At 42.2% G+C, this 107,319-nt stretch overlaps 3 protein-coding genes across 4 annotated transcripts; 2 read left to right on the top strand and 1 right to left on the bottom strand.

The window, feature by feature from the left end:
* Positions 1-853: 853 nt before the first annotated feature.
* cpsf1 (cleavage and polyadenylation specific factor 1) lies at positions 854-14,694 on the top strand. The gene is made up of 38 exons (XM_041955240.1): positions 854-993; positions 1,735-1,900; positions 1,996-2,023; positions 2,128-2,261; positions 2,354-2,434; positions 2,569-2,720; positions 2,945-3,091; positions 3,239-3,378; positions 3,560-3,670; positions 3,785-3,878; positions 3,962-4,049; positions 4,545-4,700; positions 4,909-4,960; positions 5,049-5,122; positions 5,214-5,288; positions 5,389-5,469; positions 5,801-5,896; positions 6,014-6,187; positions 6,287-6,428; positions 6,568-6,746; positions 7,013-7,152; positions 7,243-7,423; positions 7,518-7,724; positions 7,857-7,946; positions 8,035-8,181; positions 8,303-8,455; positions 8,809-8,925; positions 9,218-9,308; positions 9,924-10,008; positions 11,617-11,758; positions 11,844-11,996; positions 12,119-12,295; positions 12,601-12,667; positions 12,752-12,799; positions 12,893-13,048; positions 13,979-14,108; positions 14,250-14,388; positions 14,473-14,694. The coding sequence occupies exons 2-38, from the start codon at positions 1,757-1,759 to the stop codon at positions 14,518-14,520; spliced, it is 4,419 nt and encodes a 1,472-aa protein (XP_041811174.1). The 5' UTR covers positions 854-993; positions 1,735-1,756; the 3' UTR covers positions 14,521-14,694.
* A 184-nt stretch (positions 14,695-14,878) lies between these two features.
* adck5 (aarF domain containing kinase 5) lies at positions 14,879-22,750 on the bottom strand. Of its 2 annotated transcripts, XM_041955628.1 has the most exons (15): positions 22,627-22,750; positions 21,234-21,325; positions 21,000-21,149; positions 19,514-19,589; positions 18,723-18,923; positions 18,495-18,635; positions 18,210-18,323; positions 17,969-18,100; positions 17,797-17,880; positions 17,624-17,705; positions 17,049-17,127; positions 16,874-16,965; positions 16,480-16,732; positions 15,846-15,962; positions 14,879-15,761 (listed from the first exon to the last, which is right to left on the bottom strand). In XM_041955628.1, the coding sequence occupies exons 1-15, from the start codon at positions 22,648-22,650 to the stop codon at positions 15,659-15,661; spliced, it is 1,740 nt and encodes a 579-aa protein (XP_041811562.1). In that variant the 5' UTR covers positions 22,651-22,750; the 3' UTR covers positions 14,879-15,658. The 2 variants fall into 2 exon arrangements, with proteins under 2 accessions (XP_041811562.1, XP_041811563.1); XM_041955629.1 differs by lacking the exons at positions 21,234-21,325; positions 22,627-22,750 and having other exon boundaries at positions 18,723-18,918; positions 21,000-21,042.
* Positions 22,751-24,666: 1,916 nt separating this feature from the next.
* ctdp1 (CTD (carboxy-terminal domain, RNA polymerase II, polypeptide A) phosphatase, subunit 1) lies at positions 24,667-87,609 on the top strand. Its single transcript, XM_041955242.1, has 13 exons — positions 24,667-25,142; positions 26,444-26,527; positions 27,263-27,356; positions 27,841-27,969; positions 28,980-29,130; positions 30,152-30,242; positions 30,674-30,840; positions 35,663-36,718; positions 39,722-39,863; positions 39,987-40,217; positions 43,207-43,360; positions 56,037-56,269; positions 87,357-87,609. The coding sequence occupies exons 1-13, from the start codon at positions 24,847-24,849 to the stop codon at positions 87,532-87,534; spliced, it is 3,006 nt and encodes a 1,001-aa protein (XP_041811176.1). The 5' UTR covers positions 24,667-24,846; the 3' UTR covers positions 87,535-87,609.
* The last annotated feature ends 19,710 nt before the right edge of the window (positions 87,610-107,319 follow it).

Genomic DNA, 107,319 nt, shown 5'->3' with positions numbered 1-107,319 from the left:
ATAGGTAGCTCCTAAATGTAATTGCAGTATCTACCTGGTATGCTAGTAAAGCAGCTGTTCCACATGCAACAATGAAGAAAATATTGAAAAAATGATCACTATGTTGTCAAAGAGAATGAAAATTAGGACTTTGCTGGAAATAACCAGAGCTGCTGTAGCTAATTTTTTGCTATCTATAATGTATTGAAAGTTTTAAGGCTTGTGCATCCACATCTAGCCTGCACTTTAAAGGAATGTGTATTGTTTGTATTATTTTAATGAAAGTAGCCTCTGAGCTCAGCGTTGTGTGTTGTGCACAAAGCGTGACGGTGTTTACTCACTGTGGTGAACAGGGTCTGCAGAATGTGTGGACGCACAAATGACAAGTGCCTGTTTAGAAGTCCTTTTTCATCAATGAAGTCCTTCAATCACAAATCTTTGGGTTTTATTATATCTTTAACTTCTGCCCAGGAATGTGTTTACTTTTTTTGTTATTACAGATGCTGTAAATGTGCTTTTTTGTTTTGTTTTAGAAAACATTAAAAAGAAAAACAAAATGTGATTAGCTGATTTTTAGTTATGTTGTCCTCTTGGCAAGGAAAAATGATACAGAGGTACATGATGAAAACATCTATTTGAAATTTAGGATATCTATCAGTTGAAATTATAGGAATGCATCTATGACAAAGGGCACTGAAAATATGAACCTATTTTAAACATGTTTTGCAAGTGAAGGTACACATCCATTCAGACTCTATAAAGGTTTGGAACTGTGGGGGGCAGCAGCACACATCGGAGCAGCTAGTCCGCCCAGTCAAGAAAAGACAAAGAAGAGTGGCGCGACCTGCCGTAAAACCTGAAGAAGAAGATTTCACAACACACAACTGCTAGCCTACCTGGCTATTGGGATAGCTAGCCTAAGTTAGTAACGTTAAACCACAAAATATGACACCTTAAATGTAAACAGAAGAAGGAGCAATAAAGCTACAGACTCTAATAACGTGATTGATATAGGTACGTTGACAAGTTTAATTCAGTAATTGCCAAAAAATGCTAACCAAACGGGTGCAGGCGCTGTGCCATGCACGCTAATATGCTAGCTACAAACAGGGACGTTAGCGCATTGCTAGCATAGCTAACGTTACCGGCTTTTCATGCCATTCACTAGTCACAATAACACGACTGGACGGTTAGCGCAACTTGCATGTCTAATTAGATCGACAGCTAGCTAACGGAGGATTGGCAAGACTTAACGCTAATGTTACATCAAAGCTAGAGAGCGTTTGTTTATTGTGGAAGCATCTATTCACAACAATGGCTTGAATTCTTAAATCATTGCTTAAGCTGTCTGTATGAAATAGTCACTGCTAAAGATAAAGAGGCTAATGTATATAAGTATATTATATATAAAATATATAGACAGTCTACGAGGGCAGAAGACACCAAGATGCGTAACGTCAAGTAAAGCCTAACCAGAAATCATAAAGTGCACCCTATATTTCAGTACCAGTATTGTGAATATGAAATAAAGCTCAGTTTTTTCTGAAGGGCGGTGTTCTCAATTAGCCACTTAATACACTAACTACCTAAACTTTTGTTCAGCATTGTTTCACACTGTTGACCAGTTTCCACGATCCACTCCAGTTTACTTTGGATGAAGAAGAATAAATGCTTGGTTTGTTCTCTGCACCTCAAATCAAACAGTGGCTGTCAGTGGTGGCAAGAGATCTTGACGTGAATGTTGTCTTCCGTCAGATGCTGAGGACACTCTCCCAGGATGTATGCTGTGTACAGACAAGCACACACCCCCACTGCAGTGGAGTTTTCTGTCTACTGCAACTTTATATCCAGCAAGGAGAAGAATTTGGTCGTTGCTGGAACATCTCAGCTGTTTGTCTACAGGATTATCCACGATGTGGAAGTAACTAAAATTCTTCCCTTGGCTCGTTTCATTTGTGTGACGTTTTGAAATACAAGCTTTTTGTGATATATGTAACATTTCTGTCATTATTTCAGAGTACATCAAAGGCTGACAAGTCTTCAGGTATGGCTAGATGTCCTACTTTAAGTGCAGATTTTACCATCAAGAATTATTTAGATTTAATGAGTGCGTGTGTGGTCCGACCTCGCTCTCTTCTCCTCCTACAGATTCCAAATCTCGTAAAGAGAAGCTGGAGCAGGTGGCATCTTTCTCTCTCTTCGGCAATGTCATGTCCATGGCCAGTGTGCAGCTTGTGGGAGCCAGCAGAGATGCGTTGCTTCTCAGTTTTAAAGATGCCAAGGTATCATTGTTTAATCTGTGCACTGCCTAACTGACTTTTTAACAGCCTGATATTGTTTTTGACTGACCTGTGTGTGTTTGTTCTCTCATCAGTTGTCAGTAGTGGAGTACGACCCCGGGACACATGACCTCAAAACGCTGTCGCTTCATTACTTTGAGGAACCGGAGCTCAGAGTATGTACAGTTGAAACAAGAATGAATTAAATATGAGAAACCCTGTGTTCAATAATATTATCTGTCTCTCTAAATGTTGACATGCACTAGTGAACGATTTGGTTAACCAGTTTGCCCTCACTTTACATTTTCAGGATGGTTTTGTACAGAATGTACATATTCCCATTGTCCGTGTGGATCCGGAGAATCGCTGTGCTGTGATGCTCGTTTATGGCACCAAGCTTGTGGTGCTGCCATTCAGGAAGGACACCCTGACTGACGAACAGGAGGGTGGAGTTGGAGAAGGGTATGCCTGCAGTCCACTGTACATTCTGCTTGTTCACGTCTTTTAGTGTCCTCACAGAACCATAAATGCTTACATGCTGATCCTCAGTGGAACTGAAACCTAATCTAGTTTAGTTGGTACCAAATGTGGGAACCCTCTACCCAGTTTTATAGTTCATATTGTTGTTGAAATATATAATTGTCTACTTACAAGCACGTCTATCTATCTCTTTCTCTCATCTGCAGGCCGAAATCCAGCTTCCTGCCCAGCTACATCATTGATGTCCGTGAGCTGGACGAGAAGCTGCTAAACATCATCGACATGAAGTTCCTCCATGGCTACTATGAGCCGACATTGCTCATCCTGTTTGAGCCCAACCAGACATGGCCTGGGTCAGTCCGCAATATGAGCTATAACTACCTTTTATTTATTTTTTTTAATTCAACCAGTAGGTATGTTGACCAAATGGTTATTGCAAGCAGTGCCTTCATTTGCTAAGAAATCTGATTTTTTTCTTCTTCCTCTGATCATTCTGCCAGGCGTGTGGCTGTGCGTCAGGACACTTGTAGCATCGTTGCCATCTCCCTCAACATAATGCAGAAGGTTCATCCCGTCATCTGGTCTCTCAGTAATCTACCTTTTGACTGTACGCAGGTCATGGCTGTTCCGAAACCAATCGGTGAGCTCAGTAAACTCTCTCTTCTGTCGCTACTTATGAACACTGTGATCGCTAAGTTCCCAGTTCCCCATAAAGATGATTACTGCTGAAGTGTTAGATATGAAGTTTCACTCTGTGAGGAAGTATGCTGTGTTGGTGTTTGGTGTTGCTGCCTCTTTGATCACATGTCAAATCTTTTTAGGAGGTGTTGTGGTGTTTGCTGTGAATTCATTGCTGTATCTGAACCAGAGTGTTCCACCGTATGGAGTTTCTCTCAATTCTCAGACAGCTGGGACCACAGCCTTCCCTCTGCGTAAGCGTTATCATCTGAAAACACTTCTGTACTTGTGTCTTTGATATGTGGACTTCACATCCCATTTGACATTTAGTGATTCTCATCACTGGATAACTTGTTTTGGTTACACAGGTGTACAGGATGAAGTGAAGATCACTCTAGATTGTTCCCAGTCCGACTTCATTGCCTATGACAAGATGGTTATTTCTTTGAAAGGAGGAGAAATGTGAGTCATTCTCATTACAGCCAGAATGTGCATGAGCTCTGGTGGCAGATCATGATTCTTCACTGACTGTTGTTGTCTTGCAGCTACGTTTTGACCCTCATCACTGACGGCATGAGAAGTGTCCGGGCTTTCCACTTTGACAAAGCTGCTGCCAGCGTCTTGACAACCTGCGTAAGTTCTGCCTCTAACTGTGAATGAACAGTGGTCTGATGAGAATGGAAGCCTGTATGTTAAACATAAACAGGCAACATGTTTCTGTGGACAAACACAAAAGCCTGGAGGGATGAGAGTTTGACTGACACAGGTTTTGGAGGTTATTACCAGTACTTTATGATCAAAGCTGCTGAATGCTGGAGAAATATTTTTACACCAAAAATATATTAGCAGGGAGATAATCAGGCTTGACCCACAATGCACAGGTAGTTTCTGTTGCCTTGTTGTCACTGCATGGCATGGCATGGCATGGCTTGGCTTGGCTCGGCTTGACTCGACTCAATGTGCTTTTGGCACCTGGTAGCACCCCGAGCTGTACAATGCAGTGGAAATGCAGCCTTTTATCTGGCTGACCTGTTATGCAGTAAATACTGAATATGTAAAGTCTGTCAAGTTTTAGAGGACTTAGAGCGAACAGTCTGCCAAACTGATGCCTCACACCTTTTCCTCCAGATGGTGACCATGGAGCCTGGCTACCTTTTCCTGGGCTCCCGCCTCGGAAACTCTCTGCTCCTGAAGTACACCGAGAAACTTCAGGAGACACTGCCAGAGGAGGGCAAAGAAAAGCAGGACAAAGACAAAGAAAAAGAGAAGGACAAAGATAAACAAGTACGTTTGTGATTGGGTTTTAATTTAGTCTTTTGTTGTGAAGCACCAAATGCATCTTTGTTTTCACGTATTTTTTGCAGTTAATTTAGAAAATGTGCTTGACAGTCTTTCAGAGTCACTGCGTACAGCACTCACTGCATGCATTTTATTTGACAGCTTTACCTCAAAGTAGCCTATAAACTAAATCAATATCGCTAATGAATTTCAGGAAGAACCACCAAGCAAGAAGAAGCGAGTGGAATCTTCCACCAACTGGACGGGTATGTTCCAATTTTGTTTTTGACTTGTGCCAGAAATGCGTGCATGATCATCCTGTCTGTGTTTCATGTAACTGCTATGATTTGTCAGATGAGGTGGATGAGATAGAAGTGTACGGAAGTGAGGCCCAGTCAGGCACTCAACTGGCCACCTACTCCTTTGAGGTAAGAAAAAAAAGCTGCGTAATTGCCTTTTATGTAAATGCAGATCTTAGTGGAAGGTGACAGAGGGGGTCTTTAACCGTGTTTCATACAGGTGTGTGATAGCATACTCAACATTGGACCTTGTGCAAACGCCTCCATGGGTGAACCCGCCTTCTTGTCTGAAGAGGTACATATCAGCACTTCCCAGTGTCTCTGCAGATTGGCTACTGTTGACGTTACCTACCATCTCAGAAGTTGAATTGACTTGGATTTCATCTCACCCACAGTTTCAGAGCAACCCCGAGCCTGACCTGGAGGTCGTAGTGTGCTCTGGCTACGGCAAGAATGGTGCACTGTCCGTCCTTCAGGTAAATCCTCCCACTGGTGTAATGTGTTGTCTGAATGCAAGCTTGCCTGGTTGGATCTGTGCATGATAAATGCTACAGCACCGTCCTAAAACCTGTGGTCGCGAGGGCCGTCTGCCACAGGTCCAGTGACGGTGCTACAGTGAAGTCTGGGTCTACCAGGGCTGCCTCAGAGATCGACGGAGTAGCCTGTAAACACCCCAGACACAAGCTAACATGCTCACACTTCTTACATACTCTTATGACTTGTAACAGCAGCGTGTTGTGCGGTTGACAGTTTATACAAGTCTGGAAAGCCTGGAAATGTACTTTGATGTGTCTATTCTGTTCTCAGAGAAGCATCCGACCCCAAGTAGTCACTACGTTTGAGCTGCCCGGTTGCCACGACATGTGGACAGTCATCTCAAGTGAAGTCAAGGAAGACAAAAAAGTACTGTGTATTCCTAATTACCAGCATCAGGATTTCACGCTCACGAATGTCAGCATGTTCATTCCTTTATGGTAGCACCTCTGGTTTACAGTAAGGTGTTTGTCGCTTCTTTCCCAGGCTGTAAAAAGCGATGACTCAGAGGACAGGGCAGAGACGGAGACCAGTGAGGATGGCCAGGAGGGAGAGAAGGACCAGGAGGAGAAAGAGGACGAGAAGAAGACAGAACCTCAAATGGAGGATGATACGAAGAAGCACGGCTTTCTCATTCTGAGCAGAGAGGATTCGACCATGGTAGGAACAAATGCAAAGAGGAACTGTTTTAATCCGAGTGCAAAGAAGTTTTATCGTGTTGCTTTCTAACGTAGCCAAACTAAACCTGTTTTTGTGTAGATCCTTCAGACAGGTCAGGAGATCATGGAGCTGGACACCAGTGGTTTTGCCACCCAGGGACCCACTGTGTTTGCTGGAAACATCGGTGACAACAAGTACATCATCCAAGTCTCCCCCATGGGTATTCGGCTCCTGGAAGGAGGTAAACAAGATAAAAATTTGGTTAAACAAAATGAAACAGATTTGCTTGTTGTAGTAGGAGTAAAGGAGAATGTGTGGTAAATTTAAAGGTATTAAACATAATAGCAACCTCACGTGTTTACTTTCAATTTTGCTCTCAGTGACACAGCTCCACTTCATCCCCGTGGACCTGGGCTCTCCCATAGTGCATTGCTCTGTGGCGGACCCTTTCGTGGTCATCATGACTGCAGAGGGAGTGGTCACCATGTTCGTGCTGAAGACTGACTCATACATGGGGAAGACACACCGGCTGGCCCTGCAGAAACCACAGATCCCCACCGTGAGTAAAATCACGCACGTCAGCCCTGTTAGAAGCTTTTTGTTTGACACACACACCCCCTGCTGGCCAAACTGAAGCTCTCGCGCCAGAGTGGCTGGTACTGCTGCGTCAGCAGTGTCACTCCGTTCAGTTCTGTGCTTCAGTAATGGCAACACGCGAATGTACAGCATAATTATGCTCCCTCATTTAGAAACTAGATTCACATAATTTACTTAAATGGCTTATAACAGTAATTGACTTGTTTAAAAATGACTCTCATTCAACAGCAGTCACGCGTGATCACACTGTGTGCGTACAGAGATGTGAGCGGAATGTTCACCACAGAAAACAAAGTGAGCTGCTCGGTCAAAGAGGACACCATCCTCAGGAGTCAGTCTGAAGCAGAGACCTTCATCCAGGACCTCAGGTACGAGCACCACCTCTGTGCTGAAACATACAGCGAGTCGCGACATGTCCTTTTTATTCACGGAGTGATTAATGTTAAATGTGTGTGTAGTAACACAGTGGATGATGAGGAGGAAATGCTCTATGGAGACTCAAACGCCAGTGCAGCGCCGTCAAAGGAGGAAATGGGCCGCAGCTCCGGGGTACTGGGGTCTTCTGGGAGTGAGGGAAGCGCGAGCAAGGCAGAACCCAGCCACTGGTGCATGATCATCAGGGAGAATGGTGTAATGGAGGTATGGGGTTATTTCAGGAGAACGTACACGCTATGTTAATCAGCCTCCGAGTCCTGTTTCTATGCTTCCTCTGTCACCTTGGTTTTATCAACAGATTTACCAGCTCCCAGACTGGCGATTGGTCTTCCTGGTGAAGAACTTCCCAGTTGGTCAGAGAGTGCTGGTGGACAGTTCGTCTGGCCAATCAGCAACGCAAGGGGACGGTAAAAAAGAGGAAGTAACACGGCAAGGAGAGATCCCACTAGTCAAAGAGGTGGCGTTGGTTTCACTTGGCAACAATCACAGCAGACCATATTTACTGGTGAGATTTTACTCTGAGTTCATTCTTGTTTTTGTTTGTGCTTCACCTGCTTTAAGTGCTTCATAACAAGAAAGTAAAAAAAACTGGAATTGAGTGAATCGGTATATGAAAGAAAGTTTTCTTGTTTTCTAGGTCCATGTGGAACAGGAGCTTCTGATCTATGAAGCGTTCCCGTATGATCAGCAGCAGCCACAGAACAACCTGAAAGTGCGCTTCAAAAAAGTAAGAGCTGAAAGCCTGACGAAGGCGGACTAAAGCAAGCCAAGTTCGAACAAAGTGAGTCCTTACTGTGCCACGTTACTCTGCGCAGGTGCCCCACAACATCAACTTCAGAGAGAAGAAATCAAAGCTTAAGAAAGATAAGAAGGCAGAGAGCGGCGCCGCCGAGGAGAGCGCGGCTGCGAAAAGTCGAATCGCTAGATTCAGATACTTTGAGGACATCTCTGGATACTCTGGGGTGAGGAAGGCTCACTTTGAAGCAGATTTTAGAGCTTCATATCACAGCACTGGCACTGTGACAAGCACTTTTACATGCAGTCACGTACAATCCGATTAACCAAGTAACTTTGATGAACCAGGTGTTTATCTGTGGTCCGTCCCCTCACTGGATGCTGGTCACCTCTCGTGGAGCCATGAGGCTTCACCCCATGAGCATCGATGGCCCCATCGAGTCTTTCTCACCCTTCCACAACATCAACTGCCCCAAAGGTTTCCTCTACTTCAACAAACAGGTACGCAGAGGACGCACAGTCAGTGTGGTAGCTCTTAACTGCACTCTGAAGACAAGAACACCACTTAGATTTGTTAAAAGTGGAGGGATGTGGTGGTTTGGGAAGTATTTTCTCTTACTCTGGATTCCCATCTCAAAATGTTCTGTTGTCCTGTCATTCATGCTCAAACCTTTAGTTTGAATTATTTCAGCTTTGTCTCTGAGAAGTCAGTTTTTGTGACTAAGTCTCAGAAAGCCACTTATTAAGTTTAATTTAGACTCATGTAAACCTGCTTTTTTCGTTTTTTCTTTAGTTTCTTTTTCCTTTTTAGTTTTCAGTGCATGTGTGTGTCTCTGTGTGTGTTTTTTCCACAGGGAGAGCTGAGGATCAGCGTCCTGCCCACCTATCTGTCCTACGATGCCCCTTGGCCAGTCCGAAAAATCCCACTGAGGTGCACCGTCCACTACGTCTCCTACCATGTTGAATCCAAGGCAAGACTCCTCTCACTCAGCCCACACGGCACCAGGGGCACCAAAGCAGCGACGTGACACAAATTCAAGCCGAAACGCATTCGCTGGACTCGCACACCTCCACTTGCATAAACGCGGCGCAAAATAAAAGCGTATCGATTGAGACACTTTGAAAAAGTTTGGGATGAAAGCCCTCTGGCGTTAAAGTTTTCTTACTGCGAGAGCAAAAAAAAAAAATCAATGAGGGTGACTTTGAAGGGATTAGGCTTTGATGTGAAGTTTTTCTGTGTGATTTTGGCTTTCTCGCTTTTAGGTGTATGCTGTGTGCACCAGTGTGAAAGAGCTCTGCACCCGCATCCCGAGGATGACTGGAGAGGAGAAGGAGTACGAAATCATAGAACGAGGTCAGACATGCACAACTGTACACACACACACACACACACACACACACACACACACACACACACACACACAGCCATATCAGGTGAACTCAAGTGCCCGGTCCTCAACACCACCCACCATGACTAAATATTAATAATAAAATAATGAAATAACATTTCAGCTGTTTATCTGATTATTTTGACCTACTATTTAACCATTTGCACTTTAGTTTTAACGACTGTTTCAACTATTTGTTAAGCTACTCTTAAGCTACTGTTTGGACCATTTCTCCATTACTTTTAGCTCACTGTGTCAGTTATAAATCAACTTTACTGACTCTGAAGTGTGCTGTCTTGTTTCTGAACTGTTTGGTTTCAGCTTTTTCAAGTATTCATGAATAACCTTTAGTTAACTAATTGAGCCCAGCAATCATTTTCCACCACTGTGTTGCCTTGTGCACTGACTCTCTAACAGCTTTTCACATACTTTGAATCACAACGTGTGGTGTTACTGCATTAGAACTGTCAGCCTGTTGAGAGGCATGTGCACCAGTTTGTAATCCTATTTGGCTGTTTATTTTCCTGCTTAACACTAATATGTGGCTATATTACTGCTGTTTCTCCTCTGTTCCCCTGCAGATGAACGTTATATCAATCCTCAGCAGGAGAAGTTCTCCATCCAGCTCATCTCTCCAGTCAGCTGGGAGGCCATTCCCAACACCCGGTAAAAGCTCTCTTCTTTATGTATCGCGCCCCTTTGAAAAACAAGAGTGCGCCTTGCAAAATCGATAAGAGAGCCTTGTTTTAATAGACATTAGGCGCCTCTGAATTAAGAGGCCGCGGACAAGCTTGTGGCACTTTAGTTTGCTCATTTTCTCTGCACGGGGTCATCCCAGCAGAGGCTTTGTGCTGCCTTGAGAGAATCGCTGAGTTTAATTGAAAATCTCGGGTCATTTATCTCAACTTGCAGACAGTTGGTGTAGTCTCACATGGCTGCTTTCCCTCATTTAAATGAGGGTCAGTTGGAAATGTCAGTCAGTTAAGTCTGTGGTCATTTAGTTGCTCAGCTTTATCTTTGCCAACTACTGTGTGTGCTTTGCAGTGTTTCAGCGCTATGTGTTAGGGCATTAATTGTGTGAGAATGTGTATCGCTATCTTTTCTGTCAAAACAGATTTCATTTGTGTTATTTCAGTGTGGAGATGGGGCAGTGCTAGGCTAACTAACTGGCTAACTGAGATATATTATTGAGCTTGGCTAACAAAGGATTTTAAAGCATTGGCACTGCTATGAACTTCTGAGTGTATTTAAGTTACCTACTTTGCTAACTGGAGCGTCCTGTTGGCTCTAAAGTTTGCAAAGACTCAGAACCTTTAAATGTGACGTTCACACTTTGAATCAAGCAGAGATCATCCATTTGTCTCTCCCAGTATTTCCCATTACTCTTTCAGTGCCACTGTTGTGGAGAGAAATGACACTGAAGACCAAGTGCAGCAGAAGCAGACAGAGCACATACAGATGTTTCACAGCAAAGTCTTCTCTAATCTTGTCTACATTCATGTATATACTTTTGCAGATATGCATACACCCACACTGGGAAGATGCCTAGGACATTAGTTCAATTCAGGTCACATTCCTTAAATGGTGTTGCTATTACAAATGTGATAGATCAGTACTTCCTAAGCCTTCCTGTTACTTATCCAAGCCTGATCTTTCACAGGACACACTCTATTGATTGTCATGTTATTCCAATGGTGTCAGTCCCTACTGTTCCCAGAACATTTCCAATAATTGGCATTACATATTGCACAAACAAATTCTACCACACCACCTGTCTGATAAAGGCAAAATGCAAACAGAGAGAAAATCCTCTATGCTACTCCTTTTATTTTGCTCATTGTTATCCTGCAGTGTCAGCCGCCCATGTGCCTTGTAGTGCCCCTCTTATATTATGATTGGTCATTCATGAAGTCAAAAATAATGTAGCATGCAGCACTTTTTCCACGCCGATGCTTGTGATTGCCTCTTCTCCCTCTTTGTTTTTACATGTTCATTTTATTATCATTTCCAATAAGAACTAAATGGTGTAAATTGAGGAAATTTAGGATATAATTAACATGAAACCCGACAAAATATTAAACCAAAATAGTTCAACAGCACCACACATCTTCCATACTAACCCTACAGTTGAATACCTCTCTCAACTAAATATACATGATATTACATATCATGTTGCGTGAAAAGATGTTTAAGAAATGTAGTTCAGTAATCATTTGTGATGAATGCAAATAATGTTAATAACTCAATAACCTGGCTCCTCTCTGTCCTCAAAAGGATCGACCTGGAGGAGTGGGAACATGTGACCTGTATGAAGACGGTGGCTCTGAGGAGTCAGGAGACGGTCTCCGGCCTGAAGGGCTACGTCGCAGCCGGGACCTGCCTGATGCAGGGGGAGGAGGTCACCTGCAGGGGCCGGGTGAGCAGCACACAACCATACCAAATGGTGAAAGCAAGAGAAGAAAACAACTGCCGATTGCCTCACGTTTGAATCTTGTGTTCAGATTTTGATCCTGGATGTGATTGAAGTGGTGCCAGAGCCGGGCCAGCCCCTCACCAAGAACAAGTTCAAAGTCCTGTATGAGAAGGAACAGAAGGGCCCGGTGACGGCTCTGTGCCACTGCAACGGATACCTGGTGTCAGCCATCGGACAGAAGGTGTGACACACGCTCACAACACAGCTATTCATAGAGCTGCACGCAGAAAAACACTGTCTATCTTACGATTGGGTGTGAATATGCAAAAACGAGGGGTGCTAGCTTATTTCGTGCTCCTGCAGATCTTCCTGTGGGTCCTGAAGGACAACGACCTGACGGGCATGGCCTTCATCGACACTCAGCTCTACATCCACCAGATGTTCAGCATCAAGAATTTCATCTTGGCCGCGGATCTGATGAAGAGCATCTCGCTGCTCCGCTACCAGGAGGAGAGCAAGACGCTGTCACTCGTCAGCAGGGTGAGGCAGCGACACCACTGGAGCAGTAATTTACTGTATCATGTTTAGAAGAGGGGCTGTTTGTTTTCTCCAGTATCTGAGGCAGCAAATAGAGTTTTTAATTATCGCAGGCTACAATCAGGTCCAAGTGTTGGATTTGCTAACTGTAACCTGTGGGCTGAAGCACTCACAGCGGAGTGTTTGTTGATTGATGGTGTGTCTCCTGCGGGTCGTGTTCGTCTGGAGGAGAGCGGCACTGGCAGCTGGAGATAATTCAGGATCTGTCTCCGTTGGGTTTGAACTGTTTTCTTCTTGTTTGGCGACAGGATGCAAAGCCACTGGAGGTTTACAGCATCGAATTCATGGTGGACAACAACCAGCTTGGCTTCTTGGGTAATGTTTGTAATGCACTTTGGAAGTAAATTCAATAAGATTTGCAAAAATGTATTCATGTTAATCTTTTTCCTTCCCTTTTAGTGTCAGATCGAGACAAGAACCTCTATGTTTATATGTATTTACCTGAAGGTATGTGGTATCGTTGGAAGGCATTATGCAAACGTGATGTAACTCCATATCAAATGCGCATCCCGTCATGTAATGTGTGGCCTTTGTTTGCAGCTAAAGAGAGCTTTGGAGGAATGCGACTGCTGAGGCGAGCTGACTTCAACGCCGGAGCAAACATTAACACTTTCTGGCGGATGCCGTGCAGAGGAGCCCTGGACACTGGCAGCAAAAAGGCTCTGACCTGGGACAACAAGCACATCACGTGGTTTGGTAAGTGTTCCAGGCTCCTGTCTGGCACGTCATCGCTAACAGCTTTATTAGAAACAAGTGACTTTATCCTCAATCAGGGTTCGTGCAATCATTAAAAACCTGGAACGTCAGCCTCTAATAAAAATGTAGTTGGGAACTGACCCTTTGCTAAGCCCCGCCCTCCTTAGTTACTGTTGCTATGTCAAACTTTCCATTCTGTCATTACAGAATAATGGTGGTAGGTTTACCATCAAAATTCAGTGACAGCAGGCTCTGACTTCTAGCTGACGGCCATGGATTTTGTCCGCTAAAATGATGCCTGTTACTAGCAGATTTTTTAAGTGTAGCGAGCTTAATGTAAGCTAACGTTAATGCTTGAACTCTGCGAGTCAGCTGAGAAGTCCATGTCCAGCTAACGTTTACATGTGACACATTTTAAAATGAGTACTATGTTAAAGAGTCTTAAATATGTATTTGATGGCTGTGTACATGATATAATGCTAAAAGACTGAGGCTGAACTCCCAGCATACCACCAACATCCTCACCAGCTGTTCACCCATGTAATGTAAACAAGGAAGCAGCATTGTTTGTGTATTTCAGTGTAGAGCTAATTTGCCCCATAGCATGGTGGATCGTGAACTTCCCCAAAACAAACAAAGATCAGGACTGAGCTGCTGTCTCTAAATTCTGACATGGTTACATCGTGGCTCACAGATTGACATCTCCACAAACAGTAGATGTGTTGAAAGCGAATAACAAGCCTTTGGATGTAATGTTTGGGGGGGGGTTGGGGTTATCTCCCTTTTCTAAATCACAAGAAACTTTCAGGATTGAAATCCTGCAGATGATGCTCTGGGAAAGAAGTTTCAGACCTTCAAATACCCAAATGTTAAATGTGAACTAAACTTGTTTTTATTATTATTATCATCATCGATAATCTGTCTCCACAGCAACTCTGGACGGAGGAGTTGGCTTGCTCCTCCCCATGCAGGAGAAGACGTATCGCCGTCTGCTCATGTTGCAGAACGCTCTTACCACCATGCTGCCTCATCACGCAGGTCTAAACCCAAAGGCCTTCAGGTCTGTATTTGCCTGCAGTACTTGTCACCGCTGAGATATTTAATTTTATTCACACAGAAGGGGTGCAGAGTTCTTTTGGTCTTCGGTGACAGACTTGGTTTGGCTATTTGTTGCTTGACATCTTTTGTGTCTTGGGTCCAGGATGCTGCACAGTGATAGACGAAGCCTACAGAACGCTGTGAGAAACATCCTGGATGGAGAGCTCCTCAACAAATACTTGTACCTCAGTACAATGGAGCGCAGCGAGCTGGCCAAAAAGATCGGCACCACTCAAGACATAGTAAGTACAGTAAGAGAAGAGAGGATGCAGCGAGGTCAGTCGTCTTCCTTCAGTGTCCTCATTTTGTCCTCCTTTCATCACCAGATCCTGGATGACCTCCTGGAGATCGACAGAGTAACAGCTCATTTCTGAGAGCCACATTCCCACGTCTCGTCCACTGAATGCTGTTTTATATCCAATGTTTTGTTATGGCCATCTTTGTGCAAACCCGATTTGTTTTTCTTACTTGTTAGATGAAAAAAAAAAGAGAGCAGCCTGTTTTCTTAGGATATTTTGTACAAAAACAAAAAGAAGTAAAACTAATTTACTCAAGCGTTGTGTGTGTGTGTGTGTGTGTGTGTGTGTGTGTGTGTGTGTGTGTGTGTGTGTGTGTGTGTGTGTGTGTGTGTGTGTGTGTGTGTGTGTGTGTGTGTGTGTGTGTGTGTGTGTGTGTGTGTTTTGAGCTGGAAGTGATAAAGACAGGAATGCCTTAAAAAAGGAGGTAGAGCATTTTATTAACATTATTAAATTTGTTTTAAAACATTTGGTGAGGTGGTGCTGGACCTGTGAGGGGTGCACTCATTGCATTCGCTGCTGAAGAACACCAACAGCTGAGCTTTCATCCAAGTAACACTGAACAGAAAGGGTTGGTCCAACACAAATATCCATTCCTGCATCGCAGAACACCTGACAGACTGATTAACGTTTATTTAAAATCTAGATTTAAAGCTGCAGTTTCTTACACTCCTGAAATGTTTCAGTGCAACCCATGAAGAGATTTCACTCTCGCTCCAGTGGAGGCAGCTTAACATTGCTGTGTTTGGCTTGTTTTACACGTTATTACACATTAATTGTGGAAGATAATAATATTGCTTAGCCAGGATGCTACAGATAGATGTCTCATGGAATAAATGTCAGCAGTTCTTTAAAGCAAACTGCAGCTTAAAATGCTTCAAATTTGAATTTAAAAACAATTTGCTGTCCTAAGACTAGACTAAAACAATAATAATAATTAGATTAATTAAAAACAGTAGGGACTCTACTCTGGAGTAGGTCTGATGCTTCGTAGTCCTGCAGTTTAATTGCTTCTCACCCATTCTGAAGAGGTCCTGTCTGACAGCAGAGTTGAGGATGATTTGGTGTGGAAACAGTGCTCATGCTCGAGCAGCACCATTACTAGCACCTTTCAGAGCTGCTACGGTAGTGAGAGGCTCCCTGCTGTTGGATTGCATGAGCTCGTGGCTTGGGACAGCTCCTTCTTCTCTGTCCTCCAGAGCTGGAGACGCATGCGCTATCTCAGGTACTCGTACACTTCTGCGTCCACAGATATGAGACCGAAGTGCGACAGCAGGCCCAGGACCGAGCGCGTCATACTCATCGATGCCATCTCCCATCTGTAAAGGAGTCGCGTCATTATTATTCGCTGGCTGCGGTCACGCAACATGATTTGCATTCCTGACACAAGACTGAGTCTTTACCTCAAAGCCAGTTCAAACTTGAGGCCCTCCCATGTTGTCCTCACCCAGCGGAAGACCCAGAGCTGGGGCAGCATCCCCGTCCTCTCTGCCTGAATCTTCCCCCAGCCTCGCACCGCGCTAACAACAAGAGGGAAATCGGCTACATGAAATACTTTTACCAATAGGTTATCTTCAAATGCTGGAAAACTAATCAGCTTTCAGTCTTTTTCTGCAGGGCTGTGGCAAGAATTTTAGAAATGCTGAGGTCATGAGATCCTCAAACACACCATCACCTCTAACATTTCTCTAATGTTCCCTCTTTCATCTGCATTTCTCATATTTCTGAAGAAATACTGAGTTTATTTAGACTGATTAGGAATTTTACTTCCTTTACTTATTAGTAGCATTTACTCAGTGAACTCTGTCCACCAGATGTCAAAGTGCCTAATAGTTTTTCAATGGACATCCTGGAGCAAACAACTCATGCAACAGTTGTTGAAGACTTGGAAAGAGGCAGGAGTGCGTTGTAGCAATGAGTGACTCATGTCACATGTTTAAAATCTCCCTGCAGTTACTTGTTATGATCGCTTTGTGCCGTGGGAGAGTTTATTTGCCACAGAACGGCGAGCGTAGCGCAGCCAGCGGCTCCACTAACCTCTTGGCCATGACAAAGTAGCGGTCCACCGGCGCTCCCAGAGTGATGTTGATGCTTCGGACCGTATTGATGTTCCGGAAGACGAGCAGCATGGGCCGGGGCATCGCCTTCAGCACCTGCATGATGCTTTCGAAGCGGTGGCTGGCCATTTCACGCATGTAGGCCGTCTCCTCTCGACTCAGGATGTTGGACAGGCCCAGCTCCTGCATGTTGATGGGTCGCTGCAGCAGCATCTCACAGAAGAGGAAGTACTCTGCAGAGCAAATCAGATAAGAAGTGGAATTACTGCTTTATTGTGCAACAGCAATGTGGATCACTGACAATGTAGAAGGTGAAACAGATTTATCAAACACCTCTGGAATATACAGCATGCAGTGGCTACATTAAGGGTTACCTTTGACACCCAGTGCGCTGGAGTACTTTTTCATGGCTGCCTCATCTCGCAGGACTATGGACCTCCACAGTTTACAAAGGGCCACTCTGTCACTAAGATAAAAGGTCACAGTTACAGCTGACGGCAGAGTAATCTCAGAAGAGGTATTTACTAAACAGACTCAGCCAAATCTCACCGTTCGCTGAGGTACTCGTACAAGCCGTGGTCCAAGAGAACCAACTCTGCCTTGTTATCAGGACCTCGTCTCACTAGAACTGCAGGCACAAAGACTTTATGAATAATATGGGATGTCATGTTTTCAAACACCCTCTCTCTGTACAAATCAGCAAGATAGACAAAAGAAGGGAAATGCCACCTGGATGTAATAGTTCTGATTATTTCACTCCCTGTTTTATTTCTCATTTATGAAGCTGTTTACGCCATTGTATTATTTTATTATGTTAGTGCTCTCTGGTGGACAAATCATCTAATATTACCACTGCTTCTCAATTACCTTTAAACATCTCTGTGGTATTTCTGCATTAATATCAGCTCAGCATATCGGTTGGGCTCCTCGAGCTAACTCATCTCTAAAAAGAAACTCTGTCCTGTGCATGCGTCTGCACTTTGTTCTGAGGGAGGGAGGGATGGAAGGACAATGAAAACCTGCTGATGTTACTGATGAAGACAGAAAAGGCAAATGCAATGTTCACTGGTGCTACAAACTGATGATATTCTCTTTCATAAACACATGCACACTGATGTACCCACCATTTCCAGGATGAGGGTCAGCGTGGATGAAACCGGTGTAGAATATTTGCTCAGCAAATGTTCGGATCAGTTTATCTGCAGTCTGAAAATCAAGTTTTTGATGAGGTGTTACAGACAGCGTTTTTATGGGAACACTCTGAAGACCACGTGTTGCGTAGAATGCATCGACTTACATCTTTCAAACTTAATCCTTGCCTTTTAATTTCTTCCACGTTATTGATTTTGCAGCCATTGCAAAACTCTGCTGTCAACACTCTCTTTGAGAAGGAGAGGAAACAATGACAAAGCTTTAGCCAAGGAAAGGATGGAAGTCCGGTCATTTGGTACCAATAATAATAACCTCACCTTACTTGTTTGCTCCCAGAAGACTTTGGGGACAGAAACAAAACTGAAGTGTTTCAGCTCCTCTGCGCACCTCTCAGAATTCCTGGCCTCATTCTCAAAGTCTAGCTCCTGAGCCAGAGTACCCTTCAAGTCCTACACAAAGCCCATTAAAATCCTCTTATTGATTTAGTCAAAACTTGTTTAGCTAAACACCATCCCAGACACATGCAGTGGATTAACTGTTAACTACTGATTAACTGACCTTAAGTACCCATCGAAATCCAAAGCTAGGGTGCATGAACTTAACAATATCCAGCAGGATCTCCAATGTTCTGATATCACCGTCAAACCGATCCCTGAGGTCGATGTACTGCACCTGCGGGGACCAGAATTGAACAACTTAAAACTTGAAACCTGGACTGGACTGGTCTGATTCTGCGCAGTACACAAGCAATCTATGTGGAGTTCTGTACCCGACAGTGAAAGAGGTTAATAAAAACCGAGGCAAGAAAAGGAACCACACTGTGGTCTCAGAATCTGAGCTCACCTTCACAGCAACGGGAGTCCCGTCAAACAGTTCTGCCTTATGAACCTGAGCCAAGCTGGCGGCAGCGATGGGCTCATAGTCAAACGTTTTAAAAAGCTGCTCTGGGGTTTTGTCGAAGTCTTCTTGGAAGAGAGCATCCACCTGTCACAGACACAAGCACAATCCTGAGAATCTTCATGACCATCTCTCTCGCTGAACCATGCGCCTTGTTTGTGTTGCAGCTCTCACCTCTTTGTACCTCCTGTTCAAGGCCTTGTCCTCCAGTATTTGCAGGGTGCGGATGTACTCGGGGGGCAGGAGGTGGTTGAAGGAACACAGACCTTGGCCGAGTTTGATGTATATGCCGCCGTTCCTTATGGCTCCTTCCACCATGCACTCTGCTGTCCTCTGGTGGCAGGCTGACATCTCCGCCAAGTAGGATGGGCTGCTCTAGCATGGGGGGATGGCAGTAAGACATGATTGTCCATAAAACACCCACAGAGCCAGCAAGCATAAGCAACAGTAAACTTTTTTTTTTAGTTCATTTCTGGGAACAAGCACAAGAGAGGTGGAAAGGAAATGTGGGGTGGATATGAAGTGGGGGTGTGTTATGGTACTTAGACCCCAAGGACACCCATCAATATATGTGTTAATCATTGGAAGCTCTGCTACCTAGTGTTGTTGATGTTTGTGTTCTGTGATGTGTGACATCTCAGTGACTATCAAGTGATCTAGGGTTTAATATGTGCCAAAACTGCCCCCTTTTTGCCCCCCAGCTACATGCAAAGTCATGTGGAAAAACAAAACAGTACAAAATAGCAGAGAATCTCCAGAAAATGCATCACCTCAGCCAAACACAACTATAACTGCAACAGGGGCGAAACGCCACATTAAGCTATAAGCGAGCCCGAACACGATGAAAAGTCTCACCATCCCTCCATGTTTAGAGGAATTCAGAGCAGCAGTCACATCAGGAGGGTGGTAGCTGCAGCCGGATTGATTAAACCTGCCTTGACCCAGTTACATGACATGGAACTTACCTCATCGAGGCCTCGGACAGTCACATTGGTGGTCCACCAGTAATCCACAGAGATAAAGATTCCCACAGAGAGAGATCTGAGGACACACATAGAAGAGTGGATGTGTATGACTGGTTTAAACATAGAGCTGTACCCAGTGTCAGATTTTTAGATTTGAAGCTTGATTTTCCAATTTTTGTTACAAATAAAAAACTGAGAAGTGTGGCATGCAAAAGTATTCAGCCCCCCTGTGTCAATACTTGGCGGAACTGCTGCAATTACAGCTGCAAGTCTTTTGGGGTATGTTTCTACCAGCTTTGCACATCTAGAGACCGAAATTTTTGCCTATTCTTCTTTGCAAAACAGCTCAAGCTCATTCAGATTAGATGGAGAGCGTTTGTGAACTGCAGTTTTCAGATCTGCCACAGATTCTCGATTGGATTTAGGTCTGGACTTTGACTGGGCCATTCTAACACATGAATATGTTTTGTTTTAAACCATCCCATTGTAGCTCTGGCTTTATGTTTAGGGTCATTGTCCTGCTAGAAGGTGAACCTCCACTCCATTCTCAAGTCTTTTGCAGATTCCAACAGGTTTTCTTCCAAGATTGCCCTGTATTTGGCTCCATCAACTCTGACCATCTTCCCTGTCCCTGCTGGAGAAAAGCACCCCCTAACGTTTTGCTTTTAGGCCAAAAAGTTCAACTTTGGTCTCATCTGACCAGAGCACCTTCTTCCACATGTTTGCTGTGTCCCCCACATGGCTCCTGGCAAACCGCAAACAAGACTTCTTATGGCTTCCTTTCAACAATGCCTTTCTTCTTGCCACTCTTCCATAAATGCCCGATTATAGCACAACTAATTGTTGTCCTGTGGACAGATTCCCCCCACCTGAGCTGTGGATCTCGCAGCTCCTCCAGAGTTACCATGGGCCTCTTGGCTGCATCTCTGATCAGTGCTCTCCTTGTTCAGCATGTAGGTTTAGGTGGACGGCCATGTCTTGGGAGGTTTGCAGTTGTGCCATACTCTTTCCATTTCTGGATGATGGATGGAACAGTGCTCCGTGAGACGTTCAAAGCTTGGGAAATCTTTGTATAACCTAACCCTGCTTTAAACTTCTCCACAACTTTATCCCTGACCAGTCTGGTGTGTTCCTTGGACTTCATGATGCTGTTTGCTGAACAATATCCTCTTAACAAACCTCTGAGGCCATCAAAGAAGAGCTGTATTTATACTAAGGTGAGATTACACACAGGTGGACTCTATTTAATCATTAGGTCAACATTTGATCATTCAGCAATCATCAGGCAACTTCTGAAGGCAACTGGTTGCACACTTGGAAAATCATGTATAATTTTCCTTCTACTTCACAATTGTGTGCCGCTTTGTGTTGCTCTCTCACATAAAATGCCAATAAAATATATTTATGTTTGTGGTCGGAACGTGACAAAACGTGGAAAAGTTCAAGGGGTGTGAACACTTTTTCTAGCCACTGTACGTAGACCAACCTGCACAAGCGACCAAATCCTTCAATCACGATCCTCATCTTCCTCCTCTCTCTTGGTGCTGACGCAGCATACTGGACACCCACTGCCACAGGCACACCGACAGAGACGCCAACAAGCGTCTTCCATAGCAGCCCTCTGCGCTTTCCTTCCCTGGAGGCAGGAAACAGTCCCACTCATCAAGACGGCAACGTCGTCATGCTTACCTGTGACCGTGGCTTGGCTGCAGTTCTGTACCTGAGTGAACCGAAGGATCTGGTTGTTTGGAGTGAGGAGCCGGGAGGTGGGTATTTCCGGAGCAGAGCCATGTGATGCAGACACAGCCTCAACTACAGAGAAGTAAAAAAAAAAAAAAAAAAAAGGCGCTGCAGGAGAGTGTTTTACTCTTACCCTTGCAATATCCATATGACCTGACTGTTAACCATGGACCTGTGGACAGATTACTAGGATTGCATTGGATTAACAATCATGACTGGTGTAAACAGATACACAGTGTCAGTGCAGCTCTGACAAAATGACTGTGAGTAGAAGTATTTTTACAGCCTCAGAGCGACAACACCATTGTATCCATATAAAGCACGGCAACTGTGCCATAATGAGCAGGCAGCGATAAAACAATTCATGTCCCAATTTACAATAGCTGCTAATTTGCTTCTGCGCTTGTCAGCAGCAACAGTATTTCACTTTCGAGTTTTACTGTTACTATGATCTCAGTTGCACACTTTTATCATTGTCGGTCTTTATAACTGATTTACCATACGTTGCTTAAAAAGCAGCTGTACTTATGTGTGCTGAGGACTCAACTTTGTTTTGTGCATCGATCAAGAATCTACAAGCCGAGATGCACACCATTACCCCGCCCCCTTGGGAATGTTTGGCAGATAGAGTTGATGAACCACCTTCTTCTATAGATACTGACTTACATTCACAAGGCAGGCCCACATAGTGTTGAGTAACATCAGGGGAATGTGTTAGTGTGTGTGTGTGTGTGTGTGTGTGTGTGTGTGTGTGTGTGTGTGTGTGTGCTGGAAAGGGGAGGGGGGGTCTAGATCAAGGCCAATATGACCAGTCAGAGTACTTCGATGTTTTTGTTCGCTGTCTGAATCTGAGGGACAAAATGTCTCCACTGCTGACAAATTGATGTCCAGATAGTAGTGGTGTCAGGGACCTGAGCCCTGCACTATCAAAGTAAGTGTGTGTCACACACTGGGGCAGAAAAAGCCGGGGGGGTCCTGACACCACAATGAATGACAGCAGGAGGAGCAGATACGTGCTGATTGGCCGAATCTGACCGACACTACTTCATATGCACTTATTTTGAACTGTTGTAATTCATACGGGGGCACATTTTGCTGTCGCATATTAACCAAAGTATCAGCTGCCACCGTGAATGGACACTTGTGAAATAACTCACTGACCGCCATAACAAATACATTCATTTGAAAGTGAAATAACAATACTCGCACGTAAAGTTTGTCTTGACCTTGCTTCAGTTCACTGGTATCTGTTAAGCTAACGCGTCCAGCTGATTGGTTAACGTTAATGTTGCTAGCTGCTGGTCAAGCAGCTAACTTAAGCTAACGTTACTGTCAAAGCGAGCTAAAATGATTTAGAAATCTCATTTATTTACCACTCTGTGCGTCTCCCCCGTCATGTTTCCCGGGATAGTGAACCAGCTCAACTGACGATAATGAATTGTCGTTACAAAGTGGTTTTCCTCATAAGAATGTAGCCAGCCTCTGGTGCCACCTCCTCCAATTATCAAAGGTTACATGCTATTGGTTTAGCCAAAGAGTAAGCGCGACAGAGCGAGAGGGTGAGCGGCCATCTTCGTACTTCCGCTTTCGTTTAAATCTTGGTCGTCGGACAACGCAGCTGTTTGGGACTCATTCAGAGCTTTTTTTCTGCACAGGTCGGTTTGTTTTCTCGAGACAGACACTTGAAGAGTATGTTCCATTGTAATAATCAGTAATATATAGTAATAATCATAATCAGTTTTTCAGTTGTTAGTGAGGATCATTAGGTTCATGTATTCATTTAATGAAATGCATAAAAAAAGTATTGAAAGCATCATTTAATAGTGTCGATTAACAATTATATTTCATTATTCTGCCTTCATGTGGTAAAGAAATTGATAAATTATTACATGGATTCCATCAGTTTCCTTCTGAAAATACATTTGTCCCCGCTTTAATGTTTAATTTATCCTTTGTGATTACTTAAAGATGATTTTATAGTTTTTCAGAGTTACAAATTCTTAAAAAAACACATCTACTCCATCTCCCTCATTGACAAACTCAACACCTATGAATATGCTATGTAAATATTCATAGTCAACTGGTATACACAAGCTGTCCTCTGTACTTCCCTGAAAGGTCCGTTCTCAGTGTATGTGCACTGGACATCACATTTGCTAAAGGTGCATATTGAACAATTACTGGCTTCCAAAGTAGCTATGATGTCACAAAATCATGCTCATATGTAAAAGTCTTACTTTCAGTGTAGTGAAGTAAAAGTAAGCAGAGCACTCACTGTTCAAAAAAAAACCCAACACTTCTTAATAACATTTAGTGAGACTAATTAAAAGAAGCCCAACCCAAACCACAGAGCTGTAGCAGGAGCTCTGATTGGCCTGTCACAATTTTCAATGTTTCAAGGAAGAGAAAGTCACCTGAGTCTCATTAATTCGGTGGTGATGTTCAGAGAAGTCAGTGAAGTATCAATGGGCGGACATGCCGAGAGGGCAGAGATGTATCTTGATGGCGCACTCTCTGGTAGGAGGTACCGGCATGAACGTCATTGATTATACAGAGTGGTTCGAGGCATGCCCCTGTCCTGTTTATTGTACTTGATATTCATGTAGAGTTAAAACAAACAAACAAAACGTCATTATTTACAGTAGCCTATGATGCAGGACACAACAAATACATATGAACTTGAGAGGAGGTAATGTAACCCACACAGGAACATATTTTAAAAACTTGCTTCAGATTGACCTGATATGCACATTAATAGTGTAGGTTGTAGAATGCACAATAGTCCATTAGCAATTAAACCTGTGTCACATGGGATATTACAGTCGTATTATTTCTAAGTTACATCATGTTACATCAGTTAGGTCTCTGTAGGTTTCAGGGTTCCCATCTCAAGCTTTAATGGAAAGTTGAGACAAAGAAAAAAACAAGTGAAGGGTTAAGTTAGCACGAGTGGATTTTGTTTGTTTGTTTTGTTGGGATTTATTTCTATAATATAAAACAATATCACAAATATAAAGACACGTTTTTTGCGGCTGTCACAAGTGCATCACTGTCAGGGTACAGAATTTACAGCAAGCAACGTCAAAATACGACAGAAAGAAACCGGAATCATGGATCGGCCTTCAAAAGAAAGCTAGTAAAAATGCTCACTCGTACAAAAGCAAACAGATATACAGGTACAATCCAAAACAACAAATATTCAAAATAAACAATGGGGTAATTAGAAAACATATGTAGTGGAACTGTGGTTCTTAAAGTGTTTCAGTAAACCACATGACGTAAGTATTTCATCAAGGACTTTATTTTGAAACCTAACCGGAAATGTTCTGTGTTTCACAGCTGCATGGTCTACCGGATGCTGAAGGGACCCGTGTCGCTGCAGTGTTGCGCTTTCCTGTTTACGGGCGGGAAGAGCGAACATAGCTGTCTGTGGAAGCTACTGGGTTTAAATCGGCAGCACATTTGTTTTAATCCTCCTCGGTGCTGTTGATGTGCATGTTTTAATGATACACGGGGCATTGCGAGGACTAGTGGATACGTTTTAAGTGGACCGCTGCTGAAAACTTGAGGGATTTTTGGAGAGTGCAGGGCAGATGGAGGATCCTCCTGCAGATTCTGGCGGTGGTGGCGGCGGTGCAGCAGCGGAGGGCCCCGCGATGCAGGTGGCGGAGATCTGCTGGCCGACCGCGGCTCTCCCTCTACGGCTTCTCGAGTGGAAAGTCAAACCCGGGTCTCTTGTTAACGTGGACTCCGTGCTAGCACTGTGTGCACCCATAACTCAGGAGAAGGGGGCAGAGGCTGCCAGGCTGCCAGAGAAGAAGGTGAAATCGGACCGTGCTGGAGTAGTCAAGGAGCTATGCTGTCAACTTGGACAAGTCATACCTCCCGGGTGAGTCACTCTGCTTGCTATAGCTAACTAGTGTTTGCTGACTTGCCCCCTGCCTGGAAAGGCTACAGGCAACATGTCAGCTGTAGTTTTGGTACCGCTTTGCCAGTAACTGACTTAACCCGCAGTGCAACGTTAGCTAGCTAACGTGCTAACATTGCTATACATTGGTGCTAAGTTAACGTTAGCTTGTTTGCTAGCCGTACTCAAACCATCACTCACAGTACTTGCTCGTACCATGTCAAGTCAGTCAAAACAAACAAAGAGACTTTTGGCAATAACTTTCAAAATAAAAGGTTATTTTTTCAGAGAAACTCTTTCTGAACGTTTTAGTCGTTACAGGTATAGTGGAAAGCAAAAGCAATTGTAAACATAATTTAAGCAAACATTTTATGGTTTCTTGATCTGCCTCTTTGAAGTATGTGCGATCAAGTTTACAGGCAAAACATTTGTACGCTTTTATTTTGAAGGGAACCAGACCTGTAACGTTGTCTCGTTTTGTTTGCCTTGACGCAGCCGTCCCTCGCGTGCACGAAATGTGTACATGCTGAGTAGGTTGACAGTTAAAAGACTGGTCTCAGTCTGCTGCTGTCCACGTGAGTTTGAGACGGCCGTTGTCATGCCTACTTCTTTAAATTGCCCCAATGTCATTTAACTTTAGGATTAGGATTAGAATGATAAAAACACCTCTGATATCAGTGAACCTAAACAGCTCTGGTTCAACAGTTAAAATGATATGCCGCCACGATTTTGAGAGAAGGGTTCTGTGGTGCCTTCAGGTGCTCCTTCTAAGCTCCAACTCCTGATAATCCATGCTTTGTGTAGTGATAGTAAGGTGTACTCACTCTGATATAATATCTACGTTGACCATGTTTTAAAAGTGACTGCTTTGAAACATCGGGTGGAAAAGAGAGTCTTTGGTCTGCACCAGCAGAAGGAGAATGTGTACATCAGGGAAGCAACATAAACAATTACACAGAATAGTGAAAGGTTAGCTATTTGTAATGTATTTATAAGGGTAGTATCAGCTGTGGTGTCTCATTTACAAAACCACGGCACTGTGTGCATTACGATGAGCTTTTCGTTATTGTCAATACTGACCTGTTCAGTTGACAGAGTTGACTCACAGCTAATCTGTGTGGTACAAGTGCTAAAACATGAGATGTAATAAACTTAATTTATACCCGGGCCCTTCAAGCCGCAAAGCAAATGTTCACTTAATGAGAATCCTGCCAAAAGATGGAACTAATATCACTGCTGTACCAACAAGCAAGCACTTACACTTCTTTTTCTTTTTTTTCCAGAGGTGTTGTCGTCAGAATAGAAGAATGCAGCCATCCAATTGTAATGAAGGGTTTATGTGCTGAATGTGGCCAGGATCTGACACAGTAAGGAAACGCAAACAGTCACTTTTTACACTTGAAGTTTTCTTTTTCCTGTTCATTCTTGGGCTGATATGTCGGACATTTTTGCTCACACATTGCTCTCACACTGCACTGAGCTGACTGCTCAAAAGAAAGTAAAAATTCGATGCTTACAATTTCACACAGTCACATGACACTTTCAGCATAGTTTAGAGCTGATTACTAAGTGGTCTTGGCAAAGGATGTTACATATCTGTACCTTTAACACTGAGTTAATATATCTATTTTTGGTGGATTCTGTGTCATTTATTACCATCAGGGGGCACCAGAGATCATGCAGAGTGAGCCGAGTACATCTCAGGTCATAAATCATGTGGTCACACTGCACTCTCCCTGGTGTCAGTTTTATATAGATGTAAAAATTTCAACCATCTGTTAGAATCCAAGACAAGGTAAATTAATGCAGATTTTATTGATGTAAAGAAGCACACTGCCTGAAGCCAAAGATAGTGTTTGGCACTTACATGTTTTACAGATGCCACTGGATAACATGTTTGATGATGATGTATGATGTACTGGTATGTATGTATGCACTACAAATGTTTGCTCAAGTCAACCCAGTAACATCTGCAAAGCCGAACACATTTTAATTTGCATGTTTGTGAAAGCCGTCTTTCTTCTCAGTCACAATGTGTTCAAGGACCTGAGAGATGCACAAACCACAAGATGCATGACTCCCACTCTATTTTTCCCTCTCAGACTGCAGAGCACGAATGGGAACCAGCAAACTCCCATCTCCACAGCAACCGTCTCCATGGTGCACAGTGTCCCTGAGCTGATGGTCAGCTCAGAGGTGAGTCATGTGATGCAGGTACCTGGAAGACTGGGCTAGTAGGGCAGATATACAATACTTAGCATTCACTTCATTGTAAGACCTGTATGTGTGTGAATTGCTAGTGGGAACACAGGGCCCCCAATTCTCTGGAATATTTTCCAAGATATTCTATATGGACTGTTTTTGAATCGTCCTGGTATTTCGTACCTTCAAATTTCATGTAAGAATGCTCACTGTTTCCTGTAGAATGTATTTCAGGGTGAATGTCTTCTTAGAAAGAACATTACTCTAAGCTGCAACAAATAAGAATCACAACAAAAACGGTGATGTACTTACAAAGAAGATTTAAGTTTAAAACCATATGCAAAATTCTGGTAACAAAGGCTTTATTTATTAACAATTATATACATAATTAACACCGTGGTCATTTAAAAAAACCTGAAGTTTGAAAAAAACTCAGTTTTTCTGATATTCTGCTCACTATCTTTATTTACTCCAACAGCAAGCAGAGCAGCTGGGAAGAGAAGACCAGCAGAGGCTCCACCGGAACAAAAAGCTGGTCCTGATGGTGGATCTGGACCAGACACTGATCCACACCACTGAACAGCACTGCCAGCGTATGTCCAATAAGGTATTATTCCATCATGTCACTCTTCTGTCCTGTCATCACTGTGATGGAGATGCAACCTCAGTGTCTATGACCTTTGTAACCTAAGTTTTATATTCTACCACTAAAAAATGTAGCATCAAATAACTAAAAACATGTCAGAGCAATGAACACTTGGAACAAACATCAGCATGATAAGAACTGTTGGCATGTAATTTGATTGTTTTTTTGGGGTTTTTTTGCATGCACATGCACATGCAAGATTATGTGTTTGACACTAACCCTAGCCATAACCGGAACCCACAGTGGCACTACTAGTGGACACAACCTTTAACTTGTGAGCTTCATGAGTTTAAAAGCTTATATGTGTGTAAACCTGAAACCAGTCTAACAGGTGAGAATAGGGGTTTGTCTGGCCCACAATCGAAAAACCGACTGTGGGCCCGGTGAGAAGGGAGCCGAACTTTGGACTTTTCCTTAAGATCTCCTTTTTCCTTTCTTGATACAGCTGGTTTTGCCACCTTGCATGTGATCAACTGGGTGCAGCCCAACGAATGTCTTTCAGGAGAGGCAGTCTGAAATGATGTGCGTTATTCTCATATTTAAACAAGCATCGCGCCTCTCTATGACAGTTGGCTTTTTACCCTGCTTTAGAGTGGCCATTCGGAATGACTATAATCCCTTTTGGTTTCCGACGAGCACAATAGAGCCTGTCTGGGTTTATGTCACACAGGAGGAGGATGGATTCTGAATTCTCTTCAGAATTCTTCTCCAAAGCTAGATCAAAGGGCTGTCTGACAGCATAATGGAAAAGCCTCAATAAAAGTGACTGCGTATTAAGTACTCGCTGTTATTTGCATACTTTTAGGTCAGGTTTACTCTCCAAGTATCATTGGAAACATGTCCTTGAAGTAATTCCACAAAAGTATTTTACAGTTTTAAGTCCTAATCTCTGTTTTTTTAACTGAAAGTCTAATTGAAAAAACAGTACTTTAAAAGTAGATGTTGAGACCTAAATCTGTTATTTCCTCCAGGGCATTTTCCACTTCCAGCTCGGGCGAGGAGAGCCTATGCTCCACACACGACTACGCCCACACTGCAAGGAATTCCTGGAGAAAATTGCCAAGCTCTATGAGTTACATGTCTTCACATTTGGGAGCCGCCTATATGCACACACCATTGCTGGTAATGGACTGACTGTTTTTCATTTCACAGCACTTTTTCCACATTATAAGCCCTGATTGCATCAATCCACGTAGTGTTATTGACATCAATGCAACAGTATGCAAAGTATTTCTAGTTTTAAGTGTAGGGGAAGTCTTGGTCTTCTACTTGCATTGCCTGTTTTTGTCCATAAGAGGGAAGTGTCTGCTCATGTTGTATTCCAACTGATGTTATATTGGCTCACTGATGTGCATTTTTTCCACGTATCATTTGCAAGCAGCAGGGGTGCTACATTTTAAAATGCACATGAAGCCACTTAATGTTTTGCATGAACATTTTGGCTGGTTAGGTTACAAATGTGCAGGTACACAAGTCAGTCCTTCCATTCCCAGCCTAGTTTTTGCAGCGTTTGGCTGGCAGCTGACTGATGTCGGTTTCCCTTTAGATGAAAGTGTTTTCAGTTTGTGATTCAAGGCTGAATTACACTGAAGTGTAGGTAGAGTGTTTATATGCTGTCTTTTTGGTATGCAGGCTGCAGTCTTTCATCATACTGTATATAATAGCCCCAGTCCAGTACTGTTCTGCCTCCATATGATGAATGTTTAATGCATTTTGAATTGGATTTTACTACTGGCCCTGATGCAAGGAGGTCGGCATGTTTCAGAGCAGTGCTCCAGCTATTGACGTCTTCTGTTGTGGTTAAAGGAGACACTGGCTTGGCTGCCTTGTTCTTTCTCTGCCTAAGCTTTCATCAAACTGTTTATTTCTTTTCACACGTCTTAAGAAAGTTGAGAAAGCTTGATTTTGTAAGAAGAAAATGTAGCGAAAATGTGTCAAAATGAGAGTAAAGTTTTGTTAATGTGTCATAGAAATGGCTTAGAAATAATGCAGCATATTTGAGTGCAAGTGCTGTAGTTTATTGTACTATTCAAGTAAGAGAAATACCTCCTGCGGCTTTGGAGAGGAAGTTTATGATTTCAGATTTTGCATTCAAATATCTGTCTTTTTGATTCTTTTTGCCCTTTTATCTTCCTTTTTTTAGGCTTTCTGGATCCTGAAAAGAAGCTTTTCTCTCATCGGATCCTTTCTAGAGACGAATGCATTGACCCTTTCTCCAAGACTGGCAATCTTAGGTGGGAATTTCCTTCTGCTAAAGTTGACAGCTAGATCAATTGTTGGTGGTTAATTCTGTGGTGACCCTCCACATTTGACTTTTTTTTTTAACTCTGATTTTCTTTGCCTGTGTAACCATTTTTACTACGAACAATCTGTCACTATTGTCAGTGTAGGCGAACACACACAGAAATCTATTATTCTTTCTCAGTGTCGCTCATGAAAGGTTGTCAGTGACATCTCCTTACAAATAAAAGAATGGACAGATGATTTAAGAAATTAAAGTGCCCCCTATTGTGATTCATAGCAAAACACAAAGTCTGTCACTACAGCGTCACTGCAGCCAAAGAGAGATAAATAATGGCTGCACGGCATTTATCTGGAAGAGTTTGGATATCTGTCAAGAAGCTCAGCAGGTTTGCTAGTGTCTTGTGCATGACTCTCCTGACAGGAATCTTTTCCCCTGCGGTGACTCGATGGTCTGCATAATCGATGACCGAGAGGACGTGTGGAAGTTTGCACCCAACCTCATCACTGTGAAGAAATACACCTACTTCCAGGGCACAGGGGACATCAACGCCCCCCCTGGATCACGGGAAGCTCAGATAGCAAAGAAAGGTACAGTGCCCACACATCTTTGACTTACAGAAAGACCCCGTAATGACAAAGTTGCTGACAGTTTATGCAACACTGAGGGTCAAACGGACAGCCAAGAACGCACTGTCCAGTGAGTAGTTTCCAGAACTGTGCACATTACCACGAGAGAGGCACTTTTAGCTGAAGTTAACAAGCAAGTCAGTCCAGTGGATTCACTGATCTTGGGCTGCTGAATGCTGAATGTTGCACATAGTTTGAAATGATGTCAGAGCTCAGCGTCAGTGAGATAAAGCACAGTAAACTGAGTCTGGGCTTCTACGTGAATTGCAGTGAGAGGACCAATTCTGTGCAAACTGAAGAATACAATGCAATTCATGAAGTTTTCATTTGTGAGGCATTAGGGCCTCACTTAGTCTCAGTGATGTTAAATAATGTTTGGAGAACACACCAGTTACGGTGTTATCGATGACATCAGGCACAAGATTTCTGTTGAACACTTATTTATGTACAAAATATATAATCTGTGAATATTTATGTAAGTAGTAGAAAAATGTTTTCTGTCATTTGGACGTATCAGGCCTTGTTAGTTATTTTTGTTTTATACAATGGCCACACAATGGAGAGTTCTTTGTTCTGGCTACAGGTGAGGATTAATAACCAGACAGTATAACCAGATACCTATGATCCCGCTGTTTGATTGTAGAATTAACATGCGAGTATTAAACCGAAGGTAGAAACAGCAGCAGTGAGGTTTGGCTAAATAGCTTAGAGACTTAGAGAGGGAATATTTGTGAAGCCAGTAAACTACAATAGATAAGTAGTGTTGCTCCTCAGTGACAACCACACAAATGTTTTTTCAAATGTGTTTGATAATTGTGGAAATCTGAATATCTAAATGAATTAACAATAAGAGGTAGAAGAAGAGGATTCTTAACATCTTAACAGTGGGTCTGACAGACTGGGGAGACAGAGGGGGGATTATTCAAATGCTGATAGCATTTATATTAAAAGACTTGCTGTATATTAGGTAAATGCTAAGGTTCCTCATGGATCATTTATTATAGAGACACTCAGGCTGGAGTAAGACAATAAATATTCATCCACACTACATTCACATGCAGCCAGAATCCTGAGTTCACATGATGAGCCTACACACCTCTATCCACAAACCTCATCGTGAATCACAGGTGCCGTCAGTGAACAAGGACAGACCGTCTTAAAGGCTTCCAATTCTGTGACCTCTGTTTGTCCCCCTGTGTTGAACTCACAGAGGGAATCTTCTCAGAGACTCACTGTTATCCTCATCATTACCGTAGCGGGAAACAAGCTGCTTGGAGCCAGCCTGTGTGTCTCCCTGGGGACTGTTGCAGAACCCACCCCCCCTCATTTACACCCACTCTCGCGCTGTCACATCAAGTAATGATAAGTCCTGGTTGTGCTGATCCCATGTTAGAACAGCTGCCAGGCTCAGTAATGGCCCTTATGTTGTTGATAAATACAAAGATAGCATAGAGCGTCTTTATGTGGTTAAAACACAAGCGTCAGTTTTCCCAAAGCAGATTCGGTCCAATGCAAATGACACATGAAGTGTTTTGCCTAAAGCAACTCTCTTGCCGCTTTGCAAGTTTAAGTAGTTTAAGGAGACAATTATCTATACATGTTCTTGTAACCTCTATCACAGCAACAACATACATTTACATAAAAGATTGTACTAAAACATCCCTTGGTGTTAGCTACTGTATTTTGTATTATGACTATTTAAAGTTTCAAATGTATGTCTGAAACAGATAATTATGTAACATACTGGCTGATTTATTCATAAAGTGCAGTTTTAAAATGAAGCTACATTTCAAAATACAAATAATATTTGGTGGTGATTGAGACAAAATCTGCATTTTTTTCTACTAATTTGGGAGGTGAAGCATCACTCAACACCTCAACACCACAGTGTTAGGTAGGTACTACTACAAACACAATATTGACATGGATTGAGCAGTGAGAGGGAACCAGAATATTAAAGTTGAGGGCATTAAAAAAAAACCAATGCGCTGAAAGGCACCAAAATGCTTCGTAGAACTGAGGAGGTTGCAGAATTCTGTGTGGTTCATCCCTGCCACATTACGCTTTGTCATTTGACCAATTGTTACCATAAAAATATTGTTATGTGTCCGTATACTTTGAATACAGAGCTCATGCTCATCCTTACCCAACACCATCTGAATCATTATGTGCTGTTAAATATTATCCTCTCCTGTATACTGTCAGCCATTGTTGATATTGTGTTGCTGCAAACAATGCAAGTCTGATATGTCCTTTGATTTTGAGAATGTATTAACACAAAAAGTTTGGCCCATAGTCTAGTCAGTCGCTGCATTGGTATTCTGAAGGCTGGTCTCCACTGGCCCGTGCACGCTCGAGCGTGCCCTGCCTCCTCGGATTATTTCGCTGCCCTCTCCCGTCCATCCAGCCGTCTCGTTCAGAAACGACAGGAGACTTTGCCTCCAAAAACCACAATTCTTACTTGTCAAGTTTGACTCTCTCAGTATCAGTACCGCTGTCTTGTGGATTATTCTGTGTTGTTGACAGGTTATCACTTGATTTTATTTCATGCTTAGCTAGAGTCACTTGCACCGGAATCACTCAGTGTCACTGATTTGCCTTAGAAAAAGATTTTACACAGAGAGATGTTTGCCAACTGGGGCAGCCAGAGCAGCTCTTCCTGAGCTAAAATCTGGGTTGTCGCCTGGAGTGGAATGTACCAGTGTGAAATGTTAGGAAGGTTCTTGCTAAGAGGTTTATTATCACGGGGTCACAGACCTTCCAGAATGCATTAATGCTAAGTACATGGTGAAAAGGCCCATAACCATCACGGCTAGTGAGGTTATTTGGTGTCAAGTAGTGTGTGATATCTAAAGCAGGTGGATACAGTTCAAAAGTATTTTTTTAAGCAGCGTTGCTCAGTTCTTGGTCATGAAGTTTTCTAGCTTGAAGTTTGGGCCCTGAAGTTTACTTGAATGTATCATTGTAATTTGGCACTCAAAATCTGTTTCATATTATCACAAGTGGTCAAAGGTGGTGAAGATTAAGTTTGTAAGTAGAGCCCTGAAGGTAACAAAATGCCAAAAGCTTGTCAGACAAGTTAAAAATGTACCAGATTACATAAAAGGAGTGCACAAAGAAATGTAAAGCTTTACACTTTTCCTGTCAGTTGGCTTCAAAACAGATAAAAAGCAACCGGTGCTGGTCCTGTTATGTCAGTCATCCACATACTGTGTATAGCTGTTGTATCACTGTATAAACTCTTGAAACAGAACAAGCAAATGCTAACAAAATTATTTAGCAAAGAAAGCTAAGAAGTTCTTAGAGACCATGCTCTATCTTTATTACATTATTGTCCTCTTAAAGCACATGTCTCCTCTCTTTATCAAAAACCACGATAGAAAAAAACCCTTATTGGGTCGTCCTTTATATTTCATAGGTGTGTGTGATTTGCTTTCTCCTTTGTCGTAATGTTGACCTTACTAGTATTTAGTTAGTTTCAGTTTAGTTAGGCATTAACTAAATTCATGCTCTGGCACAGTGTAGTTTCAGGAAGAAAGTTGGCTGTGGTTGGATGTTTGATGTTTGGGAAAATAGGAAGTAAAAAAATTGGGAGTAGATAAATGAATGCTAGTGCTATGATAAAAAAAATAAAATAAATAACTTGGCAACTAGGCATGGCCTAGAGTTTTAGCTGGCTGATATGCCCTTGAGCAGGGCACTTAACCCCCCCAATATGCTCCGCGGGCGCTTGATTGCAGCCCACTGCTCTTGTGTGTGTTTCACTGCATGGTGCATGTTGCAAGTCTTGGGATCAATAAAGTAAATAAACTTAAACTTAACTTCACAATGATGTAATGAACAACATCTACAAAATTGGTTAAAAAAAGATAGCAACAATCAGTTTCTCTTTTTGTGGGTGAAGGTCCAGGACCTTGTTGTCACTCATGACAAGCGACAAATGACATTAGATCTCGTCTCATCTTATCACGTACCCCCGCCTAATTTATCCAACTGTGGCCAACAAAGACAGTGTTGTTCTGCATGCACCAACTGGAGGCTGCTGCCGTAAATTGAATTTCCCCAGTGAGGGTTTGATAAAGTACTTTGCAGCTGAAGACAGTACAGAGACACAGTGACTTTAGCAAAGCTTTAGAAGCTAAAAGGGTTACTTTCAGTCAGTGCTTGCTTTGAGTAACAGAACAGAGAAATTCTGTCCATCTTTGTGATCTTCAGAGTCGCGAGTCTTTCTTTGAGGAACATCTTTACATTCAAAACGCAGCCGAGGTCACTCTGAATAACAGCGGCAGCACTTTGACGTTGAGGAATAAACTAAGATCACAATGCTGCCTACCTTGTTAGCCAACTACGTAAGTAGTGTGTACAGCGTTGTTAGGCTCAATAAATAAAAGATTGTTGTTGCTCTCTTGAACAGGACTAACCTGATATATTCAAGTGGCAGTTGTTGAGTCTGCTAGCTGAGAGGCGTGTCATGAAAAGTGACATGATGAAATAAAAAGTGGTATTGGGGAAAAAATCCATAATGAAATAAAAGCAGTATTTTGAAAAGGGCTATTTAAATTGCTTCACAAATTATTGTTTCATTTATATATTTCCACAACTTATGTGATTATTTATGCAACACTTATCATGTGGAGCTCCATGGTTGTCAGGAATGCGAAATGTGGTGTAAATTGGCTTGATTGACAGCAGAATCCTTTAGTTTGTAGCTGTTTTTACTGTCTATTGATTCCGGTGCATGTGTCCTTGAATCGTGTGTGATCACCTTGTCTTGTTCCAGCAGGTGGCTCATCAAGTCGATCTGCAGAGAGCACAGAGTCAGTCGGGACACTTGGTGTCGATGAGCAAAATAATGGCCCCAGGAAAAGAACGAAAGACCTCAACATTTCTGGAAAGGAAGAGTCCACAGCACCTCAGGCTTCTCAGGGAGTACCAACAAACAAACGGACACATCCCACAGGGCTCGTGGAGGATGAATCGGGACAAAGTAAAGAGTCAGAGACCGGGGCGGAGTCTGGGGCGGGGTCAAAGGAAACTCAGGTGGGCGACAGAACAAATGTTAAGGAAGATGACAGCAACAGCACAGTGGCGACACGCGAGGCACAAGACAGTGCAAACTCGTCAGCACCAAGCCATGAATGCAATAACTTGGACTTTGACCTTTCCAGTGACAGTGACAATGACTCCATCACAGAAAAGCCTCCCTCATCAGAGAGTGACAGTGAAGGCAAGTCTTGCCAGGCAAAGAAATCTGCACAGGAGGGTGTCAGGCAAGAGCCTGGCGATGAGGATGGGGCAAGGGAAGGGGACAGTAAAGGTCGAAGTGACGGAGAAACCAGCACTGATGCAGCAGAACCTTCAGGAGTTCTTCTCCCAGACCCCGAGCTGGGTAACGGCTGCTCAGATAGGAGAGAGCCAGAAACAGAGTCCCAGAATAGTGAACAATCTGGGGTCACCATGGGAGAGGAACTGCTGGACCAGAGTATGGAGGATGAGGAGGAAGAGGAAGAAGAAGCTGATAATGACCAGGATGATCACCTGATCTACCTGGAGGAAGTGCTGGAAAGGATCCACGCCGAGTACTACGCACGCTACGAGGTTTACCTGAAGAAGGGGGCCTCTGAAATGCCGGACATTCGCAAGATTGTCCCGGAGCTGAAAAGCAAGACACTGGAGGGCACGACGATAGTGTTCAGTGGCCTGTACCCGACCAACTACCCCATGGAGAGGACTCGCGAGTCCTACCATGCCAAAGCACTGGGGGCCAAGATTGGCAAGAGTCTGCTTCTCAGCTTTCAAGATCCCAGTCGGACAACACATCTAATCGCAGCAAGAGCAGGTTTGTAGAAATGTACGGCGCTGTTGACCAAGCATACGGCAGTAGCTTAGTGGGAGTAGTGTCATGTCTGACAATGAATTGTTCTTTCTAAACTTTTCATGGTATTATTCTCACATGGTCTTTAAACACATCCTTTTAGAGCCTGACCGATACTCAGGTTTGAGATTCGAAAGTGGAAATACCTTTAGTTCTGTTTCTGACCTGCACGTTTTCATTTTGTTCCTTTTGCTGAATGTAGCTGAATGTATTTTTAGGAGCTGTGTGCTGGAACATCATTCGTAACTGATGCAAGTAATGGTCTGCTAATGAGACTAGAATTCAAGAAGGGTCATGCAAGGCTCATTTAAATGCCAGACTTACCGGCATATTGGCAGATTTGTGTGTCTGAGCCTTGTCAAACTTAAGCTGAGCAGAGATAATTGAGATTAAATACACTGTCAACACTGTTACTATATCTCAGAGGTCTTCTGTTCTAGGAAGGTGTGTGCCAGTGTGATGGACTCCGATTAACATATGACAACAATCGTATATGAGTGTACCACTGCAGAGACCTTTGTTAAATTCCTAGCACTGCTGAAGCAGCAGCAGCAGTAGGAACTGTTTCCTTTAGATTATCAGTAGCTTAATACAGCTCTGGTATGGTATGCAGAGCTTGAACAGTAAACCCTGAGGCAGTAAGATGAAATTGTACTTGAGTACATGCATGCATCATTCCCTGTGAATCCATTGTGCAGGTCGTCAATCTGAATGCAGCACAGGACCAATAAAACCTCCTGTATTGAGATTGATTTTATTTATAGAATGGAAATACATTGAATGGCAGTTGCAGAAGAATGCAGACCACAGCTAGAATCAAAAATGTGATTTCATGAAAATCATAAGTTCTGCTTGTAAATCATTGTAAATCTGGACCTCTGTCCGCTTGTTTTTTCGCGCTATTGGGACAAAAATGGATTCATGCAGCTTTAAATAATAATGCTTAAAATTGATTTCCGCATGGTTCCTCGAGACAGCTCCTTCTCTATAATTAGGCCCACTTGATTGACAGAAACATGGTTCACTGCATTCTGACATTAGAGAACCATGCAAACACTGCAGGCTATGTTAGTGTGTTTTTTTTCCCTAAATAGGAAGGACTTTTAATCAAAAAGCTGGTTAAAATGTAGCATATGGAGGTTGGTCTTACACTTGTTAGTTGATTATGCTGAAGCTGAAAACAATGTACTGCCATTGGCTGCAAAACATCCTGTTTTGCTTTGAGTTTTGACCAGGCCAGTTGTTGATTAAGCACCCTTAGTACATGCTGTCATCAGAAATGTGTCATGTTTTCGTACATTTTCTGATAGGTCACGTGAAACAAACAAATACAGATTCTACTCATCTTAGAAAATGCTGTCCAATCTGATGATGTTCTGCAAAGGTGGATTCACCCCTGCATTGCTGCTAATCCAGTTTACCTTCTGGAAACAAGCAGAGGAAGTGGCTGTGTTGCCTTGGGAGCCACCCCGGCTGAGAACAGCACTCGGCAATCACTCATCTTGTACATCAGAAGGAGGGAAAAATCAGCCGAGGATGGAGTCTGGGCAGCATGAACAGTATGCCACTTAGTCTGCAAAGAGCTGCCCGTCGTGTTGTAAGATCAGCACATTTGACAGATATTAACACAAATCCATAGTTACATGCCTTGAATTTTGATGTGATCCGTTCCCTTTTATTCTGAGACATTTTAACTTTTGAAGTGCAGAATAATAATATTGGCGGCCAAAAAGTTATTCTTATTACATTATTTATAGAAAGGTGTGTATTTGCTTTATTTCCTAGAATACGGTTATAACCCAAAAGCTGCACAGAAATGCAGCCTTTTGCATCTCCACCACCCTGCCCCCTTCCTCCAACCCTTCCAGCAGTCCTAACCTGTTAAATATTCTTCTCATGTCCTACACACAGATTCAGATGAACACACACACACACACACACACACACACACAAAAAAAAAAATCATTCTGTTTTAATTCACAGACTGATATTAGACAGGATGTGCTTTACTTTTCTGATAAAGCACTTTCTTTCCCCTTACCGTTGCACTTTTTTTGGCCACATTAAGGGAATGGTTGTATGGATAGTGATATCTGATTGTTGGTTCAGACTTTGGTTCAGCCCTTAGCCTTGTTGCTCTGTATCATGATGAGCATGCATTAACATTCAACTGAATAATGTTTATTTTCTTTTAGCATGTTTAAATCATAATCCTGTGAAATCTGTTTCCATATTCCACATTATCCATTTACATTTTTTGTAAATGTATGTTTTATGATTGAAGCAAACCTGATTTTATAAATTAAATCAACATTTTGGCTATTTCAATGATATTCCATGTTTTACAGTTTAGTCCATTTTTATTATCAAATTCCATGATTCTGTGTTTTCGACTTCACAGTAATCAGAAAGTCTGTAGACATTAACTTTGACAAATGCAAAAAAGAGAATTCCTTTGTTTATTCTGCGAGTTTATGTCTAGCCACATGGCACCAAAAAAAGCCGCTGCATACCAAGTGAAGAGGACATGTGCCCAAACACTGGGTGTCAATATGTGAAGGGTATGTGATTGTTAGCCCTGTATGACTAAAATAACCTGGGGTTAATGAGCTTCTAGGCGTTCTTTGTGTCAAATATCAATAAGTCTTATTCAAGTAGAAACACTACTCTCTGTGGATTTAACCAAACAAAGCATGGCTTTTTGGATTTCTATGAAAACTATTGAGCTGGCAGAAAAGTGAAAGGACAGTGACTGCATTGACTCCAAAGGACAAATCTTTCTTTTTGTCTTTCTAATGATATTGACCAGACAATTATTTTCTCTTTTCTCCTCAAGGAAACACAGTCTGATCATTGATCTGAATTATTCAGCAGAGCCACAGTGTGCGTGTGTTTGGTAATAGCTTTGATTGTAAGGTCAAGCTGTTCTCATTTTCACCTATTTACTCTCTCATTCCTGTCACCCAGGCACCGAGAAGGTTCGTCAGGCACAAGGCTGTAAGCACCTCCATGTTGTCAACCCCGACTGGCTGTGGAGCTGTCTGGAGCGCTGGGAGAGGGTGGAGGAGCAGCTGTACCCGCTGAAGGAGGACTACTCCAAGACGCCGAGGTAAAGGAGCCATTTACTGAGCCGTGGTCCTACAGGCCATCCCAAACCAAGTAACACTGCAATACATCAAAATCTGTCCTGAAGATAATTCCAAGTATGAGATCTTTTTCTTGTCTGTTGAAGGAGCAACAGTCCAGCAGCATTCCTTGACAATCTGGGTTCCCTGCAGAAGCCTGCTTTCCACCCAGCTGCCATCCACCACAGACCTCCACCTCCAGCCCCTGAGGTTCGGACCTACGACCCCGTCACGGGCAAGCTGATCCGCAGGGGCCCTCAGGTGTCACGGCCACCACCCTACCTGCAGGCGTCAGGCTCTTTGTTGCTCTCTGACCAGAGAGAGGAGTCTTGTCTCAGGTAACAACAGGATTGGAGCAATGTAATTATAATGTGTAATATTGACGCAATGATATGAAACTTGTTCAGTGTTATCACTCCTATGGTTGCCACTTCTCACTAGATTCACATGTGTCGTGTTAGCTAGCTAGAGCTGACAGATGTCTGTCAGTGTGCACCTTGTGAGAGAAAAGTTTTGGAAATTTGTGGAGTGCAGTCATGGAATTAAAAAAATCTGTTTTTCCAGGCCTGGAAAAGTTTTGGCGAATAGTGAAAAACCATGCCAAGTATTTCTAAAAATATGATTCACTAAGTCAGTTGTTAAATCATGCAAAGCTAGAACAGACCTATGATCTGGCAGGTATGAAATATTTGCCATTTGGAACATGTGAGGGGCAGCACTGTGCGAGGATTTTAGCATGGATTTATCATGTTTACAACATGAGTCCACTGAAAGAGTTTGAGAAGCGGTGATTCTTCAGCTGACCTGCGCTTCAGCAGACAGATAATGTCTTTCACACCTGCAGTCGGGTTCATTCTTTCTGGTGCAGTACGTGTTCACACTTATTTATTGCAAACGAACCAAGATAAACATGTCAGTTACATTGATTGGACAGTTTTGGAGGCTGTTATCCTGCATCAAAAGCCCATCATGCGGACCCACATGAGCAAATCAAATTGTGGTGTCTGACAGCAGGTCATGCATCACGTTACTGCGCCTCATGTGTATATTAATGGTTTCACACAGAGCTCAGGAAGAATGATAAGCATTATTAGTATTATTAGACAGCAAAAACTAAGACCCACGTCTCTAAGCAGTCTCAGTGTGACTGTGTGGGCTGCTCCAGAGTTTGATTGACAGCTTTCACACCAGTCCAAATGAACCAAACTACACAGGGAAATGCACCAGAGTTTACTGCAACTGAACGAAACAGGTGTGGTATGAAAGCACCCCACGATATCCTGACTTTCAGTCAACATTGTAGGTCAAGCTTCAACATGCTTCTACACAACTACACTTCCCATAATGCAAATTGCTAGTATTTTTGGTTAGATCCTCCCTTCCAAGTAAATGCCCCTGTCTTTCAAACTTCATGTGCGGTTTCCCTGATGACATCACAACACGTCATGGATAAACAGATGCATTAATTACAGAATCATTTTCTATCGTCAAAGAAATGTGATGTCAATGTTTTCTCTTTTTCACTCTCTACCTTTGATGTGTACAGAAATAACAGACATTCGCTGCATCCAGAAAAACTGTACAGTCTTGCAGAGCTATAACATAAGAGCTGTGCTAGCGATGTTCCTCTGTTTAGTACTGACTGCAGATTCGCTCATAAATGATCTTAAATGTATGGATTTGTCCTCTGGGCCTCAGTTCCATCTCTCCCTTCTCTGTAAACTAAAACGCCGTTGGTGTAGTGCTACACTACTTTGCATTGACAGGAATTACCCTCAGTGGAGACATGCAGCTTCTTCCACTATCAACTGAGGCACAATAAACTCCCCCTTTTACTGTATGGATTGTTCCTAGCATTCGGTGGCGGGGGAAACACAACCACAGTCTGTGTAGTGGAACTCCCAGACAAGCCTCCAAGCTTGCGCTGTATTAATTTAATCTGCATGTTTGGCAGTAAATACAGGTTCAATAAAATTCAGGCTACTTTATACAACGAGGGAGGAAAGTCTCTCTTCAACAGTGTAAAATACTAAGTTTAAAAAATGTTTTATGCTCATCCAGTCATCTAGATATTTGATTTTCCAGTTTCCACCTCCAGTTTGACTGGACTGATGTGACGGGTGCAGCTTGCTTCACAGCTCCTCAAAGTCACCTCTGTGATCTTCCAGTCCGTTTGTCATTCATCTGTCAGTCACAGATGCTAATGAAGAGTGCATCCTTTGTTTGTCATTGAGGCTGTGGCCCGACTGTTAATGTAACTAGAGAGAAATAAAAGCCAACTCTAGCCATCGTTTTACTGGACAATTATGGTGGGTTGAAATGTTTTGAAATGTCTATGATGATGCTCTAATAATTCATTCAAGCGTACAATTGGCCCACATAATCATGGATTAGAGGCACTGTGGAGTTTTCTGGGAGTTGCACGCACTTGGATTTCATCATCAAAGAGTATCTGTTCAATTAAGAAGTGCCAAGTGGAAGTATGGAAGCTTCCTCGTCCCGCTTGCATAAGATTGGCACCTAAAGGGCGCTTGCTCTTGAGAGAAAGCCTTCGCACGTCTCATGGTTGGTTTTAAGCCTCACTTCACCCTGCACTCTGCATCCACAAACCGTTTGTGTTGTGAAAAATGTGCTGAATAAAGAATGTACAGCGTTGGCAAATTGCTGTTCCTGTGCAGCTCCTGTGAAGTTTACTGTAATACAAGAATGCAAAAGTCGAACCAGCCAACCAGAAGAAGAAAAGAACATACTCGGCTGTTGTATTTGTCGTCATTTTGACCTTGAGAAAGAAAATAAAGTAGATAATTACTTAGATTATTTAAGAAAGTATTGACTTTCAGATATATGAGCAAGTTTCTTTATTGATTTAGTTTAATGATTGTTTAATCCATGTCATTTATCATCTGATACGATTGAGGGTCACAAAATTGCCCTCATATGACTTCAGCCACATTTGGATATGATTTAATGTAATTTAATTTATATAGCACCATCCAAGAGCAGAGCATCGCACATCAAGTGCTTTACGAAATAAAAAAGAGACCCGATATGAATACAGACTCAGGAAGATTAAGACACTAAGTACTAGAAATGAAATTACAGTAGAATAGAAAAATAGTACAAAGGCAAGTCTAAACAGCTGGGTTTGATTACTAATGATGGTATTAATAGATACAGTAGACGTCAACTCAGTACCTGGGTCACAATAAGCATGTGATTTCTTTATCTTTCTCTATTTAACTAGCTAGCCGGTGCAGCTATTCAGCTGTACTGAAGCAGTTTGCATCCATAGCGTTTTATGCTTAATTGTCTGTCACTGTACCACAGGGGAACTTCAAAGAGTCAGCAAGATGACGCGTCAGGGTCCAGCCAAGACGACGAGCAGCCGGGGCCGTCTCGACGGAAGCGGCAGCCGAGCATGTCAGAGACTATGCCTCTGTACACGCTTTGCAAGGAGGATCTAGAGAGCATGGACAGAGAGGTAATCTACCTTTACTGACTAACTTATAAGATAGATAAAACATAACAGAAAGTGTGCAAACATGGCTTGGTTTAGAATATATTAGTTGCTGTCTTGTGTGCACAGATTTGAAGCTCCCACATAAAGGAGTTGTTTGGACTTCTCTTTCACGCCGTCTTTCCCGTTCCTTACTTGTCTGATAAGAGCTTTCTGATCTGCTCTCTCGTGCTGATGGCGCTGGAATAAAGTATTTATTTACACGCTCAGCACTTACTGCTTGCTTACTCCACAACAAACGATTCACTACACAAACCACTTGCAAGCGGTTGCATGGTGTGTTGACCAAGGTTAGGGGTCAATTGCTGTAACTGCTTTGTGAGATAAATATTATTGGTATTTGTGTGGTTGGGCTGCAGGGATTTCCTTGTAAGGTTTTTGTCGCCATGGTGCTCTGTCAGGTAGGCTGTGCCGTTTGCTACATGACCCAGTGTTGTCATTTGCTAGTACATCTCATGTGTAAGTTGGTTTGAAAGATCAGATCTCCCTGCATTGTCATGTCACTGTCTAATGTAACTAACAGAAAAATGTGCAATGAGATCTGTAAACAGCAGTGAAATCATCAGAGCAACACACCCTTTAATGCTGCTTCTTTTTTATATTTCCAGCTCGCTATCCAGTCTTAATATTTAAAACCTTATGCTGTCATGTCAGTCTCCTTTCTGCATTTTCTTTTTTTTTTCCATCCTTGCAAGGCAGGTGACATGATTACTAATGTCTGAGAGCTGTGCACCTCCTGCTTGGATAATACTCTTTAATGGAGTCTCAATTCTGCTAATGCTTCAGTGGGGGGAAAATGTGCAAAGTAGATCCTTGAAATCTGTCAAGGGCCTCTCAGCAGGTGATTATTCCACGGAAAGAGCTTTGTGGCTCGTTCACATGGTACACGACATGTGACAGGCCATGCTTGAAGACGTCACATTTCGGCTAGTGATAATTACTTTGTCTCTCATGTAGTGGGAATATCTCATTGGAACACTGCGTTGGCCACCACTCACAAGTACTTTCATTTTACTTTCATTTTTCCTTAAAAATCACCTAAAAACCTAATAATATCCAATATTCTGTACTGTAAAGTGCATATACTAGTATATATGATTTTGAATCTGATTTAATATATATTATAGCCATCTCAAATTCACTCACCGTTCTCATCAACCTTGTTTCTATGTGCAACAGTGGAATTATTGTGTTTTTTGTTGGTAGGAAAAATAACTTCTCAGTACAGCTCTTATGTCCTTTTAAATTTCTATGCATGTATATGCAAGACATTTACTGCATAGGGGAGTAATGTTGATGAAGCTAATGTGCTGCAAACGTTTAAGTCCGGCTATGAGCCAGTGAAGCAGAGGCAGGAAAAAAGAGCCTTTGCCTTTTATATTCAGAATGACACAATGGATTTGGATGAGAAACTATGAATATAAAGGAAAAGCAATGTTTTTCTGAAAAAAATAAAATAGAATAAAGAACAAAATACTTATTCAAAGAAAAGTATGTTTGTGGCTTTAACACATGATACACATCCTGCAAGGAAATTGGACTTTGTTAAGTAACATTTAATTGAATGATCTGGATGTCACTGTGATTGGGCATGCTTTAAGTGACAAACTCACTCCAGTTACTGAAATGCAGAGCAGTCTGCCCAGCTATTAACTCAGTTGAATTCTGAGGTTAAATAAGTCGTAGCTGCAGGCGACAGCTCAGTCTGAGAACTGCTGTGCCGACTTTCTCCTACACTTCTGTCTTTAAAGAAGATGCGGGGTCGCATCCCATCTCAAAGCCAGCTATTTAACATTTCACCTTTTCATTTTTTATCCATATCTTATCATCTCATATTATCATAAATAAATCTTTTTTGAGTGCTTGGGGATGACACTAATGCCTGGATCATTAGTGTCATCCGATCATCGTGAACGATGATCGGGTGTCTATACCCATGTAGTGTGACATGCTAAATGACCTCTGGTTGGTAATTGTTCCTGGTACAGCTCATATACAACAGCTTGCAAAAACAAGACATATTTTCAAAGATCACTTCTATGTTTGTGCTTAATAGACATCATAATAAATGCAGCCGGAAGCAAACAGGAAATTGTGTTTCTATTATTAATCTGGAAATGGTACATGGGTCAGGCCTTTGGTATGCTTGTCTGAGCCGGGATGGTCGTACTGGAAAATGTTCTGTGTGTCTCTATTTTTAGAGAATAAAAGGAGAGAATGTGGTATTTGAAAAGCATATTCTTCATACTGATATGAATACATGTAAATATTAACAATATGTTGCGAACCTTCAAAATACCCAGCTTCGATTCACTGTTGATGATATGGATAAATCTGATGTTTATCATCAGTGAGGTTCTCGAGCAGAAGTCGTTTTACACTAAGAATAAAAATGGCACGATAGGAAATGTTGGCCGTTGCGACAGCTTTCAGCAAACTGAGTGCAAAAGAGGTGTGTGTCATATTGATAATATGTAATATCTTACACTTCTGAAAGTATCTTGCGCGACACAGATTTTCTGATATTTTATTGTCAAAATTAAGGAGGGTTAGCCTCCGATGATAATCTTCCATATCATGAACAAGTTGACAGTCAGTGCCACTAATGTGGTAATTATTCATCCTCTGTGAACTCCTACAGAGAGGATGTCTATCGAGCCCCTGTTGTCACACTCTATAGTAGGAACTTGCCAGAACTACTTCATCTCCACTTTTAGTGCCAACGTATTGTGCTTTTATGTTACTATTAATCAGTACCATTATGCAAAAAAAAACATTGTCATGGTATCATGGACTTAACATTAATTTTCAATCTTAATTAAAGGCCAGGCTGTTGCTAATGCAGCACTATCATAGCTGAAGATCGAGTTGGTTAATGAGGTGTTCAGCGCTCACCCTGGGCATTGTTTCCAAAACACCATCAGCACTTATTGTGTAAATGTGGCATTTAGAAGGCTTGAGCACAGAGCTGAGAGAAGTTCACCAGTGAGCGGAGAAGATTTGATCATGCTTTGTCCAATGTGGTTGTTTTTGTCGCATAAAAAGCCACTGTCCCTTCTGTTGGTTCAGGGAAAGGCTTTTTCCTTTCATTTTGAAGTCATAAACATACTCTCTGAGTTGTAGTCTATTCAAAATGAAAATTTCAGTAATGTTTAATTCATACAAGAGTTCTGCAAGGGTTCTGCATACTCTTACCTCGACTAAGATTTAGGAATTTCTGTCAGGCATCATCATATTGTCGAAGTAGGACTAATTACTTCTTGCAAATGTAACTAAATCCTTGTCCACCATCCTTTGTACGGTAGAAAAAACAAATAAATTGACTTGAAGGAAGGGTCCTTTGTAGATACACTGTATTTCAAATGTCATCCTAGTCAGGATGCCTTAGCTAAAGGGCAGTCTGTGACGTTTTAAACACTCTGGATGTTCTGGGCAAAGGGAAGGAACCAGTCCTAATTGGTTGGAGCAAGGTACACATCTGAGTCACGTCGACAGCCTCACATTTAAATGTCACCAGCGGTTACATGGTGGTATGTGTCGATTTACCTGGAGCAACATGTGCAGAGTTGCCCGGCAAAGAATCACAGCAGTGTACCAACTGGATGACCTTTCTTTGAAAGCGCTGTTCCCTTCTTGGCTGTGTGATGATTGAGTTTGGCTGGATTCTCTTTCGTCTGCTGCTTTCATGAACACGGTAATGCAACATATGGATTATCAGTCGTTAGTTAGATATTTGTCCGGTAAGGTTGCCCTGTGTAGTAGTCCACTCTAGAAATGTCACTTTTTCAAAAACTCCAGATGGAACAAATTATAATTAATGCGTATTCGTTCACAGTCTTTGGAACACAACCCCCATTATCTATTTCAAAACTGAGTCTTACTTAAAAGACAATGTTGCCTAGGCATAACACATTTTCTGTCGTTTCCCAGGAAGGTGAAGGTATACCTACCTACCCTACTCCTCCTCTGATTGGTTTATCCTGACCATTCTCACCTTAAACACAACCAACGCAACCCACAAAGGCAGTACTAGAGGTAGATTAGGGTGGGTCATGACTGCAGTGGACAGTCATGAAAAGGTCTATTGAGGGATATGACTTTGCTTGGTTCTCTGTTACTCTAATCTGTATTCCCTTCCTGCACAGCATCAAGTCAGTTCTCTGTGTTTGATCTAATCTGTGTCAGCTTCTTTAAATATGTAATAACAATATGTAAATAATTACGAATCCAGTTGTTAATTTTTGTGGCGTACACAAAATCCAGTATTGTGTTCCTGCACCATTTCACTATTAACACAGCTGAATGTGAATGTAAAATCGGCTGGGTTTGAACTTGTGCTCGAGTTAATATTGCAACTGCCCTCATTTCTGTGGGACAGTACATCTGTCAACACCTTTCAACTGTTCTGGCAAAGAAATGAAAATGAAATGAAATCCTGATGAGTTTAGGCTGCGTGAGTTAATGAGAAGTGAATGATTATAATACCTGTGAAGATTTAGACACAGGTCAGTGTTGGTGTGACATGTGTGACGCCATAGAGGCCCTAAGAGACATGGCTCATTAAGCCTGGGATCATAGGAGATCTAATACAGTCATCAGTCACAGTGATCTGCCCTCTCCCTCCGCCTGCAGGTATCGATCTCCCACATCCTTGGTGAGATATAATCCTTGGGTTACTGTGGAGGACAAGCTTCTGCATGAGTCTGCAGAATATAGACCCTATCAGGGAATGTTTGTCAGATTATGAAGATGGATAAAACATTGCAGGTCACTTTTAGTAGTTTCTATGTAGCACTTTACTTGACGTAGTGTTTTGTAATCAAATGTATAATGTCTTTATTTGCATCCTCCTGTAAATTGGCCAAGTATTCCTTTAGTCTTAATCCTCTTAAAATCTTCTAAAAATAAATAGTAATGTTGCTGTATGACTCGACCAGTGTCCCTGAAGAGGTCTGAGAAGTGTAGACTTTGCAATAAAGCATGATAATGTGTTTTTAGTCGGCTGCATCCCATGGTAGTGTTGTGGCTGGTGTTGTTTCCTGCTATGGGTAATACTACCAAAAGAAATCTAGTATGCAGTATATGAAAGCCCTTATTGCTCTTGGGCATCAGGCTTGTAATTACAGCTTTAGTGTGAAGAGTCACAGCAGTCCCAACAGAGCTTCCACAGATATAAAATAACTCACGGTTTGAAGGATTTGACTCAGCTCATGATGAGGTTTCTGTTGATTTAAAAGCGTCATTTAATTTGTCTCCGCTTGCCTTACAGTCCCTCGTTCACTTTGGCGCACTGCTCTTTCTCATCTGACCACGCTGCCCCGGCCTGATGCGAGCGCTGCCTGTCAACTCAACATTTCACAGGCGGCATCAATATCACGGCCCAGGCTCTGATAAGACATGAAGGCTGAGGAATGTAGAAATGCCAGGGTGATAATTGCATTTGTTTGGTGTAGAGTCTTCTGAGATTAAACATGGCAACTGATGCTTTTTCTAAGCCCTGCAGAGCAGATGAGTAGTAGAGGTTATGATGAGACCGTGTCATTTGGGCTGTACCACGCCTGATTGAATGGTGTCAAATGCTTATTTGTTTGAAACCAGAACACTTGAAACAGCAGGTTTTGACAGGGCTGAAAGCAATGGTCAATTAAACAAAGCTGAACTTTTTAAATGTTCCTTCAGGCTGTGATTTAGGGCTGAAACTGTCAGCTGATTAATCGTCTAAAGTTGGTCACAACACAGCACACTATGGCTGCACCTCCTCATTATCTCATTACAGACTCATCCATTAATTACTTTCTTGATTAATGGTTTTGTCTGAAAAATAAGGAACAATTTGTCCTGCACAAAAAAAAATCAGTTTGCGATCACAGAACAACAAATGCTCACATTTGAGTGGTTGGAACAAGGTAATATCAAATGCTCTTCAAAATAATAGCAGATTAATGTTCTGGTAATCGGCCTATCAATTCCCTGACTAATTATTGCAGCTCTACAGCAGACTTGAAGGCCACTATTATTCCAATGATGCAGAAAACATGGATGAAATGCAGAATTAAGTAATACAAATGGAATCAACTGTAAAAACTGCATATTATCACAGAAATTGCCAAAATATGGATGCAGTTTATAAAAATTGGGGTTTTCCCTACCATTATAAGAGATGTTTTTTTTCCACATTATTCTAACACTTTGTAGTCCAAAAGAAAATTATATGTGTTACACCTCAAGAAGGGCAAATATTATAAATAGCCAAATAAACAGGAATATGCTGCTGTGATTTTTTTGTGCATTTGCTTAAGAAAATGACTGAAACAATTCATAGTAACAGTAAAGCTGAACTCATCAGTCTGTTGCCCTGAATTCAGGACGTGGTGCTGTCCGTGGTCCTGAAAATGTTCATGTATTTCACTGAGTTTTATAGCCACAGTTTAAAAAGCAGTGAGTTACAGAGTATCAGACCAGTTCTACGGGGTCAAGTGCAGTCAACCATCATGCCCACACAACCCGCAAATTACTGCTTCTAGGCAAGCCGCTCCATCATCCAAACCAGACTCCATCGTCTGTCCCTAAACCTGGCGCTATGAATATTCTTTCTGCTCTGCTTTCCATTTGGACACAGTCCTTGGCAGCCCGACAGAAATATCCTCAGACATCTGACTGTTTCAAGATGTCCACTTTCTCATCCATTCTACTAGGACCACGCTGGTCAGGGAATTTTTCTGAAGCGTACGGATTCAGAAAAGTGCATCATTGATATAAAAACTCTTTGAAATGTGAAGTCTCTGAATGAACTGTGGAGTGTTTCGTGTTTGAGGCTGTTCCGTTGCACAGTAATGTTTTCAGTTCAGCCTTATGTAACTACCCTTAACTAACCTCAGCTGCAGCGTAGCGCATCTTTCTGAGACGGCGCTGAAAAGAAGCCAATATCTTCCCGTTTGCAGAGCCGCTTATGAATTCCTGCTCTGAAAAGATGGTCGTTTTTTTCTGCATTTGAGAGCCTCCTTCATGTAGGAGTAGGCAGAGGTGGAGTAAAGATGTCAATTCTTGTTGTGATTGTTCCCATCAGAATGGGACTTGGCCGTGGTTCAGTAGCTGTATGGCATTTAGCCTGTTGATGTGACCCTGAGCCAATGAACAACTCAGGTGAATACATGAGAAGGAGGCGGTCGAGGTCTTTGTGCTCTCGACTCGCCGGCCCCACCACTTTTTTAATTCTTAACTTTTTTTAATTTCTCAACTTTTCTTTTGTGGGTCTGTCAGTACTGCACTGTGTCCTCATGTCTTACCTCTCTACTCACACATTTGCATTCATTTGCTCTCGCCCTGAGCATCAGGTGAGCTTTTCTTTTATAAATGCAAAGCCCATCTCTTCCTCTGAGCCCACATTAAATGACCCGTCAACGGTCTTGCTCCACTCAGCAATCAACTGTCTGCCCTATCACCACCCCTGACTACCTTTCGCAGATGGAGTGAGTAATTTTGGCAGGGAATAAAGCTTGTTATAAACCCCCGTCAGTGGGAATTGGCTATGCAAATTCCTCCCTGTGCAGTCCTCAGTCTTGTACAATAACCCAGTGCAAGCAGAAATTGGTCAGGACAATGAGTGCTGATTGACTGGCTGCATGGAGATGGTATCCCGCTCCACCTGTTCTCCTGTGGATTTTACTGGCAGCTGTACTATTGTGTTTCTTCCGAGTTATTTTAATGTACCGAGACATTGATATTTTTCTTTTAAAGCCATACCTGAGCTGAACCTGTACTCTTCAAAAACTTTGGGGGAAAACTCCTTTGCATGCCTGAAAGTTTCTACTCGGCTAACTTCTTTGCAAGTGAAGCTCTGCAGTGCTTACCGAATGCAGCCGATTGCTGCGTCAGCCAGCAATAATCTGCTGCATGTTCTCACTCCTCGTAGATGTGCGCTTTTCATAGCCATGTTCGTTCTGTCAAAAAGCAAAAAACAAAAAAACATTTTTGACACATGCATGACAAGAAATCCGGATCAAATCACAAGCATCAATAAACTTTAAGGCTCAAATCTGTCAATTTGTACAGAGTAAGATGTTACTGTTACTTAATGAAAGCCGTTCGTTACGGCTGCTGTTTTTCTTCAAGTTGGCCTCGGCACTAGCTGAGACTCATTGCTGTGGGCAACAGCAGTTCACTGCTCCCACAGTAACAGCTACTCCTAATTGCCAGCTTTCATTTAAAATGAATGACTGTTGGCTCCTTTTGCTGCACATGAATCTTTCAGTGCGAGTAACACCTCAGGCCAGATTTGAGCCCGTAGTTAAAATATCAATGTCCAGAATTTAGAAGTGAAATCTTAATAGCCTCGCTGGACAGGAAATGCCTAATCTGCTTTCATTGAGCTTGATGTATGTTTTTATTTGTGAGTTCGTGTCAGCCCCAATATGTTCTTTTTTTTAGTGCATAAGAGGCATGTGATCAAATGATGATCAACATCCTTTTGTCCTCTGTTTCCTGTTTGCTCTTCTGTCCTCTGCATCTGGTACGTCCTCCTTAAAACGGAGAAATCATCACAGTAGCCCACAGGGTAGTTACAAACAGTGCTTAACACAGTAGTGTAGCAGCTAAAGCCTTTAGCCAAAAATAAATCCTATGCCCTGGAATTACACTTGTACTAAACTCTATTTGCAGCCTGCCGTGATGAGACCAGTAGCCTGACTGTAAACTAGCTTTGGGGGGGTGCCGTGCTGTGCTTTGAAGAGTTTCATGGTGCGCTCTTTACTTGCCCTTTGATTACAGCGAGGAAACGGATGCTGTGGGAAGTTTGCCATGCTGTTTGTGGGGGATTGTTAATGCTTCCATTTCTGCCAAGGTTATGAGACCCTTCCTGACACAGTGAACTGTAGATTGGCTTTTAAAGGGCTGTGATCAGAGGCAGACATGGCTGCACTGGCCCTATACTGTACAGTGCCTGGGAGGTATTTGCCAGTAGTAGATAAGAACCTCTCTGATCCATACACACAGCATGGACGTGTTTTGCCTTTATAAATTAGCTTTTGCCACTGCGTGGTGTCTAAGAAACGGACCAAAACCGCTTCCTTTTCCTATTTCTGCAGAAGTTTTTTGTTGCTGACTCAGAAGTATGTCAAAGTAGTTTTCTTAACTATTGAAACCATCATTCTTTTCGGACTGAAATGTGAATTCTCACTTTTTGTGTAAGTAAATACACTTTTTCCATTTTACAATAAAGGATAAATAAAAAATACAATAGATCGATAGATAATACTATTTTTGGAAATGTTAGTGGAAATAATGTCAAGGCTTCAAGCCTCTGATTGGGCGTTTCTAATCGCATTGGTTGAGAGTCAACACCGCTAGGAGACACACGGTGAGCTGGCTTTTCACCACGTAGTGTTGGTTATATACCATGAATGATGCAAGACATCTGTCCCTTTATAGCGTTCAACATTCTCCACTTGGAAAACTGAATCAACCTGTGATAAGTAGCTTACACATCCAAGATGATGTTCGGAAAGGGAAAGCTAGTTAGCCCTGCTTGATAATGTCGGCACTGACTCCCACTGAACAGTACTTTGTACGATTATATACTATTCCAACACCTGCTGAGTCATGGGCAGCTTATGAAGGAGGGGGTGTGGCTAGCATTACCTATCTCCCCTTAATGGGTCCAGTTGTGATAATGACAAATGAGCAGTGTGTCAAAACTCACAACAACAGGTAGTCCTGTCACGGTCACGGTACGTCACAGTAATGTACCGAGTTACAAAGCGAGTGCTCAAATGACAGATGGCACAAAGCAACACCCAACAACACAGGTCCCCGGCTGGTTGACTGTCGCGTGGCCGTTGGAATATAAGTGTTATTTTTAGTGCCCGCCTACACAGATATCGCATGAATCAGCACAGTGTCAGTCAGAACCAAACGTGATGTTTTCATTAATGAAATGCTTGACTCGTATCATGCACCTGCTTGTTCATCTGTCAGTGATCAACCTGCTAACATCTATTGACCTCAAGTGTCTTTTTCAGCCCACTTTTTATAAATATCTGTCTGCATCTGCATTTTATGAGCTGTCAATGTACACTTTTTCTGTAGGCCACTCTGCTGTATGACAGCCAACCTATGTCCCTCTTAAATTTGTCTGTGTTCAGCTCTCTTTATATTTTCACTGTTCTGACTGAAGAATAGGCCTCCTTTTAAGTCTTTAGCAGCTGTCACGAAAGCAAGGCCGAATAGATTGTCACAGCACCAGAGGGAGATACTGATGGGGGGAAAATAGCATGAGAGGAGAAACATTTTAGTGGAAAAAAGCTATTTGCGTTGAGATGAAATCTTAAATTGTGTGTTGCTGATAGTTCAGGAACAAACAAAACCCCTTTCTTCTTTGTATCCTACCTTTTGTTGGTACCCTGCGGGGGCATTCTCATTTAAATTTGATGCAGCAAATGGAATTGGAGGACGACCAACACCGACCTAACACGTTCAGTTTTTTGTTCCGTTTTTATTTCTCCATCAGCCCTGCCTCAGGCACGTTTACCTTCTGTCTCTACCAAGGCACCCTTTGGCTGTCCAAATAACCAACAAGGCTGTAATGAGCCTGGCTTTTTGCCATTAATGATCCTGGCTCTGGCCCCAAGAGAGTGTCCCCCTGCATTAATCCCACTTTTCCCTCAGCTAGATGCTACTAATGAGTCAGTGAATGAGATGCTGCATATTTGCTGTGGCAATATTCACCTCAGATTTCCATTGATCTAATCGGTGTCAGTTGGGTAACCTGCTCTAAATGGTCAGTAACCTTGGGGCATTATAAATAATGAGCAGCTCAAAGAATACAAGATTGATGGGCTGGTGGAGCTGACAATTTTGCCTTCTATAGCCGACAGGATGTCCCACTGGACAGATTAGTGTTGTTATATTTGGCTCTGGATTGTTTCCTCATGGTATAAATTTGATGTGATGAGTTTATTACCCTGCCTCAAACATTATTCCACCTGCGGGAGGATCAACCCCTGTTCAGTGTTTTATGTGTTACTATAGGTCTGCAATAAAGACGAATTTTATGACTGATGATAATGTTTGGTTTTGGTTTAGACTTCAAGCATCAAAGACTTGATGTAACTTTGGTCATTTTTGAGCTGGTAGTTTGTGGTCTTGTATTGAGCAGCATTATATTATACATATTTTTCATTGTGTCCAATACTTGGCAAAACAACCCAATCAACCCATGAGTCTTGGGTTGAGAACTTGACCGATAAACCAGCTAAACCGATATTATCTTATCTCAGTCATCTACGCATATATGTATGTTAATCAAAAATGTTTGTTACGTTTTTATGAACAAATCCAGATTCCAAAACTTTGCGACGCAGTCTAAAACATAAATAAGACAGAATATCATAATGTGGTAATTCTTTTTGGCATATACTCAAGTGAAAACTATACAAAGACAATATATTTTGTGTTTGATCTTATTAACTTCATTTATTTTTGTGAATATATGCTTATTCTGACAATAAGCATATATTTTCAGTCCAAACTAAAGGCTGGGAAAGTTGTGGAACGCAACAAAAACACCTGTTTGGATCATTTCACAGGTAAACAGGTGGATTGGTAACAGGTGATCGTATCATGATTGGGTATGAAAGCGGCATCCTCAAGAGGCTTAGTCGTTAATAAGCAAGGAGGTTGAGCGTGTTGTGGTTCACCACTTTGTGAACACATGATGGTATAAAGGATGTCACTACGTGGGCTCAGGAACACTTTGTAACACTGCTGTCGTTAAACACAGTTTGTTTGCACATAGTTGCCTTCTGCTATTATTCATGTTTTACGCAGCGTCCCAACATTTTTGCAATCAGGTTTTTAAATGAAGGAATATCTGCCAATAAAACGTTAAAAATAAAACTTAAAAACGCTCAAATACCAGTGTTGGTATCGGCCTCCAAATATGCTTATTGGCTTTCTTTCTGACAGTTGGGTGATAAATTGATGCCACTCTCATAGCCATACAGTAAATATGTAACTCCCACCAGCAGCCAGCTACCTTAGTTTAGCACAATGGAAACTGGAAAGAGGGAAACGGCTGGCCTTGCTCTGTCTAAAGGTAACTAAATCAGCCTACCAGCATCTGGAAAACTGGCCATTTATCACATTATATGTTGTTCATTTTATCCATTAAAAATACAAAATAATAATAATGACGTTGTGTTTTTGGGGCTGTTGTGTGGCTGTGACTGTTTTTTTTTTTTTTTAACCTTTGGACAGAGCCAAGCTTGCTGTGTCTGTCTTTTGTGCTAAGCTAACCAGCTGTCGGCTGTGGCATCATATTTATTTCAGACATTAGATGTGAGAGTGGTGTTCATATTGTCATTTAACAATCGGCAAGAAAGCGAATGGGCATATTCTAAAGAGCTCCTATCAAACAGTTTTGTCTTGTGTTTTTATGTAAAAATATTGGCTGATATTGTTTTTTTTTTTTAACTCTCAAACATCACTGGCATTCAAAATCTTTCATCAGTCAGAGACTAAACTGACTAAAGATGACAGAACTTTTGGCCTCAAGTTCAGTCACCTTCCAAGGTTACAATACACTATGTTCACTTAAACACATACAGATGATCCTTTTTTCTTTGTCTTTATTCCCCAAAAATAGGTCGACGACATTTTAGGTGAGGAGAGTGACAATGAAAGTGAAGGCAGAGGGAAGGAGAAGCCAGGTAATGAGGAGGTGGAGGATGAAGAGGAGGAGGAGGAGCAGCAGCAGCAGCAGCAGCAGTCAGGAGCTGGACAGACAGCAGGAGGAGGGCCTGGTCCTCAGGCGCTGGCTGTGGAGGAGAGGATCCAGACACCATCTACTGAAGCCAGTCTGCCGAGTAGTGTGTCAAGGTGAGACACAGAACTTTATCTCAGAATCCACCTTTCTATCGAGGGCAGTCATTTGCTTTAGCTCCTTTCAGCGTTCCCTCTTCACTGACCGTTTCTGTGCCATGACTGCTGCCTTCGTCAGCACAAGTAAAACGTGGTGCATGAATATCATAGAACTATCTTTCCGTCTGTCTCCCTGTAGCCCAAATGTTTACTATTACGTGTTTCCTTTATCAGTACCTCAGTGCCATCACTGCTGGCACTCTCCTCTCTCGCTGCTGAGCCTCTATATCTTACATAAACACCTCCAGGCGAGAAGGATGCTTAACTTAAATTGCAGTTGGCAAGAATCTAAATCCAATGAGAGTCCTTGCAAAGGTACTGTATATTTTAATGTCTTACTTCTCCAATGACTGTTATCATAACACGCCACTTAATCAGGGCAACCATGCTGAAGCCAGACGGTCTGGCCGGTTGCCATGGAGACAAATTTCAAACAGACAGCAGGCAGCCGATGAGTGCTTACTGAGAATCTCTCCGTGCTGGTAGACGGGCCTGAGTTGAGCCGAGCTGTTTGATTCGGTCTCTGCTGACAGATTATTTTGTTGTTGTTTGTACGTCCTTAGCATTGCAATATTACTGTGCATTCATTTGAACCTTATGCAGTCACAAGTCTCGCCATGTTGAAAACATGAACACAGTAAAGGGCATGAAATAGACTTCCAGTCCAGACCCAAGTAAAAAACAGTATTACAGATGATATGGCTACATGGACATCTCTCTCACCTGTCATGGTTTAATCCTCTCACACACATAATGTGCATTTCTGTAGTTACTGCTTTGGTGTATGATTGCAATGTAGTTGCATATTACTGCATGATCTCTAAGTTCCATAGCTAAATGACTTTGACCGGGCCGTGTTTGAAATCCTCCTCAGAGTTTGAACGCTCTGGTGTCATGTTTACAACCGCACTATGTGATGATTTTAAATATGTCTCACCTGACACCTGTGGTGGCTTTATAGAGGACTGATCTTTATCGGTGGTCTCTGTTTAGTTTTATCTGGATAGGTGAGATAATGCAGTTGTGCTCTCTAAAGGGGAAGTGAATGAATACAAAGAGTGTTGGCCATTGGCAAAAATAACCTTGTTTTTTTCTTGTATTTATTCATAAGCACAGTAATTTAGTATCCTCCAAAATGTTGAAAAAGTCTGCACACCTGAATATGTGACAGGTGCATCAGAGGAAACACAACTTGAATAAGAAATGAGAAAACTTTGGCACACTGTCTGATATAATTAATTCATGACATTTAGGTGTGTTTGGCCTTATGGTCCATATTTAAAGAATTTACAGTACATAGAGCTGCCTCGGTTATCCAGTGAGGACAACAGATTAGTTCAAGTGGCGAGCAATGAAGCAACCTACCAACTATTTCACACATTAAGACACAGGGGTGCTCCCTGCAAAGTGAACTCCAGTAGGATGGGCTTCTTTATATTCTGACTATGTCCAGCATGTGCTTGATGTGCATCAGTGTCTCTTTTCTTGCCATTCTCAATCTTTTGCTTTATGCCGTTTTGATCTTTGAATACATTTTGCTTACCTGAATCGCTTGCTAGCATCAGAATACTCTGGTGTCTTTATTGTTCTTAAATTAGTCTGAAGATGTCTCCAGAATCACTCCCTCATTCACTCAATAACTTACTCTATAGTGAGCATTAAAGTTTTTTGTGCTGATGTTGAAATTGCCATGACCTATATTTTATTTTCACTCAATCAGAGTGATGTTGTATGCAGAGTTTCCAGTTGGTGCCGTTCCACATGTTTTGGATTTCAATGTGCTGGATTAAAGGGAAAATTTCCAATCAAATTCTATTCAATTATGGACCCTGTTTTCCATGTTTTTGTGTCCAAGTGACTAATGGGGACAGTTTTTGAAGTTTGTCCAATATTTAGTGACAGCCAGCAGCATTTAAATGCCCTGCAATGTAATTCCTCTGGGTGTCACATCTGACAACATTATGGAAAGGATCCCAGCAAAGATATCTTCTTGTTAAAGAGTAAGATCTTGTTTAGCCAAAAACAGCTGTTATATCACTCTGGCCAAAGCCACCAGACTGCATTCACAGAAACATCATTTTAGCATTGAAAAAAACGCATTTTATCCAAACGTGACAGAAACAAAGTAGAACTCGTCTTGCTCGTCTTTTTACTTTTGCAACAATTATCACTAGCTCCGGTTTTGAGAGAGGGCGGACATCAGAGAAGCAGCGGGGGAAGCAGCGTGTAGAGCCGGAATAGTTTCACATCTAACTCTGGAATTGTTTTCACCGGACATTATGACCGGAGACATTTAAATATGTCAGACTTGAACTGATTTTCCCTGTTAAAAAATGCTAATTACTGAACAACGGAAACTCCAGTTTTGTGACTCCTGTCTGTCATGTAGTACATTCAGCACAGCCGATATGGTGGTGCTGCTCTTCATTCATTTTCACAATTGAATGTCTGGACTTTTTCACAGTTGGAATAACTCAAATTTGGAACATTTGTTGACAGACCTCTTTCATGTGTAAAATTTGGACCTGTCATGTACTTGTCATAGCAGGAAAAGTACCGATGAATGATGTCAATGCCCCCGTCCAGCAACTATTGCTATGCAGCAGTTAATGCTGTTGTTAGTTACACCTGTGTTTGACAAGTCCAGATGTTGGCTGGGAAAAGATGTATTCACTCCCAAATTTCAACGGATAGATTTAATAAAAGCTGTCGCACACTGGTTGGCTAAACTAAAAAAGTCACAACCTCTAGTTTTGAGCTCCTCTGTAATTGCCCTATTGCTGCACCGCTGCACCTCTTCTTCCAGACTCGGGTTTCCTGGCTAGAATCCATGTTCAGCCTCACTGCTCGACTGTCAGAGCTTAAAATAAGAAATACCTTGTGTGGGGTGTTTTTCTCCACCGGAGATACACTCAGAAACGTCTCTCATTTTTTCTGGATAGTCATGGTTGTGACTCAGTGTCCATGGCTACCCAGGCCTGAGCAGTCAGCAGCAGGATGATTTTCCTCCTCGCTCCTCATTGTGGACCCGTCAGTCCGTCTGTCACCTGGGCCGACGCCTTTGGTTGCTGCTAACGAGTCGAGCCTGAAATACACCGTCCTCTGTGTTGTTTAGCTGTTGTTGAAAACCTCTGGAAGCCCGACTCCAGTCTGTGCAGTTGTACAGAGCAGCAGCACATGATTAGGCAACCTGAGACACAAGAAGAAGAGTGTATGCTGGATTCTGAAAGCACCGTCTGCAGAAAGACACTAGTGACATAGAATAATAATATCACTGCTTACCTGGTCATGATTCTCCTCTGTGCCCTCTGTCTTTCTCCTCCGCCTTTCAACCACGATGATGCCCGGGCAACTCTTTCTGGTTGTATGTTCAACTCAGGAATGTGCTTTTTATGGTTAGCTTTACATTTAGCAGCCTTTCTGACATTTATTTTGATCACCAAGAAACTGCTTTTGGTTCCGTTTGCTCAAATCAGAATTCCAAACATGGGAAGAAATGTCTTTACATCAATTCTCAAACATCAGTATCATGCACTAATTTGGTAACGCTGCGCCTAATTCACACCCGGCCATTTCTGTCCCCTGCCTTGGCTGTGCTTTAACTCACACTAACTCACACATTACTGCAGGAACCCTGTATGAATAAAAGAACTGAAGTCCCTGCGCACTATAAGAGCAACATAAAAATTAAATATTTAAAAGCAGGAAAGACATGCTTGCAAGCTGTCTTGTACAATTATACAGTCCATTTTGAACAACAATGTTTTCTTAAAGGAATACTCAAACTAAAAATAATTTTTCATCAATTACGCACTCCCTATAGGCTGGAATAAACAAGAACAAAGAAGTGTTTATTACATTCCTTCAAGTAACATGGAGCACACAAAAGTTCTGCACCTTCCATAAAGCTACGGGACTCACAAGAGACAGATTTTTAAAATAATTATCAAAATAAAAGCAATAGATGCCAAGATATCATGCCTTTGTCTGGATCATTCTCCAGAAACGCTGCATCCTACATTTCCCATCATGCCACCTAATAGCTTCTTTCTTTCGACCCCCACTTGCCTCCTGTGTACCCACTTCTTCCAACCTCACACCCCGAGGCTGTAACGCAGGCTCCCGTTAAAAAGTTAAAATCCCTCATCACAGTTAGAGCAGCTTGCTCCTGACAAACTTGGGATGTAAAATTAGTGGTGTGCCTCTTTAACAACAACAACATAATATTAAAATATCATAAAAAACTAGAAGTGAGGACATGTCAAACAACACATGCAGCATAATCTGTGTTACAGATTTGCATGTTTAGCAGGTTTCCAAACACATTTATCTTCACTTCAGCATTGCCAAGTAGAACACTTTCACTTGACACCAGAGCATTTATCAAAAAGGCATGATGAGGTTTAATCCTGGGTCCAGCTGGTGAGGACGTACCTTGAATTTTCTCACAGTGGGAAGTACAAGTGCACTGTATATTCTGTAAGAGTAACCACAGGTTTTCCAGCCTTGTACTGGAGTTACATAAAAAGAAAAAAAACACCCACCTAACAGTCTGCCAGACCGCCTTAATGTAATTCTCCTGTATGACAGAAAAGAATTTGAATGTATTGTTGCCCAGTGGGCCATTAGAGGCATACGAGTCATATAGCTGCTTCCTGATTTAGACATGACTCCTGGGGAGTCAGGGTATTAGCTACTGTAGATGGCCGTCATCATGCCCACAGTTTGAAAAGGAGCAGGAGTAGCAGTGTAGGAAGCCTAGTAAAATACTGCTGTCAAGATAGTCAGTAAATGTATTTTAGCCACCTAAAACAGCCCAACTTAAATAATCAATGTTAGTTTAAGTGTATACTGCATTTAGTTTGTTTTTACCACTTAAACTTAGAGTCACACAGCTCTTTCTTGTGTAGTCGCTCCCTCCAAAACCACCAGACGCCATTGACAAAAGCGTTACTTTTACAACACGACTTGATCGGTTAGTTTGTGTCATCGTGTGAATTCGATGAGTTCAAGTTTGGAGTCACCGTACTCACACAATAACACACACTAACTAACTGATTGAGGCAGTGGTAGACCAGCATTCTTGTGTTCTGCAAAGTAAAATGACTGTTTCTGTGAAAGGAGTCTGGTGGCTTTGGAGAGAGCGATATATCGGCTTCAGGTTGTGGTCGGAAAGGATTGTCTGACGGCAAAATAAAGGGTGAAAATATTCTAAATATAGCATACATTTAACTGATCGATTGATTTACTTTATCTTCTTTTTTGTGGCTAAACTCACTAAGGATAAGTACATCATACAACCCAACTTCAGAAAACCCAAACCATGCCTTTTAATGGCTGCCATTCAGTCAGTCTCCATCGCTGTTTCACCACTTTCTTATATTTGGCACAAAGCAGACATACACCTTGTTGCTAAGATACTGTAGTGAGGTGAATGTCTCTGTTTTGTTCTCACCATCATTCAGAATCTGCTCTTGCCTTCTCTCTTGTTTCCATCTAAAGTTAGGATATTATGTAATATTTAAATCTCTACATGAGGTATGAGACACAGTGTTTTTGTCACTTTGAAGTTATGTGATTGGCTGTAGCTACTGTCACAATGTGTTTAAAAAAAACTATTTGCTGATGGAGAAACACTGATTGTTATCACCATCAGACTGGGTCTTCCTTTGCTTGTTGATCTTGCAGAAGGCCTGAATGATCAGAATAATAGAGAAATACATACGGAGCCAGAACGTGCAACGCTTCTTTCCTACTCTGCTTCCAGTGATCAGCACCTCACTGCAACCCATGGTGTGCCTCTACTATTATATATCCATGTTGTGAAAACAATGTTGCTCATATTTCTGTTCATTCTACTGTAATCCAATTAAAAGCACTAAAGGTAGCTCTGGAAATGAAACCATATCCACTTTCACGTGATTTATTGGATATCTTGTATAGATTTCTGATACATTTAGGCGGCTAACTGCATGCACATGATAATGTCTTGCTTATTTTCTATTATCATGTCTTTTTCTTCATTTGAGACCCATCCTACTAAGCATGGAGGATTTTACACCCACACACTGCCAGGTTAAATCAAGTAACAATCTGGTTTAGTAGAAATTAAGCAGTACTGTGGGTCCCGAGGACCAGTGTTTGCAACCACAGTTTGAGGCAAATCAAAATAATTAGCTTCAACAAAGGTGCTACAAAGATGATTTATCTTCCTGTGCATTATGAAAAGGATATTCACAGACAGCTTCTTGAATGTCATCGCGCCGTACCGTATAAGCCCTGCAAATCTTTTCACTTGGATAATTACATGCTCTGTTTTTTTGTTTTTGTTTTTTTAATCCATTAACACATGATGGGCTAAAATGAATGTGCATTTGGCTAATTCCACTTTTTTTGTTTTGCCAATTTAAAGTTATTTTGATGAATCAATTTTCTGCCTCGTGGCACATACCATGATATCTGCAAACCCTTGAAGTCTTCTTGAAGTCAATTTCAGGCCATAAAATGTCTTAAAATGCTATTTTTAAATATAAAAGGTCTCGAATTTTGAGATGATGCCCAGACTCAGAGAAGTCACATCGGCCCACAGGATTTAACGTTACATATTTAACTATAAGTCACCAGGGCCATTTTGTCCCCATTTTACAGCCTTCTGTGTGAGGATGAAGGAGGCGATGGAACTCCTGTGCAGTTACAGATGGGGGGTTGGTTGTTGTTTTTCTTTTGTTGTCTTTTTTTAGCCCATGTCTCATTGTGTGCTTCATCAGGGATTAGTGGAGGTATTGGGCTGTAAAATTTCAGCCTTCAAACAGAAGGTTTCTCAAATTAAGTTATTCTTAAAGTAATATGAACAGTCTGAATAATTGATAATCCTCCCTGGCAGGAACTGCAACACTGAATGTGCATCTAACAAGGCATATGTAGGCTTTTAATGAAGACTGGATCACTTGGGATTCTGAGCATTTTCCCCCCTCAGACCTCTGTCTTGTTTCTCTTGCCTAATAAGAAAGATGTCAGCAGATGCTGCAGATGTGTTGTTATGTTTCATATATATATATATATATTTTTTTTTTTTATTTTATTTATTTATTTATTTATTTATTTTTTTGAAGGCTGAAATTTTACAGCCCAATACCTCCACTAAAGAACCCTGCTAAATGACTGTATATATATATATATATATATATATATATATATATATATATATATATATATATATATATAGATATAGATATATAGATATAGATATATAGATATATAGATATATATATATATATATAGATATATAGATATAGATATAGATATATAGATTTGGGATTCAGTGTCTTGTTTTGTCTTGTTGAAGTGTGCAAGACTAACACCAGATTGTAGTTTCAGTTCTTCCTGTATGTTTTGTTGTGAATGACCTTTCAGTCATTATCCATTATACCAATGAAGTGGATATCCGTTGCACATTGTGTACACTAGACGAATGTGACGACAAGATAGTTCATCTGGCAGTAAGGAAATGGGTTTAATCAAGCATTGAGCATTGCAACGGTCAAAGATAGAAATATTCCTGACAGACTGCATTGGCAAAAAATGAAGGGCTTTGACTTTACAGCTTTTTAACCATCATCCTCAAATCATATGCAGGTTTTGAGCCGAAGCCAATTTCAAGCCATTTCCCTAGAGACATCCTTAAAAAACAAAAATGTTCCATCACTACAACCTGCCTGCACCCAATAGTCGCCCATAAAACCAAAGGTAGAATCAATGCTGTTGGCAGGCTTCGTATAAGAGGGGTCATTTAGATGATCTGATGTCTTCAGCTTTAATCATCACTTTACCAGCAGCTTGTCATTATCACCACAAGTATGTATTTGCCATACATAACAGTCACCACTAAAAACAAAACCATGTCTTTTAATTATATGCTCTATATCAGTTCTCATATAATTTGATTACTATTTTGTGGCACAGTTTTCAAAGTATTATTTGTTGTTGGAGAAGTGACCCCTAGAAAAAGTACTAATGGGCTCATTTGGCTCAAATGCTGCTTATAAAGTCTTTGTTAAGTGGTTTAAAATGTCACTTTGGATGAGCTCTTAGCTAGGGTGCATCACATGTGTCGTTTATGGAGTGATTAAGTTTGTATATTTACACCATTGGCTTTGGCTATATTTTCTGCCATTTGTCTTTGGGCATGCTTAATCAAAAGTAGTTTTACATTATGAGGGATCGTACAGCACTACGCTCAGTTTATCAGGAGGAGGATCTGAGACTGCAAGCTGCAGATTATGGAGCTGAAGCCGAACAACAATCACAGGCTTCCGGTTGAGGATTAGCGTTTGGAACTTTTGGGACCAAGTGAGGCATGGCTCTGGGATTTACTACACTTTCACTACCAAGATTATCCCAATTGACTGTGTCCATGAATGTGTCTACAGATGTGCCCCTGTAGTGTATGTAGTAGCAGTTAGTGTCATAGTCAGCAGATTCAATTGATTGAGTGGTTTCTCTTGTTTTCTCATTGATAAAGACTCTGCTTAAACAAGGACAGGAAAGACAGGAATCACTTGAAACAGTTAGCTGCCATCTAGTCTTTTGAATAGAATTAAGGTAACTGATTAACTAGGTAGCCAGGGGGTTGAAATGACATTCAAGTAAATACCAATTATGTTTGTCGTTCTTTGGGACTGTATGGTTAGGTTTGTATTGCTTGTCATTATCAGGGAAGCTTCTGTTTGTAAGTTTGTAAAGCTTTCATTAATTATCGTCTTTCCATCTCTCACCATTATGTTTTCTTCCATTCAATACATTCTCCTTTGGCACATTTTCTGTCATTGCTCTGACAGCGATTAAACCCAGTCACTGCTCAAACACATCTGCTGTTCACTGCTCACTTTTAATTTCCTGCGTCTCTAGGTGATATGCATTCATTCAGATGCTCCGTCGGCCGTCTCTCATGCACCTTGTACCTCTAGAGTGTATTTATTTCGGGGTGAAAACGAAAGTGTGAAATTGGTCAGCTCCAGTGAGCGTGTTGCGATTACATCGCCGGAGCGGAGGTGATGGAGGAGGCAAATGAGTCGGAAGGTTTCCCATTCAGGTTGTCAGACAGCAAAGTGTGAAATTCAGAATGTGTTTCATCTTCTTTGACTCTCTTTGTTGGCCGTCCTCTGAACCCGAGGTTGCCTGATTTGCAGTTTTCGGCACTTCATGCATGGTCAGTCCTGCTTTACTTACGTCTAATGCTGCTTGTACAACAGCCACACATATATATGAGCAGACAAACCTATGTTCCAAGAGTCATTCTGCAAAGAGTGACAAAGTGGCTATATTTTACAGTGCTCCCCCACAGACAGTCAGTCCCTCAGCTAAGTCTGAGAACTGGTCTTCCAGTGATCAAACTGTGCCCTCTCATTAATCAAAGGATAGATGTACAGCGGGGCAGCAGAGCATGAAGTCACGTCTTCTTTTTGACTGCACCCACTGTGTGATATCAAAGAGGTGCTCAGTCTGAGAGTCGATTAAACATGAATGAAACACGGAGCAGCAAAACGCCCTGGACCAACCAAGAAGCTGACACAGTTTTTTTTTTTCACTTGCCTGCCTCCCTGCCCTCTCACTCTACAAGCTGGACTGTAGCGTAAACCATTTGAATTGATTTTTGACTCCAGTGAAGGCTAAATGCTGATGATGCTCTCATTTTCTGAATTTTTAAAGATCTGTAGTCCCGATCCACTTTAGATCCCCCTAACTTTTAGACATCCTCACCATAAGAAGTGTAGTTCCAGTGTGCCCGAGGGTATGCATGATGAGATGTTGATTAGAGGATTTCATTGTGCACTTATTATCTTATCCTGAAATCATTAAGAGCACAGTCACAGGCCTGGAGGCAGTTGGGCAAGCCTTTTTGAAGGCCACCGATAGTGAAGCAAGCCTCCTCCTCCAGACTACAACCAAGATGACACCAAGCAATTTGCTGCCTGCTGTAATATCTCCATCATTCTCCATCGTTTGCTGCTGCAGTGCCCCACATTCCCCCTCGGGATCAATAAAGTTAATTTGACCTAAAATGTTCTCTCAAATTCCTCCGCATTAGAGTTGGGCCAATCATGAATAAAGATTTTGCTATGGAAGCATTTTTGTTGAACAATTGAACATTCTATAAAAGTGAGAAATGCTACTCACATTTTTCAGCGTTAAAGCGGTGAAACTTTCTGACAGTTCAAAATGCCAGAAATATTCCATTTACGATGTTAGAAAGAAGAAAAAACAGCAGGTCCTCACCACTGGGAGCTGTGCAGGGCACACATTCTGCATAGGAATACAGAAGTTATTTGTTTGAGAGAACATATAAATGGAAACAGCTGTCTGATGGTGAGAAAAAGTGCTGAAAATCTAAATCTAAATATAAAACTATTGAACCTAAATATTGAACTGATTGTTTTAGGTGGGCCTCGTTTTATGGTGGCTGAAATACATTTTTCTATTGACTCTGTCTACAGCAGTACATTGCTTTGCTTCTGTGCTAGTATAACTCTGCTTCTCCAAACTGGGGCCACATTGACCCCCATATACTGTAGGTAATGCACCGACTATACATAAGTACCACATACAAACCCACTTCAAAAAACCCAAACTATCCCTTTAATATTTCATTCTCATGAATCTGACTCGGAGCGAGATTTCTGCTTCATAAAAGGAAAAGGAAAGCCACGAGACCACAGCTCTGAGTGACCTTACAGTATGTAGCAGCTGCTCTTGTAAATGTCTCTCGACAGCCGGTGCTTCGTCAGCTTGTGCCTCTGCAAGCAGACGTAGAGGCTGCTGTAAGTAACCTGTTGTTTGTGAGTAATAGGCGCCCTGGGAAATGTTTCACATAATGGTGCACGTCCACTTTTTCTCAGTGGACGTTCTTGGTGCCCCAGCAATAAAATGGAGGCATATTTTAGAAATGGGTTCAAATAAATGGGCCACTGCTGTCAAAGTGAAAGGAGCACAGCACAGCACGGCACGGGGTGCACGGTATTCTGCCTCTGGCACCATAATAGATTCTGTGCATGCTCCTGTATGTACTGTTTGTGCTGATTTTGCAGTAATTGTTATACAGTAAATTTCAATGATTTATCAAAGCTTCCACATCAGTGTTTCTGCATAAGGGGCTCCCTTATGCATTCATTCGCAGGCATGAGATTTCTCATGGTCTGTCACACTCAGGGGCACTGTGATATTGTTTCCTTCAAATACCTACAGTAGATACCGGCTTGGATATCACAGCAAAGCTCTGCATTTTTTTGTGATATCCAATGCTGTGCTAAATGTCTCTTTTGCTTTCTGTCTGTGTAAAGGTTTGGTTATGTGTGTCATCAGACGTGTATAAGATGAATGCATTACTATCTAAATGGTATTGTTCCCATGCTACGGCTATTAAGCTTAGGCCTGTGTGTGTGCTTTTGCTTACTTTTTCAGAGCAGTTGAACTTTGGTCTCCAAGCAGGGCAGAACACGGAAAGGATTTCTGCCATAAAAATGATGGCAGCAGCCATGAGCAGGCGCTCAGGCTGAAAATAGCACTCCATTAAATTTAAAAAAAAAAAAACAGTCTGTGTATTTCTACAGCTGCTGCTGAAAAGATTGAATATTTGGGATAACATCGATGAGTTTAAAGGCGACAGAAGACTACACAGCAGTTTTTGATGCTATGAGGCAGAATCGTACAACTCTGCAAAGTTATTATAGCAACTGTCATTTAATCCTTTAGCTCACTAAGAGCAAGCCAAACAGCATAACTACCAAGTTCTCGTTACAGGCTGGGAATTCGCATTTGTACATTTGGTCTTACCAATCATGCACAATAATATTAGATATTAAAAATGTGGTTGCTACCTGTCTGGAGACATTATACAACTATGAACTACAACTGAGATCGGTGTGTCAGTTGGTCTGGACACAGTTGTAGTTTCTTCTAAAAGCGTGCTGTAGGCTCATGGAAGGCTGCTACACCGTATATACAAACCAAGGCCACTACTCATTTAAATTTCTCCCTATGTTGGCTCCACTCCTGATGTAAATTGGTGGTCAGACTTAAGTTGTAAGAAGAGACTGTATCTCACTGCAACTGGTGTGCACATGGGATGGCGAGGACACATTGCACGCTGTGTAACGCAGCACACCTTGACGAATGTGCCCCATGGTGTGAAGGTAATTTTTCTGCTCTGTATCTGTAAGCTCTGATAACCGTTCCCTCTCACCACTTCCATTGCTCATCTCTCTTATGGCTGGCATCATTACTAGATTTCTTGGGCCGGTTGTATTACCAGCACCAAGTACAGCCTGTTGTTCTTGGCACCCAAGGTTCATTAGAGTAGAATTGCTTGTAACATTTGGGCAGTTTGTCAGGAGGATCAAGAAAATCACACAGATTACTCCAGAAATCATTTATTTCCCGTGTTAGCTACTGTTGCTCACTGACAGAAGAGGGATTAGTCGGGTTGAAGAATCTGTTCATAGTTTGCTTGCCTGGAGGGTGAGACCTGGTGTTGAGGCCTCTTTCTCTCTCTTTCTTGTGGTCTTAAGCTAAAAGCAAAGCAGTCAAATCAAAGTCCCCAAGACAAACAGAAAGCCTGCCTCTCCAGCCGCACACTGAAACTCATTTAGAACCAAGTCCACTTTATCCTCCTATTTCAGCACTGCTTTCAGGTGTCCCCTGGTTCCAAAGGAAAGCCAATTCATTCTCCAGACATCACTTGGCACCACTTTTTTGTTCTTTCTTTGATAAAGTGCAGATTTTCTTCCGGGGGGGAAGTGTTCCTCTATATCGTCTTGAGAGCTCAGGATATTCAGGTGAAGCTTCAGGCTGGTGAAACTATTCCGTCTGATTGCACCATTGTCTCGTCCGGTCATTTCACTACAGGACCCACAAAATCGATTTTAAACTGGCGTCACAGAGAACTCTTTGAAAAAGTTCAACTTCACTTCCAGAAACAGTCCATGTGACGTCAGAAAGCTGGAATACAGCATGCTGACGTCTGCCATCCCAGCCACTCTGATGCTTTATGCAAAGGAACCACAGTGAGAAGAGAGGAAAAAGATCTAACGGCCTAATTGGACAGAGCTCTTTCTTGTTCTCTGTTTAGGGGACAGTTTGTATTTCACTCTGGAGACTGTCATTCTCTGTATGTGCAAATCTGGACAAAAAGGATAAATCTGCAGGTGGGATGAAAAGACATTTAAAATAATTTTAAAAGCAGATGGCCTTTCATCAAATCTATGGCAAAAAAAAAAAAAAAAAAAAAGGTGTTTTACCTTTTCCTTTACCAGCTACACTTAACTACAAAAGTTACCTATCCTGTAACCCATGTTCTCTGATAACATGAGTATCTGTGAATGCTAAGCTAGCCTGCCCGGGGCTAAAGCAGTGTAGATGCTGCCGCTTGGACGTGTCGTAGGCGTGCGCATAACGCACACACACTAGAAGGGTCCTTAATGAGAGATATTAACCAATGGGAGGCTGTTTGGGTGGTGAGTTGCTGTCGACCATGTTAAGGATGCCCGGCCGAGCCAGCTCAGTGAGGCAGACAGGCGGGATTGGTAAAACCTCATGAGGGATTGGGTGGCTCTGCTACATGGACATGGCTAGTATGGAGGCCAGCTTGTGCTACATGCTCTCACAATGCCTGATCTGTGGCGAATAATCAGCTGAGTGACTGATTAACAATGATCATGCTCGCTTCTGGTGACAAAATGTTAGCTTGCTCTGCTGGGCCGCTAAGCTGGGCATCCGCATTCGCAGTCGGGAGCTTTCCAAGTGGAGCAAGAAGAGGATTTTTTTTAAGACGAAAGAGGCTGAATTAGTTCCTTTCATGGAGAAGGCTCAGCCTTGACGTGAGCGTCACACCTGGAAGCCAATGCTGGCTTCAGTGATGATGAAGAGGCGTCCTAGGTTAATGCTGAGCGAGTGTAAGACACTGAAACAAATGCACATAATAATTTACAGTATGTTGCAGTACATATAACACCAACACATTGTTGCAAAGGCAGTTGATTCCTTCTCATTTTTGTCGCTCAAGTAGGGCCAATATACATTCATTAAAGCATAATCAGTGGTATAATGGGCTGTTAGAAAGGCCACTTCAAAGCCTTTTCAAACTGTAATAATGACAGTTATTGCAGTGCTGTCATCAGTTCCACTGGGTAGTTTTGTCCTCTGTTCTTGTATTTTAATTCCATGGAATTATGCAAAACGGACTAAAAGTCCAATTTGGGACATCTGAAATGATGCTTTACTTTAAGTCACTTTGATTTAACATGCTTCTCTGCAGCTTTTTCACTTATTTCACTGTGTGTAATGCTGCTGCTGCACTGCAATTTCCCAGCTTGGGATAAATAAAGTATATCTATCTATCTGTATCGAGCTGATAGAACTGTGGTGCTTTGAAATTCTATAACGCTTACCAGACCACACTGTAGCATGTCTAAATGCCTTTTTGATGCCGTAAAACTGACCTTCAGGACACAGTGGAAACCAGTATCGCTGTCTCGAAACCCTCCCTGTGTCTCACTGCCATCTTGCTGACTGTAAACTGTCTGTCAGTGATGGCTTGTTTGTTTGCAGCGGAGCCTGACCACCCACCAGAGCTCAAATTTCCCAAATGAAATAATAGATGCTTTCACACCGTGGAAGTTCCCCCAGTGTCAACTTTTCTCAATAAACACTTTGTGCAGCTACAGTAAATTACCATACTTGACATTCATCACGTCATCAAATTGCAATGCAGCTGCCCCCTCACGGCTGAGCCGGGACGACTCCAGTCGATGCTATTGTGGCCTGAGCATAAGTGGTACTTAAAAACTAAAAAAAAATAAATGAGCTTTCCAGGTTCGGGTGCATGATTTATTGTTTGAGAATGTATTTGAAAAAGGTGTGTTTGACAGATACACAAACATAAACACTCGCTGTGATAGCTGGTGATGCGTTCAGGGTGTTTACAGCTCAGCTTTGGTAATGGCACGGTTACATAACGAGACATTTTTTCACGCCACATCTTTAAGTAAACCTTCAGACGGCGGAGCATATTTCTGATTAACTAATCAACATTTTGATTAAACTTCACCTTGATCTTAACGCACACTGCCTTTGTTTTAGGATAAAATACTGTCGAACCACTGAAAAAGCTGATTATCTAAATCCCACTGCTCATCTTCCTCCTCACCAAACAGCAGAGCACAAACAATATGATCGGGCTGGTTGGTCTCATCAGCGTTTGCGGCCTTTTGTTCCGTGTGTGTTTTGACCGAGATGAAAGGGAAAAGTAAAAATACAGCCCATCTCTGTGAGCTATGAATTGCGCTCTCTCGCTTCCTTCCTCTCGCTCTGTCTTGCCTTGCTCTTTTCTCCCACCCCAGTGCTTTTTTACTCTTCTTCTCCAGGCTATAGTTCTGTGTGGAGCTGGTTATCTAGTCTGCTGTGCCTTTATACTGGGATTAACAGAAACCCTTGTATATGGACTCCATGTTCTCCTCAAATGTCTGTCCTTGTTCTGCTGCTTTTAATCATTCAGTGTGAAATCTCAATTGCTTCACAGCGTCTGTTATGTAATTACTGCTAGTCTTAATTATTCCTGTCTTGCTCAGGTTATTTGTGGGCATTATACTTTAAGCAGTGTAACACCAATCATCCATCTACAGTGTGAAGGCTGAAACAAATTCTACTGTCTGCAACATTCCAGCTGTTCTTTGCAAGGTGTCCTTTTTGTCTCCTGCTGAGTTGATTTAGCAAAACCATTGTATAAAATCTAGTTTTATGTATTTGTGACAAACGAGTTAGAGATTTTTTTTTTTCTAAATGCCAAAGAATCCTTCTTCCAACAGTCACTGCTCCATTGTGCATGCAGATAAACAGTGAGGCTTCTTCCAGTTAACATCAGAGCTCAAAGCTGGTTGGCCAATGTGCATCTTTTCTATACCCTATTTTCCTCTGTGCCTCACTGTGTTTTAAGAAGTCCACAGGGTGTTAGGGGATTTTAAAAGTGACGTCTTAATAACACACTAATTTGCATACACGTGGCCTATTCTCTCTTTTGTTGACCGCCATTGTTAAGGACAGCACAGCATGGTTACGCGTATTTTGCAAGGAATTCGTCATGATTTGCTTCTCGGGGTTTTTCTTACGCAGTGCCTTTGGATGTTGGAAAGTGCTTTTGCTGAAACCAGATCTACACCTTTGGATTTGCTGGTCCGCTTCAGACTCAGTTTTAGATTGCAGCTGAGATTCCTGTCAAAAAGAGTGCGTGGGCAGAGAAGGAAGAAAAGACAACAGGACATTGTTTTTCAATTGCGCTATGCGTCTCGGAGTTTTGACTGAATCGAGGCTATCAGTCTTTTTTTTTTCATGGTAATTTTGTAATGGCAGTTTTCTCCTGTTCCAGCAACACAGAGAAGTTACAGTTGTGCATTGAAATACGTTTATGTCCAAAGTCTGGATTTATTTTAATATGTGAGCGCAAAGTCAGGAAATGCATGTTTGAAGCTTCATTTCTTTATGTTAAATGTCTAATGCTGAACACCGCCAGGCCTCTCAGCCCGCTGTTAAGGCATGCAGCACATAAAGCTCGTTAACGTGGTTAAATGTAAAGGAATTACTGAGAGCTTCATCGTGATGGTCATTACATTTGAGTGTTTGGGAATGGTTCACTCTGCATTTTCTACTGGAGAAGATGATGGGGTATAAATGGGCAAAATAAGGCTGTTATCTCCATGCCTGTATTGTAAGTTCGACTTCATGAGCTTTCCAATTAGAACGTCTGCGCCCGAGGGTCCTGTTGTGGGTAATTGTTTTTAAGGATCGGCTGATACCCTGAACACCGCTGTAATGGCACTGTATCTCTCCAGTATGTGCTCAGATTATTCTATTTACATTTATGGAAGCTGTTGTCCTCAGCTCGTGGATAAACGTGGCTTTGTTGTTTGCTTTTTAGCTTTCAGATCCGTCCTCTGCTGCAGGGCACACTGCTGCTTGTGCAGATTAATTAGATGTCTGCCATTATAGCTGGATTTTATGCAGGTGTCTGACATTCCGGCGGAGACAAAACAGCATAATTGAATTTAGCTTGCCACATCAAACAGTTTTTCCTCGGCATCTGATTTATATCCAAACACAGCTGGCTGCGTTGACTCCGTTTCTTATGACACGCAGTCGGAGCTGCTTCTGTTCGACCGGCCTCTGTGATTATATGATTTGTCAGGTACAAGCACACTTCGGCAGCTGTAGCCGGCACAGTCCTTTCAGTGAACAAAGCCTCCGTTTCCTTCTGTCATGCTGTCCAGAGTTTGTATTCAGACAAAATTGCTGCTGAATAGGTGAGTTAAAGTTTGTTGGAGTCACTGTAAGGTCAGCTGTCAGATTAGTTGAGGAAGTAAGGTACGAGAGAGCGTGTGCACAGCGGTTCCCCGAGACGTGTGCTGTTACAGGACTGTGTGGGAATGTGCTGAATGGTAAAAACCTGTAACCGTGTGCTACACAAGCTCTCATCCATAGGTTTGCAAATAAATCCAGGCCTGTATGTGCCCATTAAAGCCATGACAATACATCTGCATGGCCTGAATTATGCAACAGTTTTGTCTTGATTGATTGCGGTTTGTCCACCACAGAGAAGTTTATCCTTCAAGTGTATAGTGTCACACTCAGCCCATATCTCAGCCATAGCTCTTTAATGACCAGATTTAAGAGATCCTGTTGATGTTATTTATTTAAGGGCATTATCTTTTGATCGGACTGTATAAAGTCTCAAAAATCCAGTATCAGTTATGCCGCAGCACCCGAGCTATTCTTATATAGGGTCAGTATCATGACTTTAGTCTAATTTTTAGGACAGCATGAATGGTGCTGTTTTCATTTAAATGTTTTGGTAGCAATGTTTTGGGGGTTTGCAATCAGTGCTTCAATCACATTGCATAATCATTGGCAGGTGGGCACCAGGATTCAGGCAGTTTGTGGGCTGTTCTCCATATTATGTCAATAAAGGTCAAGCAGCACGTGCCCCTCCTTTGTTATCTCCACTGAGATGTCCTTGAGGAAGACTCTTAACCCCCTTAAGTGCTCAAATGCAGCTGTGAATGTGGCCAACGGATGATATAATAGATAACAAGAATAATAAACTTCATTACAAAGTGTTAAGAAGAAGGAAAATATAGATAGGACTGTGGTTGGGCAGCTTGTAGGCGATGTTGCATGCAGCTGAGTGACTGTGATCAGAGATCCCAGAGATGTTAAACCACGAAGAGAAGTCCATTAACATGGCTGACCACGTTAGTGCTCCATTGCGTAATTTGACCATGAGTCAGTATTTGCCACTAGTTGTCATCTTTATTCAGTGGCACCAAAAGTAAAAGCCACCCTGGTATTCACAAGCACAGTTATACAACACTGTGTGAATGTGAGGGATAATTCGAAAGCCTTGTCTCGCCTCATGGAGTCGATCAGATCCGTCAGTCTAGCCCACGGGACGTTTTGTCCGGTGACAGCGAAGCCTGACACCTGAATCCCAGCGGTGCTGTGAAAGATGCCACATGCAGGAATGGAGGATTATGAATGTAACGCAGGTTTAAAAGACACCGACAGCCGACAGCCTTGCTCGGCTGCCCCTTGTGAGCATGCTGAATCCAGCAGTAGGTGTTTCTCGGCGGAGCAGCACGGAGAAGCTGCACGCTGATGCCCGTGCTCCCTGTCCCCGATAAACACAGCCCGGCAGAGCGAGAGAGAGGCCAGGCTGCGAGGAGCAGGAATGCTTGCTCAGGCTTTTCACACCGTACATGAAAAGAGGAGGAATACAAAAGTAAGGAAAACTAAAACTGCAAGTAATCTGACCCAGTTTTTGCCTCCCGGCTCGTGGCTCCAAGCTGGTGATGCAGGCAGTTTTTCTATTTATGCTCTTGGTTTTAGATTGATCTCAATATGAAGCAAAGAGACACATCTCAGGGGAAGCATGGCCTGTTAATAGCCATTGTTTATCACCACCCATACACACATACATACGCCATTTTTTTACTCACAGAAAAGTGTATACTGTATGTTGTTCTGCATGAGCAAATGTGCTTGTTGGATCCATCCATAGATTTTATGTTTTCATTTTTCAACTCCAATCATCAAATCACTCCATAGCTCTTTTGACTGTTTTTTACAGGTTTTGTGAGAAATGGGTCATTTACACTGTACTCAGAACAATATTTAGAACAATATTTAGCATACATCACATTTATTTTTTTAAATGAAAAGAGCCAAAGGCGCTCCCCAATTTTTTATGGAGAACTCTGACGTCTGAGGCAACTGCCTTTGCTTTAGGTTCTCGACGGTGTTTTGCCTGTCATTCAAAAGGATTGTTACTGCCCTGGCCCAGATATACCATGGCTTGGATGACTCAGAGTCTTCACACGCGTACCCCAAATACTTAGCGATGCTGCATTGTGTGATATTCAGCCCAAAAAGAAAAGGGGCTGAGGTTTAATGTCAGTGGGCGTTCAGACTGAAAATAGAATTGTATTAAAGCAGCACAGGGAGGCTGCGTTGGTGTGAGCCTGTAGCTTCAGGTACCAATGAGGATATGAAATGTGATACAGGTAGCAGGTAGCACTGAGTAATATATCTAGGAGTTTTAGGCTGGTCACAATTCAATCCAATAATGATCAAATTATTGGATTTGTGAACTCAAATCCACACCAGTTCAAATATGGTGAACTTTAACCCATGAATTTGCACTGTTGATGGATTGCAAGCCGTCTTGACAGTGCTGACCTTTGAGAGCTGGAGAATCCAACATGCGGGAAGCTGGTGTAGGTTAATAGCTGTGCTGCACCATTCACTTTCATTTAGTGTATGCTCCCTCAGTAACTTCTTCAAACAAAATGAAAGATAATCATCAGTGAAGTTGAAACGTACCACAGTCAATTTTTGTCTTTTCTGTTTTTTAACCAAAAGCAAATTAGATCCTGTTCTAAACTTAAACATTCTCTTTGAGTCAGGACCAACCAAAGCCACCTAATTTAACAAAAAACTCTAAAACTAAAACCTGTTTTCACGTCTTCATCAAATGACATACGCTTCCACACTTTAACCACAGCTAATTGAAGAGTGCAAGTGTGGTCTCTGCAAAGGGCTCAGCACTGACAAATAGGTGACTATTAAGTTTGTCAGTGGACAGCTGCCAACAATGGAGGTGTGAAGGGAAGAGTGCCTCATTAGGAGCCCCCTCGTCATAGTGGGGCAATTAGTCAGCTCGGGAGAAAATGCTTTGAGCTCAGACACAGCTCAGAGAGCTCAGCGCTCTCCACCCACTGCATGGACTGATGAGGAGAACATGGGCAGTGGGAAGGTGGGGGAGTATCAATGTAATGATGGTTTTAAGGCTGTTCTGCTGCTTTTTTTTTTGTAAAACCTTCATGTTAGCGTTTAAAAAGCAACTTCACTTTAACCACTGTTTCATCTGTGAATTTTGTTTGAATGCAGCAATCTAAGCTGCCAGTGTTCATAGTACAAAAAACCCCTCAGTTTGATGAGCCCAAATAATGTAAAGCTTATTCGAGACCATTCCTTCTGTCATCTCTGCCTTTGTTATTCAGCCATTAGATGAGAGGTTTTAAATTCTGTTTCATGTCCAATCAAACAACATACATCTGGGCTTTAAGCCTCAGCAGGTGTCCTGCTTGAGACAGAGTGGTGTGGAAATGCGTATTAATGGTGTCAATCAGCATCATAATTACTGCAGACCCACTGTGTGAATCGTCAAAGAGACCATAATATAGGTTTCTGTAAGGAGCTGAGGGGATTCTCTATCACTGCACCCAGATGTTGATTTCTGGATTTTAAAGCTACATTTTTGACTCCTGCTCTGGTTTGGAACAAAGTCTCCTTGTCATTTGCCATAGTGCAGAGTGATATTTTGAAAAGTTCATATTGATGTAGCGCAGTCAATGATGCGGTCTGATCATCTTTATTTTGCTCACACAGCATTCTTAAAATAATAGACAATTTGGGAAACACACTTACTAGCTTTCTTGGCGAGAGTTAGATGAGAAGATCGACACCCCTCTCACATCTGTCTGATCGATGTAAAGCTGGGGCCAGCTAGCTCATCTTATCATAAAGACTAGAAACAACGAGCTTGGCTCTGTCCAGAGATAACAAAAATCTGCATACCAGCACCAGACCTGACCAAGCAGCAGTAGGGCACACAACCGTCCCTCAAATCCACAGATTTTTTATGCTTTGTTGTTGGATTGATTAAAAAATAAGATGTTTAACGTTAATTTGGACAGACCCAGGCTAGCCGTCAGTCAGTGTTTATGCTAAGCTAACTGCCTGCTGGCTCCTGCTTTATAGTTTGTGTACAGATGAGAGTGGTGTCAATCCTCTCATCTAATTTTAAGGCTGTTCCCAAAACCAGTCCCTTGCTCCTTCGCTCACTACTCCCAGTATAATAATAGACACAGTGGTTTCCTCAGTAATGAGCAGTAAATCAGATTTCTGACACTTATTGTCACATTGCATCATCATTGCCACTTATAAAGTTGCACAATGACAGTTTTCTCATCTATAAAATGTGTGGCATTGCACTGTGGCATTGCTACCAGTAAGTACCGTACATGCATTCTGCTTTCATTCCATTGTGGACTAAGGCACTATGTAGTGGATTAAATGTACACTCTCATGTCACTCACACGTACATCTTAAAATGTCAAATATATCTTTAAAGGAGGTGCTCTGCAGATTGAGGTAAACCAATCAAAGTGAGAACTAATCAGCCTGTGTCGTCTCTGGCTTTTGGAGAAGCTCTCCACAACTTGAAAAAATTACCCTGATGATGTCATTTACCAGAGAAGAATGGTCAAACAAAATGTGCTATTGAGTTGCATTGTGGGAAATGTAGGATTCAGTATTTTTGTGGCTTGACCCATATTCAAGACCAAAATTATGGATAACTTGAGGTCTACTGCTTCAATTTGACGACTGATTCTTAAATAAGTCCCCCAGCTTTTTCAAAGGGCACTCCTGAATCACTGGGGTGTCCATTTAAATATTCCGGACGCACAATATATTCACAGACTCTTTCCAACGCATCCATCCTCCAACTCTGAGGCACACTTCCCATTGTCTTGGTGACTGGATTCTCGACACCTTGCTGCACACAGATGAACTAATAGCGCTGCGTTTTTCCAAGTGTTTGGAGTGAACATATGAACACCCACAAACATATGTATCTAGTAATGTGTGCTGTTTCCACACTGATTATTTTGTGTGACATCCACACTGCCAGAGTTTCTATTGCCATCAAGGGCACACGTGCGGAAACATCCACAGAGCTGCCGGAGCTTCAGATAGAGGTATTACATTTTTCACTGCTCTATTCCGATTTCATTCTTCAGCCTAGCTCTCATGCGTCACCTGTCATTGTCATTTAGCGTGAGTAGGCTTTAATATTTGGGAGAGATGAGAGGTAAAGCAGACAGCAGGGGCCACAGGGTTGTTTGCATAGCTTTGGTAGAACGTAGAGATGGGAAACCCCAAAGCAAAAACTCATCTCAAATATTTTATGAGCAGGGACGCTTAGGTTATAAATGAATTAAGGAATCTTGGAACTGGTCCAAACAACTTCCTTTTAAAAAAAAATTAAAAACTATCCCAATCTTTAGCATTGAAGCCAGACAGTTTGTCTTTCAAGAGTTTTCCAGCCTTTCTCAAGGACAGTTGGACATTTTATGACTCTTTATTGACACTCTGAGGCCTCTTCTTTATGGGATTGTGTCTTTAACTAATGTCCCACCTTGCCAACCAGTAAAAAGTACAGAGGCAGACTTTTTTCTGTACTCTCTGAACCAGCTGCAGGGTCCAGAGCTCTGAGTCCAAATCCGTCTTTAGTGCCTGTGAAAAGATCCCTACAGCCTTGTCAAAACGGGTGCTGCCAGTAAACAGACAGAGAAAAGAAGTAAGTTATATGAAAGGACGCCTGGGGGCTTTAATCTGATCCTGCAGCCTGCGGCGGAGCCAGAGATTGGGTTTGTTTGATGCAGACATGGGTGACGGGGGAGATATAAATGACACTGACAGTGAATCACACAGTTGACACACTGCATCAAACTTTTGTCACGCTCATTTCTCTGGGACTTTACTGTTAGCAAGGTTTTTTTCTGTGTATGCTTATAGTCAGTGGTCTAGTGAAACTGTCGCCTTAAATTACCTTTATTACATGGGAAAAGTCTGTTGACTGTTTTATCTGTAACACTGCATCAATGTATTATAAATCAATTTTACATTCACTGTTTATAGTAATTATGTGAAAGCCACACTGCAGGCAAAAACCAGATCTCAAGGTACACACAGAAACTAGTTTCAGTGGAACAGTAAATCTAGTAATGCATGCCAACCATATTAAAGCTCACCGCAACACACACTTTGCACCAAAGAACACAAAGCCATTTGTATATACATGAAGTTCCCGCCTTTAAATCAAATATAAGCCACAAGGTTGAAGCCTCACGTACGAAAAACAGCCATGATTCATTAAAGTTGCATGGGATAGACTTTCCTGTTATTCCTTATGATGCAGCCAACATCAAATATAAAAAGAATGCAGTTTGCTTGTAAGGTGCAACAAAAAGTGTTGGGTATTTTCTCGTGTTTTCCAACAGCATGTCTTAAACAGTTTTAACATGCTCCTGAGGGTTATTAAAGATCTTCTGTTTTGGTCTTGCAGCGCCCGGCTGTACTGTTTCGGTTCACTGTCACTGCTCTCATCAGCCTCATTACCAGACACAGCAGGCGGAGGTGTTGATGAACAGACCGTAAACTTCCAGCCAAACAGCAGACAGACAGAGTTAGCTGCTGCGCGGTGGCGCACAGTGGAGCATTTAGCATCTTAAGTGCAGCGGCATGCAAAAGTAGCTAATAGCTAAGGCCAAAAAGTTCTATTTTTACCTCATCAGTCCACAGGACTTGCTTCCAGAATGCATCAGGCTTGTTTAGATTAGCTTTTGCTGACGTTGCTGAATGTTGCTGATGCTGAACTTTGTGGTGAGGACAGAGCAAAGTTTTCTCTTCCATGAACCTCATATTAGTGCAGGTGTCGCTGCACAGTAGAACAGTGCACCGCCACTCCAGCGTCTGCCAAATCTTCCAGAAGGTCTTTTTTTTCTTGGTCCTCCAGACCTCAGCTTGACCTCCACTGTTCCTGATAACTGCCAGTTCTTGATTACATTACGAACTGAGGAAACAGCCGCCTGAACATGCTTTGCCATCCCCTTGGACCATAGCTGCTGATTGTTCAGACTAGGTTTGAGGAGTCAGAGCTATGAGATTTGCATCACCTGGCCTTTCCCAACAATGACTGTGAACAAGCCATAGCCCTAACAAGCTGAGATGCTGTTAAAAGTTATCTGAGAGCTCAAATCTCTCATCATGTCCAAACCTTTGCATGGTGCGCCTTTGTTTTTTTCCACTTGTTCCAACTTCAACTTTAAGCATAACTATTCCAAGTAACAGAAATGTTGATGCCACTCTAACACATATTTCCCTCAGGAGTTGGTGGAGACCAAAACAGAGCAAATAGGAGATGAAAATGGGGCCGGCATTTGTTGAGTGGCGAATGTTTGAAAAATCAAGAAATCCTACTTCAACAACATCAGCTGTTTGATCTGTTATTGGTTATGCGAGTATTGTTTTAAAACTTAAAAGACAGACTTAAGACTCGAACATATACTGTAGTTCTCCCCCACATGGAGCAACAATTAACCAGCTCTTTCACAAAGCCAGAGGAGCTAAAGATCAGTTAACTGCAGTTCTGCACAATGCTGCTCCCTCTCACATCGAATCTCTTCACTACGAGGATCTTGCCTGAAGGCTTTGTCAACATGTGTTTGTCACAAGTGGGACTAAAAAGCGCGTGGGCTCAAAAAACTATTCCTCACCGTTTGCACCGCCATGCATTTCTGTCTCTCGTTTCCTTGCAACGCTGTTGAAAGTCAGATCGTCTTTGAAACAGAGCAAAGCAAAACGGACACATCCCTCATAAAACCCAACCCTCCCCCACAACCGTCTCTTTTATCCTCCTGTTTGTCAGTTTTCATAGTGAGATAATATAATGAGGGGCAGGGGAAGATAGCGTCTACATAAAAACAATCGTTTTACTGTGCTGCTTATCAGCTCGCTGCATATGGAGCCGTTGAATGCACGAGGGACGGGAGTGGATACATCTCGCCATCTGCATTTGACACATCGGCTGTAAATGATATGGGATTGTGGAGGAAAGGGAGCGATATGATGCACAACAGAGGTGACCAGCATTGGCGAGTCATATCCGTTCCGCTCAGGCTACATTTACAAAGCAATGACTTGTTAACAGTGAAGCCCGGGCCCATTTGGATTTGGCTCAAACAGAGACAGTAGCTGTCATTGGAACTAATTAGGGAGGATGGGATGGAAAGCGATCAGGCGGTGTGGAAGGAATCTTCATTGATCTTAATTCACGGCCTGTTATTCGCATCACTCTTGAAGTGGGATGAGACCTGTGAGTGCTGACCCTCCCAACACCTGAGGAAACCCGAAGAAAGCAAGACGATTTGGTCTGAGCCCGAGAAGTTTGGTTCATTATTTAGTTCATTACCTCACTCCTCTGTATTCCATGCTCTGCTTCCTCCTCTTTCACACTTAATTTCCTCCATTTGCCTTTTTACTCCTCCTTTCCCCTCAACCCCTCCTTCCCTCTTGCTGTAAGCAGAGTTGTCAGAGGCATTTGAAGTCTCTGCTTTTCACAGGGCTTCCTCCTCTCCTCTGTTCACTCTGCCTCCTTCCTCACCGGCCTTAGATCAGAGTTTGCAGCCTTGGACTTCAGTAAGAGCTCGCTTCTTTATCAGTGGTGAAGGCTGCATCGCAAGATTAAACTGTAGTCTCGCCCATTCTGTAGAGTCCTTCTATACTCTCCCTGAGGCACCATTAAACACACAGTCTCATACAAATGTATCTCAACTTGGGGCAGGTGCAGTTTTCCCGACTTCTATGTCATTACCCATCACTAATGTAACTCTAATGATGTTTTGAGGCAGGTGTAGCTGCAGGCTGTTTGTTTACCAGCAGGCACTCTGCAGCGTGTCCTCTTGACACCCCTAATGCAATCATACTCCCCTGGTACATGGAGATAACATCTCAAAGTAATGACCTCGACATCTGTGTCTACAATAACAGACACATTATTACCTTTCGCGCCCTCATAACTGACATTTGTTGCATTTTGCGAGGAACAGAAATTTGTTCCATGTGTAGGAATAATTTGGAAACCATCTGGAGAGGGCTTGAAATGCAAGATTTCACCATTAATTCTGTTGATTTGGTCCCAGTGTTCACTCCAATCGAGGTCCTAATAGTTACATAAATAACAAGAACTCCACCTGATGATTAGTACCTGACAGGTCAGGCCTGTCTTGCCTCTTGTGTCATCGACAGCAGCTTGATTTTAAGTTTCTGTCTCACTCTTGGCTCAATTCATTCAACTGTCAGTATTTTACAGCTACTGGACAAGCCAGTGTTCCTATATTGTACATCCTCTCTCTCTGAAAAACATAACCATTAGTCAATAGTTCCTCCCCAGCCCTTAAAATTACATTGTTAGCAACTGTCACCTGGAGTTGTAATAATAAATTGTCTTTGAAAGCCACATCAACTTTACTGGCCAATAAGAGATTTAATAATGAGAATGTTTAAATGAAGGAAGCATTTCATGAGATCCTATTATTCAAGAGCTCAGTGTGTCAAATATATGAAAAAAATAATGTGGAAGACACACACTCACGCACACACACACACACACACAAAAACAATAGGACTGTGGTCCTTTAAAAGAGAGTGGGCTACTGGACTATACTGAGAGCTTTGAAGGGCAAATTCGTCAAACCCACAAACCCCTCAGGCCTTTGGAAAGGTGAAATGGTAATGACGACTTTAGAGTTCAGATTCAGCTGTAGTGATGTTGATTGTGTTCTATTATATTTGCAAAGAAAAAGCGCCTGCATACTGAGAACTATGCATACAGTTTACACAGGAACATTTTGATTGAAAAAGGATTTTCAGCCGATCAAAGAGTACAACATGTGCACGTGTTGTTTGTTACTTTATAAATCATTTTAGCCACACTGGCTGGGTGGCTCTGGGGACGGCAGCGTCAGTCGATCATTCACCACTTTGGTCCAGACTGAAATACAGTATCTGAACCACTATTGGATGGATTGCCATTATAATTTGCACAGACATTCATGGCCTCATGTAGGCATCCATAATTCCACAAATCAGCATCAGTGGCATTTAGGAGAATATCTGGGTTCTCTGCTCTTTGGTTTGCTGGTGAGTGTTTACAGAAGATAGGCGAATAGCCGAAAACATCAGTTTGATGCAAACAGTGATCCTATGAGTGGGTTAGACACAGAAGACCGGCAAATGGTGTTCTACTTAAAGCCTTGCTGGTTTTCCAATACAAAGTGACTGAACCTGATACCTGTGTCACACTTCAGGACATGGTCCACACAGCCGAAACGTTGGTGCTCAGGCAACTAAAATCCATTAGTGAATGGGGGAGAAGGCTTGCATTTTTTCCCTTTCAGTACCAGTTCCAATGCTGGTATCAGTGGATACAGATTCTGGATCCAGTGCTTGTATTCTCTTTTTCTTGAATGAAAAAAAAAAATATATATATATATATAACACTACGTCGAACTCACTGGGGTCAGTTTATGTAAGGTAAGGTGACCGAGTGTGGCCAAGTGAATGTGAATGATGGAGGAAATACAGAACTCTATAATGACAAAAAGTCAGCCCCAGTACCAGTCCTGTGATTTGGATGGGTGCATCCCTACTTTTAGCCGGAATTGAAAGAAACCTTTGAAACTATTTTTCTAGTATTCGTTTTGGAAAGTGTTTTGAACTTGAAATTAAGTCAGGAAAAGAGCTTTCATTAGATTCTCCATCTATAGTGTGTTTATTAATATACAAACATATAAAGGGGCGCTCCCTTTGTGGCAGGGCTGTTTAATAGCATGTGATTTCAACTGAAGCCTGTCTTGGAGCTGCCATGAGTGAACATGGTGGGAGTGTCTGCAGTGTGTGTGTGTGTGTGTGTCTGTGGGTGGCTGGATTAATAGACCGGGATTCAGATTGGATGTAATGATGCGAAGCAGAAAACCAATGGAGGAACTCATCCCCACTCCGCTGTCTCAACTGTTAATATTTGAAAATGGGAGAGGAATGCAGGAGTGCGAGTATAAAAGCACACACACACACCAAGTTTTTACTCATCCTCTCCGTGTGTATACACACACACACAAACTCAAGTGCAGTGACTCACACAATGTCACCCAGGTAGCAGGAACAATATCACTGATGGTGGTATATCGACTCCTGTTCTCACATTGTTGCCGAATAAGTAATCATCTATCGCTCATCTCATCTCTGGCCATGATAGCTCAGCCTCGCATTACCCTCTGACCGCTAAGCCGCGATCTTACGGCTCTGAAAATTAAACTTATTGTCAGTTTGGAGGATCGGAGCCGCAACACCAACACAGCGCTCTTCCTCCCACACAGTCTGCAGGGGTCCTCTGTAGCTGACATGTCACAGAGCCTCTCCGCCGATATTAGCCGACACCTGACCTTTCGCGGACGCGCAACCAGAGCCCCGCTGTTGTGGGAGGTTGGCGAGGCTGTCTGACAGCAGTTTGGTCTAATGAGAGGGGCCCTCTCAGCAGAGCCGGTGTCAGTCCTCCACAATAACCATGCAGAACCCCTGCACACCTCATTAGCATCATGCTAATAAGCCACTCTGCAGAGGAAGGCATGGAGGAGCTAGAATGGAGTGGAAGGAGAGATGGCATGTTTACAGCCATGGCAAAGAATTCTTTAGCCACTTAGGAATGTGTGCTCCCCCCCACATGACATAGCATGGCATAACATTTATTTTTTCTTTACAAACCACCTCAGTGTGACTTCAGAAAGCTGCGCTAAGTTTTTTAGCAAGAAGCAGTTCATCAGCAGTTGCCCTCTATTTCCACTGGAAATAGCTAAAAGCTGCTCAAGGTTGCTAGATGCTAAAGGGGTCTTCAGAGCTGCCAAGTATAGCGAGAAAGTCAGAATTTGTTGTTTTTACATCTCGGCTTATGTTCAGGTTAAACAAATAAGATACAGCTTGTTAGTTTCTCAGCCTTCGAGGTGTTGGTAGACATATTTTTTCTGTGGACAGAGCCTGGCTGACTCCAGTCTCTATGCTAAGCTAGGCTAACCTCGTCCAGACTGCACCCTGAACACACAGACATGAGTCTTTTCATGTCAGTCTAGGCAAGAAAGCAAATAAGCATATTTCCCGAAAATGCTTACTGTTCCTTTTCCTTTTCGAGAGCTTTTCGTCCATATTCTTCAAAGTCAGCCATCGTTTGGCATGTATATGGAAACTCAGGCATTGCACCGCCACTGGTGTAGGAAAATTTCAAACAATCCCCACCGTCCCTTTACAATCCAAGATGTCTGTGGCCTGTTTGATTTTCAAAGCCTTCTTTTTTGGGAGGCTGTGCTTGTTTCTGTAATTATTTAGTTAATTGAGAGACAGCATTTTGATTTTAATGTGACCACCTCCAGAATGGCTGGATCTTTATCGCACCCTGAGCTTCATTTGCACTTAAATTTTATGAGATTTTGTCCCTTTTCCCAAACATGTCTTATCTCTGCTTCTAAGCGTCTTTACCTCTGTCCTCCCTCTCCTCCGTCTGTCTCTGTATTCATGTCTCCCCCATCTCAGCATCCCTGGCTTCCCGATTGTTCTGAATCCCTCGTCACCGCAGTCCGCCTTTGTTCTTTAACTTTGGAGGGCCTTCACATCTCCTCGCTTTGTGAATGTCTTCTGCTTGAGGGGAGCTCAGCTGCACGCTGGATTCAGTCTGTATGGAGAACAAGCCCTTGTTAATTGCATTGTGATATTCTCAAGGGGGCGTGCTGTGCTGAACGAGCAGTACAGCAGATTATGCCCTTTCTTTTTATGTTTTCTTTTTTTTTTTTAATGGGAGAGTATACTGTATTGCTTTCATATTCCAGAAAAACAACTGGCCTTTCATGTGTTTATTTGATTCATTATTAAACACTATTTATTGATTGCATCTCAAGCTCACTGTCCGCTCTTCGCTGGAAAACATCCGCTGGAGATTTGATTCAGATCAGTCAGTAAATGCTTAGATTATGACCCGTCCACAAACTCTCTAAAAACAAGCCTTTTCTTGCCCAGCATTCATTCAGAAACTGATTTTGGATTGCAGTTTTAGTCAGAACATAGACGACAAAGGCCGATGGAAGAATTGTAGTCATCCGATCAGGTGGGGGAAGGGTTCAGGTCTGTCTCCGTTGGAAATTTGGTGTTTGCCAACCTTCTTTTCATAATTGTGTCTTTTCTGACTCTATGGACCACGTCATCGTTGCACTCACAATGTCCTTTGCAACACATCAGGGCAAGCCGCACAAGCTTCCTCAAGCTAGATTAGCAACTGTAGCTAACTACTCAGTGATCAACTTCCGAGGCAATATGCCAGCTAGCAAACGACCAGTTCATCATCTTAATAATCCAAGACGTACCCAGACAACAAGGATCAAAGCTAAAAATGGTGGAATGGGTGCGTCCAAATAAATCATCATCATCACATATAGTGGAAAATTGTCAGTAACGGGTTAGCTTAGCTTAGCATAAAGACTGGAAATGGGGAAACAGCTAGCCTAGCTTCGTCCGAGTTAACAAAATCTACCTCCCGACACCTCTAGCAACAATTCCTTTACATAATAGAACAAGTAAAGGAGTGTAGTCAATGGTTTTGTTATTATTTTCATGTTTGACTTTCTGGCTTTTCCTCTGGTTTCATTCTATCTTGTCACAAAGCAAAAAACATCAGTTTTAAATGTAAATCCTGCTTTAGGCAGCTGCAGCGGAGCAGAGGAGTCCCACAGGTTCAAGGTTTACAGTCCTCCTTCTGAATCATCTTTCATTATCTCTGTAGGGGCCACAAACGTAAGCTCGACGAAGCCAAGGAAGAGGAGGAGGACGAGAAGAAGGAGGAGGCGGAGGAATCCGCAGACGAGTCTTCGAAAGACTCCAACGAGGAAGAAGGCGGCAGCAGCTCAGAGGCGGACGAGATGGCGGCTGCCTTGGAGGCGGAGCTCAATGACTTTATGTGACGCGACAAACGAAGGGACTCAGTCGCAGGAAAAGGACAACAAAAAAAAAAAAAATCAGCCGAGACGCCCCCACAAGTGGTACCTAAAAATCCTATTTTTCTGCTTTGGAATCAGTGGTGTGCTTAGGATGTATGAGCCATGAGTGTGTGCTGTAATAAAAATGAATGTCCTGTACAGAAATGACTTGTTGCTGTGTAAATAAAGGCTTCGATTTTTTTGTAGCATTGATATATGGCCTTTTTGGCGCAAAGTACTTTGATGTTAACATTTTATTGTAAGATAACAAACCGTAGGAGACATTGACGTTTGATACAGTTTTTTTGTTTTACTTTTTTCTATTTCAATTTTTATATTGATGAAGAAAAAAAAAAAGAGCAATGAAAATATGAACCGTACATTTTGCTGGTCGTACATGCCAAAGAGTTTGGAATAGGTTTGCCAAGGCGTGCAGCTAAATATTTTACTCTGGACTTAATTTTGGCAGTTTTTTAGGGTCATAAATGCTACCAGCGGATCTAGACGTTTGAATGTGTTTTCCTGAGTCATTTCTTCCTCCTCATGGTGTTTATACTTTTGATAACATAATGTTCGTCAGTGTCTGTGATGGTCAGCTCCTAGGTGTGAACCGAATCCAGCTCAGATTCCAGTTTGTGCTCATTTTCACGTGTTTCGTAAGTGTTAGCTCACCTTGTCGCTTCTGTCCATATTGTACAGCTCGGAAGGGCAGATACTCACTCGGCCTCTGCTTATGTACACTGGAGCTTATACCCTCTGAAGCCCTGTTGCCTCAAAGGGTAAGTTCACCCAAATTGCAAAAAAAAGAACATATTTTACCTTTAGTGTTATCTAACTATGCAGATTTAGCTTTTCCGTATCCGTGCAATCCTGTTTGTGGTGCTCACAACGTTGAAAAGCTGCTTTTAAAAGCTTCAAGCCCAACAACTCTCCAGAATTATTGCCCCTGTTGATCCGTGATCCACTAAAGGCTATCAAATGTTTTTATTGGAGCTAACTCTGCCGTAGAAAGTAGTTCCAATGAAAAGCTTTGACAGCTAGTTTGGATTATCCAGAGTGATGGCCACATTTGATTGTAGAGAGAGACGAAACTCCAGTCCCCCTCGTTGTGTTGGGGTGGCAGCAGGAAGCTCAGAGACAAAAATATCTGCATGTTAGATCCCGCTGGAGGTGAATGAGGAAATAGGTTTCGGCTACGTTGAGTGAACAGACCCTTTAAAACCTGCATGAGGCAAGGTGCTTATACAGTATAAAAATGTCTGAAATGAGCCCAGATGAAACAAAGTCTGCCCACAGGAGGCGATAACCTCAGTTACTAGCAGAGAGCAGGACTCACCAGCATCTCATCCCTTTGGCGTTCTTTGTTTTAAACCGGTCTGGTTGGTAAATATGACCGTGCTGCGTGCACTTTACTAACATCACACATTACAGCACTTCTGTGCATTGAAGATCAAACGCCTCCGTCTCACTGTCTTTTCACACCACCAACATGCCAAGTTGCCGAAGTGAGACTCTAGTGGAGCACGCAGTGTGCGTTGTACCAAGGTTGCATACATTCATTGTTAATGTTGGCGTCCGTCTCGAGTCAAACCCACAGCTCTGAGTCTGTTTCTGACTCATTCAGAAGAATTCTGAACAGTTAGAGATCCTTCTGCGTTCAAGCTACAGAAATAATAACTGTCCTGAGGCAGGGCAGCAGATGATTTACTCTCACCTTCACCTACTACACCCAACAAAATACCACAATGTTCCCTTTTCAGTGGCAGTCATGCCGTTGTGTTTGTGTTGATGGTGGTTTTCTCATGCATTTCAGTCCAACACCTGACATGTCAAGTATTTGTAAAGTCTATTTCCTACTTCGCCCTGAGGGAAAAGATACTTTCATTAAATAAAGATGTTTCTAAGTCCCACAGCTGGAGTTAGTGTTGCTCTTTTTTGCATCCCGGCGAGGTCGGCGTGCGTGGAAACATCTCTGCATCCGGTATTCCCTAATCACGAAACCGTACTCCAGATAAAGCCCATCAGCCTTTTACTGCCTCTTCTTTGCTGGGTTTTAAACATTAGAGTCATAATGTGGGTGCCGCTACGAGACTCCCACCAGGACACGCTACTCAGTTAATGGGCTCTGTGTCATGAAAACCATACCAGAACCATTAGGCCTTGTTCCATCTTGCTGCTTGGGTTGATACATGTGTAGGAAATGTGTTGCAACCTGCAAAGAGCCTCTTATTTTTTATTTCCCTGTTATTACACTGAGACAAGCAGCCTCATTATTGGAGTGTGCAGACAGCACGAGCCATCTTTTTTTTTTTTTTTTTTTTTTGTAGATGCAGGAGGGAAAAGAAAGAGACTGAGAGAATAATATCTGCCGGGTGAAAGCGTGCCAGTTTGGTTTTATCTTTTCTTTAGAAACAAAAACAATGGGGATTTTGTGTTCATAATCAGGTGGAGCCTAAACCAAAAGGACAGAGCGGGCTAAATCACAGTTTTTATGGTGCTCGATGCGTTTCTTTCCCACAATGCCTGATGATCTGCTGTCTTAAAAGCCAAAGCAGACAGCGCTGAACAGAGCTGTGCTTTCCCCCCAGGGGGAGTTTTTCCTCACAGTGTGGTTTGAGTCCACATTTCAATGGAAATAAATGTCAATTCTGCAGCTGTTTTGTTTGTGATGCACACAGACCAGAAGCTCCTCTAATAGCTTATATGATAACTCATGATCTAAAACAAGCGTGACCTCCGTTCAATCGAAAAGTCAACAGCCCACAAACTGAAAACGATGTTATTTTTCCTACCTGGTGTGAGGCCAGATGAACACATTTTTATAGGCAAACATCTTTATGGGTGTCACTGGGGGGGGGGGTAAATGCTGCGACGCCTGGGTGGCTGTCATGAGCAGTGATGACTGCAACTAGTGGCTGAACGCAAAAAGATAAAAGCACCGCCTACAAACACTTCCACAGAATGCTTCCGATGGATAATCCGAGAAGGATGCATCAGAGTGTTGAAAGCGCTGTCAGCTGTGTTGGAAGTGCACGGCGATGTCCGTGCTCCACCAAATAAAAAACGCACAAAATGAGCTCAAAGCAATCTTAGGAAATAATCAAAGGGAAGCAAAACGTGGGCGTGTGCAATCTGGAAGTGACTGACTGCTGATGTTAAGGAACAAAATGCAGCTGGGCTTTGATTTTTGGTTTTAATATAGAGGCTCAAACAGCTATTTCCTTTCCTTAGTTGCATGTATGATCCACTGGCACACCGTCATTTTAAACCAAGCTGCTAGGCTTAGCTGACTTAACCTTTCAAAAACACGCCCAAAATAAGGTACAGCAAGACCAAAAACCAGTTTTGGACCCCCTAGCTCTCCATTCTGTCAAATGTCGTCACTGTCAAGGCAACTTGTTATTAGTCAGTGCTGCAAATTTGCATGTGTAAGTTTACCAAAGTCAAAAAGATTTTGATTTCAGCTCTGTGAGCTTTGTGAAAAGCGTTAAGTGGACTTTGAGATAAAATCATTCTGTCAGGCTTGTCTGAGGTTGTGTGCTTTATTGTGAACGAACCCACACTCCTCTAGCGGTTTAACGAGATGTAGATGAGGCTGCAGATCTTTCATCCCGCTTTTCTCCAGACGTCCAATGCTAAAGGTCGGCCAACCTGAGAAATGCTTTCTTCGCTGTTGAGTGACGGCTGCTCCCACTGGCGCCTTCCCAAGGAAACGCCTTCATGTCTCTGATTTTATATCTGCTGAGCCTGATTTTTCTCTTTTGTCCGTGAAGCTCTGGTATGAATGGCGCATGTGGTCAGATCTCTGTTGTAGCTGCAGTCTGAGCAGCTCTGCTCAGCTGAGACGGTCGTGAGAGTCTGGAGAGAGGAACCGGTCCTGACGAATGCCGTCTTTCTTTGAAGAAGAAGAATGGAGCCCTCAGGGTTTGTTAACCATTTATGTGACCTTCTGCTGGCTACCCACTTCAACAGAGCTGTCAGCTGCGATGTGTCGTCGTACCGCAGCATTACTCTCCACGATGTGGTTGTTTTTTTGGTCCTCAGAAGTGACATGTGAAGACAGCAGATCACACAGAGCTTATAAGATGTGAACAAAATGAAATAACTTGTCAGTGAGGATGCACAGATGTGTTTAGGTGTTGTATTTATCTATTTGTGTGTCTGTGTAGTATAATGATAGTTAGTGTGTCGTGCATACAGTATACTGTAGTACCCAGCTCGCATGGACTTTCAAGACACCAAACATACTACATCTTTCTTCTTTGCACCAAAAATCCAGCGACCATCTTTCCTCATAAATAAGGAACAATTTGCACAGAGCATAATGAATATTGTAATGCATCAAAAGCCTCACTATTAATGTGTAGAAATAGGAATGTATAATAATCATCATTTTCATGATCATCTATATACTTCCACACAATATGCACCTCTATGCGCTGATGGATAATAATTAAGATCTGAGTAATAGTGATATTCATTGTCCTGATCACCATTATCATTATGACTGCCATCGTGATAATTAACATCTGCCATTATCGTCAGCCCCGTTGCCAAGTTATCAGCGATAACTGAGAGAAATGGGGAGAAGAAGGGTGTGCGTGGAGGACGCAGAGAGAGAGGAGTCCTGTGTGTGTCCATATGAATGCAGTGTTGCCAGGTGTTCAAAAAAAGGACAAGAAACTATGCAGGAGAGACAGTGAAACTCTCTTTAAACCATAACGGAAAAAAATACATGTGTCCACCCAACTGTAGAGCAAATTTTAACAAAATTTCCAGAAAACTGGCAAAAGAAAATGTGAATTAATGGTGTTTTTTTTGTTTTTTTTTTCCATTTACTGCTGTTATGGAAACGTTAGGAGGAGTTGGGCACATTAAGATAAACAACTGGTGGAAATAATTTTCCAATCAGGTGAGAAGAGACGGCAACAGTCTGGTGTAACTACAGGAAAACTAGAAAACATGATATCCATAAATAAGAGATTTCTGTTCATTTCATGTGTGACCGTGAGGGACGTTCGGTGCTCTTCATCGCTCCTCGCGGCTCTGATGTTTCACCTGCTGCTATTTCTCGCCTCTCCTGTAGAGCGGAAGCTTCGCCGGACGTTTAAGTCACATGTGTGATGTCATGTCATGATTCATAAGTCTGCTTTAATCGCGCTTTGTCACATTTAGTTTTCATTGATTCACCAACTGTTCCACCTCAGCCAAGCATCAAATGTTTTATTTCAGAGAAACGGCACATAAAGTAGTCAGTAGATGCGACCGTTGCTCCACGTACCTTCCACCAGACTGTGGAACATGTGGATTTCTCCATCTTGAGTCATGCAGGTGCATCTTAAATGTGAAACAAGGTGAAGAATAATAACAGGGATGAGATCAAAGGTTGGCCAGACCTTTCACACCTTTCAGTGCCAGAGTGCAGCTGTGCAGCAGCTGTTCGAGTACAGTATGTAGGGCAGCAGCAGGGGGGGGGGTGACAGTGGCTGTAAATCAGTGAGCGCTTCCATTAATAAGTGAATGAAAAGGACTGATTTTAGCAAGTCATTACAGGATCCAGGATCCACAGCTATTGACTCTGTTAAATACGCGTGACCGATCATGAAAATAAATGAGGCAAACCTGCCCGCGCACTCGAGATTGGAGCATCATTTATTTCCTTTTGAATTACCAATAAATCCAGTAAATCCCATTTTAGGTTATAGGTCACTGCGAGCTTCACAAGCAGCAACAAATGAGCAGCGGCAACTTGACCGGATTGCTCCATCATGTTTCCGGCCGTGTCATCCTTCAAACTCTCTGACGTGGTTTTACTGGAAGGTCCTCACACAAGGTCCACGAGCATGATAATCAATCATCCGCGGCGCAAGTTACCAAGATAGATAACAGCGTGAGCTCGAAGCTGCATAATGAAACATGATAAATCAAGTCAGACTTGTGATTTCAGCGCTCGAGGGCATATTCAGAAGAACAGATACGTCCCTTTCCTGAGTAACTTAAAGCCAAGGCGCAGACAGACTGACAGACTGAAGCCCACTTTTAAAACAGGCCAATAAAGTTACGAATAAACTTCATTTTTAATAGCTTCCAGAAATAAATGAGTGACACTGTTTTAATAAGCCGTGTGAATCTAAGAAATGTAGAGCTGATAACTGGGCCAGGTCACTGCTAACCAACACCTACTGAAGTCCTATTGTTCTCTTTCAATGACATTAAATTGAGCCGTTCTCACGGTCTGACACTTTAAAGGAACTGAGTGACATTTTGGGAAATAACGTTTTTTGCTTTATCTCCGAGAGTTAGACGAGGAGATCGACACCACTCTCGGGTCTGCACACTACACGCGAAGCTAGAGCCAGCAGCTGATTAGACAAAGTATATCACAAGGTTGGAGCGAGTTTTAGTCTACGATGCTTCTTGAATTCATTTAGACACATTTATGCTTTTTTGAGGTCAGATAGCTCCGATCCTCTCAAGATGCATGAAGTGACTGAGTGTAAATGGGGTCTTAGATGAGAAGATCAATATCAGTCCCACGTCTAACTGGTCTATATAAGGCTGCAGCCAGCTGTGTAGCTTAGCTTAGCATAAAGACTGGAAACAGGGGGAAACAGCTCGGTAAAGGTACAACAATGCTGGGATCAGACTACACGATGGTCACCGTGTCAGATCTAACGATCACTGCGGCATACACTTTTGTGGCTGAACGGCAAGACCACAGGTATGATCCCGACCACTCACAGAACCTCTTATTCCACGATCACGCACAAGTTCAAATGTCATCAGGAAGGCGGGTGAGGCAACTGTCAATCAAACTGATGGAAGCATCGTAGGTGATGCTGGTAATCTTGTGTACCAAACAAAAAAAAGAAATAGTGGTTGTGGATGCGCTGTAACATTAAAAGCAAATGCAAGAGGCGTCGTGAACTTCAGCCCAATTCGGTCATTATTTATACATCTGCTGGGCAGCATCCAGATAACAATTATGACGGGTTAAACGAATATCACATACAGTAATTTTATTTCCATAGCTCTTTATTCTACAAGCAGCAGGCTTGGCTGTGTTGGCTGCATCAAACAGGCGACTTTAACGTTAGATCTGGATCTGGAATCGGCATCCTTTCTCCTCTTCACCATGGTTACGTGACTGCCCTCTGGAGAGAGCACCTGATTGGTAAACGCTCATGTACTTGATGTGGGAGATGTCACACAAGACGTGTCAAGACAAAACACACATGGTGGTCTTCTCGTCGGGGTGTCAGGCACACAACCCCTAAAACCAACACTCAGGACTTTGTCTGATCGATTTTATAACAGTCTTTATGCTAAGCCAAGCTAACCGACTGCTTGGGGTAAAAATAATACTGTACGTCCGATCTTTACCTTAAAGATATGGTATCAAACATCTATATTTTCAAAATTGTTTGACCAATTCTTTTAAACAAATGAGAGAAAGGTGTTTTTAGAGGTGCTGGTCGACATATTTGAACTTTTAAGTGAGCCAGGCTAGCTGTTTCCCTTGGCTTCCAGTCTTTATGCCAAGCTAAGCTAACCAGCTCCTGGCCAGAGCTTCACTTTCAGTGCACAGACATGAGAGCGGTGTAAATCTTCCCACTGTCAGCAAGAAATGAGCATATTTCCTCCTGCTGTCACCCTTTCACTGGTTCAATAAATTAGTGTCGTAAAAAAGGGAAGACACTGCTAGATCGCAACAAATCACAGTGACTGAACAGTTCTTCATGTATCCAGACCGTACGCATCTCGCGGGGTGATCTAGCTCCTATCAGACAATATTTCTCTGGTCCTGAGTCATTAGTGGCCGAGAATATTAATCAAAATCTCACACCTCAGCTAATTTCCGTTCCTCCAGAAATACAGCACTCACGGACACCCAGGGTATTTCTGTCCGTTCACATGTTCTGTTGATTTTTCCATCTTCTCGTCTGAAAACACAGAAGGCTTCTAGAGATTATTGTGCTGCAGATTTCTGCGTGGCTCTGTGTGTCATTACGCGTTTGTGTAACAGGGATTTTCAAAACACCACTGGAGCTTTGCAGAGAAACAAATCCATCCATCTTAGCGTGTCAATTTGCCCAGTAATGAGCCTTAAAGTTGTGTTTTCTCAGAATGTATGAAAGACGGTCATAATTGGGTGGATTATTTCAGATGCTTACGATGCAAATCGTCTTTTTTCAAAGGATTTCCTTCCTTATCCCAGCGCGGCGAGGACGCCACCGCAGATCAGCATTCGCAAAACAGGTGAAAATGCACTGGAAACTGCTGAGATCATTAAATCCAATTGACAAAAGCTCTTTTTCATTCATGTGACTCGACTAAAGTCCAAGATTACTGCATGTTAGATTTCTGTGGAGATGACATTTTCTGCAACAGATGGAGCCGAACATGATGTTTGATAACCGAATAAACAGATTTGGAGGAGCAGGACGTGGGAGGCAAGACAAAAAAACAAAAACAAAAAAACAATGGCAACAGCAAGTACACGCTTCTTATCAGCTGTTCAAAGAAAGGCTTCTGTTGAAAGGCACAATCAGACTGGTTTCCAGAGAAAATATTGTTGCCACAGTCCCAAGGCGTAAAAACAGCCGATCCCTGGTTGGATTTATTAGTGGCGAACGAGCAAGATGTGACTGCGTTTACCAATGTGGATAACTGGGTCACTTGACAGCTTTATGATGAGACAATCGCATCCTCTGGCCCTCTCTGCGAGTGGGCTACGAGGCTCAGCGACTGACAGCTTCCAGATCCAGACCCTGGATCCTTTAGACAGATCCAGATCCTGGATGCCGTAGACAGCGAGCTCAGCAATATCGTGGGTCACACATATTCCAGTCATGGCTGCACCCACTTTTGTTTTCCTATTTCCATTTTCCTACAATTAAGGGACTAGAAATTTTTCATTTTTGAATATTCATTTCATCACATCAGTGATATACTCGATGATATATTATGCTGGATTTCACAGCTGATATTTGTTGAGATTATCCTATTGGAAGCAATATACATATCGCTAATTCTGATTTTAACACAGCTGCTGAGATACTGGAACAATACTCCAATTACAAACAAAACTTGGTGACTGAGTAAAAAATTACATATCTGTGCCTCTTTGATTTACAGACCTCATAATACAAGTGGCCTCAGGCTTCAGTGGGAGCCGCTGTGCGCTCTCTCGTGTCTCAGCCAGAGATAGAAAAGCGTGCAACCCGGGTTAATTAATCAGGAAGCAGCAGATGCCGGACTTACAGGACTAGCAGGTTATTATTACCCCAGCAATTCAAGACATGCTTAGTGCTCTGGCCTGATTGCCTTAATGTCTGCAGGGGTTATTGGTTTGCTGTAAAAAAAAACACACTTTATGACTCTTCAATGCAACAGCAGCAAACTGTCTTGTTAACTGCAGGTTTATTACATAGTTCAGTATCAATTACCATGATGAAAATAAGCTGCTTTACTGGCCTTTTTTTCATTCATCTGAGTTCAGGCCTTTTAAGATTGCGGCACTGAAGTAGACGTACAATGAGAGGAGGAATTGCTGCTGTTTGTGCACCCGAGAATAACTTCACATTTTCTATCTCAGTCACAGGAGGCTCAAGGTCATTCTACAAGACAGAACTGAACCCAGGCACGGCGGTGCTTCGAGCTAAATGCTCCATGCTAAAGTAACGCTAAAGCTGAACAACAACATACGAACACGCTGATGATGGCAATGCTAACATGCTAATGTTTAGCAGGTGTAATGTTTACCATGTTTTTAGGGTGTAAAAACCCAACCAGCTCGTTTGGACCAGAGTGTTTCACCCCCACATTCGCTTCGCTATGTGAACACAAATCAGCCAGAGAGGGTGGTCTCAGCTCGCCTCCACTTGAGCTCTGGAGCGGTTTGTTTGTGGTTAGAACACGATCGACCCGACTATCTGAAACACGTCGCCTGATGATCAACGATAACCTAATCAAGTCTACCTGATGCTCCATCTGAAGAGCAACTGTGCAAGTGTGCGGAGGTGGCGGCCCTCCTCCAACAGCAACTCTTGAGGCTGCACTTCTTCTAATACGATGCATCATGAAGTTGTTTGTGTTGTTTAATGAACACTTGTTTATTAACCACATGGACACAATGAAAACAATTAGCAATACACACTGCTGTTGCTCCATAATGAAGGAGAAAGAAAGGAAGAGGTAACAGTGAGCAGGGAGGCCGACAGTGTGGAGACGGATGTCGAGGGGAGGTGTGGGTAGATGGTGGTGGTGGCGTAGGCAAACCTGAACGTCGCTGCGTGACGAGACGGTCGTCCTCTGACACCCGCTCCATTTATGAGGCGTCTCCTGCAGCTGGTGACAGATGTGATTGCCGCTGCCTTCCAAAGAATCCGCCCCTCACGCCTCTCTGCCGCTGGCCGCTGATTGCCTGTGACACCGGAGCCGTGCTGATGATGAAGGGCAGCGAACGCACATGCTCTGACGGGCTTAGAGGACAAAAACGTCCCCCCATGTGACTTTGAGATATACAGAACTAAACGAAACCAGCGTCAACTATGATGCTCAGAGTACATTGCATGTTCTGAAATAGTCCATAGTGTCAACGTCGCCAAAATCATTCTGCTGCATGGTGGACTGTCTACAGCCATGCAAGTGACTTTTTGAGGCTGCACAGTGCTACTTTGAGCTAAATGCTAATGTCAACATGCAAATATGTTAATGTTCAGCTGGTAAGGTTTACCACAATTTCCATCTTAGCCTGCATGCTAACACTTGCTATATCAACCTCTTGGGTGGAAAAGAAACGATCGTCTGTACAGCTGTCCAATCAGGGGGCAAACGTTTCCCGCGCTGACTCCAGCAGCAGAAAAGGTAAGCAGCGCTTTTGCACCGTGATTGGACAGTTTGGCTTCCTCTGATTGGATGGTCAGTGAGCAACGTGCTAATTGGTTTGTCAGCTCAGGCATAAGAACAGGCAAAATGTGTGCTTGTAACTTTTAGCTTCAAGCTTGTGTACTTCGCTGTCACATACGCAGACAGGAAATTTGGGTGTCCACCTCTCAGACTCACTGTTCTAAATATTCCTGCACAAAATTTAATCCTGCATCCACAAAACATCTCTACAGTTCCGAAAACTTTTTGTACAAGTGAAAATTACACCTGTGTGCACAATCGCACAAAATCTTTCTACAGCTGCAAAACTTTATAACACATTCACAAACCTTTATTTTTTTTTTTAACAAACTCACACATTGAGATACGTGCATACATTTTTTTCACATGCACACAAAAGGTGATATACAACTGCAGGGTGAGAAATTATTTGTGAACAGCATTTCACAAGCTGAAAATATGAATGAATTTGCTTCCATATGCTTGTGGTTTGACTGCGCAGCAGCTTGTGTTCACTTTGATGTATTTGTGTCCAATGCGACCATTTATTGTGAATGGACACACAATTAGATTTGTTGGGAGAATTGAGGGCGCGCTCACAGAATCCAAGCAGCAGCAAGGACTCTGTCGGAGAAGTGAGTCCCCCTTAACAAGCGCATACATGAATATTCGGTCTTAGTTAAATCGACAACACCAAAAGATCAGCATATGAGGTGGAGGTTGAGGTGCAACGTGGAGCCGGAGGAGCATATGACGGTATCGGCTGAATAATTATTGAGAAGTGCTGGGTTATGAATGCTGCTGTATGAACCGACATTAATGTGATCAGATGTGACTAGTCAGCCTGGAGCCGAGCAGCTTATGAATTTGCCACTGATGGTGAAGCATGAATGAAAAAGCTGCGCTAATTAGCTGATACAAACACAACCTCAGTACACCGCCTGAACTGATGCAAATGCCCCATTAAGCCACTCTGGTGAATACATTATTTTCTTTCAATTTTCTCTTTTATTATTCTTATTTTGGTTTTTATCAGGTCATTACACTGCCAGTATCCCAACCTGTTCAGTAATTTAGTCTCCCATGAGTCCCATAATCTTGGTTTGCTCAAAAAAGTAAAGATAATCTGCTATTACAGTGAAATCCTTTTCCCTCTTTGCAAAACAAGTCAGCTTGTTTAAATCATTTTGTAGCTAATAGTCCAATGATTTGCCTTATTGTATCACACCTCACGATGTTTGAACCTACAAAATTCCTGATGCACTGGCAGGAAGTGGCCTTATCTTACTGGAAAGCCGGTCTTGTTTCGAGAAAAAGAAGTCTTAAAAGCTCAGTGTGAGCATTGTTGAGACAGATGTTTTGGCAGTGTATAGGTTTTTGTCTCATTAAGCTTGTTTTGCTGCCAGGGAAGTGCGCTAAGCAAAGCCGTCCAGGTTGTCAGCAGTCAGAGGTTCGTCCAGAGATCCAGCTGCTGCCGAGGCCGCTCTCTGCCGCCGGCAGGGCTCCTCTTTGTGAGCGCTGTTTGTCAAGAGATGTCAGATTCTGCACACGGCTCCTTTTTCATCTCTGACCCGTGGGTTGCATTTGAAGACATGCTGGTAGGACAGCTGACGCAAAGAGCGCAGTGAGTGCCGCGTTTCCCCGTTGTTTCCTGGTGGACAGTGACATTTTCCTCTGCTGCCTGTTTCTCTCCAAATCTAATCAAAACACGCTCAAATCTAATTCAAATTCCCTTCTTCTTCCCTGCAAATCAGATCACAAGCATCTTAATGCACATGTGCACAATATGTACACCAATGGGCGTCCAGGCACCATTAAGACAGCCCTGAGAAGTTCCAGCGCTGCAGCTCGGTCTGTCGTGGACAGAGGAATTGATTCATCCTCCAAGCTTTGTAAAGATGATGTTTTTCCATCTGAAGAAGACATGATAGTGGCATAAAGGGAAGAAAATGTCACAGCATAGTCGGATGGCGGTTGGTGTGGGATTTTCTTCCCTCTGTTCAGCTCCCTCCTCTTCAATATTGCACATCAGCAGCAGAGCACTTGTCAACCTGATGGGGCGAATGAAAGAGAGAAAGGCCCGTTCTCTGATGGGATGTGATACCATGAAGAAAGCTTGCCAGGAGGTTCTACATTATTTACTTTCTTCAACACCCTCATCTCTGAAACTCCAGATGTAACAATCTACAACACTGTTATTACTGCAGACTGGACTACACTTCCATCCCCTTCAAATCCACGTTTCTCTCTACAAACAAACCCACAACAACAGCTCCTCAAAACTCCACATCCTCTCCACTTTGCGCCTTCTTTTCAGTGCACACACTCGCCTTGAATAACATAGACGCATTACAAAAAAAGTGGGACTGTGGAGAGTGAGTGCTGTAATTCATGTGGGTGCTATTTGCACAGTTTTTCAGGATAAAGGGGCCTCAGCTCACCAGACACCAAATATATCGACTCTTTGTTTTTTCATCCCAGTACAGCTTGAAGGTGTTTCTTTCAGCAAATAGTCCTTAACTTTAAAATGAGAGCCGGTCTCATCAAACAGACCCTCTGCTTTAATGGCAGGCCTGTCAATGGAAGTGTGTTCATGGCCCTGAAAGGAAGACTCTTTGTTTTCAAAGCAGGGGACTGAGGCAATACTCATACCCAGTTTTTGGCCACCTGGACACAGCAAGTTATCAACACAGTCGTGTTTATACAGTTTGTCATCCCATAAAGTTGTTATGGAAAGAAATTAGCAAAGTTGTTACACAACCAGCTGAAATTAAGCATTAATAGCATTAATTTCTCTTATGATCTCTATTGACTTAAAAGGGAAATACATGCATGTGGGCTAATTCATAATAGTAATCATCATCATCATCATCATCATAAATGTGACTTATTTGTGTTGCAGCATTCATACAAGAAATGCAGCTCAAATTGCTTTACAACAAAGAAATTATACGCACCAAGTGCTTCACACAGAAAAGACAGAATGAACACAAAAACAGGGCTAGAAAATAAGATGGAGAATAAAACTCACTTGATTATAAGGTAAAATCAGGATAAAAACAGAATAAACAGAATGCATGAGATGGAAAATAAAAACCCCTGAATAGCAGTGATAAAATAAAGTTAAAAATGGAGTACACAGAATGCATAAAATCAAGTACAGCAGTGCATAAGCACAAGGCAGGCTGCCTCCCTGATTTTATCTAGCTGTTCACCAGCTAGCTTCTGAGCATGTAGCGTACAGTGGGTTTCACTATTTTTGGCTGAAAACAGCATTTTCAAACCAAAACAATGATCTAAAAGACGCTAAAAAGCTTCGTACAGCTGAAGGGAACTGCCGAGTTGGGCGGTAATGCTCTCAGCGTTTGTCACTTCTTCATTCAATAGATTTTTGCCATGGAAATATTGACTAGTCCAGCTTTAAATGTTGCATATGTACTAATAAATGCATATCAATGACCATGCACCAGATCACAGCAGGATTCAGCTCCTTTCTCTCTGTGCTGCCTTGATTAATACTTCCCGCACACATCTCCTGTTCAAAGTCAGGTGACATTGAAGAAAAAGTCTATAAAAAGGGGAAAAAGTGCTCACAGTGGAATGCATTTATGTCATTTATTCAACTCTAAAGTGCCTTTTTTCTAAGACGATTTGACCATTAGACTTCTCTCGTAATGATTACTTGGTGTTGGAGAGGTCGACTTCCTGCAGGAGGAGGAATTTATCTTTCCACTTAAAGGAAAATGCAGTCAGAAAGGTAAATGGCTGGGAGGCTGATGTGGGAATGAATGCCATTCAGAGATGACATTTGGCTTTTTTTCCACTCTGTATGAGCATTTATTTCACGGCTTCATTTCTGCTCAGATCCCCATTAGCTGTTGCCCCAGTGACTACTTGTCTCACCATGGTCTTCGGAGGGAAAAGCAATTGAACCGCTCTGTGCCATTATGTTTGACAAATGATTTCTGCATGTTTATTTGTGTTTGGATCTCTGTCTCTGCTGTGCTGCATTGTACCGTCTATGTGTCCATTGTTGTGTGAGGCCGTGAAAATGAGCACACTGAATCTGCTGCTTTTTCCTGTGGCAACACGGCACTGCAAACTGCACTAACAGTGATAACGTAGTGTCACTTTATAACAGTCACCTGAGTCACATCGCATTAGCAGTTTGAAGGTAAGTTGCACCAGCAGTGATTAGCAGAAAGAAAGATAAAAGCATTCATTCATTATTCCTGGAAATAACAATGAATAAATGCTTTAGTTGACATGCCTGTCTTCTAAACATGAAGCTACTGCTAGCAGCCAGTTAGTGTTGTGGTTTTATTGGCAGTTTTGTGCCTGACTATTGCTTGGCTGGGCACATAACTTCGTGGTTGCAGAGAAATAGTCCTGCTTCCAGTCTTTATGCTAAGCTAAGCTAGCTGCTCATCTGCTCGCTGAGATCTGTTTTTATGTGCACGCATGAAAGTGGTATCAATCTTCTCATCTAACTCTCGTCAAGAAAGCCAGTTAGTGGATTCCCAAAATCTTTGTCGTGATTTAGTTAAACTTTGCTTAGAAGAATGAACAGATTTCAGATCAGTTTTGTGGCAAATTAGCAGTTAAACCACTGGAGGTCAGCAAAAACAAGAATTTCGGCTGCTGGTAAGTTGCTCTTATAATTGAAGTCTTGATTTGATTATAGAGTAGTCACATTCTGAAGTAGAAAATAAATGTAAAAAAGGGTTTTTAACCAACCTTATCTTGGTTTTTACGCTCCAGAAAGTTTATGTGCTCTCACTGTCATTAAGCTACTTGGTAAAGTAATGAAATGTTAATCTAACCGGATTGAGTCAAGTCGAGAAAGTCTGGCAGTACTGGGCAATATAACAAAAGATTTAAATAAATGTACACAATATACCCTGGTGTATTGAGAAAATCAGTTTTTTGACATATGGTATGCTGCAGCAACATCAAGAAGAAGTGATCCAGCCAAGATAGATAGAGGCGAAAGAAAGACTGCAGTCTAGCTCTGACCACACAGGATAGAAGTCTTTGTCATCACTCTGAGTCTACTTTCCAAAGAAAGAACACAGTCAGATGTTTTTATACCCAGAAATGTGTTTTGGGGTCACCTCCACCGTTACTGCCACCCACTCCTTCCAAACAGCGCAGCAGCTCTCCTGAAGGAAGGAGATGTTTCAGACTTCTCATTGTGGCTCTTAAATTGTTTTTGTTTTCTGGTTCCATCAGAGTAAAAATGTAATTGATTTGATTTGTCCAAAATCCCAGTTTGAGACAAACAAACCCTAAAACCAGATTTACTTACAACTTACTACTTCAACAACTTTATTGACAATATATGAGGACATGTCTGTCTTCAGACTTTGAGCTCAGTCTTTTTCTTTCACCACAAGGTCTACCTGATCAAGCTGTGAGAGCCCCACAGGACTGACAGTCAGACACATCAACAGCTTGTGTCATTAATATTGAAACCCTCGGCCTCGGGTCATGGCGAGATCTTCCACAAGGTGTGCATCTCATTATTGCTGCAGGTCATAATCATGAGGCCAAACCTGGTATTAATAATAATTCATAATTTACAATGTGCGAGGAGGCTGCACATGTTCACTCAGTTAGAGCTGCTGTGCCCTTGAAAAAGATCAATATCCCCAGCAGGACCAAATGAAAACCTTTACAAACAATATTTAATCAATCCTGTGAGGAAAACAGCATTATTATTAAAAACAATAACCTGCTTTCAGCAACTCAGATGGCAACAAGAAACCACAAAGTTCATGTATTTTTATTAGTAGCATATTGGGTCACAGTGATCCCCAGCCGGGGTCACTTGGGGTACCTCATGGGGTGTCATGAGGTACTTCTGCAGTTGATCTAAAAACGGGCGTTTCAATTTCACCTGGAGCATCTGAACACTAGTGAGTGTGTGAAAAGCTAATTAAAAAGCTATGCTAAAGTTAAAATCAATAAACAGTTAAAATAATTAGCCATATCATTGAAATAGATAATTAACAGTTGAATTAGATAGCAAATAATGGATAAATGATTAGAATAGACAGCTAACAGTTGATGTCGTTAGCAAAAAATAATCAGTAAATGGTTCAAATAAATAAATTAGCTGAGATCAATGGATAAATTAGGAAGTCATTCAAAGTAATAGACATGTGGTTGAAAAAGGATAGCTAACAGTTAGCTAGAAGCTAAAAAAAGGATATGAATAATGGAAAAATTGTTTAAATACAACTTCTGCACACAAATAAAGCGTTTAGTTGCGACACTTCAGCGCTAGACGATTTTATTCTTTTGCCTGATGAAGGTCGAGAAGATGAAACATTGCAAATAAATGTGTTATTGCAAGTTAGACCGTGTGGAGGTGTTTGTTTGCAACTTTTGATCCACTCTTCTACACAACAGTCTCATGAAACAGATGTGCAGTGTGTTCCTCTGTTGTAAAATAGATAGCTAAAAGTAAGAAAGGATTAGATAGTTCAAAATCGTGGATACAAAGTTGTAGTCTGCAAAAAGTGACGGATCCAAACAAATGTTGGGAACCGCTGACATTGACCATTTAATGATTCCAACATGGGCAGCGCTGTATGGCTCTGAAACACAAGCAGCTAATGATCCTTAAAGATCAAGGAAACACTGTTTTTGTGCACATTAGTGGGATCAAGCATTAACCGACTGTAAACACTTCTTAGTCCTGCTTTGTGCAGGGAAAACAAAGCCTTTTGGGTTTTTTTTTTCTTCTCTTGCTCCAGTTCAGCTTCAGGCCTGAGAGGACACCAAGCTGGAAACATGGTGTGACCATAATCGCTCAGCAGCTCGTTACTCACGGCCCTTTCACCTCATCCCCCCGCAGAGGGCGGGAGGCAGAGAGAGAGGAAGCTGATGCAGTCAAAGTTTTATTATGTGTCCACATGGCTGATGCAGCATATTTGGAACATGGTAATTAATCAATGTCAGGAGCTTTTGGAGAGAGGCTAATAGCTGCATCAGAGTGACTCACAGTTGCTTAAATCTCAGACTGTAATCTTATTGTGCTGATGGGTTTTTTTTGTCCACCATGAATATATGCAATATACTATGAGTAAGCTTTTCATGTGATGGATGAAAAGCAAATGTAGCTACCTGACTCAGAATGGTTAAATTAAATATGATTTTACATAACAAACTTCCATTTTCATTTTGTCAAGTGAGGTGAACTGGGAATACCTCGAATAACAGGTTCACACACTGGGACAGGAAGAGTCTGGAGTCTGGCTTGTGAGAGAGAGATGAATACAGAGGGACGGATGGCAGATTAATAATGTCTGTCGGCCAACAAAAGGAGCCTGGGAGGATCGCTTACCTTGATGTGAGCTAGAATTAACTACAGAAACACTCAGAGACACAAACAAAGAGATGAATAGACTTGCAGAGTTCATAACTCCTAGAGGGGACTTCTAAAGGGCTTCCTTTTCGCTGACTGTGTGAGCATCCCCACTGCATTAAAAAGTCCAATTAAATTTCCTCAAATTTAAAGGATCTCTAACTATCAAATCTTTGGACTTTTCTCCCCAAAGTCTCCTCATTAGGTTATTTTCCACTTGCGCAAGGACATTTCCAGCCAGGATTACCTTGCAAGATTTAACATCTTTCTTCCTTCAAGGTCTAGACTTGATACTTTCTGTAGTACTTTATTTATTTAACCTTTTTTTAATAGGAATATCCCCATTGAGAATAAAAAATAAAAAATTCAAAACAGCCCATTTAAAATGGGTTTGACCAGAAATACTCAGAGCATTTACTCAAGTAAATGTACCACAGTGTAGAAATACATGTTACATGTAAAAGTCCTGCATTCAAACTTTGCTGAAGAAAAAGTATAAAAGTAAAAATTTACTTAAAGTACCAAAAGTAAAAGTACTCAATATGCAGAATGGCCCATTCAGAATAATGTATATTTTGTTATTACATTTTAATCTATATTTGATGGATTAATGTTGAATGCTGGAGCCAGTAAGGGCGGGTCTAGTTTCAATTGCTTTCTATTCTATGTGCATGATATACAACATATAATAATACTATATTTGATTTGTTGATATCATTTTGTATTAATAATCTGAACCTTTCTCAAATAAATGTAGAGGAGCAAAAAGTGCAATATTGCACATTAAATACTTGAGTAAATGTTCTTAGTTACTTCACAGCACTGGATAATGATCTTGGTTAAATCAGTGCACTCAGGATTTTTTGCTGCATCAGTCCCACTTGCTCTGGTTTGACCATTAGCTTATGGTGGCTAGTGTTAGCAACAACACTGTTAGCAAACTTTGGATAGGCCCAGATATTGCTGTGTAACAGACATTACTGAGTTGGTTTGTTCACTTTATGACTGTTCTTTACTCATGTTACTGTTGAAAGGCAGGTGCGAAAGATTAGATTGCTTCATGTTGGATTGCATTGCACTGCATTAAGGGACATGTAGGTATTTTGGTGTTATTTTGGCCCACATGGGTGTCCAACTGAGGGTGCTGTCATGGTTTCATTCATATTTATCAAACAGAACTCAATACGTAACTGAAGTTGAATGTCTGAGGTTTGGTGTACCCCAGGGTTCAGTCCTTGGCCCTATATTCATTTGTGGCTATATGCTGCCCCTTGGTGACATTTTTTGGAAATATGGTGTTGATTTTCATTCCTACACGGATGATCCACAGTTGTACGTATAACAAATGACTTTTCTCAAGAATTTGAGTGTCAACACTGATGGCTGTATTATTTCTGAAAGCTCGACCATCAAAAACCTTGGAGTGATTTTTGATTCTTGTGTGACATTCTAGTTCCAGTCTCATGTCTAGGTTATTACAGAACAGCATTTTCCCGTCTAAGAAATAT

The sequence above is a fragment of the Chelmon rostratus genome, chromosome 16 (assembly GCF_017976325.1).
Source record: "Chelmon rostratus isolate fCheRos1 chromosome 16, fCheRos1.pri, whole genome shotgun sequence".
Taxonomy (NCBI): Eukaryota; Metazoa; Chordata; class Actinopteri; order Chaetodontiformes; family Chaetodontidae; genus Chelmon; species Chelmon rostratus.
The sequence above is the reverse complement of the archived record's forward strand: the minus strand, read 5'-3'. Positions and strand labels throughout refer to the sequence as shown.

What these genes read in the sequence shown, in the direction of transcription:
- cpsf1 (XM_041955240.1), top strand. Translation starts at nt 1,757, where the DNA reads ATGTATGCTGTGTACAGACAAGCACACACCCCCACTGCAGTGGAGTTT. An exon ending in GGGAGAATGGTGTAATGGAG is followed by an intron (nt 7,424 to 7,517) that starts GTATGGGGTTAT and finishes TTTTATCAACAG; the next exon opens with ATTTACCAGCTCCCAGACTG. An exon ending in CAACCAGCTTGGCTTCTTGG is followed by an intron (nt 12,668 to 12,751) that starts GTAATGTTTGTA and finishes CTTCCCTTTTAG; the next exon opens with TGTCAGATCGAGACAAGAAC.
- adck5 (XM_041955628.1), bottom strand. Translation starts at nt 22,650, where the DNA reads ATGACGGGGGAGACGCACAGAGTG. An exon ending in TACTTTGTCATGGCCAAGAG is followed by an intron (nt 15,963 to 16,479) that starts GTTAGTGGAGCC and finishes TCTTGTTGTTAG; the next exon opens with CGCGGTGCGAGGCTGGGGGA. An exon ending in AAGTTTGAACTGGCTTTGAG is followed by an intron (nt 15,762 to 15,845) that starts GTAAAGACTCAG and finishes ACTCCTTTACAG; the next exon opens with ATGGGAGATGGCATCGATGA.
- ctdp1 (XM_041955242.1), top strand. Translation starts at nt 24,847, where the DNA reads ATGGAGGATCCTCCTGCAGATTCTGGCGGTGGTGGCGGCGGTGCAGCA. An exon ending in AGCTGATGGTCAGCTCAGAG is followed by an intron (nt 27,357 to 27,840) that starts GTGAGTCATGTG and finishes TTACTCCAACAG; the next exon opens with CAAGCAGAGCAGCTGGGAAG. An exon ending in AGAGAGGAGTCTTGTCTCAG is followed by an intron (nt 40,218 to 43,206) that starts GTAACAACAGGA and finishes ACTGTACCACAG; the next exon opens with GGGAACTTCAAAGAGTCAGC.